This window comes from Hemitrygon akajei, chromosome 6 (assembly GCF_048418815.1).
Source record: "Hemitrygon akajei chromosome 6, sHemAka1.3, whole genome shotgun sequence".
Lineage (NCBI taxonomy): Eukaryota > Metazoa > Chordata > Chondrichthyes > Myliobatiformes > Dasyatidae > Hemitrygon > Hemitrygon akajei.
Window position 1 is genome coordinate 10,937,728 of NC_133129.1, and position 118,169 is coordinate 11,055,896.

Genomic DNA, 118,169 nt, shown 5'->3' on the forward strand with positions numbered 1-118,169 from the left:
GCAGGTGTGCAAAAGATTAACAGTGCAAGATGATTCCCAGAATCCTTGATAATAAAAGGTATTCATTTTTCTCCCATTTCCTTCGGAGAGTAGATTCAAAAGCTCAGGAGCACAGACCACGAAGCTCACGGGTAGCTTCTAACCTGCCGTTCTCAGACACTGAAGGAATAACTCTCGATCTCTCAGTTTGCCCCATTAAGCCACTTGCACCTTATTGTCTCTGTAACTGTAACACTTTTGTGTTCTTCTTACTACCTCAATGTAATTATGTATGGAATGATATATCTGGATGATACCCAGAAGCTTTTCTCTGAATCCTGATACATGTGGCAATAATTTATCAATATCAACTACCCCCCAGCTTCAATTCCACAGGTCTTGCGTTCGGTTCTGTTCGCCTCATTGTAGGAAGAATGTGGAAGCTTTAGAGATGGTGCAGAGGAGATTTACCAGGATGCTGCCTGGATTAGGGGGCATCTATGTGAGGATACATTGAGCAAGCTTGGGCATCTCTCCAAAGGGCCTGATCAGTCTGTGTTTATTTATTTACTTTGCATTACAGCACAGTAACAGGCCTCATCGGCCCACCGAGCCTGTGCTGGCCAATTACACCCATGTGACCAATTAACCTATTAGCCCGTACGTCTTTGGAATACGGGAGGAAACTGGAGCACCCAGACGAAACACGCACGGTCACAGGGAGATCGTACAAACTCCTCACAGGCAGCAACAACATTGAAACCGGGTCGCTGGTGCTATGAGAGCATTAGACAAAGTGCTATGCTACCATGCTGTCTTAATACACCAGAACTCTCCAAGAGATAGATGGAGTTCATTCACATCAATGCACGTCTAGGAGTGGTAGAAGTGTGTGTGGTGCAGAGCAGACCACTCATTTGTACCGAATCTGTGGTAACTTCTACTTTACAAAAAGACCACTCGACAATTTGATGGCCAAAAGGACACCTTTATCTGGGACGGCAAATGATATTTACAACACAGAGGCTTCCAGGTACCTCGTGCGGCCTGGGTGGAGGAACTATACACAATGTATACTGGGAGTGAAAGAGCGGAAGTATAAACCCCGCCAACCCCGGATCCCGCCTCTTGCTACCAACAGCTTCCCGATTAGTATTAACTTACTTTTAATAATACTCACATTACAACATAATCCAGTTTTGATTGGTTTGATTTATTACTGTCAAATGTACCGAGATACAGTGAAAATCTCTGATTTGCATGCCATTTATTTCAAAACTTGAGTACACTGGGGAGTTACAAGGGAAAAACAACAACAGAGTGTGGAATATAATATTCGAGGGACATTAATGGAGGAAGTGTAGCGCAGGTAAATGTTGAGGTGCAAGGGCCATGACAAGGTAGATTGTGAGGTTAAGGGTTAATATTTCAGGTTCATCAAAACGTAATCCGACGTATCCTTCCACAAATGAGATTTCCTTTCCCGAGCAGCCTTCAGATTTACAACATCTGGAGTTTTATTTTTGTGGTGAACTACATATACCTGTCTGGACTGCTCCTGTGGCTCCTCCCACTGACCCCTGTATAAAGGCGATTGAGGCCTGATGCCCGGCCTCATTCTCCAGGATGTAGTGTTGTTCATTCTTCCAGTCAATAAAAGCCGATACCTCGCTTCTTACGTCTCAGAGTGAGTTATTGATGGTGCATCAATTTTATTATTGTTCCGAGTCCTCACCAGCCTTACATAAGTGAATCTCTTCCTCAAGTCACCTCACGTTCCCTCATCATTCACCCTGCAGCTTCTGCCTTCTGCTCATCTAACTCTTTAGCGAGTGGGAAACTTGTCTCTATTTACTCCAGGGACACAGACATGAGGGTCCATGAGCCAAGCCTGAGAATATATGTGTGAGTCCAAAAGGGAAGTCGAAGGCCAATGTCAGTAGGCCCGGGCTTGTTACTGAGCCTGCTGGAGCCCAAAGAAGATGACCCATCCTGGGGTTAAAGGACTGAGTGGTTTTCCATTGATTTCATTGTATTTCTTTTTCTACTGTAAATCCCTGCAAGAAAATGAATTTCAAGGTAGTATACATCAGCAGGCAGTATATGTACTTTGATAAGAAGTTCTGAACTTTGTATATGTATTTTGCATGGGTGGTTGGGAGAACCAGGCTTGTTTTGCTGCTCTTGTGTTGTTACTCTTCGCGCTCTGTGTTCTGCTGAGCACTGTGGGCACAGGACGTTGGTGCTAGAATGTGTAGGGACATTTGTGAGGGTGTGTTGGGTGCTAACACAAATGACCCATTTCACTTCATGTTTGAATATACACGTGATAAATAAACTTGAATCTTGAATCTTGAATCTCCATTGGTTAGATGAATTCAAACACACCTAAATCTCCTCTCAGACGTCTTTGATCCAAGAAGAAATTCAGGAGAATAAGAAGCGGATTTAATGGAGGATTACTGTATATGGGTGACAGAGACTTCTGCCCACTAAGTCTGCAGCTTCACTCTACCCTCACTCATTTTATCATCCCCACAATCCCCATAAACTCCCCTCAGATTCTGCCACTCATCTATGGAGGGGTATTTTACAGCAGCTTGTTAAGCCACGTGCTTTGCGTATACGGGAGGAAACTGGAGCGCCCGGGGGAAGCTCACACCGTCGCAGAGAGAATGTGCAGACTCCACCGGAGGCCGTCGTCGTGTATTTAATATTTCAGTAATATTGTAAATATGCCGATGATTAAGTATTCTTTATTTGTGTAAATAAGTCATAATGGGTCATATGTAAAACAGAAAGTGAATTGTATACGTCATGACGCTATGACGTGGCGGGTGCACACCTCACTTAAAGTAAGAACAAAGTGCACCTCCTAGGCTCCGATCTTTATTTTGCAATTACATTTACGTTTTGAAGCACATCAGTGCTGACAAGGTATTTTTTAAATGAATCCAAGGTGACTACCCATCTGTCAAAACGCAACAAGACGTTCGAGTTTTAAAAAAAGCACAGTGAGAAATGGTCGAGTTAAAAAAGCAGTACAACACATGCAGAGACAGATGAGTTTTAAAAAAAGGCTGAAAATGAACAAATTCACGGGGTTATAAACAGTGAATACTGAGAGATAACAATCATTAAAAAAGAGCAGAAATGGCTGACTATGTCAGAAAGATAGAAGCATTTGATTGCTCAACAGGTAACTAGTTTATATCTACTCAGCTAATTGAACAGTATTGTGAAGTAAATGAAACAGGCAATGAGAAATAAGTACCAGCTTTGCTGAGTGCATAGGATTTAAAGGCTTTGAAGTTTCACACATAAAATGCTAGAGGAACTCAGCAGGTCAGGCTGCATCTATGGAAGAGAATAACAGTCAATGTTTTGGGCTGAGAAGACAAGGACTTAAGGAAACATCAACTGTTTAATCTTTTCCATGGATACCGCCTGACTGCTGAGTTCCTCCAGCATTTTGTGTGTGTTGTTTTAGATTTCCAGCAGCTGCAGATTTCTCAAACTTGTGATCCTTCAAAATTTGACTGCTCCAACCAAACTAGCAGAAATTAGCTTTGCTGATATCTTGAAAGTAATGCAGGAACATTTAGAACCAAACCATTGTTGTTTGCAGAACATTTTAGATTTCATAAAGAGGAATCAAAAAGAAGGGGGGTTCATTTGAGCGTACATAGCTGAATTGAAGAGAGTGTCTAAAAATGTCAGTTCAGCGATGAGCTTAATGATGCAGTGAGAGATCCTTTAGATCAGAATCAGAATTAGGCTTATTATCAACATCATATTTTGTGAAATTTGTTAACTTAGCAGCATTAGTACAATGCAATACATAATAATATAGAAAAAAGAAATAAATAAACAAATTACAGTAAATAAAATATGTATTTTGAATAGATTGAAAATAGTGCAAAACAGAAATAATATATATATATTTAAGTGAGGTGGTGTTCATGGGTTTAATGTCTATTTAGAATCGGATGGCAGAGGGGTAGAAGCTGTTCCTGAATCGCTGAGTGTGTGCCTTCAAGCTTTTGTACCTCCTACCTGATGGTAACAATGAGAAGAGGGCATGCCCTGGATGATGGGGGTCTTTAATAATGGACATCGCCTTTCTGAAGCACTTACTTGAAGATGTCTTGGATACTACGGAGGCTAGCACCCAAGATGGAGCAGACTAATTTTACAAATTTCTGTCGCTCCTTATGGTCCTGTGCAGTTTTCCGGTTCTTGCCACACCCCCTCATACCAAACGGTGATGTAGCCTGTCAGAATGCATCAAGAGAAGTTTTCCAGGGTTTTAGTTGACACTCGGTCCTCAGAGATCTTGACACCCATGAACTTGAAATTGCTCACTCTCTTCACTTCTGATCCCTCTATGGATTGATATGTGTTCCTTCGTCTTACTCTTCCCGAAGTCCACAATCAGCTCTTTCGTCCTACCAACATTGAGTGCAAGGTTGCTGTTTTGACACCACTCAACTAGTTGGTATATCTCACTCCAGTATGCTCTCTCATCTCCATCTGAGATTCTACCAGCAATGATTGATCATCAGCAAATTTATAGATGGTATTTGAGCTATAAATAGCCACATAGTCATGAGTATAGAGGGAATAGAGCAGTGGGCTAAGCATACGTGTCTGGGGTGTGCCAGTGTTGATCGAGTTTGTAGAATCTTACAAGAAAGCATTCAAAAACAGCTCCTAACTGAAGCATAGCTCATAGTTAAAAGAGCAGCCAAAATCGCTGTCTCAATGGAAACATCAGACAGAGACGCAATTGGATTGCAGTCAGGAATGAAAATGAGCGTGACTAAACCTGCAGCATCTGGCCGTTGTGGCACAGGCTCACATGTACCAGACAAATGCAGAGTTAAAGATGAAAATGCAACTAAGTAGGACACATACAAAGAGCATGTCAGGCAGACAAGAAAAAATAACAGCACAGGGAAGAGAAAAAGATAAAAAGTCAAGTTGATGTTTCAAACACAGCAATAATCTGCATGCTGTTGATGAAAAATCTGATAATGATGTGACTGTTGCAGGATTGGGTAGCCTTGAGGTTTACAATGTGAAAACTAACAATAGACAAGCAATATGGCTTACACCAGAAGAGAAAGGCAAATGAACTAAAATGGAACTGGACACTGGTTCAGCTGTCTCAGTCATTCCACAAGATGAGTTTCAATGCCATTTCAGAGATACTGTAGCGGTGTGCTACACGCAGCGCTGAAATAACGACACGCAGTCGGTGAGTTGCAGTTGCAAAAGAGGTTTATTCAAACTTCGCGGCCTCGCTTTAAAGCCTTCCTGTTCCCACCCTCCCCGGGAATATTCACCGTCCCGTCCCGCGCGCGGGCTTTTCCCCTTGCTGGTGAAGAAGGCTTGGCGCCCTCTTTGGGACCGGCCTCAATCCCGGCGCACACCACTTTGTGAGCCGGTTCGAGTGCGCTGGGAAGTGGGTCACCACATAATCCCCGCCCCCCCAGAACCGGCGATACACCCCCCAATGTCCTCAGTCTGGGTTGGACTCTGTTTGGGAGGTCTGCCTCTGCGCCGCGGTGCCTGAATCTCGACCGGCTGCGCCAAGTCCACATGGGCCGGTTTGAGTCGGTCCATGGTGAAAACCTCCTCTCTCCCCCCAACGTCCAGCACGAATGTGGACCCGTTGTTTCTGATCACTGTAAATGGCCCCTCGTAGGGCCGTTGTAGTGGAGTCCGGTGTCCACCCCGTCGTACAAAAACAAACTTACAGTTCTGCAGGTCTTTGGGTATGCAGGTCGGGTTCTGCCCATGCTGTGAAGTGGGTATAGATAGATAGATAGATAGATACTTTATTCATCCCCATGGGGAAATTCAACTTTTTTTCCAATGTCCCATACACTTGTTGTAGCAAAACTAATTACATACAATATGATATGCATCTAAATCAGTATCTCAAAAAAGCATTAATAATAGCTTTTAAAAAGTTCTTAAGTCCTGGCGGTAGAATTGTAAAGCCGAATGGCATTGGGGAGTATTGACCTCTTCATCCTGTCTGAGGAGCATTGCATCGATAGTAACCTGTCGCTGAAACTGCTTCTCTGTCTCTGGATGGTGCTATGTAGAGGATGTTCAGAGTTTTCCATAATTGACCGTAGCCTACTCAGCGCCCTTCGCTCAGCTACCGATGTTAAACTCTCCAGTACTTTGCCCACGACAGAGCCCGCCTTCCTTACCAGCTTATTAAGACGTGAGGCGTCCCTCTTCTTAATGCTTCCTCCCCAACACACCACCACAAAGAAGAGGGCGCTCTCCACAACTGACCTACAGAACATCTTCAGCATCTCACTACAGACATTGAATGACGCCAACCTTCTAAGGAAGTACAGTCGACTCTGTGCCTTCTGGGCCAGGTTACCGAGCCTCTCCCGTAGTCTGTCCAGGACTGCTGCGGGTTCTTCCTCTCGCCCCCTTGGTGCTGGTATGAACTCCCCTGGGACGACCAGGGGTGCGCCGTACACCAACTCGGCCGACGAGGTGTGCAGATCCTCTTTGAGCGCCGTGCAGATTCCGAGCAGGGCCCAGGGAAGCTCGTCCACCCAGTTAGACCCTTTGAGGCGGGCCATGAGAGCCGACTTCAGGTGATGGTGGAAGCGCTCCACCAGGCCGTTCGACTGTGGGTGGTAGGCAGTTGTGTGGTGTAGCTGTGTCCCCAAAAGGCTGGCCATAGCTGACCACAGGCTGGAGGTGAACTGGGCGCCCCTGTCGGAGGTAATGTGGGCCGGTACACCAAAGCGGGACACCCAGGTGGCGATCAGTGCCCGGGCTCAAGATTCAGAGGTGGTGTCGGTGAGTGGGACTGCCTCTGACCATCTCGTGAACCGGTCCACGATAGTCAGGAGGTGCCGCGCTCCTCGCGACACTGGCAGGGGGCCCACGATATTCACATGAATGTGGTCGAAACGCCGGTGGGTGGGGTTGGCCGTCTGGCAGTGCATGCACGTTCTGGCCCATTCACTGACCTGCTTGCGGAGTCCATGCCAAACGAACCTGTTGGCTACCATCCGGACGGTTGACCTGATGGAGAGGTGCGCTAAGTTGTGAATGGAGTTGAAAACGTGCCGCCGCCAGGCTGCCGGGACGACGGGACGGGGTTGGCTGGTGGTGACGTCACAGAGTAGGGTCCTCTCACCTGGGCCTACGGGGAGGTCCTGGAGCTGCAAACTGGAGACTGCGGTTCTGTAACTAGGGAGCTCCTCGTCTGCCTGCTGCGCCTCCGCCAGTGCTTCATAGTCAACCCCCTGGGACAGGGCTTGGATGTTAGGGCGGGAGAGGGCGTCCGCCATGACAATGTCCTTTCCCGAGACATGCCGGACATCCGTCGTGTATTCGGAGATGTAGGACAGGTATCGCTGCTGGCGGGACAACCAGGGGTCGGATGCTTTCGTGAACGCAAAGGTAAGAGGTTTGTGGTCCGTGAATGCGGTGAAGGGCCTACCTTCTAAGAAGTACCTGAAATGCCGGATTGCCAGGTATAGCGCCAACAGTTCCCGGTCGAAAGCACTGTATTTGAGCTCCGGTGGTCGCAGGTGTTTGCTGAAAAACGCCAGGGGCTGCCAGCGACCCTCGATGAGTTGTTCCAGCACTCCACCGACTGCCGTGTTAGATGTGTCCACTGTGAGGGCGGTAGGGACGTCCGTCCTGGGGTGCACTAGCATCGCGGCATTTGCCAAGGCTTCTTTCATTTTAATGAAAGCGGCAGTGGACTCCTCGTCCCAGGTAATGTCCTTGCCCTTACCCGACATCAGGGCAAACAGGGGGCGCATGATTCGGGCAGCTGAAGGGAGGAAGCGGTGGTAGAAATTGACCATACCTACGAACTCCTGAAGGCCTTTGATCGTGGTGGGTTGGTGGGTTGGGGGAAATGGCGGACCGCGTCTACCTTAGCGGGCAGAGGGGTTGCCCCGTCTTTAATAATCCTGTGGCCCAGGAAGTCAATGGTGTCGAGCCCGAACTGGCATTTGGCCGGGTTGATTGTTAGGCCGTATTCACTCAGTCGGGCGTAGAGTTGACGGAGGTGGGACAGATGCTCCTGACGACTACTGCTGGCTATGAGGATGTCATCCAAATAGATGAATGCGAAGTCCAGGTCGCGGCCCACCGTGTCCATTAACTGCTGGAATGTCTGTGCGGCATTCTTCAGGCCGAACGGCATGCGGAGGAACTCGAAAAGGCCGAACGGGGTGATGAGTGCCGTTTTGGGGACGTCGTCTGGTTGCATCGGGATTTGATGGTATCCCCGGATGAGGTCTACCTTGGAGAAGATCTGTGCACCGTGCAGGTTTGCTGCAAAGTCCTGAATGTGCCGCACAGGGTAGCGGTCCGGTGTTGTAGCCTCATTCAGCCTGCGGTAGTCGCCGCATGGTCTCCAGCCCCGTCGCTTTGGGCACCATGTGCAGGGGGGAGGCCCATGGGCTGTCGGACTGCTGTATGATCCCCAATTCCTCCATCCTCTTGAACTCCTCTTTCGCCAGTCGGAGCTTGTCTGGGGGAAGCCGCCGAGCACGGGCGTGGAGGGGTGGTCCCTGGGTCGGGATGTGGTGCTGTATGCCGTGCCGGGGCATGGCTGCCGTGAACTGCGGTGCCAGAACCGATGGGAAATCTGCCAGGACTCTGGTGAAGTCGTTGTCGGACAGCGTGATGGAGTCGAGGTGTGGGGCTGGCAACTGGGCTTCACCCAGGGAGAACGTCTGAAAGGTCTCGGCATGGACCAGTCTCTTCCTTGGCAGGTCGACCAGTAGGCTGTGAGCCCGCAAAAAATCCGCTCCCAGGAGCGGTTGGGCTACAGCGGCCAGTGTGAAATCCCACGTGAACCGGCTGGAGCTGAACTGTAGCCGCACCATACGGGTGCCGTAGGTCCTTACTGTGCTGCCGTTCGTGGCCCTCAGGGTGGGACCCGGTTCTCTGTTGCGGGTGTCGTAACTCATCGGAGGTAAGTCGCTGATCTCAGCTCCGGAGTCGACCGAAAAGCGGCGTCCCGACTGCTTGTCCCACTCATACAGGAGGCTATCCCGATGGCCAGCCGCCGTAGCCATCAGCGATGGCTGGCCCTGGCTTTTCCCGGGAACTTGCAGGGCGGGCTTCTGCGCCCCACCCCTGGTGGTAGAAGCACCATTCCTCATTGGTCTCCTCAATTCTGCCTCTGGGTTTAGTGGGCTCTGCGGCCAGGCCTGGTCTGGTGATCTGTGCAACGGACGCCCTGCTCTCCTTCTTGGCTTTCCACAGCATGTCTGCCCGGGCCGCCACCTTCCGGGGGTCACTGAAATCTGCGTCGGACAGCAGCAGGCATATGTCCTCGGGCAACAGCTCTAGGAACGCCTGTTCAAACATGAGGCAGGGCTTGTGTCCTCCAGCCAGGGCTAGCATCTCGTTCATTAAAGCTGATGGAGGTCTGTCTCCCAAACCATCCAGGTGCAGTAAGCGGGCAGCTCGCTCGCACCGTGAGAGTCTGAAAGCCCTTATGAGCAAGGCTTCAAATTCTGTGTATTTGCCGTTCTCCGGGGGCGGCTGTATGAACTCCTCAACCTGGGCAGCTGTCTCCTGGTTGAGGGAGATCACCACGTAGTAGTAACGTGTGGAATCCGCGGTTATCTGCCGAACGTGGAATTGGGCTTCTGCTTGCTGGAACCATAGGTGAGGTTGCAGCGTCCAGAAGCTTGGCAGTTTTAACAAAACTGCATGAACAGATGCGGCGTCGTTCATCTCCGGTCCAAGTATCAGTTGGGCTGTCGGGGTCACCAATTGCAGCGGTGTGCTACACGCAGCGCTGAAATAACGACACACAGTCGGTGAGTTGCAGTTGCAAAAGAGATTTATTCAAACTTTGCGGCCTCGCTTTAAAGCCTTCCTGTTCCCGCCCTCCCCGGGCGGGAACGCTGCAGGGAGCGCGTATTCACAGTCCCGTCCTGCGTGTGGGCTTTTCCCCTTGCTGGTGAAGAAGGCCTGGCGCCCTCTTTGGGATCGGCCTCAATGCCGGCGCGCGCCACTTTGTGAGCCGGTTCGAGTGCGCTGGGAAGTGGGTCGCCACAATACTTAACTAAAGCCTGCAAATATCCAACTAAGAACTTACACTGGAGAAAAGCTGACCGCAATACGATTGACTCCTGTAACAGTGAAAGAAGACAATCACCAAGCCACGTTGGGCTTGTACGTGATAAAAATGGGAGGACTGGCATTGTGGGGTCATGAGTGGCTGAGACAAGTACAAGTTATTTGGAGGTCCATTCACCATTTCGGTGCCACATTCTCTGCAACAGGATCAACTGAAAGTGAATTACAAAAGGTACTGGATGATGCCACGTCTGTCTCCATGCCGTACGCCATGAACCATTGCCCAACAGAGACCAAACTGGTGTTGGTGCCAATCTCTGTGTCTCTGGTTAGAAAGCATATTGGAACAAGGAAGATCCATGCTGCTAAGAGGGCTCACGAAAGTGATGAAAGCAGTGGTCTGACCACAACCATCTTTGTAGGCAACATATCTGAGAAAGCTTCTGATCTGTTACTCTAGCTTGGTTTTAAACTGGAAGAGGGTTCAAGGAACTTCAAGTAAGTTGCAAGCATCTGGCTTTTGTGAGTATAAAGAATCAAAATCTACTCTGTGTGCATTAAGATTGTTGAATGAACTTCAAGGGGAAACAAAAAGGAAGGTGTCAATGGAGATCCAAAAACAGAGGATTCATCAGATGATGTGGATGAGGAAACCAAGATTACAGATCAGATCGTAAAGGGATCAGTAAGAGGATTGATAACAGAATACTCCAGTGAACTAAATGCACCTTCCCAAGATTAAGTTGCATATCCTAGACAGAAAAAAAAGCAACGGAAGGAGGAAGATTACATACATAAGTGCTATGGAAACGAAGAAGATAATCGAGACCTAATTTCTCAAAAAATTAGTGAATTCAGAGATACTCGCAAGAAACTAGATGAAGAAGAAGAAAGGCAAGAATGAAAAAGAGAAGTTGAAAAGGAGAGAAGAGATAGAGAGAAAGGGATTGAGAATGGGATAAGGAGAGAGAAAGAAGCCAGGACTACAAGAGAAGCAAGGATCGAAGTAGATCCAGAGAGTAAAGCTGAAAAAGGAGACGAAAGGTCAGAACCACTCTCTGTAGTCACAGAGTCAACTCCTACAACCACCACAGAGGAGGCCCCGGAAAATGAGACTGTTTTCACAGCCACAAGCCTCACTTGCTAAGCAGCAGGATCCTCCTTGTCAAGAAAGATGTCACTCCACAAGGATAAGAAATCCTCCACAACGATTAAATCTTTTGGCCTGAATGGGACAATTTAAAATTTACTACGCTGTGGATGTCTGTATAACAGTTGCATTATATAGTATTTGGTGTATATAGTTGAGATGCATTTTATATTGAATTGTAGTTTATAGCTAAGCAAGGTGTATTTAATATTCCAATAATATTTCAGTAATATTATAAATGTGTTGTTAATTAAGCATCCCTTATTTGTTTAAATAATTCATTGGGGGTTATATGTAAAAATACATGAATTGCATATGGCATGACATTATCACGTGAAATGTGCGCGCCTCATTTAAAGTAAAAACGAAATACACACATTTATCTCCTGGGCGCCAGAATTGTTCTTGCCATTAGATTTATGTTTTGGAGTTACAAAACATATCTGTTGGGGTAGTGTTTGGGTAACCAGAGCAGGGAGGCAGTGGCTTTACCAGATGCACCAGCAAAGCTGTTGATGCGCAGCATGAACTTGTTGGGCCAAATCGCCTGTTTCAGATCTGCATCACTCAGCGATTCTATGGACCAAGTTCAGCTTCTCCAGCTGATAATCTGGTAAATCTCCTAACAATGGACTCTACAGAGTGTAGTTACCAGCTATAGTCAAACTCCGTAAGACCATAAGACAAAGGAGCAGAATTAGACCATCTGGCCCATCGAGTCTGCTCCGCCATTCAATCAAGGCTGATCGGTTTTTTTTTCTCCTCCTCAACCTCATTTCCCAACCTTCTCCCCGTAACCATGTCCAATCAAGAACCTATCTATCTCTTCCTTAAATACACCCAACGACCTGTCCTCCACAGCTACATGTGGCAACAAATTCCACAAATTCACTACCTTTTGGCAAAAGCAATTTCTCCACATCTCTGTTTTGAAAGGGTGCCCCTCAATCTTGAGGCTGTGCCCTCTTGTCCTAGACTCTCCCACCATAGGAAACATCAGTGAATAGCACATTCAGTGAGTTGGCCACACCGCAGGTAAAGGCTACACAGGCAGAAAGGGAAGGGGTGGCCACTAGACAGCGTAGCAGTAGGCAGGTAGTGCAGGAATCCCCTGAGGTCATCTCCCTCCTAAACAGATATACTGTTTGGGATACTGTTGGGGGAGATGTCTCATCAGGGGAAGGCAGCAGCAGCCGAGTTCATTGCACCATGGGTGGCTCTGCGGCACAGGAGGGAAGGAAAAGGAGTGGGAGAGCTATAGTGATAGGGGATTCGATTGTAAGGGGAATAGATAGGCATTTCTGCGGCCGCAAACGAGACTCCAGGATGGTATGTTGCCTCCCTGGTGTAAGGGTGAAGGATGTCTCTGAGCGGCTGCAGGACATTCTGGAATGGGAGGGTGAACAGCCAGTGGTCGTGGTGCACATAGGTACCAACGATATAGGTAAAAAACAGGATGAGGTCCTACAAGGTGAATTTAAGGAGTTAGGAGATAAACTAAAAAGTAGGACCACAAAGGTAATAATCTCTGGATTACTACCAGTGCCACATGCTAGTCAGAGTAGAAATAGGAGGATATTTCAGATGAATACGTGGCTTGAAAAATGGTGCAAGGGGGAGGGATTCAAATTTCTGGGCATTGGAACCAGTTCTGGGGGAGGTGGGACCGGTATAAACAGGATGGTCTGCACCTGGGCTGGACTGGAACCAATGTCCTAGGGGGAGCATTTGCTACTGCTGTTCAGGAGGCTTTAAACTAATGTGACTGGGGGATGGGAACAAGTGCAGAGAGACAGAGGGGTGTAAAATGAGGGTAGAAGCAAAAAGTAGTAAGGTGAAAAGTAAAAGTGGCAGGCAGGCAAATCCAGGGCAAAAAGCAAAAAGAGCCACTTTTCAACATAATTGTATAAGGGCTAAGAGTGTTGTAAAAACAAGCCTGAAGGCTTTGTGTGTCAATGCAAGGAGCATTTGTAACAAGGTGGATGAATTGAGTGTGCAGATAGTTATTAATGAATATGATACAGTTGGGATCACAGAGACACGGCTCCAGGGTGACCAAGGATGGGAGCTCAACATCCAGGGATATTCAATATTCAGGAGGGATAGACAGGAAAGAAAAGGAGGTGGGGTAGCGTTGCTGGTTAGAGAGGAGATTAACACAATAGAAAGGAAGGACATTAGCCTGGAGGATGTGGAATCGATATGGGTAGAGTTGCATAACACTAAGGGGCAGAAAACGCTGGTGGGAGTTGTGTACAGGCCACCTAACAGTAGTAGTGAGGTTGGGGATGGCATTAAACAGGAAATTAGAAATGCGTGCAAAAAAGGAACAGTAGTTATAATGGGTGACTTCAATCTACATATAGATTGGGTGAACCAAATTGATAAGGGTGCTGAGGAAGAGGATTTCTTGGAATGTATGTGGGATGATTTTCTGAACCAACATGTCGAGGAACCAACTAGAGAGCAGGCCATTCTAGATTAGGTATTGAGCAATGAGGAAGGGTTAGTTAGCAATCTTGTCGTGCGAGGCCCCTTGGGTAAGAGTGACCCAAGTAATATGGTGGAATTCTTCATTAAGATGGAGAGTGACATAGTTAATTCAGAAACAAAGGTTCTGAACTTAAAGAAGGGTAACTTTGAAGGTATGAGACGTGAATTAGCTAAGATAGACTGGCAAATGGTACTTAAAGGGTTGACAGTGGATATGCAATGGCAAGCATTTAAAGATCGCATGGATGAACTACAACAATTGCTCATCCCAGTTTGGCAAAAGAATAAACCAGGGAAGGTAGTGCACCCGTGGCTGACAAGGGAAATTAGGGATAGTATCAAGTCCAAAGAAGAAACATATAAATTAGCAAAAAAAAGCGGCACACCTGAGGACTGGGAGACATTCAGAGACCAGCAGAGGAGGACAAAGGGCTTAATTAGGAAAGGGAAAAAAGATTATGAGAGAAAGCTGGCAGGGAACATAAAAACTGACTGTAAAAGCTTTTATAGATATGTGAGAAGAAAAAGATTGGTCAAGACAAATGTAGGTCCTTTACAGTCAGAAACAGGTGAATTGATCATAGGGAACAAAGACATGGCAGACCAATTGAATAATTACTGGTCTGCATCCCAGAGTGCTTAAGGAAGTAGCCCAAGAATAGTGGATGCATTAGTGATAATTTTTCAAAACTCCTTAGATTCTGGATTAGTTCCTGAGGATTGAAGGGTGGCTAATGTAACCCCACTTTTTAAAAAAGGAGGGTGAGAAAAACCGGGGAATTATAGACCGGTTACTCTGACATCGGTGGTGGGGAAAATGCTAGAGTCGGTTATCAAAGATGTGATAACAGCACATTTGGAAAGAGGTGAAATCATCGGACAAAGTCAGCATGGATTTGTGAAAGGAAAATCATGTCTGACGAATCTTATAGAATTTTTTGAAGATGTAACTAGTAGAGTGGATAGGGGAGAGCCAGTGGATGTGGTATATTTAGATTTTCAAAAGGCTTTTGACAAGGTCCCACACAGGAGATTAGTGTGCAAACTTAAAGCACACGGTATTGGGGGTATGGTATTGATGTGGATAGAGAATTGGTTGGCAGATAGGAAGCAAAGAGTGGGAGTAAACGGGACCTTTTCAGAATGGCAGGCAGTGACTAGTGGGGTACCGCAAGGCTCAGTGCTGGGACCCCAGTTGTTTACAATATATATTAATGATTTAGACGAGGGAATTAAATGCAGCATCTCCAAGTTTGCGGATGACACGAAGCTGGGCGGCGGTGTTAGCTGTGAGGAGGATGCTAAGAGGATGCAGGGTGACTTGGATAGGTTAGGTGAGTGGGCAAATTCATGGCAGATGCAATTTAATGTGGATAAACGTGAGGTTATCCACTTTGGTTGCAAGAACAGGAAAACAGATTATTATCTGAACGGTGGCCGATTAGGAAAAGGGGAGATGCAACGAGACCTGGGTGTCATTGTACACCAGTCATTGAAGGTGGGCATGCAGGTACAGCAGGCAGTGAAAAACGCAAATGGTATGTTGGCATTCATAGCAAAAGGATTTGAGTACAGGAGCGGGGAGGTTCTACTGCAGTTGTACAAGGCCTTGGTGAGATCGCACCTAGAGTATTGTGTGCAGTTTTAGTCCCCTAATCTGAGGAAAGACATTCTTGCCATAGAGGGAGTACAGAGAAGGCTCACCAGATTGATTCCTGGGATGGCAGGACTTTCATATGAAGAAAGACTGGATCGACTAGGCTTATACCCACTGGAATTTAGAAGATTGAGGGGGGATCTTATTGAAACGTATAAAATTCTAGAGGGATTGGACAGGCTAGATGCAGGAAGATTGTTTCCGATGTTGGGGAAGTCCAGAACAAGGGGTCACAGTTTAAGGATAAAGGGGAAGCCTTTTAGGACCGAGATGAGGAAAAACTTCTTCACACAGAGAGTGGTGAATCTGTGGAATTCTCTGCCACAGGAAACAGTTGAGGCCAGTTCATTGGCTATATTTAAGAGGGAGTTAGATATGGCCCGTGTGGCTAAAGGGATCAGGGGGTATGGAGAGAAAGCAGGTACAGGGTTCTGAGTTGGATGATCAGCCATGATCATACTGAATGGCGGTGCAGGCTCGAAGGGCCAAATGGCCTACTCCTGCACCTATTTTCTATGTTTCTATCCTTTCCACATCTACTCTGTCTCAGCCTTTCAACATTTGAAAGGTTTCAATGTGATCCTCCCCACGTCCTTCTGAATTCCAGCAAGTACAAACCCAGAGCCAACAAATGTTCCTCATATGATAACCCTTTCATTCCTGGAATCATCCTTGTGAACCTCCTCTGGACCCTCTCCAATGCCAGCACATCTTTTCAAAGGTGAGGAGCCCAAAACTGTTCACAATACTAGAGGTGAGGCCTTATAAAGCCTCAGCATCACATCATTGCTCTTGTATTCTAGACCTTTTGAAATGAAAGTCGAGATATTTTTGATCGGTTTCATGTCTACTTGTGCTTCTCCAGTGAAGAGGGTGTCGCGTTCAGACGCCCCTTGGAAACAAGCAGACAACATCAATAGACAATGTCAGGGCAGGTCGGCAGCTGTTATTTTTGTAGAAACAGTGGGAAAACACTATCTGTTATTGATTTTATGTTGTACTTATTCCATAAGGCCGAAGTATAAAAAGAGATGAGCAAGAAATAAACTGCTGGAGGAACTCAACAAGTCAGGCAGGATTGATAAAGGGTCTCGGCATAAATCAGCGCCTAGTTATTCTGCTCCATAGAAGCTGCCTGACATGCTGAGTTCCTCCAGCATTTTGTGTGTGTTACTCCAGATATGGGGGCCAATACAGTATCATAGTGGTTAGGGTAACACTACTACAGGGCCAGAGACCTGGTTCACTCCCTGCCACTGACCATTTTGTACATTCTCCCCATGACTCCAGCTGCTCCAGTCTTCTCCCATGTTCCAAAGACATATTAGTACGTTAATTGGTACAATTGGGCAGTGTGGGCTCGATGGGCCAGCAGGGGTTATTTCTATAGTAACTCTTAAAAAAAACTTCCAGCATCCACAGAATTTCTTGCCTCTATGTTGTGCTAAAGGAACTCGGCGGGTAGAACAGCATCTGCAGGAGAGAGGAGAGGATGTTTTGGTCTGAGACCCGACATCAGGACTGAGAATATGGAGGGGAGATGCCTGGTTTAAAGAGGAGGGACAGGGAAGGAGTCTGAGGTGATTGGTGCACTGAGGAGAGGTGAGGGATGACTGGCAGGTTATGCCAGATAGGAGAGGGAGAGGGAAGGAGTCTGAGGTGATTGGTGCGCTGAGGAGAGGTGAGGGATGACTGGCAGGTTATGCCAGATAGGAGAGGGACAGGGAAGGAGTCTGAGGTGATTGGTGCACTGAGGGGAGGTGAGGGATGACTGGCAGGTTATGCCAGATAGGAGAGGGAGAGGGAAGGAGTCTGAGGTGATTGGTGCACTGAGGGGAGGTGAGGGATGACTGGCAGGTTATGCCAGATAGGAGAGGGAGAGGGAAGGAGTCTGAGGTGATTGGTGCACTGAGGGGAGGTGAGGGATGACTGGCAGGTTATGCCAGATAGGAGAGGGAGAGGGAAGGAGTCTGAGGTGATTGGTGCACTGAGGGGAGGTGAGGGATGACTGGCAGGTTATGCCAGATAGGAGAGGGAGAGGGAAGGAGTCTGAGGTGATTGGTGCACTGAGGGGAGGTGAGGGATGACTGGCAGGTTATGCCAGATAGGAGAGGGAGAGGGAAGGAGTCTGAGGTGATTGGTGCACTGAGGAGAGGTGAGGGATGACTGGCAGGTTATGCCAGATAGGAGAGGGAGAGGGAAGGAGTCTGAGGTGATTGGTGCACTGAGGAGAGGTGAGGGATGACTGGCAGGTTATGCCAGATAGGAGAGGGAGAGGGAAGGAGTCTGAGGTGATTGGTGCACTGAGGGGAGGTGAGGGATGACTGGCAGGTTATGCCAGATAGGAGAGGGAGAGGGAAGGAGTCTGAGGTGATTGGTGCACTGAGGGGAGGTGAGGGATGACTGGCAGGTTATGCCAGATAGGAGAGGGAGAGGGAAGGAGTCTGAGATGATTGGTGCACTGAGGGGAGGTGAGGGATGACTGGCAGGTTATGCCAGATAGGAGAGGGAGAGGGAAGGAGTCTGAGGTGATTGGTGCACTGAGGAGAGGTGAGGGATGACTGGCAGGTTATGCCAGATAGGAGAGGGAGAGGGAAGGAGTCTGAGGTGATTGGTGCACTGAGGAGAGGTGAGGGATGACTGGCAGCTCGTGCCAGACAAGGGAGGGGAGCAGGGGGTGGAGTTGGGAGACAGCGGTAAGTGAATGATAGAGGCAGCCTGAGAGAAAAAAAATATTGAGAGACAGACGGAGGAAGGTGCGGGGAAAGAAGTGCGAAGATTGGAGAAAATGTCCTTGTCAGGAGAGGAAAGGTTCTCGAGCATTTGAAACCAGTCCAGAAAAACCAATGCTCGGGATCAAACGGACCAGGATCAGTTGCTAGGTCTCTGCATTTGTCTAGTACTTACCCCTGATCATCCTCGGGGTTCATTGCTGGACATTTACTGCCCATTCCTTTGGCTGCCAAGCCAAGCACTGCAATCTCTGCACCATCCTGTCATTTTGAACTTGCCATTATATTTATTATTTCTATATAAATACATGCTGAAATTTGTTTGTTAATACACATTCTAGTCCATATTCATCCATTAAACTCTAACATTATTAGCTTTTTATATATAATTCCATATTTTATATAATTCTTCATTCTTTATAATCATTGAATATTGTATATGTTTGCATGCCATGCTCAGCCTACGCTCCTAATGTGTAGAAACGTATATGGTGAATAAATTATGAAATAATTATATGTTACACCACTGGCTTCTAGGGCAGCAGTGAAAGCTCTCCATCTCTGTCTGTCCTTGGCCACATGGAAACAGCAATGAAGATTCCTTCTATAACAATGTTTTTTGACCAGTCAAGGTCGTTAGCCCTGAGCATGGTGAATAAAACTGATCCTTGATGCTTAATGAATGCTGTGCATTGTGAGCTTATAAGGCAAGCAAGGAATTTCAGAGAGACCCTCTGCTGGTAGGGGTCGACACTGGATGCTACATTAACTGTCTATGTGATACACGAGCCGGGACAGTACAATATGGAGAACAAGCTCTTGCCTATGCAGGTTTCCTCTCTTCATGCAGTTGATGAATCCAATGGAACAGCAGAGATCAAATACAGTTTGATAACAGTGGTGTTGCAGGAGTAGCCAGTCAGCATTGAACTCAACGTCGGACTACCTTAGGGACTCCAGTTCCGGATTTTTCCCCAGAATTTACACCTGAAGCCTTTCCCAAGTTAGTGGAGTTTTGAGATCAGAGTTTTCCTTCTCCTAGATGAGGTGACAACCACGGTTGACAAGGCCCTTCTGCCCAAAAATTACATTACACTTTGTGTATTTTAGCCCTCCGAGCTGGAGCCTGCATCTCCAAGTCCCCTGTGGAAATCAAAGTGCAGGGTCTGAAAATGTACAAGTCCACTGGAGCCTGCAGACTGCCCGCCCCAGGGTTGGAGTGAGTGAGTGTGTGTGTGTGTGTGTGTGTGTGTGTGAGTGTGTGTGTGTGTGTGTGTGTGTGAGAGTGTGTTTGTGTGTGTGTGTGTGTGTGAGTGTGTGTGTGAGTGAGTGTGTGTGTGAGTGTGTGTGTGTGTGTGTGTGTGAGTGTGTGTGTGTGTGTGTGTGTGTGTGTGAGTGTGTGTGTGTGTGTGAGAGTGTGTTTGTGTGTGTGTGTGTGTGTGTGAGTGTGTGTGTGAGTGAGTGTGTGAGTGTGTGTGTGAGTGTGAGTGTGTGTGTGTGTGTGAGAGTGTGTTTGTGTGTGTGTGAGTGAGTGTGTGGTGTGAGTGTGTGTGAGTGAGTGAGTGTGTGTATGTGAGTGTGTGTGTGTGAGTGTGTGTGTGAGTGTGTGTGTGTGTGAGTGTGTGTGTGAGTCAGTGTGTGTGAGTGAGTGTGTGTGTGAGTGTGTGTGAGTGATTGTGTGTGTGTGTGTGTGTGTGTGTGTGAGTGTGTGTGTGTGTGTGTGTGTGTGTGTGTGTGTGTGTGTGTGTGTGTGAGTGTGTGTGTGTGAGTGTGTGTGTGTGTGTGTATGTGTGAGTGTGTGTGTGTGTGTAACTTTTGCTGATGTTATTTTGTTTTTTGTTGTGTTCACTGTGGTTCTGCCAAACATTGTGGGCGTGCTGTGTTGGTGCCGGACACTTGCGGGCTGCCCCCAGGACTTCCTCAGGTTGTGCTGGTTGTTAACGCAGGTAACACATTTCTCAGTATGTTTTGCCGTGCGCAGGATCTGAATCTGAACCAGATTGAGCAAGTATTACAGGTGCTATATAAATCTACAATATGTAATTATTGTTGGCAAGTCCACACCAACTAAACTGCAATAGACGAAAGGAAAAGGTAACGGGGGATTGTGATAGATTTAATGGGCTGAAATGACCTGAGTCAAGGAAATACAGAGAGAGGGAATGGCCCCCGTCGTGGATTCAGCATTTAAAATGCCAGCTATTTCAGTGATATCCACTTTCCATGAACAAATAAATAAACAAAATTCCTTCACCCTTACTGTATTGAACCGCTTACTGAGGTCACCACTTACAAAGCTTGGCTCTAATTTTAGACTGTTTTGATCTAATCTAACCTTCTCACATCAGCAGGAATAATTCCTCACTCCCTTACCAAATGCATTCGTCATATTTAATACTTTTCTATTCAATTGCCTCTTGGCCTTCTGCAGGAGAACACAAGACCAAACAATGCTACGTACCACTTACCCCTCTTGGTTATGCTCCCATGCTACATATCCCATGTTATGGTCCCATGCTTCACCCGTGCCACTATCCACTTCCCACCATCCCTGTACAGAAAGCACTTAAACCCGATACGCAAAATGCTGGAGGAACTCAGCAGGTCAGACAGTATCTATGGAAAGGAGTAAACAGGCAATGTTTTGGTCCAAGACCTTCCACCAGTCCTGAAGTAGGAACTCGGCCAGAAACATCGACTCTTTATTCCCCTTTATAGGTGCTGCCTGACCTGCTGAGTTCCTCCAACATTTTGCATGTGTTGCTCTGTATTTCCAGCATCTGCAGAATCTCCTGTGTTTACCTAAACTCAATGTCTGCTTCGTGCAAGAACTCTGCCCAGGAACACCGGGCACAGCTCCAGCAGCAAACACTGCTGGCTTTTACTAGTCAGCACAGAGAAAACAAGACCGCTTCTGTCAGTCCGCAGGCAATGTGTTGTTCCCACTCTGTGGAAACAAGAATACTTGCAATGGATACACCCGCTTCTTTCTTTTTTTTGATAGAGTGTTGTGAGACTGTCCTCTCCACTTCACGCTCCTCAGCCTACATCCCGCTAACTCATCTGTGTTGCGTTGTACACAAGAAAGCGAACTGTTATCACCCCTCTGGGAAGTATCATCTGTGTAAACAGATGATTTATCCTTCAATGCGTGGGAGTTGCAGGTATGACTGCTGCTAGATGAGGTTGCTTCTATTTTATAGGCAGAGAGCCAAATTTTTACACAGGATATACTGTACTATCACCCTTTTCAAACACTTAGCACTGTCTGTGAAGTACTTGGACCGCACATCTCCTTTAAACTCTCCCCTCTTGCCTTTAATGACTGTCCTCTAGTATTTGAAATTCCACCTTGGGGGAGAAAAATAGGCTCCTCCTATCTACTCTATCCATGCCTCAAAGTCAATGTCAAAGTAAGTTTATTATGAAATTACATATATGTCACCATATACAGCCCTGAGATTCATATCCTTGCAATGGAAGAACAACAGAATCAATGCGGCACGGTAGCACAGTGGTTACAGCATCGCTTCACAGTGCCAGCAACCAGGGTTCAATCCCTGCCTCTTCCTGTAAGGAGCCTGCACCTTCTCCCCATCACTGAGTGGGTTTCTGCTGGGCGCTGCGGTTTCCCCAACATTCCAAAACAAAGATGTGAGGTTTAGTAGTTTAACTCGCCACATGGGGTGTGAGGGCTCCTTGGACAGAGCCTGCTTCTATACAGTACCTCTAAATTAAATTAAAAACTACACACACAGACTGACAGACGACCAGTGTGCAAAAGAACACAAACTATGCAAAATAAAAATAAAGAAATAAATAGATGGCTAGACAGATAGATAATACTGAGAACATGCATTCTAGAGTCCTTGAAAGTGAGTTGGGGGATCAGTTCAGAGTGCAGTTATCCACACTGGTTCAGGAGCCTGAACGTTGAAGGACAATAACCGTTCTTGTCATCGATGTCTCTTCTTTCCCTTTCAAGGTGGCTGGGGTCCTGTCAGAGTCCGTGAGCTACAGTCGTATTCAAACTGCAGTTCTTCACGGCAGTGGGTTTCTGCTCCCGAGTGCCCTAGCGTTCTTGATACCTCCAGGAATGACCTGGGAGACGTGTGCCTTCAGGGTGTGGCCTTTTGCAGCCTTGTAGATGACTTGATTCCTCGCTGATGTCACTGACTGAAGCATGGCGGGAGATCGGAACATTGAGACAGCAAGTGCAGCCGTCAGAGGCCTCTGCACCTGAGCAATCACGCTCTCTCTCTGTCTTTCTCGATGGCAAGAGAGAGTTTGCTGCTGATTCTTGAGTCGGAGGAACTCTGAAATGATGCTGCCGGCTGCAACATCGAACAACACGTTGTTGACCTCCCCTCTCGCTGTAGAAGGAGTGTTACCCCTCGTTCCCTCGTTACCTGTGGATGTCAAACTATGAACAGCGGTTTTTGATGGACCCTGGATGATGGTGTCTTCGGGGGCTTTGCTTTTGCTTGCACGGTAATGGTGGGCACAGCTGCCTTCTGCTGGAACATGGGAGGGGAGGATTGATGCACAGCTGTGTGTGCGAGGGAGGGGAGGGAAGCTTTGTGGTTCTAACGTTTTCCTCTCATTCATTCTGAGGGATTTTTTTCTACTGTTTTGTGTTTGTCTGTGAAGAGTAAGAGTGTCAGGTTGTATACTGTATACATTCTCTGATATTAAATGGAACCATTGAACCTGATGGTGTCCCTTTCCTTGGAAAAAGGAAGGAATATTATGGAATTTTTATAAGGATGCAGGAAAGGTGGTCATTTCCATCACCACTTCTCAGAAAGTCATGAATGGCGCCTTTGATAAATACAGGCGGTAATGTAAATCACTCTATTTATATATTCCTCTAAGTCAGAAGGCTGTGACATCAAGCCCCATTCCAGAGCCCTGAAGCACATAATCTAGGTCAACATTCAGTCTCAAAGCGAAGCACGAACAAGCAGCACCCTGCCAGAGGAAAGTAAAATCATGGACTATCCATACTTTCAGAAGTATGCAGAAGATCCATCTGTACCAATTCAAAGAAGAATAAGAAATTTCTCTTTGACAATATTTATCCATTACCTAACATTACCAAACCATGATATCTGATTGTTATCACAATCATATTCTTGGGAACTTGCCATGCCCGTATCTTATATCAGGTTCAACACCCAAAAAGCTAGGGGAACTCAACAGGTCAGGGAAATGGACAGCAGACATTGCGGGTTGAGACCCTTCATCAGACCGTGTTTCTGACCTTGTAAACTGCCTGCCATATTTTATGCTTGGCAGGACACAATGGGCTGTTAGTGGTAAAAATATCAAGGATTCATCAATGTGCATGTCACGGTCCGGTCCATGGACTCTGTATTCCAGTTCACGGTCCAGTCCGTGGATTCCGCATTCCGGTTGTTTCTGTTTCCCGTGTTCCGTTGGGCACCTTAATTGATTCTCGTTTTGGGCCTGCAACAGAAATAGCTCCGGGGTTCAGCTATTCCTTTGCTGGACCGTCCCATCAGAAACCCACACCAAGAAGCTCGGCATCAGAAACCAGTTACCAGAAACACAAAACCTCAGTCAGTGCGGGTAGTCTGGACCATTATCGGAGCCGCTGAGTATTGTGGACTCCAGGTTGCTTCTGCGCCTCTGGCCGCCTAGCAAATTCAGTCTTTCCCGTGTCCAGCTGTTTGCCGCTGCTCTGAGTAAGGTACGAATTCTGACGCCTTCATGGCCAGCTGAGAATTGTCAGCAGTTTGCAGTAGGGAGTCCCGGCTCCGTGTCTGAGTGGGAATCCCGGCTCCGTGTCCGAGTGGGAGTCCCGGCTCCGTGTCCGAGTGGGAATCCCGGCTCCGTGTCCGAGTGGGAGTCCCGGCTCCGTGTCCGAGTGGGAATCTCGGCTCCGTGTCCGAGTGGGAATCCCGGCTCCGTGTCTGAGTGGGAATCTCGGCTCTGTGTCCGAGTGGGAGTCCCGGCTCTGTGTCCGAGTGGGAGTCCCGGCTCCGTGTCCGAGTGGGAGTCCCGGCTCTGTGTCCGAGTGGGAGTCCCGGCTCTGTGTCCGAGTGGGAGTCCCGGCTCTAGGTCTGTGTTCGAGTTCCAAGCCAAATCAAGCCAAGTCCAAGTTCCAGGCCAAGCCAAGTCTGAGTTCTAAGTCAAGAGCCAAGTCAAGACCCAGGTCAGTACGAGTCATGACCCGAGTTCCCAGTCAAGTCCAAGTCCAGTTTTCCTGGTTTGTTCGTCTGCATTTACGTCCAGGTTGACATTTTGTCCTCACCCCTCGGCCTCCCTTAATAAGCATAGTCCTGTTTATACTGCTTCAGTGTCTGTGTCCAGCAGTTGGGTCTGCTCCCCATCAGCCCCTTGCTACAGAGCAAGTCTTGGAGAGGGTGCATAAGAGGTTTATCAGCCCACTGACTGCTTTGTCGTAAATTGGGGGGCCACTTTGTTGAGTACCTCTGCTCTATCTATCGTAATCGGAACTTCCCAGTGGCCAAACATTTTAATTCCCGTTCCCATGTCATTCCATGGTCTCTCTTATGCCAAGATAAGGCCTTCCTCAGGGTGGAGGAGCAACATCCTATAGACTGTCTGGGTAGCCTCCAACCTGATGGCAGGAACATCAATCTCTCCCTCTAGTAAAAAAAGTCCCTCTCCTTCCTCTCTTCTTCTATTTCCTACTCTGGCCTTCTCACCTGCCTATCACCTCCTTCTGGGTCCTCTCCTCCTTCCCTTTCTTCTGGTCCACTCTCCTATCACATTCCTTGCTCTCCAGCCCTCTATCTTTCCTGCCTACTGGCTTCACCTATATCCTCCTTCCCCTCCCCTCACCTTTTTATTCTGGCATCTTTCCCCTTTCTTTCCAGTCCTGAAGAAGTGTCTTGGCCTGAAACTTCAGCTGTTTATCCCTCTCCGTAGAGGCTGCCTGACCTGCTGGGTTCCTGCAGCATTTTGTGTGCATTGCTCTGGATTTCCAGCATCTACAGACATTCCTGTGCTTATTACCAGGATTCTGCCTGGATAGGAGGGTATTAGCTGTAAGGAGATTTGCATGATGGGGTGATCTAGTAGTGTAGCGGTCAGAGCAATCGCTTTATGTAAGATCGGGGTTTGATTCCTGCTGCTGCCTGTAAGGAGTTTGTACATTCTCCCCATAACCACATGAGTTTCCTCCCACATTCCAAAGATGTATGGGTTAGGGTTAATGAGTTATGGGTATGCTATTTTGGCACTGGAAGCAAAGCGATCATTGCAGGCTGCCCAACACAATCCTCGCTGATTTGATGCTGGAAACCAGAGTGAGGAACAATCTGCTGGAGAAACTCAGCATCTGAGGTGGGAACAGAATTACTGGCAAACATTATGGTAAACATTCTGATTCTCTGAGAAAATGATTCACCTATAGAAACTATATGATCTATCATACCAGTGCCATTTAATTCAACCATCTATCTTCCATAACATGATAAAGCAAACAAGATTCTTTGTGAGTCACTTCCTATCTGGATAAAATGGATAATTGGATCATTGTAACACCATCAATGGTCCCTCCCATCCATTTATCAATCTCTTTGACCACCCCTCTTCCATCAGACAGGAGGTACTGTAGAATCAGGCCGCTCTGGCATTTCCCCCCTTCCTTCTCAGTCCTGAAGAAGGGTCTCAGCCTGAAAAATGGTTTATCCAACTGTTTGTGACCTGCTGAGTTCCTCCAGCATTTTGTGTGTGTTACTCTGGATTTCTCTTTTCTGTGTTAGAACAAGAACTGTTAGGATGGGAAACAGCTTCTTCCCCCAGACCGTGAGATGACTGAACTCCCTGCTACCACCCGGGTCTCATCACGGATGAAACCCCAGTCGCATTATACGGTTTACTTTTTAACTTGTATTCTAAAGGCATCTTATTATTTGCTAATTTATTTGTGGTAATATTACTTTATGTGTTATGTGTGAGTTATATGTTCTGTGCTGTGCTCCTTGCTCCAGAGAAACATTGTTTTTTTTGGTGGTATACATGAGTACGATTGAATGACAATAAACTGAACTTGAACTTGAATACAATGGGAATGTTGTAAAATGGTGTTAAACTTAGGCTAGCCATCGGTGTCTGTAAGAGAACCTTGGGGTCAATCTGATGTGATATGGTGTTAACCAGATTTTGATTACATCTTAAAGGAGACAAGCTGGAAAAGAATTGAAGGATGTCCAGACAAGAGAGAGCAAGTTGCAGGGGTACAGGGAATGAAACAGGAGAATAGGACTGATGGGATTGCTCACATTGGAGTGAATGGGAGTTTCCTGATGCAGGGTTTTGATCCAAAATGCTGTAACAATCCCTTCCCTCTCACAGATGCTACGTGATATTTATTGCTTATTTTTTATTATTATTTTTCTTTTTGTACTTGCACAGTTTGTTGTCTTTTGCACAGGGGTTGAACACCCAGTTAGTGCATTCTTTAATTGATTTTATTATGGTTATTATTCCATTATGGATTTAATGGGTATGCCCACAAGAAAATGAATCTCAGGGTTGCATATTTGATAATACATTTACTGTGAACTTTGACCTGCTGAGTTCTTCCAGTAGATTGTTTGATGCTCAATATTCTGCAGTCACACACTCTCTCTCTCTCTCTCCCTCTCACTCATTCTCTCTCTCACTCTCTTTCTCTGATGGGATTTCTCTACTGGGAACTGGACGTGCCAAATGTTAGCAAAATGCAAGTTGTAGTTGTTGTTCTGACTTCCAAGTTATAAAGTCACACAGAGCTCAGAAACTGGGTGAGATATCTGTCAAGTATGTAATAAACAGGAGAGATTCTGCAGGCGCTGGAAATCCAGAGCAACACACACAAAATGCTACAGGAACTAGCAGGTCAAGCAACATCTATGGAGAGGAATAAGCAGTAGCAGTTTTAGGCCGAGACTTCACCAGCACTCCTGATGACGGGTCTTAGCCCAAAGCATCGACTGTTTATTCCTCTGTACTGTTGACAAGTGTGCCTTGACAACCGTCTCTCTTACAAACTCACCAAAGGACTCAGCACTGATTGTGTGCAGTACTATCATGTGATTATATTTAGTATTTTAATTGCCATACTATGAAGATTAAAAATAGAAATTCCTTGAATAATAGTCATGCTATGAAAAAAGCAGATGATGTTTGCAATGACACAGTGGAAAGACATTCTGGTTAGTATATTAAATAGTCATTGTAAATTGTCCTGTGATTAGGCGAGGATTGCTGGGTGGTGCGACTCGGTGGGCCAGAAGGGCCTGTTCCTCACTTTATCTCTAAATAAAATAAAATAAATAAATATCTGGAGGTAACATACTTGAGAGAAGAGTTCGTCCTTTTTTTCTTGGTGTGCTAGACTGATGTAGCATGAGCTTCTAATCAGATCACACACACACACAGACAAATCTGGCAAATTGGTGAAAAATTATTTGTGGAGATGGTTTTCAATCAGAATCATTTCCCCTTGGCTTATATTTACCACATCATTGCCAATTGCCTGCTGGGAAGTGAGTCAGAACACTCCACATGGCCGTCACAGCACAACTGTTACCATGGAAGTTAGCAAGAAGATTACCAAGCCAGTGGGGGAGATGTAGGCCCTAACAGGGGGTACCCTACACGGACTGGCTCTATCCACAGTGATCGACAGGCTTATCAAGGGGCTGAAGCTCGCATTACCTTGCACCAAACCGTACTATACCACCATCTTTGCCCATGGGTAGCACAGAAACGTAGGTGTGACAGGGGCTGTAGGAAAAGCCTCAACATCTCTGTGTGCACTCTTTAATTTACACATCTTTTACAACTTTTTACAGAGCTTGTTACCATGAGTGAGTGAGGCTTAACACCCAATTTATTATTGCTCCACAGTAGGTGACATCATTAGACATAGAGATGATTCATGTACCTGAACCTATTACATTATGGTTGCTAATTGATCTATCATGTGCAAATTGTTTTTCTTGTGCATAAATCTGAAAATAAGTGAAAATTCTTGGCACTTATAATTTCTGGAAGGATGTTGGTGTTCCTGGAATGATCAAGCATTCCTAACTAACTTGGATATAACCGATTGTTATGAAAAATTCAGATCACAGAACCAATGAAAACAATGGGACTTCTTCCCAGGAGGAGACATCCAAACCCTGTTTCAGTTGGATTTACCAACATCCAAGTCCACTACACTTCTCCTCACCTGCCCAACACCTACTTCAGGTTTCCCTCCTCCTTCCCTAGACTCTCCTATTCACATTCCTACTTCAGTCCTTTACTTCTTCCATCTATCATCTCCCAGCTTCTTACTCCATTCCCTTCTCCCCCACAGACCCACCTCACCCTTCAGCAACACACACAAAATGCTGGCGGAACCCAGCAGGTCAGGCAACATCTATAGAAAAGAGTAAGCAATCGACGTTTCGGGCCGAGACCCTTCTTCAGGACCATCGCCAGGTTTCACCTATCACCTGCCATCTTGTACTCATTCCGCTCCCCTATCTTCTAATTTGGGCTGTTCTCCCTTCCTTTCCAGCCCTGGAGAAGGGTTTCCGCCCAACCGTACACTGTTTATTCATTTCCATAAACGATCTGCCAACTTCCTCCAGTGTTTTGTGTGTGTTGCTCTGGATTTCCAGCATCTGCAGAATCACTTGTTTTTACCAGTACTTTGTCACTGTTACCCAGGCTAGGTTTTTACAAGTCAAGACAAAAATATAGAATTATAAATCCAAACAAAAAACTGAAAATGCTGAAACTCTAAGTCTGGGGTGCTGGTCGAGGCAGAGGCAATGTAAAGGCAAGGGTTGAAATGTCCAATACCAGAGGCCAGGTATTTAAGATGAGAGGGGGATAATTTCAGAAGAGATGTGAGGGGCATGGATTTTAGAGAGAGTGGTGGGTGCCAGGAATGTGCTGCCTGGGGTGATGGTAGAGGCCGAAACGTTGGATACGTAAGAGTCTTTTAGGTAGGCACATGAATGTAAGAGAAATGTAAGGATATGGGCATTGTGAAAGCAGTGGAGATTAGCTGGCCATTTGATTACTAATTTAACAGGTTCAGCACATTGTGGGCTGAAGGGCCTGTTCATGTACTCTACTGTTCTATGGTCTTTGTTGCACAATTCACTGCAAGGTAATGAAATCATTGACCACAATAGAAGCAAGAATGTAATTTTGAGGCTTTATAATGAATTGGTCAGACCGCAGCAGTACGGAATGGTGTGAGTAATTTTCGGCCCCATATCTATTTATGAGAATGATTCTGGGAATGGAAGTGTTAATATATGAGGAGAGCACTGTATGAGAAGGATTTTGTATCGTACTCTACATGGAAGGGAAGGGTCCAGAGGTATATGGTCTGGGTGCAGGAAGTTGGGACTAGGCAGAAGATTGGGTCAGCATGGAGCAGATGGGCCAAAGGGCCTGTTTCTGTGACTCTACAATGTGATCTACATCACATGTAATAAACAATCTACTGTAACAACTCAGGGACTGGGCGGCATCTATGGTGAGGAAAGGATTTGTCACTGCTTTGGGTGGAAGCTGCATTATTCCTACAGTAGTTACACTTGCACTTTGTTCTTTTACTATCTTTGTGTGATTGTGTATAATACGATCTGCCCGGTTGACAGACAAACGTTTTTCATTGTATTTCAGTAAATGTGACAATAATAAACCAATGTGACAGCAAACCAACCCTCCAGTACTCCTGTGCACTTACTTAGTGTTTTCTCCATCTTTATCACATAGATGATACCCTTGTGCATGAATATTTATTGTATTTGGTAATTTACTTCAACAAATACTGAATTTCTACCAGCCCGTCTACACCCCAGCAGGAAGCATATGATGTGACAACTTAATATTAAGTCTGATCAACTGAGAATGTAATAGTGAACTCAAATTATCAGATTAAATAGTTCAAAAGATAGTTATGTCATGTGACACATTTACCTAGAGGTGCTTCATTGCAAATAATATTGATGGATGGTTACATGATTTTGCCAATAAAAAAATTAAATGTTTTTTTTCGAAAGAAATCAACTATTCGGATGTGATGTCAGTAATGGCCAAAGTAATCCGAGGCAATAGAATGTAAAGTAAAACATGCCTTATTACATTCGCTTCTCCTCTGCAATGATCGTCTTGTAATGTTTTAATGTTAAGAGCTAGAAGGGTATATGAGGACTGTGCCCACTATACGTGGCTCTCATACAAAACCCGGGAGGGTTTCCGAATCACAGGCGGCGTGGCATGCTTGCAGTTTTCTGTCACAGTCACCGTGACGTGATTGCTCTTCACGGAAGGAGCAGGCACAATGTCGCTGACATTTTCTGCCGACCCAGATTCCGGGCTCTTATCGAGGGCGGCCAGCTTTGCCTCTGACTCGTTGGCATCTTCCTCAGAATGGTGGCTGGTCCTTTGCTGGGACTGTCTGTCTTCACTAGTCAAGGGGTGCACCGATACCTTAATTGCAATTTTTTGAGGCTGTTCATGCAAGGACGCCTCGTCTGAGTCCCCTGCCGATGAGTTACTACGCTTTATAGAGTTTGGTACGGTATACACCTCGTCTTGAGCTTCCTGTCTCGCTGGTGCGTCTCCCACGTAGATATGGCTTGGCTCGTCCATGCCGACGGCCTCCATTATTTCCTCCATGAACATCTTGCAGTTCATGATGAGTGGTGGGAGGGGCACGCTTCTCGCAAGCTCCTCGATGTATCGGGCAAACTCCATCGTCTTAAATTGGGTGACCTTCGCCAGCTCCAGGGTTTTGGCTGAGGTGATGATAGGGATCCGTTTGGCAATCTCGAAGGCCTTCTGCAGCTTCTCGGCACCTTCTGTCCTGAAGAACTCGTTGATGGCTTTCTCGGTCTTCTTGAGGTGACTGCTCATCATGCACAGGCGGGTGATGTTCAGGATCAGCACAATAGTGAATGCCACAAGACAAACAATCATGTAGTAAATGCCCATATCCCCTGAGGTGAAGATGACTCTTAGAGTCACGGTGTAGTTGATGGTCCCATAAGGGTTTGAGGCCACACACGTGTACTTCCCTCGATCCTCAAAAGTCACCGTAGTGATGTTCAACAAACCACTCTCCGAAATCCAGCACTTCCCTGGTGAAGCAACAGAGAAAAGAGCTTTTGAATGCATTGAGCAGATTAATGAACACAATTTAAAAACTTACGTCTCACACCAACACGATATGGTAACGTAGCGATTAGCGGAACGCTTCCCAGCACCAGCAACCCGGGTCCAATTCCCAACACTGCTTGTAAGAAGTTTCTCCCTGTGACTGTGTGGGTTTCCCCCAGGTGCTCTGGCTTCCTCCCACAGTCTAAAGACATACTAGTTGGTAGGTGAATTGGTCATTGTAAATTTCTCTAGGGTTGAATCAGGGGATTGCTGGGCGGCGTGGCTCAAAGGGCCAGCAGGGCCTATGTTAGGGTCTGGTCCGGAACCCGCCTTCTGGGTCTTGCTCCGGTCTGCGGACTCCGGACTCCGGGCCTTGCAGCCAGCCCTCCTGTCACCCGGAGCTATTGGAGGTACAGGGGTCATCTTGGCTTAAGGAGGTACACCTGTCACCTATTAGGGGGCAGGTGGTTATAAGGGGCTCGGGGACTGAGCCTAGTTGGGGGTTGTCCTGCTCCGAAGCTGGGTTAATCTGCTCTGTACCTGGTCTGCCGGCTCTGAATCCCGCTCCGTACCTGGTCAGCCGGCTCTGAATCCCGCTCTGTACCTGGTCTGCCGGCTCTGAATCCCGCACCGTACCTGGTCTGCCGGCTCTGAATCCTGATCTGTACCTGGTCCGCCGGCTCTGAATACTGCTCTGTACCTGGTCTGCCGGCTCTGAACCCTGGTCTGTACCTGGTCTGCCGGCTCTGAATCCAGCTCTGTACCCGGTCTGCCGGCTCTGAATCCTGCTCTGTACCTGGTCCTCCGGCTCTGAACCCTGCTCCGTACCTGGTCCGCCGGCTCTGAATCCTGCTCCGTACCTGGTCTGCCGGCTCTGAATCCTGCTCAGTACCTGGTCTGCCGGCTCTGAACCCTGCTCTGTACCTGGTCCTCCGGCTCTGAACCCTGCTCCGTACCTGGTCCGCCGGCTCTGAATCCTGATCCGTACCTGGTCTGCCGGCTCTGAATCCCGCTCCGTACCTGGTCTGCCGGCTCTGAACCCTGCTCTGTACCTGGTCTGCCGGCTCTGAATCCCGCTCCGTACCTGGTCCGCCGGCTCTGAATCCTGCTCAGTACCTGGTCTGCCGGCTCTGAATCCTGCTCAGTACCTGGTCCGCCGGCTCTGAATCCTGCTCCGTACCTGGTCTGCCGACTCTGAATCCTGCTCCGTACCTGGTCTGCCGGCTCTGAATCCTGCTCTGTACCCGGTCCGCCGGCTCTGAATCCTGCTCCGTACCTGGTCTGCCGGCTCTGAATCCTGCTCCGTACCTGGTCCGCCGGCTCTGAATCCTGCTCGGTACCTGGTCCGCCGGCTCTGAATCCTGCTCTGTACCCGGTCTGCCGGCTCTGAATCCTGCTCCGTACCTGGTCCGCCGGCTCTGAATCCCGCTCCGTACCTGGTCTGCCGGCTCTGAATCCTGCTCTGTACCTGGTCTGCCGGCTCTGAATCCTGATCTGTACCTGGTCTGCCGGCTCTGAATCCTGATCTGTACACGGTCCGCCGGCTCTGAATCCTGCTGTGTACCTGGTCCGCCGGCTCTGAATCCTGCTCTGTACCCGGTCCGCCGGCTCTGAATCCTGCGCCGTACCTGGTCTGCCGGCTCTGAATCCTGCTCCGTACCTGGTCTGCCGGCTCTGAATCCTGCTCCGTACCTGGTCCGCCGGCTCTGAATCCTGCTCTGTACCTGGTCCTCCGGCTCTGAACCCTGCTCTGTACCTGGTCTGCCGGCTCTGAATCCCGCTCTGTACCTGGTCTGCCGGCTCTGAATCCCGCTCTGTACCTGGTCTGCCGGCTCTGAATCCCGCTCTGTACCTGGTCTGCCGGCTCTGAATCCCGCTCTGTAACTGGTCTGCCGGCTCTGAATCCTGCTCTGTGCCTGGTCCGCCGGCTCTGAATCCTGCTCCGTACCTGGTCTGCCGGCTCTGAATCCTGATCTGTACCTGGTCTGCCGGCTCTGAATCCTGTTCCGTACCTGGTCCGCCGGTTCTGAATCCCGCTCCGTACCTGGTCTGCCGGCTCTGAATCCTGCTCCGTACCTGGTCCGCCGGCTCTGAATCCCGCTCCGTACCTGGTCCGCCGGCTCTGAATCCTGCTCCGTACCTGGTCCGCCGGCTCTGAATCCTGCTCTGTGTCCAGTCCGCCGGCTCTGAATCCTGATCTGTACCTGGTCTGCCGGCTCTGAATCCCGCTCTGTACCTGGTCTGCCGGCTCTGAATCCTGCTCCGTACCTGGTCCGCCGGCTCTGAATCCTGATCTGTACCTGGTCTGCCGGCTCTGAATCCTGCTCCGTACCTGGTCCGCCGGCTCTGAACCCTGCTCTGTACCTGGTCTGCCGGCTCTGAATCCTGCTCCGTACCTGGTCCGCCGGCTCTGAATCCTGCTCAGTACCTGGTCCTCCGGCTCTGAATCCCGCTCCGTACCTGGTCTGCCGGCTCTGAATCCTGCTCCGTACCTGGTCCGCCGGCTCTGAATCCTGATCTGTACCTGGTCTGCCGGCTCTGAATCCTGCTCCGGACCTGGTCTGCCGGCTCTGAATCCTGCTCCGTACCTGGTCCGCCGGCTCTGAATCCTGATCTGTACCTGGTCTGCCGGCTCTGAATCCTGCTCCGTACCTGGTCTGCCGGCTCTGAATCCTGCTCCGTACCTGGTCCGCCGGCTCTGAATCCTGATCTGTACCTGGTCTGCCGGCTCTGAATCCTGCTCCGTACCTGGTCCTCCAGCTCTGAATCCTGCTCCGTACCTGGTCTGCCGGCTCTGAATCCTGATCTGTACCTGGTCCTCCGGCTCTGAATCCTGATCTGTACCTGGTCTGCCGGCTCTGAATCCTGCTCAGTACCTGGTCCTCCGGCTCTGAATCCCGCTCCGTACCTGGTCTGCCGGCTCTGAATCCTGCTCCGTACCTGGTCCGCCGGCTCTGAATCCTGATCTGTACCTGGTCTGCCGGCTCTGAATCCTGCTCCGGACCTGGTCTGCCGGCTCTGAATCCTGCTCCGTACCTGGTCCGCCGGCTCTGAATCCTGATCTGTACCTGGTCTGCCGGCTCTGAATCCTGCTCCGTACCTGGTCTGCCGGCTCTGAATCCTGCTCCGTACCTGGTCCGCCGGCTCTGAATCCTGATCTGTACCTGGTCTGCCGGCTCTGAATCCTGCTCCGTACCTGGTCCTCCAGCTCTGAATCCTGCTCCGTACCTGGTCTGCCGGCTCTGAATCCTGATCTGTACCTGGTCCTCCGGCTCTGAATCCTGATCTGTACCTGGTCTGCCGGCTCTGAATCCTGCTCCGTACCTGGTCCGCCGGCTCTGAATCCCGGTCCGTACCTGGTCTGCCGGCTCTGAATCCTGCTCCGTACCTGGTCCGCCGGCTCTGAATCCTGCTCCGTACCTGGTCTGCCGGCTCTGAATCCTGATCTGTACCTGGTCCTCCGGCTCTGAATCCTGATCTGTACCTGGTCTGCCGGCTCTGAATCCTGATCTGTACCTGGTCCTCCGGCTCTGAATCCTGTTCTGTACCTGGTCTGCCGGCTCTGAATCCCGCTCCGTACCTGGTCCTCCGGCTCTGAATCCTGCTCTGTACCTGGTCTGCCGGCTCTGAATCCTGCTCCGTACCTGGTCTGCCGGCTCTGAATCCTGCTCTGTACCCGGTCCGCCGGCTCTGAATCCTGATCTGTACCCGGTCTGCCGGCTCTGAATCCTGCTCTGTACCCGGTCCGCCGGCTCTGAATCCTGATCCGTACCTGGTCCGCCGGCTCTGAATCCTGATCTGTACCTGGTCCGCCGGCTCTGAATCCCGCTCCGTACCTGGTCCGCCGGCTCTGAATCCCGCTCCGTACCTGGTCCGCCGGCTCTGAATCCTGCTCCGTACCTGGTCCGCCGGCTCTGAATCCCGCTCCGTACCTGGTCTCCCGGCTCTGAATCCCGCTCCGTACCTGGTCTGCCGGCTCTGAATCCCGCTCCGTACCTGGTCTGCCGGCTCTGAATCCTGCTCCGTACCTGGTCCGCCGGCTCTGAATCCCGCTCCGTACCTGGTCCTCCAGCTCTGAATCCTGCTCCGTACCTGGTCTGCCGGCTCTGAATCCTGCTCTGTACCTGGTCCGCCGGCTCTGAATCCTGCTCCGTGCCTGGTCTGCCGGCTCTGAATCCTGATCTGTACCTGGTCTGCCGGCTCTGAATCCTGCTCCGTACCTGGTCTGCCGGCTCTGAATCCTGATCCGTACCTGGTCTGTCGGCTCTGAATCCCGCTCCGTACCTGGTCTGCCGGCTCTGAATCCTGATCCGTACCTGGTCTGTCGGCTCTGAATCCTGCTCTGTACCTGGTCTGTCGGCTCTGAATCCTGATCTGTACCTGGTCCTCCGGCTCTGAATCCTGTTCTGTACCTGGTCTGTCGGCTCTGAATCCCGCTCTGTACCTGGTCCGCCGGCTCTGAATCCTGCTCTGTACCCGGTCTCCCGGCTCTGAATCCTGCTCCGTACCTGGTCTGCCGGCTCTGAATCCTGCTCCGTACCTGGTCTGCCGGCTCTGAATCCTGCTCCGTACCTGGTCCGCCGGCTCTGAATCCTGCTCTGTACCCGGTCTCCCGGCTCTGAATCCTGCTCCGTACCTGGTCTGCCGGCTCTGAATCCTGCTCCGTACCTGGTCTGCCGGCTCTGAATCCTGCTCCGTACCTGGTCCGCCAGCTCTGAATCCTGATCTGTACCCGGTCGGCCGGCTCTGAATCCTGCTCAGTACCTGGTCCTCCGGCTCTGAATCCTGCTCCGTACCTGGTCTCCCGGCTCTGAATCCTGCTCCGTACCTGGTCTCCCGGCTCTGAATCCTGCTCCGTACCTGGTCTCCTGGCTCTGAATCCTGCTCCGTACCTGGTCTGTCGGCTCTGAATCCTGCTCTGTACCTGGTCCTCCGGCTCTGAATCCTGATCTGTACCTGGTCTGTCGGCTCTGAATCCTGCTCCGTACCTGGTCTGCCGGCTCTGAATCCTGCTCAGTACCTGGTCCTCCGGCTCTGAATCCTGCTCCGTACCTGGTCTCCCGGCTCTGAATCCTGCTCCGTACCTGGTCTCCCGGCTCTGAATCCTGCTCCGTACCTGGTCTGCCGGCTCTGAATCCTGATCTGTAACTGCTCTGTACCTGGTCCTCCGGCTCTGAATCCTGCTCTGTACCTGGTCCTCCGGCTCTGAATCCTGCTGTGTACCTGGTCCTCCGGCTCTGAATCCTGCTCTGTACCTGGTCCGCTGGCTCTGAATCCTGATCCATACCTGGTCTGCCGGCTCTGAATCCTGCTCTGTACTTGGTCCTCCGGCTCTGAATCCTGCTCTGTACTTGGTCCTCCGGCTCTGAATCCTGCTCTGTACCTGCTCTGTACCTGGTCCGCCGGCTCTGAATCCTGCTCCGTACCCGGTCTGCCGGCTCTGAATCCTGCTCTGTACCTGGTCCGCCGGCTCTGAATCCTGCTCTGTACCTGGTCCTCCGGCTCTGAATCCTGCTCTGTACCTGGTCCTCCGGCTCTGAATCCTACTCAGTACCTGGTCCGCCGGCTCTGAATCCTGTTCTGTACCTGGTCTGCCGGCTCTGAATCCTGCTCCGTACCTGGTCCTCCGGCTCTGAATCCTGCTCTGTACCTGGTCCTCCGGCTCTGAACCCTGCTCCGTACCTGGTCTGCCGGCTCTGAATCCTGCTCCGTACCTGGTCTGCCGGCTCTGAATCCTGCTCTGTACCTGGTCCGCCGGCTCTGAACCCTGCTCTGTACCTGGTCCTCCGGCTCTGAACCCTGCTCCGTACCTGGTCTGCCGGCTCTGAATCCTGCTCCGTACCTGGTCCGCCGGCTCTGAATCCCGCTCCGTACCTGGTCTGCCGGCTCTGAATCCTGCTCCGTACCTGGTCCTCCGGCTCTGAATCCTGCTCTGTACCCGGTCCGCCGGCTCTGAATCCTGATCTGTACCTGGTCCTCCGGCTCTGAATCCTGATCTGTACCTGGTCCGCCGGCTCTGAATCCCGCTCTGTACCTGGTCTGCCGGCTCTGAATCCTGATCTGTACCTGGTCTCCCGGCTCTGAATCCTGCTCCGTACCTGGTCCTCCGGCTCTGAATCCTGCTCTGTACCCGGTCCGCCGGCTCTGAATCCTGATCTGTACCTGGTCCTCCGGCTCTGAATCCTGCTCTGTACCTGGTCCTCCGGCTCTGAATCCTGCTCTGTACCTGGTCCTCCGGCTCTGAATCCTGCTCTGTACCTGGTCCTCCGGCTCTGAATCCTGCTCTGTACCTGCTCTGTACCTGGTCCGCCGGCTCTGAATCCTGCTCCGTACCCGGTCTGCCGGCTCTGAATCCTGCTCTGTACCTGGTCCGCCGGCTCTGAATCCTGCTCTGTACCTGGTCCTCCGGCTCTGAATCCTGCTCTGTACCTGGTCCTCCGGCTCTGAATCCTACTCAGTACCTGGTCCGCCGGCTCTGAATCCTGTTCTGTACCTGGTCTGCCGGCTCTGAATCCTGCTCCGTACCTGGTCCTCCGGCTCTGAATCCTGCTCTGTACCTGGTCCTCCGGCTCTGAACCCTGCTCCGTACCTGGTCTGCCGGCTCTGAATCCTGCTCCGTACCTGGTCTGCCGGCTCTGAATCCTGCTCTGTACCTGGTCCGCCGGCTCTGAACCCTGCTCTGTACCTGGTCCTCCGGCTCTGAACCCTGCTCCGTACCTGGTCTGCCGGCTCTGAATCCTGCTCCGTACCTGGTCTGCCGGCTCTGAATCCTGCTCCGTACCTGGTCCGCCGGCTCTGAATCCTGCTCCGTACCTGGTCTGCCTGCTCCGTACCTGGTCTGCCGGCTCTGAATCCTGCTCCGTACCTGGTCTGCCGGCTCTGAATCCTGCTCTGTACCTGGTCTGCCGGCTCTGAATCCTGATCTGTACCTGGTCTGCCGGCTCTGAATCCTGATCTGTACCTGGTCTGCCGGCTCTGAATCCTGCTCTGTACCTGGTCCGCCGGCTCTGAATCCTGCTCTGTACCTGGTCTGCCGGCTCTGAATCCCGCTCCGTACCTGGTCTGCCGGCTCTGAATCCTGATCTGTACCTGGTCCGCCGGCTCTGAATCCTGCTCTGTACCTGGTCCGCCGGCTCTGAATCCTGCTCTGTACCTGGTCCGCCGGCTCTGAATCCTGCTCCGTACCTGGTCCTCCGGCTCTGAATCCTGCTCCGTACCTGGTCTGCCGGCTCTGAATCCTGCTCCGTACCTGGTCTGCCGGCTCCGTACCTGGTCCACCGGCTCTGAATCCTGCTCCGTACCTGGTCTGCCGGCTCTGAATCCTGATCTGTACCTGGTCCTCCGGCTCTGAATCCTGCTCTGTACCCGGTCCGCCGGCTCTGAATCCTGATCTGTACCTGGTCCTCCGGCTCTGAATCCTGATCTGTACCTGGTCCGCCGGCTCTGAATCCCGCTCTGTACCTGGTCTGCCGGCTCTGAATCCTGATCTGTACCTGGTCTGCTGGCTCTGAATCCTGCTCTGTACCTGGTCCGCCGGCTCTGAATCCTGATCTGTACCTGGTCCTCCGGCTCTGAATCCTGATCTGTACCTGGTCCTCCGGCTCTGAATCCTGCTCTGTACCTGGTCCGCCGGCTCTGAATCCCGCTCTGTACCTGGTCTGCCGGCTCTGAATCCCGCTCCGTACCCGGTCCGCCGGCTCTGAATCCTGCTCTGTACCTGGTCCGCCGGCTCTGAATCCTGCTCCGTACCTGGTCCGCCGGCTCTGAATCCTGATCTGTACCTGGTCTGCCGGCTCTGAATCCTGATCTGTACCTGGTCCTCCGGCTCTGAATCCTGATCTGTACCCGGTCCGCCGGCTCTGAATCCTGCTCTGTACCTGGTCCTCCGGCTGTGAATCCTGCTCTGTACCTGGTCCTCCAGCTCTGAATCCTGCTCTGTACCTGGTCTGCCGGCTCTGAATCCTGCTCTGTACCTGGTCCTCCGGCTCTGAATCCTGCTCTGTACCTGGTCCGCCGGCTCTGAATCCTGCTCCGTACCTGGTCCGCCGGCTCTGAATCCCACTCTGTACCTGGTCCTCCGGCTCTGAATCCTGCTCTGTACCTGGTCCGCCGGCTCTGAATCCTGCTCCGTACCTGGTCTGCCGGCTCTGAATCCCGCTCTGTACCTGGTCTGCCGGCTCTGAATCCTGCTCCGTACCTGGTCCTCCGGCTCTGAATCCTGCTCCGTACCTGGTCCTCCGGCTCTGAATCCTGATCTGTACCTGGTCTGTCGGCTCTGAATCCTGCTCTGTGTCCAGTCCGCCGGCTCTGAATCCTGCTCCGTACCTGGTCTGCCGGCTCTGAATCCTGTTCTGTACCTGGTCTGCCGGCTCTGAATCCTGCTCTGTACCAGGTCTGCCGGCTCTGAATCCTGCTCCGTACCTGGTCCTCCGGCTCTGAATCCTGATCTGTACCTGGTCTGCCGGCTCTGAATCCCGCTCTGTACCTGGTCCGCCAGCTCTGAATCCTGCTCTGTACCTGTTTTGCCCGCTTCGTATCCTGCTCTGCCCTGGTTGCCGGCCTGCTCTGTATCTGTTCTGTCCAAGTTTGTCTTGTTTTCCTGCTTCTCTTGTGTGCGCTGGTCCCGCTGTTCCGCCTTATTCGCCTTGCCCACACTGTCGCGCTGTCTGCTTGCTTCTCCCTATTTACTGGTGTATCCCGGTTGTCCTGCTGCTCACCCTGGACCCAGTTCCCTTCAGTTCCCTTGCCTCCGTCGGGTAAGCCAGGCCGTCACTGTTACCCCTTGGGTGGTTCTGTCCCTTCCTGTCCCTTGCCCCCGTTGGGTAAGCCAGGTTGTTGCCGTTACCCTATGGGTGGTCCTGTCCCTTCCTGTCCCTTGCCCCCGTTGGGTAAGCCAGGTTGTTGCCGTTACCCTATGGGTGGTCCTGTCCCTTCCTGTCCCTTGCCCCCGTTGGGTAAGCCAGGCCGTTGCCGTTACCTCTCGGGTGGTTCTGTCCCTTCCTGTCTCTTGCCCCCGGTGGGTAAGCCAGGTTGTTGCCGTTACCCTATGGGTGGTCCTGTCCCTTCCTGCCCCTTACCTCCGTCGGGTAAGCCAGGCCGTTGCCGTTGCCCGGCGGAGGGACTCCGTTCCCTTCCTACCCCTCACCTCAGATGGGTTGTGCCTCGCACCTGCCCAGGTGTCCGTGCCTTGCCCAGGCCTCCGTGTTTCCACCTGGGAGGCGGCCCTGCCCGGCATCCATGCGGCCCGCCCTGAGGACTCCTACCCTTTCCACCCGTTGCTCCCTACGGGTTGTGCCCGCACCTGCCCAGGGTTCTGCGTCTTGCCCGGGCCTCCGTGTTCCTCCCTGGGAGGTGGCCCTGCCCAGGAGTTATGCGCCCGCCCCAGGGGGCTCTCCTGCCTCGCCTGAACTCTGGGATCCTGCTCTGCCTCGCTGGAACTCCAGGATCCAGCCCCGCCTGCATTACCCCTTGCATGCCATGGCATCCCCATCCTGTCCTACCCCTGGTACTTCAGTGCCTGCGTCGTGCATTTGGGTCCATTCCATGTCCGCTCGTGACAGCCTATTCCTCGCTGTATCTCAATAAATAAACAAACTTCCAATACTATATTGTGCATCCTTTCTTGCTACCTCAACAAACATATGTCGGTATGTTGCTAAGTCCTACAGATGTACCATGGAGAGCATTCCAACTGGCTGCATCATTGTGTGGTATGAGGGGCCACTGCACAGGATCAAGCTAAGCCGCAGAGACTTGTTAACTCGGCCAGCTCCATCATGGGTTCTAGCCTCCCCAGCGTCGGGGACATCTTCGAAAAGCAATGCCCCAAACAGGCAGCATCCATCATTAAAGATCCCCGTCACCCAGGACATTGCCACCATCACAGAGGAGATACAGGAGCCTGAAGAGACACATTCAATGGTTCAGGGGCAGCTTCTTCCCCTCTGACATCAGATTTCTGAATGGACATTGGACCCATGAACACTTCCTCACTAATTTTTCTTCCTCTTTCTGCACTACTTTAATTTAACTTGTTGATATTTGCAGTTTTATTATTATGTTTTGCAATGTACCGCTGCAGCATTACAACAAATTCCACGACATATGACAGTGATATTAAACCTGATTCTGTGACAGGCCCTTCTGCCCATCGAGCCTGTGCTGCCCAATTACATCCAAGTGACCAATTAACCTACAAACTAACCTATACCCTTTGGAACAGTTATTATCCCTCAAGCATCAGGCTCCTGAAACCACATCGATAACTTCACTCACCCCAGCACAAAATCTAATCCACAATCATTGGCCTCACTTTCAAGGGCTCTACAACTCATGTTCTCAATGTTTATATATAAAGTAGTATTTTGCACATTGGTTGTTTGTGCAGTGTTTCTTTGTATTTATTCTGAATGTCCACAGGAAAATTATTTTGATAATAAATTTACTTTGAACTTCAAACTTCTGTGGGAGGAAACTGAAGCACCCAGAGGAACTCCACACGGTCACGGGGAGAACGTACAAACTCCTCACAGACAACTGTGGGCACTGAATCCTAGCCGCTGGCACTGTAGTAGCATTAAACTAACCTCTACACTACTGTGCCACCATCTATGAAGGGAATGATCTGTCTGGAAAGAATAGCACAAACATCTGTTTTCACTGTATCAAAGTTCAAAGCAGATTTATTATCAAAGTAGGTAAAGTTTGAGATTCGTCTCCTTATGGTTGTATATAGTATCTTGGTCCACTTAACAACAATAAACCAGTACTAATCCCAATGTCAATACTCCCAGATACTTAGAGTCAGAACTAGAGTGTATGGAAATAGGCTGTCGGCTGAACTGACCAAGATTCCTACTGAAGGTACCCATCAAAAGTTGGAGAAACTCAACATTTATTGAGACCCTTCATCTAGACCAGGGTTCCCCCATCCTGGGGTCCATGGACCCCTTGCTTAATGACATTGGTCCATGACATAAAAAAGATGGGAACCCCTGATTTAGACAAATCCATAAGAAACAGGATTAGGACCATCCAGCCAACTAGGTCTGAGCTGCCATTTGGTTTATTTTCCTCTCAGCCCGTTCTCCTTCAACACCCTTACTGATTAAGTACTTATCAATTTCCCCTTTAAATATACCCACTGGCCTCCTCCATCTATTTGTTGCACCAAATCTCAGCTTCGAAGTTTCCCATCTAAACTCATCCCATTTACCCTTGCCTGGCCCATATCCCTCTAAACATTCCCTATCCATTAATTTGTCCAAGTGTCTTTCAAATGCTGTTAATGCACCTGCCTCGACCACTTCCTCTGGCAGATCACTTCATATAATGACCACCCTCTGGGTGAAAGAGTTGCATCTCGGGTCCCTATTAAACCCCTCTCCTCTCTCCTCTCACCTGTGCTGTATCGTTCTTGATTCCCCAACCCTGAGAAAAAGCCTGTGTGTATTCACCCTATTCACGCCCCTTTGATTTTATACACATTCTAAAGATCAGCCCTCACTTTCCCCCGCTCCAATGAATAATGAACAAACCTCTCAGCCTCTCTCCAAACTCAATCCCTTGAGGCTCAGCAACATCCTCATAAATCTTTCCAGCCTAATGGCATATTGAGCAATGTTGAGACTACATATGGAGCACTATGCAGACTACCTTTCTCATGTAAGAGGGCACAGACCACTGTTGCCTAGTCTGAGAACTCAGTCTTCAAGTACCATCTTCCTCCATCACGGGATATGATCTACAAGGTCTCCCTGTACACTATTTCCTTCTGAACTCCAGGAGATCGGAAAGGTTCTTAAAGGCTCCAGGAAAGCACTTGATCTTTTTTCATCTGAAAGGTATTTAAACTAAAAAACGTTTGATAGGAAAACTATAAGACATAGGAACAGAATTAAGCCATTAGGCCCATCAAATCTGCTCTGCCTCCCCCCCCCCCCCCCCAGCCCCTTTCTCCTGCCTTCTTCCCGTAACTTTGATGACCTGACTAATCAAACTCCACTTTGTCTACTCACTGACTTGGCCTCCACAGCCATCTGTGGCAATAACTTCTATCCTCTGGCTAAAGGATTTTTTCCTGATCTTCGTTCTAAATGGTCATCCCTCTATTCTGAGGCTGTGCCCTCTAGCCCTAGACTCCCCCACTATCGGAAGCATCCTTTCCACATCCTTTCAGTTATATATATATTACAGGATTTCTTATTGCAATTTACAAATATTTATATGTTATGCAATACTTATATATTTACTGTAATTTATATACACAGTATAAATGAGTACTGCAATTCATGATTTATGGTTCATTTGTATTAATTTAGCAGTATGAAAATGTTGCCTGGTGACTTGGGGTATATCCTGAATCATGTTTAACTTCCCTTGACAGTACAGTCATTGAAGTACCTTTCAAACTAACGTAAATAGTTCCATGTAAACTCACCGTTACTTGTACCAAAATAGCAATGCCTCATCAGCAAGGTTTCCATTTCAAACCACAGTGCACTTTGTTTGGAGACACAGTAGCCTGTGGCTATGACCCTAGACATGCAATACAGACATTCTATTCAAAGCCTGCCATGCCTAGCTGTAGAACTGAATTCAATAAATCTGCCTAATTTAGTCATGTAAACTGCTGGGTTGTTGGAATAACAACTGGCGTTTCTCAGGGCCGCTTGTGAAAATGAGCAGTCAGCCTCTTTGCTGACTGCAGTCACTGCTGTAATGTGGGAAAGGCAGCAGCCAGTTCATGCACAGCAAACTTCCACCAGCAGCAGTGTGATAATGGGCACACAGAACCATCAACCCCCACGTAAAGATACAAGGGCGGGCGGGTTCAAGCTCAGCTTCTAGTTTGTAGTTATTAGGCTCTTGAATTGACCCCTTGTGTGTTAAAAATTTGCCCTTGACCTCACAATCCATCTCGTCATGCCCTTTGCATCTGATTGTCTGACTGCACTGCGCTTTGTCTGTAAAACGTTACATCCACGCTCCAGGTTTGGGAGTAGTTGTCGCTCTGCGGCTATCGGGCCCTGGACCAGATTCACTTCACCTCAGCGCTGAACTGATTCCACAGCGGTAGTCTCACTTTCATGCTCCCGGTGTGATTTGTGTGATTTGCACTTTGGGTGTGTAGCTACCTGTGTTGTGCGTGACTTTCCATGGGCTCTGACACGTTTCTTTGCTTTGCGAGTGCCTGCAGTAAGCTGAGTCTCGAGGTTGCACAGGGCTTAAGTACTTTGATAACAAATTTGAACCCTGCACTCTGTACGACCTCAATGCACTGATTTGATGAAATGATCTGTATGCACGGCATGCAAAACTAAATTTTATCGCTGTACCTCAGTACATGTGATAACCATAAACGACTTTACCAGAGTTTCAAGTCCTGCATTCCACAACTTCAATGACTCTGCATTCTGTGATTGTTTTCCCCCCGTACCTCCTTGATGTACTAATACTTAGAAATAATCTCTATAGATGGCATGCAAAACAAAGTTTTTCACTCTACCCCAGGACATGTGACAGTAATAAGACAGATTTAAATTTAATTTGTCACATATACAGTACTGTGCAAGTCATAGGCACCCCAGCTATATATGTACATGCCTAAGACATTTTTTACTACAGTACTGCAGTAACTTTATGTATCGCACTGTACCACTGCCGCAAAAAAAAGTCATGATATATGACAGGTGAGAGGTGACCTGATAGAGGGGTATAAGATGATGAGAGGCATTGATCTTGTGGATAGCCAGAGGCTTTTTCCCAGGACTGAAATGGCTAACCCGAGGGGGCATAGTTTTAAGGTGCTTGGAAGTAGATACAAGGGTGATGTCGGGGTAGGTTTTTCCCACAGAGAGTGGAGGGTGTGTGGAATGCACTGCCAGCAACGGTGGTAGAAGTGCATACAATGGGGTCTTTTAAGAGACCCTTAGATAGGTACATGGAGCTTAAAAGAGGGCTATGCGATGGGGAAATTCTCAGCAGTTTCTCGAGTAGGTTACATAGTCGACACAACATTGTGGGCCAAAGGGCCTGTAACACGCTGTGGATTTCTAAGTTTCTATGTTCCTATACGTGAGCAATGATAAACCTGATTCTGATATGGGTCTCAATTGTGGACAGAGAGTGGGAAGGGGGCAGGGAGAGGGGAGAGCACAGAAAGCTCCAGAGAGACCTTCTGTAATGATCAATAAACCAATGACTTGGAACCACCCCCACCCTGCCACTCCTTCTCTGCCACCTGTCCTACACACCTCCTCGCCTCCACCCTCTCCATTCCCAACATCCTCTGCTCCTGCCAGATTTATAAACCTGCTCTCTGCTCCACGTTGACAGATACAGTACTGTGTAAAAGTTTTAGGCACCCTAGCTATATATATATATACACATATATGTGTGTGTGTGTGTGTGTGTGCGCCTAAGACTTCTGCACAGTACTGTACTTAATTAATATTATTTGTTACTTTCGCCGTATTTGCAGTCTTTTGCACAGTGCTGTTCAGTTTTTGTGTGTAGCTTTTCATTGATTCTGTTGTACTTTTCTGTGAGTGCCCACAAGAAAATGAATCTCAGGGTCGTATATAGTGACATGTACATACTTTGAAAATAAATTGTCTTTGAGGAGGTGAACTGAAAGGGCCTATTCCTGGCCTGAACGTGTCTATGATTCCACACGCAGGTCCCTGGAGCTGTGAGCCAGTGGGATAGTGCCAGGCTGTGGGAACTCACTGGGCACAAAAAGGCCATTGTAGCAGCAACTAGACCTCAACGTAAAAGTACTTACACTTCAAAGTGTCTTGGAATCGATTGTCTAACAAGTTTTAGGTTTCTACATAACAATGTAAGTCAAGGTAAAAACATTCTAGGCAGATACTGTTTTAGAGAAAAAGGAAAGTGCCTTTTACAAAATTAAACCATTCTTCCTGATATCTTATCCTTCCACTGGCATTGCAAGGACATAAACAGATTAACGAGTCACTGGATGATACAGCAAGTTGGTGAAAAGTCACCATGTGAAGAAGCAATGGAGATGATCTGCTATTCCACACACATGGAGCTCCTGATTGAAGTCAAGCCTCCTTGGAATGCAGCCAACCTATGACAAGGACTTTTCTCAACAGGGAAGAAAAAACTGAAGTGGAAATTTATGCAGAGGGCCTTTTCCCACCCTCAAGACTCCCAAAGGTCTTGGCAATCGACTGATGAACGCTGGCTGCTATTAATTATGCAAAAGGCCAGAAAACTCACAATTGTAGTGATGCCTTTTGCCAAGTGTCATCAGCTGGGTGAAGATTATTAGGCACAACAACTTTAAAGTGTCATAGATTATCCCTACCTGAGGCCGGAATGCAGTCATCAACACGTTTGGGAGGCTCAGAGGCACGGCAAGAAGAGCCGCCACTTCGCGGCACCAGAGACCCGGCTTCAATCCTGACCTCAGCCTCTGTCTGTGTGGAGTCCGCAAGCTCTCCCAGTGAATTATCTGGTTTCGCCTTCGTCCTTCACCCCAAAGATGTGTCAGTTGGTAGTGTAATTGGTCACTGTAAATCGGCTCTGGCATAGGTGAGTGGTAGAAACTGGGGAGGATTAGTGTGAATGGTTAGTTGATGGTCAGCACGGACTCAATGGCTTGATGGGCCTGTTTCATGCTGTATCTCTCCTCCACTCTAATAAGTTTGCATATATATCACAATTTCACAGTGTGCCAGGTCATGTCAAAACACTTTGAAATTAAGTCATAGTGTCATACAGCATGGATTATCTGTTACAATGTTGGAATAAAAAGAGCCAGTTTGCTCCCACAGTTATTTTTGGCATTGGCTAAAAGACAAACTTTATTTTTAAAGATTAGATTTAAAAGATCAGCTTTATATGCCACATGTACATCAAAACATACAGTGAAATGCAACATAAGGAGGCTACAGGGGGGATATTTATAGATGAAGTGAGAGGGCAAAGGACTGGTAATGGAGTTCAACATGGGGCAAATGTGGTTTTGTCTATTTGGTAGGTAAAACAGGGAACTATATGGTACTGTGAAAATGTCTTAGGAGTATATATAGCAAGGGTACATATTGACAAATACAAAAGTCTTCAGCACATATATAGGTAGGCTGCCTAAAACTTTTGTACAATACTGCATTTGTCAATGAGGAGCTGAGCACGAGTTTGTAAATCTGGTGGAAGAAAAGGATCACACGCAAAATGCTGGTGGAACACAGCAGGCCAGGCAGCATCTATAGGGAGAAGCACTGTCGACGTTTCGGGCCGAGACCCTTGAAAGTGAGTCCACAGGATATGGAATCAGTTTAGTGTTGAGGTGAGTGAAGTTATCGACACTGGTCTGGGAGCCTGATGGTTGAAGGGTAATGACCTTGTGGTGTGGGACCTAAAGCTCCTGGACCTCCTTCCCAATGGCAGCGGCGAGAGGAGAACGTGGCCTGGACGATGGCTCTGTGCACAGACCTCTTGGTTCCACACATTCGGCTGCTCTTGCTTTACCACAAGTACCGACTGGTTAAGAGGACTCTGCCGCAAAGGTGATTTTTTTTTGCCAGCAGGGTATTTTTAGAAATCCTGACCTGTAGTATACAAACTGCATATTCAGCTGCATCCTGTGACGTTAAGTGGCAGGGAAGAGCTGCATTATTGGCATCCGGCCAATGGCAAGGAATGTGTTTCCAAAAGTACGGATATACTTTACAATGTTTTCCACACCAACCTCATTCAATTTTACTTCCTGTTTGTCGTACACGGCTGGATATTAAGAACATCAAGTACAGAAGGTCTACCCCAGTGGCACATCGCTCGATAGTGCTGGAGCTGGACTTGTGCAGTATGTTGCAGTCTGCTTCAGCACCTAGGAGAATCAGCTCCCCAGGTGGTACACAGAGGTGGTGTGCGGTCCGTCGGATGGTGCAGGTGATTGTCTTGGACACTGTCGTTGTGATTGCAAGACCCTGTTAATGCAGAATGTCGCGAGTCCGATTCACTCGTTCGTTAGCAAGACCAACGGTGGAGGACTTGTTGTGATGGGAAGACCCTTCTGGACATTGGTAATGTAGACTGCTACGGGTCCAATTCACTGGTTCATTAGAAGAGAGACCAGTGACGGGGGAGCTGCCTGGCCATGGCTGTTGCATGAAATAGGCCCTCATGCCTCCGGGTGGGCTGTTGTAGCCATCGGGGAAGGAGACACCAGAGCTGGCTGTGTGCCACTGAATTTCGTGCTGGCCCCTCCTGTGGAAGATGATCTGGAACGTGTTTGTCTGCAGCGACACTTGTGCAAGATGAGGAAGTTCTGCGGTATTTTTCTTGCAGAAACTTGGCTCCAAAACAACATCCCATGCACCATTAATCCACAGGCCAGAACACTCCGGCTCTTGGGATATATTCTGATTTTTTAATGTTATCATTTTTGTAACAGTATGTTTTTCTGCTATCATAATTAGATATGCTCCATGTGACTGGTGGTACTGTGTTTTGCACCTTTGCCCCGGGGGAATGACCATAAGACCATAAGATATAGGAGCAGAATTAGGCCATTTGGCCCATCGAGTCTGCTCTGCCATTTTATCATGGCTGATCCAATTTTCCTCAACTCCAATCTCCTGCCTTCTCACAGTATCTCTTCATGCCCTGACCAATCATGAATCTATCATCCTCTGCCTTAAATATACATAAAGGCTTGGCCTCCACAGCACAGATTCACCACTCTCTGGCTAAAGAAATTCCTCCTCATCTCCATTCAAAAAGGACACTCCTCTATTCTGAGGTTGTGTCCTCTGGTCTTAGACTCTCCCACCATAGGAAATGTCCTCTCCACATCCACTCTATCAAGGCCTTTCACCTTTTGATAGATTTCAATGAGGTCACCCCTCATTCTTCTGAATTCTAGTGAATCCAGGCCCACAGCTGTTCATATGAAATCTGGAATCATTTTTCTGAACCTTCTTTGATCCCTCTCCAGTTTTAGCACATCCTTTCTAAGGTGCCCAAACCTGCTCACAACACTCCAAGTGAGGCCTCACCAGTGCTTTATAAAGTCTCAACATTACATCCTTGCTTTTAAATTCTAGTCCTCTTGAAATAAATTGCTAACATTGCACCTGCCTTCCTCACCTCAGACTCAACCTGCAAATTATCCTTCAGGGAATCCTGCACAGGGACTCCCAAGTCCTTTTGCTCAGTTTTATGTACTTTCTCTCCATTTAGAAAATAGTCAACCCTTTCATTTCTTCTACCAAAGTGCGTGACCATGAACTTCCCAATAATGTATTCCATTTGCCACTTCTTTGCCCATTCTCCTAATCTGTCTCAGTTCTTCTGTAGCCTCTCTACTTCCTCAAGACTACCTGTCCCTGCAGCTACCTTAATATTGTCTGAGAATTTAGCAACAAAGTCATCGATTCCATCATCTAGATATAACATAAAAAGAATTGGTCCCAACATAGACTCTTGTGGAACACAACTAGTTACCTGCAGCCAGTTAGGAAATGCCCCCTTTATTCCCACTCATTGCCTCCTGTCTTTAAGCCACTACTTTACCCATGCTAGAATCTTTCCTGTAATACCATGGGCTCGTAGCTTGTTAAGTAGCCTCATGGGTGGCACTTTGTCAAAGGCCGACGAAATTCCAAGTACACAACATCAACCAATTCTCCTTTATCTATCCTGTTTGTTACTACTTCAAAGAGTTCCAACAGATTTGTCAGGCAAGATTTTCCCTTGAGGAAACCATGCTGACTATGGTCTATTTTATCATGTGCCTCCAAGTACCCTGAGACCTCATCCTTAATAATCGACTCCAACATCTTCCCAACCACTGAGGTCAGACTAACTGGCTTATAGTGTCCTTTCTTCTGCCTCTCTCCCTTCTTGAAGAGTGGAGTGACATTTACAATTTTCCAGTCTTGTGGAACTATTCCAGAATATAGAGATTCTTGAAAGATCATTATTAATGACTCCACAATCTCTTCAGCCACCTCTTTCAGAACCCCGGGGTGTACACCATCTGGTCCAGGTGACTTACCTACCTTCAGACCTTTCAGTTTCACAGATCCTTCTCCCTAGTAATGGTAACTTCACACATTTCATGCCCCCTGACATCTGGAACTTCTACCATACAGGTAGTTATTCCACAGTGAAGACTGATGCAAGAATGCTGTTTTGTTTGGCTATGTTCATGTGTATGGTTGAATGACAATTAATCTTAAACTTGAACTTAACTTATATAGAAAAATAGGTTATCCAGCACCATCGGTCAGGACTGGAGTTTATATCTCACAAGGTTGCTATTAATACGTCACTTTCCTTATCACACACAAAGTGCTGGAGGTACTCAGCAGGTCAGGCAACATCTATGAAGAGAAATAAAGAGTTGAGGTTTTGGGCCGAGACCGTTCACCTGATGAAGGGTCTCGGCACAAAACATCGATTGTTTGTTCCTCTCCATAGATCTGTTTGGCCCGCTGAGTTCCTCCAGCACTTTGCGTGTCTGTTACTCTGGATCTCCAGCATCTGCAGAATCTCCTGACTTTAACCCTTTCCTTTGCTTCTGGCCTAGTTGCCGTTGGGCTGAGACCCAACAGTTTTGAAGAATTAGCAATGATCCCATTCTGATGAGGTGGATGTTAAAACAAAATCTCCTGTGACTGTTGATATTGCAAATAGAGGCCACAGACTCACGATAAGGAGCTGGAGGAATAACACCTCGTATTCTGCTTGGGTAGTCCATAACCCCTTGGTATGAAATATTGGAATTTTCAATTACAGGTAGCTCTTGTCTCCTGTGTGTCCCACATCCAATCCACCTCCTGTCCTCCCACTATTGTTGGATTTTCCATTCCCCACCCCCCAATTTGTCTACCAGAGATTGTCAGGATTCCTAAAATTACCCCGCTGGTGGTGGTGGAGGCAGATACTGTACATTGAGGAGATTTAAGAAACCCTTAGCTAGGCACGTAAATGATAGAAAAATGGAGGGCTACGTGGGAGGGAAGAGTTAACTTGATCTTAAAGTAGGTTAAAAAGTTGGCACAACATTATGGGCCAAAGGATCTGTACTGTGCTGTACAACTCTATGTTCTATGATCTTAATCTCAACATCATCCAGATCAAAGCTGTCTACTTGCTTGGCACCCGTCTACTACACTAAACATTAATTTCTCCAGACAAGTGGAGCATCTGCAATCAGACTCCTAATATGCGTGTTGTAAACCTTGGGAAGGTGATGGGTTGGCAGGCAATGAATCACCGATCTTCTGATGCCTTTGACGAACAAAGCTCTCTGAGCCTTATACTTAACAAGGAAATGATCCTGCATCAATTAACATTTTTTGAAAAGAATTCTAACTATCTACAACCCTGTGTGTAGGTTTTGCCTAAACTCACTCGTGCAAAGCATGGCTCTAACTTCCACAACCAACGGACTCTTCATCTCATGTTCTCTATCGCTTATTTATTTATCAGTATTATTATTTCTTCCTTTTGTATTTGCACAATTTGTTGTCTTCTGCATCTGGTTGAACGGCCAGTCTTTCACTGATCTGTCATGGTTATTATTCTGTAGATTTATTGAGAGTGCCCACAAGAAAATGAATCTCAGGTTTGTAAATGGTGGCATATATATACTTTGATAATAAATTTACTTTCATCTTTGAACTTTGAAGTAACGTGGATCTGAGCTCTCAACCCAATGCAAACATGGGCGCACAAATACACTGCGGCTGATAACCTGGGATACTCTGAAAGGACACCCTGAATCTGAGACTTTTACCAAGACCTCCAAAGGCAGGAGGAAAATGGGAATAACCCCAACTGCAAGTTCCCCTCCACGTTGCACCCTCCCCTTCAGTGACACTGGGTCTAAATCCTGGAACCCCTCCCCAATCACACCAAAAATACCTACAGAAGGGTGGTTCATCAAAGCAAATAAGAATGGACAATGAACACTGCATCCTATTAAGTACAGAAAGAATCCAAACCTGATTTTGTGTTGCCCCACACCTGTACATTTAACAACCACTAATTGTTTCCTCAACCAACTGCACAATTTAACGTTCAATGACACAATATTCCTTTTGCCTCTTTTGGAGCCATTTTGCCATGGATTTGAAATGTGCTCGGGTCTCATTGAATTTACAATGTGGACGCAATGGGCCGGTTGACCTCCGGCTGTGTTGCAAATCACCTGCCAATTCATGACCTATAAAACTCAGATGAGGAATGGGTCCTTCTGTCCATAATGCCTGTACTGAACACAAAGCTGAATTAAACTGATTCTCTTCTGGATTTACACATTCCGTATTCATGTGTTTATCTAACAGGCCTCTTGATTGGCACCATCATATCTGTTTCCACCACCAGCCCTGGTAGCCCGTCCCAGACAACCACCACTCATCCACTGTATGTGAACAACTTGCCCTGTACATCTCCTGGGTGGGCGTTCAGAATCCTTCTCCCAGGGTAGGAATGTCAGCACTGGAATATGCAGTGACACCAGTGCACCCTCACATGTGTCGTTTGTTAATGCAAACGGCGCTGTTCACTGTATATTTCGATGTGCATGTGCCAAATAAACTTGAATCTTGAAATCCTAAGGATTAGAGGGCATCCGTTTAAAACCTGGGGGTCTACGGACCCCTTGCTCAATGGTATTGGTCAGTGGCGTAAAGAAGGTTGGGAAGATTGGGGAGCATTTACAGAGGGGAATAAACAGTGCACATTTCAGGCTGAGACCCTTCATCAGGACTGGAAAGGAAAGGGGCAGAAGCCAGAACTAAGTGGGAGGAGAGGAAGGAGATCTCCTTCTGGTTCCCATTCTCCTTCCTTTTCTTTCATGGTTCATGATCTTCTACCAGATCCTTTCTTCAGCTTTTTACTTCTTCCTCTCATCACCTCCCAGCTTCTCACTTCATTCCCCTCACAACCTTTAAGGTTTAAGGTGAGAGGAGGAAAGTTTAAAGGAGATTTGCAGAGCAAGTTGTTTACATCCAGAAGAGAATTGGCTTACTTTGGAGTGTTGGAAGTTGAGGGGACAATTCACAGAAACTTATAAAGAAAGTAGCTCCTATAAACTTCTATGAAGTCTCAGCTGAAACTTTGACATTCCAGATAAAACAATCCAAGTTTGTCCAACCTCTCCTTTGGCTCATACTCTAATCCAGGCAGCACCCTGCTAAAACTCATCTGCACCCTTTCCAATGCTCCCAAATAATGGGGCAGCCAGAATTGCATTAAATTCTCCAAGAACTCAGACATTACTCATGGGAGAGCTGATCACAAATCACTGATGTGGACAAAACTACTTATTGAACAGAAGCAGGTGCAAAAGTGAACCCTCCTCGCTTTCTAACAATGTTGTAACCACTGCCCTAAACCCCAGGTAGAAATTAACCTCTATCTAGTCAGGGCATGAAAGGATACAGGGAGAAGGCAGAGACTGGAGCTGAGAGTGAAAATGGATCAGCCATGATGAAATGGCAGAGCAGACTCAATGGGACAAATGGCCTAATTCTGCTCCTGTATCTTATGATCTTGTGGTCAAACGTGCCAACATCCATTGTGGGAAATGGACAGTCAACAATTCAGGCCAAGCAGAAGGGTATCAACACAAAACGTCGACTTTTCATTTCCCTCCTAGACGCTGCCTGACCTGCTAAGTTGCTCGAGATTTCCAGCCTCTGCAGAATCTTTTGTATCACCACATAGAAAGAGGTCCATCCACTTCTGAGTTGCATTTCCCTGGCTTCAACAGACTAACGATACGACACTGCATTTTAAGTGCTACAAACTTGCATAGCTTTCTGTCCTCAACCTCTGTTTCTTGTCTGCTAACTAATCTTAATTATATCTTCCTACGAATTCCACAGCTCCTAATCCTCTCTAATAATCTCTCGTCAAAGCCCCTCACGTAGACTGCATTGCGGCATGCATCGTGAATTCAAAGAATTTGGAGGAGAATTAAGCACGTTGATCACTTCTGAATGCCACATTGATAATTTCCAGCTTTATATAAATGCATGGGCATTACACTCTTAATTACAGACATTATAATGTTTCTATCAGAGTCCACAGATGTTTAATGGCCCATAATTGTGCTGACTGTCTCTATAAAAAATGTAAATTACTCAGGACGGTATCTAGTCCACTATCATGTGTTTGTGCTCAGTAAAGTCCTAAAACACAATGACTTCAGACTCAGCCATTTTCACCTTCCTCCCTTGATCTGAGGATGCATCCCACTAGGTGTCTTAATTTCCCTTTAGCTTCACTCAGTTACTTGAAGGTTTTGTTTATAATTTGATTTGTAACAATGTCCAGTTTGATGTCCGTCTGCTCATGGTTGGCTATGGTTGCAGTCCAAGGAACTTGGAAGGTTAATGTTCCAAATCCAACTGGACAGAACTTTCCCCAACATTAGGACGAAGGGATAGACAAGGTGGAAGCCATTTGCACTGGGTTTGGAGTTCAGAAATAGGTTAGTTAACTTAAAAGATAGAGACAGGTCTCTCATGAGTGGGTAATGCACACAAAATGCTGAAGGAACTAAGCAGACTGGGGAGCATTTACAGAGGGGAATAAACACGAGGAAATCTGCAGATGCTGGAAATTCAAACAACACACTCAAAATGCTGGTGGAACACAGCAGGCCAGGCAGCATCTATAGGGAGAAGCACTGTCGACATTTCAGGCCGAGACCCTTCATCAGGACTAACCAAAAGGAAAGATAGTAAGAGATTTGAAAGTAGTGAGGGGAGGGGGAAATGCGAAATGATAGGAGAAGACCGGAGGGGTGGGATGAAGCTAAGAGCTGGAAAGGTGATTGGCGAAAGTGATACAGAGCTGGAGAAGGGAAAGGATCATGGGACGGGAGGCCTCGGGAGAAAGAAAGGGGGGGGGGGGGGGACACCAGAGGGAGATGGAGAATAGGCAAACAACTAAATATGTCAGGGATGGGGTAAGAAGGGGAGGAGGGGCATTAATGGAAGTTAGAGAAGTCAATGTTCATGTCATCAGGTTGGAGGCTACCCAGCCAGTATATAAGGTGTTGTTCCTCCAACCTGAGTTTGGATTCATTTTGACAATAGAGGAGGCCATGGATAGACATGTCAGAATGGGGAATAAACAGTGCACATTTCAGGCTGAGACCCTTCATCAGGACTGAAAAGGAAAGGGGCAGAAGCCAGAATTAAGTGGGAGGAGAGGAAGATCTCCCTCTGGTTCCCATTCTCCTTCCTTTTCTTTTATGGTTCATGATCTTCTACCAGATTCCTTCTTCAGCTTTTTACTTCTTCCTCTCATCACCTCCCAGCTTCGCCCTTCATTCCCCTCCCCTCCTCACCTGGCCTTACAAATCACCTCCCAGTGTCTCACTTCATTCCCCTCCCCTCCTCACCCACCTTCCCCCTCACCTGGCCTTACAAATCACCTCCCAGTGTCTCACTTCATTCCCCTCCCCTCCTCACCTGGCCTTACAAATCACCTCCCAGTGTCTCATTTCATTCCCCTCCCCTCCTCACCTGGCCTTACAAATCACCTCCCAGTGTCTCACTTCATTCCCCTCCCCTCCTCACCGGGCCTTACAAATCACCTCCCAGTGTCTCACTTCATTCCCCTCCCCTCCTCACCTGGCCTTACGAATCACCTCCCAGTGTCTCACTTCATTCCCCTCCCCTCCTCACCTGGCCTTACGAATCACCTCCCAGTGTCTCACTTCATTCCCCTCCCCTCCTCACCTGGCCTTACAAATCACCTCCCAGTGTCTCACTTCATTCCCCTCCCCTCCTCACCTGGCCTTACAAATCACCTCCCAGTGTCTCACTTCATTCCCCTCCCCTCCTCACCTGGCCTTACGAATCACCTCCCAGTGTCTCACTTCATTCCCCTCCCCTCCTCACCTGGCCTTACAAATCACCTCCCAGTGTCTCACTTCATTCCCCTCCCCTCCTCACCTGGCCTTACAAATCACCTCCCAGTGTCTCACTTCATTCCCCTCCCCTCCTCACCTGGCCTTACAAATCACCTCCCAGTGTCTCACTTCATTCCCCTCCCCTCCTCACCTGGCCTTACGAATCACCTCCCAGTGTCTCACTTCATTCCCCTCCCCTCCTCACCTGGCCTTACGAATCACCTCCCAGTGTCTCATTTCATTCCCCTCCCCTCCTCACCTGGCCTTACAAATCACCTCCCAGTGTCTCACTTCATTCCCCTCCCCTCCTCACCTGGCCTTACAAATCACCTCCCAGTGTCTCACTTCATTCCCCTCCCCTCCTCACCTGGCCTTACGAATCATCTCCCAGTGTCTCACTTCATTCCCCTCCCCTCCTCACCTGGCCTTACAAATCACCTCCCAGTGTCTCACTTCATTCCCCTCCCCTCCTCACCTGGCCTTACGAATCATCTCCCAGTGTCTCACTTCATTCCCCTCCCCTCCTCACCTGGCCTTACAAATCACCTCCCAGTGTCTCACTTCATTCCCCTCCCCTCCTCACCTGGCCTTACGAATCATCTCCCAGTGTCTCACTTCATTCCCCTCCCCTCCTCACCTGGCCTTACAAATCACCTCCCAGTGTCTCACTTCATTCCCCTCCCCTCCTCACCTGGCCTTACAAATCACCTCCCAGTGTCTCACTTCATTCCCCTCCCCTCCTCACCTGGCCTTACAAATCACCTCCCAGTGTCTCACTTCATTCCCCTCCCCTCCTCACCTGGCCTTACGAATCACCTCCCAGTGTCTCACTTCATTCCCCTCCCCTCCCCCCACCCACCTTCCCCCTCACCTGGCCTTACAAATCACCTCCCAGTGTCTCACTTCATTCCCCTCCCCTCCTCACCTGGCCTTACAAATCACCTCCCAGTGTCTCATTTCATTCCCCTCCCCTCCTCACCTGGCCTTACAAATCACCTCCCAGTGTCCTCACTTCATTCCCCTCCCCTCCTCACCTGGCCTTACAAATCACCTCCCAGTGTCTCACTTCATTCCCCTCCCCTCCTCACCTGGCCTTACGAATCACCTCCCAGTGTCTCACTTCATTCCCCTCCCCTCCCCCCACCCACCTTCCCCCTCACCTGGCCTTACAAATCACCTCCCAGTGTCTCACTTCATTCCCCTCCCCTCCTCACCTGGCCTTACAAATCACCTCCCAGTGTCTCATTTCATTCCCCTCCCCTCCTCACCTGGCCTTACAAATCACCTCCCAGTGTCTCACTTCATTCCCCTCCCCTCCTCACCTGGCCTTACGAATCACCTCCCAGTGTCTCACTTCATTCCCCTCCCCTCCCCCCACCCACCTTCCCCCTCACCTGGCCTTACAAATCACCTCCCAGTGTCTCACTTCATTCCCCTCCCCTCCTCACCTGGCCTTACAAATCACCTCCCAGTGTCTCATTTCATTCCCCTCCCCTCCTCACCTGGCCTTACAAATCACCTCCCAGTGTCTCACTTCATTCCCCTCCCCTCCTCACCTGGCCTTACAAATCACCTCCCAGTGTCTCACTTCATTCCCCTCCCCTCCTCACCTGGCCTTACAAATCACCTCCCAGTGTCCTCACTTCATTCCCCTCCCCTCCTCACCTGGCCTTACAAATCACCTCCCAGTGTCTCATTTCATTCCCCTCCCCTCCTCACCTGGCCTTACAAATCACCTCCCAGTGTCTCACTTCATTCCCCTCCCCTCCTCACCTGGCCTTACAAATCACCTCCCAGTGTCTCACTTCATTCCCCTCCCCTCCTCACCTGGCCTTACGAATCACCTCCCAGCTTCGCATTTCATTCCCCTCCCCTCCTCACTTGACCTTACGAATTACCTCCCAGTGTCTCACTTCATTCCCCTCCCCTCCTCACCTGGCCTTACAAATCACCTCCCAGTGTCTCACTTCATTCCCCTCCCCTCCCCACCCACCTTCCCCCTCACCTGGCCTTACAAATCACCTCCCAGTGTCTCACTTCATTCCCCTCCCCTCCTCACCTGGCCTTACAAATCACCTCCCAGTGTCTCACTTCATTCCCCTCCCCTCCTCACCTGGCCTTACAAATCACCTCCCAGTGTCTCACTTCATTCCCCTCCCCTCCTCACCTGGCCTTACAAATCACCTCCCAGTGTCTCACTTCATTCCCCTCCCCTCCTCACCTGGCCTTACAAATCACCTCCCAGTGTCTCATTTCATTCCCCTCCCCTCCTCACCTGGCCTTACAAATCACCTCCCAGTGTCTCACTTCATTCCCCTCCCCTCCTCACCTGGCCTTACAAATCACCTCCCAGTGTCTCACTTCATTCCCCTCCCCTCCTCACCTGGCCTTACAAATCACCTCCCAGTGTCTCACTTCATTCCCCTCCCCTCCTCACCTGGCCTTACGAATCACCTCCCAGCTTCGCATTTCATTCCCCTCCCCTCCTCACTTGACCTTACGAATTACCTCCCAGTGTCTCACTTCATTCCCCTCCCCTCCTCACCTGGCCTTACAAATCACCTCCCAGTGTCTCACTTCATTCCCCTCCCCTCCCCACCCACCTTCCCCCTCACCTGGCCTTACAAATCACCTCCCAGTGTCTCACTTCATTCCCCTCCCCTCCTCACCTGGCCTTACAAATCACCTCCCAGTGTCTCACTTCATTCCCCTCCCCTCCTCACCTGGCCTTACAAATCACCTCCCAGTGTCTCACTTCATTCCCCTCCCCTCCTCACCTGGCCTTACGAATCACCTCCCAGTGTCTCACTTCATTCCCCTCCCCTCCTCACCTGGCCTTACAAATCACCTCCCAGTGTCTCACTTCATTCCCCTCCCCTCCTCACCTGGCCTTACAAATCACCTCCCAGTGTCTCACTTCATTCCCCTCCCCTCCTCACCTGGCCTTACAAATCACCTCCCAGTGTCTCACTTCATTCCCCTCCCCTCCTCACCTGGCCTTACAAATCACCTCCCAGTGTCTCACTTCATTCCCCTCCCCTCCTCACCTGGCCTTACGAATCACCTCCCAGCTTCGCATTTCATTCCCCTCCCCTCCTCACTTGACCTTACGAATTACCTCCCAGTGTCTCACTTCATTCCCCTCCCCTCCTCACCTGGCCTTACAAATCACCTCCCAGTGTCTCACTTCATTCCCCTCCCCTCCCCACCCACCTTCCCCCTCACCTGGCCTTACAAATCACCTCCCAGTGTCTCACTTCATTCCCCTCCCCTCCTCACCTGGCCTTACAAATCACCTCCCAGTGTCTCACTTCATTCCCCTCCCCTCCTCACCTGGCCTTACAAATCACCTCCCAGTGTCTCACTTCATTCCCCTCCCCTCCTCACCTGGCCTTACAAATCACCTCCCAGTGTCTCACTTCATTCCCCTCCCCTCCTCACCTGGCCTTACGAATCACCTCCCAGCTTCGCATTTCATTCCCCTCCCCTCCTCACTTGACCTTACGAATTACCTCCCAGTGTCTCACTTCATTCCCCTCCCCTCCCCACCCACCTTCCCCCTCACCTGGCCTTACAAATCACCTCCCAGTGTCTCACTTCATTCCCCTCCCCTCCTCACCTGGCCTTACAAATCACCTCCCAGTGTCTCACTTCATTCCCCTCCCCTCCTCACCTGGCCTTACGAATCACCTCCCAGCTTCGCATTTCATTCCCTCCCCTCCTCACCTGGCCTTACGAATCACCTCCCAGCTTCGCATTTCATTCCCCTCCCCTCCTCACTTGACCTTACGAATTACCTCCCAGCTGGTACTCCTCCCCTCCCCCATCTTATTCTGACTTCTGACCCTTTTCTTTCAAGTCTTCATCTTGGCTGAGAATATTGTTTCTTTATTCTCCTCCATAGATGCTGCCTGACCTGCTGAGTTCTCCCAGCATTTTGTGTCTGTGTTGCTCAAGATTTCCAGCATCTGCAGAATCTCTTGCGTTTAATGAGCGGCGTTGGGAAAAAGTTTTGCACACAGGGTTGGTGAGAATTCTCTTCAGAAAATGACAATTGTTGGGAGATAATTCATTTGTATATTAAATACAGTACTATGCAGAAGTCTTAGGCACAAATACATTGCTGGGGTACCTAAGACTTTTGAGCAGTACTGTATTTATCAATGGGGAGTGGGGAGTGAGTTTGTAAATCTGGCTGGAGCAAATGATGTTGAGAATGGTGAAGGTGGAGCCCCACGGGGTGGGGGGGCAGCGGGTGGAACAGGTGGCAGGGATGGGGAAAGGGAGATGGCATGGGTGCAGACACACCCAGCCTAGAGCCAACAGGCATTTTATTCAAACAATTGGTTTATAGATCGTTACAGAATGTCTTTCTGGTGCTTCCCGCTGCCCCACCCCCCCCCCCCCCCCCCCGCATCCCCCTGTCCAACCATGATTCAGACAAAGTGCTGGAGGAACTCAGCAGGTCAGGCAACATCTCTGGACGGGAATAATCAGTCAGTGTTTCAGGCCGAGACCCTTCATCAGGACTGGAAAGGAGGGGGAACAAGTCAGAATAAGAAGGTGGAGGGAGGGGAGGAGAAAGGACAAGGTGACAAGTGATCACAGTGGCAGAGCAGAGTGAGGGAGGGTCTCACTGAACTCCCACCACAAAGAAGATTCAAACTTCTTCAGGGTAGGCATACCTCGAACAGGCTTCACATTGGAGCAGCAGCAGCAGTACAGTGCACTACATAAAATTACGTGTGTATTGTGCAAAGGTCTCCTAACTCTCTATATATCTACATACAGTAGGCGCTCTAGACTTTTGCACTATACTGTATAAGCTGAGAAAGTTTTGTTATTCAAAGGCATCAGGGGACTGGTGATTCACCTCCTGACACCGCAAGGTATTTCCGTCCGTCGTCAACAGGGCACAAAGTAGAAATCTGACTGCATATGCTTCACTTGTCTGGACAAGTGCAGCAGCTAAACTTCTGAAGAAGCCCAGCACCTCCCAGGTGAAAGCAGCCCAGCTGAGAGGGGAAAAGGCAGAAATTTGCCCTGTGAATCAAGACGTACAAACAAGCTGGAGGAACTCAGCAGGTCGGGCAGCATCCGTGGAAACGAGCAGTCAACGTTTTGGGCCGAGACCTTTCGTCAGGACTGAAGAGGGGGCAGGCGCCCTATAAAGAAGGTGCCAGAGTGAAAGTGTGATAGGGGAAGGGAGAGGGAGGGAATTACCAGAAGATGGAGAATTCTAGTCTCCAGCCCCTTGGTATGAATATCAAATTCTCCAACTTCCGGTAATTCCCTCCCTCTCCCTTCCCCTATCACACTTTCACTCTGCCTCCTCCTCCAGCTGCCTATCACCTCCCTCATGGTTCTGCCTCCATCTGTTACCCATAGTGCTTTCCCCTTACATTCCTTCTTCACCTCACTGGCCTATCCCCTCCCTGCTTCCCCTCCCCCACCCCTTGATCTTTCCTCTGATTGGTTCTTCACCTGGCACCTTCTTTATAGGGCCCCTGACAAAGGGTCTCGGCCCGAAGCGTTGACTGCTCATTTCCATGGATGCTGCCCGACCTGCTGAGATCCTCCAGCTTGTTTGTACGAGTTGATTTGACCACAGCATCTGCAGTGTACTTTGTGTTTGCCCTGTGAATATGTTGCTGGCAAAAATATGGAGTGACAAATCAGCCATAATCCTATTGAGGACGAAAGGACTGAAAATACTTCTCCAGTCCCATGCTTCTATTCTTCCCTTTAAATCACACGTTTCTTTCACTGTAGTGTACTTGCAACTTTGTCAATGCTTCTTTGTACAGCTTCCTGTAATTTGGAAGACTTTTTGCACTGAACTAAGAACTCATACTCCTTGATGAGGTCGCACACATTTAATTTTATACTGGCTTCATCTCATCTACAACCCTAAGAATACTTTGCAGGAGTAGACACAAGCTTATTTTGTCAGAAAATTTACCTAGGGCCAGACCTAAATGTTATGCTCAAACAAGAGAAAATCTGCAGATGCTGGAAATCAAAGAAATACACACAAAATGCTGGAGGAACTCAGCAAGCCAGGCAGCATCTAGGGAGAGGAATATGCAGTCAACAATCGACTGGAATAAACAGGATTTCCAGCATTTGCAGAATCTCTTGTGTCTACTTTCTTTAATAATTTCATATTTCCAGTATCTGCATTTTTCAGGTTTAAATAATCATACTCTTCATAATTTCCACCAATGCTTGCTATAGCAGTCCAGGACATATTTCACATTGGGCTGGGGGTTCGGTCACTTTCTAAGATGCTAGCCTCCTTCATACCCCTTCTCTGATAATATTTATCTTATCCAGAACTGTCAGCTTATCAAATCACAAGAGATTCTGCAAATGCTGCAAATCTTGAGTAACACGCACAGGTTGCTGGAAGAACTCAGCAGGTCAGGCAGAATTGATAGAGGGGAATTAACAGTCAAAGTTCTGGGCTGGGAACCGGAGTCTCAGCCCAAGACATCAATTGTTTATTTCCCTCCATACACGCTGCCCGATGGGTGGTGAGATGGAGATAAGTCCCTACCAAAGGAGGTGTAAGATGCTCCGTTCCTCCGCTAGCCTGCAGGTCACCCTTGGGCAAGGTGTAGCACCTGCTTAGCCCCCTGATCCGGGTCACGTGAAGCCATGGGGGCAGGGGGTGGATGGTCGTATGAGCGGCTGGTGCATATCACAAGTTATGTGACCACTGACGTCAGGCAGACAATCTCTGAAGAACATTGATAATGGCTAGGCTCACCGATATTGCAAAAGACACAGCCCAGAAGAAGGCAATGGCAAACCACTTCTGTAGAATTCTATAGAATTTGCCAAGTACAATCATGGTGAAGACCATGGTCGCCCACATCATACAGCACGACACACAACGTTAATGATGATAACATGCTGCCTGACCTACTGAGTTCCTCCAGCATTTTTGTGTGATACCAGCTTATCCACCTTGTAAACCACAAAGCATTCATCAATAATTTTTACCTCACACTTTAACCCCTACACATTTCCAAAGACTAGAAAACAACCAGATATTGCAGTCACCTCCACCAATAAGGGGTGGGGCGGGGGTCCATTAAGATGAGTTATGTGATTTCCCTCATTTCACCAGCACGCAGAACCTGTTCTTCCAGGTTACCTCACACCCCACACAACATCTCAAAGTTCACTTGGTATGTGAAAGAGTCACAAATAAGTAAACAGCATGCTTGTTTACAGCTGATCTTTGTGAACACTGCACAGGATTAAGATGAAGCTTATTATTAATAGAAGTCTTTGTCAATTGGTGGACACCACCCAGTCCATCATAGGCAAAGTCCTCCTCACCGCTGATCACATTTACAAGGAGCACTGCCATCAACAAGGGCTGCCTTCATACAGGCTGTGTTCTCTTCTCCCGGGAAAGAGGTACAGGAGGTTTAGGTCCTACACCATCAGGTTCAGGCACGGTTATTACCCTTCAACCATCATGCTCCTGAACCGGCATGGATGATGTCACTCACCTCAATTCTCAACTGGTTCCACTACCTATGGGCTCACTTTCAAGGACTCTACAACTCATGTACTCGGTGGTATTTATTCACTTATTTATTTGCATGGTTTTTCTTCTTTTGCACATTGTTTGTTTTTGTGTGTAGTTTTTCATTGTTTCTATTAGATTTCTCTCTTCTACTGTGAATGTCTGCAAGGAAATGAATCTCAAGGTAGCGCATATGTACTTCCCCGCGTCAGTGAGATTGATACCTAGTGATAATAAACTGAAGAAGCCAAGGAAATTTAAGGTGATTGGAGGAAAGCAAAGGGAGGGATGTCAGAGGTAAATTTCTTAGACAGAGTGGTGGGTGCATGGATCCTCTGCCAGGGGTGGTGTCATTGGCAGATACATTAGGGACATTGAAGATAGTGTTAAGAAACATGAATGATAGAAAAATAGCAAGCTAGGAGGGATTGGTCTTAGAGCAGGTTAGGAGGTCGGTAGAACATAGAACACTACAGCATCGTAGTCTGGCAAAATACTCCGACGTAACTGGAAGTGGAATTGGAATTGGGTTTGATTTAATATTGTCACATGTACTTAGATACAGTTAAAAGCTTGTCTCACTTGCTGTTCATCTATCATCTGTCATCATCTATCATCATAAAGTGCTTCAAAACGCTGATCGCGTTGTGCATTGACTCCAGCCTTTCAGACAATTCACCTACCGCCGAAAGAGTTTTGCTAGAGAAATGGAGGAGGCAAGAGCTTCCTGTGTCGTCGATAATGGGCACATGCATAACCTGGAAGGAGCCAACCGCAAGGGTGGTGGAACTTGATGCATTAGGATTTCAAAGGGGCATTAGATAAGTAATTTTAAAACACCAGGTCAATGGGGAAATGCCTCTCAAAAGTCCAACCCTACGACCCCGTCGTGGGAGGTGGAAACAGGTAAGGCCGGTCAACCGGGCTCTGGTGAAGCTCACACGAGGAAATCTGCAGATGCTGGAAATTCAAGCGACACACACAAAATGCTGGTGGAACGCAGCAGGCCATGCAGAATCTATAGGGAGAAGCACTGTCGATGTTTCGGGCCCACTGCCGACGTTTGGGAGCTAAGGGCCCAACAACGATGAGGAAATGGAAAGAAAACAGGATTAATTAGTTGGAAGTCAATTATTTGGGAGCAAGGATTTATTAGTTGTTAGAAATACTAGAAGAGAGATCAAAAAAGAAATATTTCTCTCAAGGAATGTTGAGATTTGGGCATCACTTTCTGAAAGGATAGAGGACACAGAAACCTTTAGCAGATTGGAAAAAGTGACTTGGTGAGTATTTGAAGACTCATACTATGAACCAAAAGTTGGGATTGGCTGAAAGAACATTTTTGGCCGTAAAAATATGATTTGGAAACTGGTTCTCTACTGTACCATGATTGCCTGTGATTAAGAGTCACAGGGTCACACAGCAGAGAAACAGGTCCATCAGCCCAAATGATCCACAATTCCCATCCAAATTATTCCCATGTCCCTATGTTTGGCCCATATCCCTCCAAACCAGTGGTTCACAACCTTTCCTATGCCATGGACCAATACCATTAAACAAAGGGTTCACAGACCCCAGCTGTAAACCTTTCCTATTCATGTACCTGTCCAAATGTCTTTTAAATGTTATTGTACCTGCCTCGACCACTTCCTCTGGCAGCTCATTCCATATACTATTCATCCTCTGGGTGAAAAGGTTGCCCTTAGATTCTTATTACATCTCCCTCTTCTCACCTTAAATCAATTTCTAGTTCTTGATTCCGCAACCCTGGAAATAAGATTGTGCACATTGACCCTATCTATACCCCCGAAGATTACTGCTCATTCTCTAATAAGGTGCCAATCTTCTCGACCGCTTCTGTAACACAGACCCTCAATTCCCAGTAAAGTGCTTGTTAATATATTCTTCACCCTTTCTATGTTCATTGCATCTTTCCCATGGCAATCTGACACAATACTCAAAGTGTAGCCTCACCAACGTCTTGAACAAATTCAACACTATATTATAAACAGTACAGGACCTCCGGCCCACCATGTTGAAGGATGTCAGCCGAAATGTCGACTGTTTACTCTATTCCATAGATGTTGCCTGGTCTGCTGGGTTTCTCCAGCGCTTTGTGTGTGTTTCTCTGTGTAAAATGCCTACCTCTGACCTCTCCCTTAATCTTTCCTCCACTTACTGTACTGTACCTTAAAATATATCCCAGTTTCTATACTCAGTGCTCCGGCTGATGAAGCCCAGTGTGCCTAAGGTATATGATTTCAAATGGCTGGGTGTGATCGCAAAGAGATAGCACAAGCACGATGAGTGAAATGGCCTTGTATCCTGTGTGATTGTAAATGCAGCGGCAAACTCTCTCTGCATCAGAACCTTGAGAGTTCTCCATGTCATTGACGCCAGAGATTCTACAGATGCTGGAAATCCAGAGCAACACACACAAAAAGCTGGAGGAACTCAGCGGGTCAGGCAGCATCTATGGAGAGGAATAAATAGTCGATGTCTCGGGCTGTGACTCTGGAAAGGAAGGGGGAAGAATCTAAAAGAAGGAGGTGGGGAGGTAGGGGAGGGAATACAAGCTGGCAGGTGATAGGGAAAAGGTGGTGAGGAGGGAAGTGGGTGGGTGGGGAGGGTAATGAAATGAGAAGCTGGGAGGGGATAGGTGGAAGAGGTAAAGGGCCGAAGAAGAAGGAATCTATAGAAGAGGAGAGTGGACCATGGGAGAAAGGGAAGGAGGAAAGGCACCAGAGGGAGGTCATAGGCAGGTGAAGAAAAGAGAATGAGTAAGAGGGGAGCCAGAATGGGGAAAGGACAAAGACAGAAGGGGGAGTTAAAGGTTTAAAGTTAGGTCCCTGAGGTTGAACCTTCCCCTCCATAGATGCTGCCTGACCTGCTGAACCCCACCATTAGTTTGTGTGTGTTACTCAAGTATCATTGTCAGGATGAGTCTGTTTACAAAACTGTTATGCCCTCGGCCGCAATTGAGTTCCAAACTTACCACCTTCTTGAGTCAGCAATCTCCCATTGGAGTTGTACCACTGAACTTGCGGCGGAGGGTTCCCACTGACGTTACAGCCTATCGTTATACTGAGACCCTCTTTGGCTATGAGGTGATCCAGCTGGGACGTAATAAAAGGCACTCGGCCGGCCGTCTGCTCTGTCCCATTTACAGTGGTGTGGTTTGCACCCTGGGCTAGAGTGCACAGCAGGTGACCGGATGTCAACAGGAGAAGGCAGCATTGCAGGTTGACCGGTGCAGTCATCTCTACTGCCGAGAAGTTGTCACACTGTCCGCCTAGTCTTTTATCGTGTGCGTGAGGGACTTCATTCCCAAATTAAGACACAAATAGTGTTTTTCCTTGGTATGTAGCTGTAGTTTTCAAGTTTCATTGAGGATGGCGCTACCTAGAAATCAAAAAGCACAATCTTAAGGTACAAGCAAGAAAAGGATGCTAAGATCTTTGAAGGACACAAGACCAGTCAGGGAGCTAAGCTTGCAAAACAGTAACTTAAGGCAGGAAGTTACATCAGAATCAGGTATAACATCATTAGCATAGGTCATGACATTTGCCATTGGCGGCGACAGTATATTGCAATACATCGTATTTTTAAAAGCTACAAATTACAATAAGAGCATATGTGCTAGCACATATACTGTATGTACGGTACTGTGCAAAAGTCTGAGGCACAAATCTATAGCTAGGGTGCCTAAGACCTTTGCACAGTACTGCGTGGAGCGGAGAGCGAGTTTGTGAATCTAGCGTGAGTGAAGGATGTTGAGAACGATGAGAGTGGAGCGCCGTGGGAGGGGTGTAGGGCAGCAGGCAGAGGAGTGCCAGGAGCTGGGGATGGCATGGGGGCAGACACACCCAGATCTGAGACATCAGGATCGGACATTTGATTCCAAGCAATTAGTTTATTGATCATTACAGAATATGTCTCTCTTGCTCTCTGCTCTCTTGCATCTCCCTTCCCCTTTTCCCAACCGTGATTCCCCTCTCCCTGCTCCCTTCCCACTCTCGGTCGACAATAGAGACCCATATCAGAATCAGGTTTATCATCACTCACATATGTCATGAAATTTGATTTTTTTGTGGCAGCAGTCAGAGCAATACATAAAATTACTACAGTACTGTGCAAAGGTTCTAAGCACCCTAACTATACACATGTGCCTAACATTTTTGCATAGTATTGTACATATAAATTAAATAAATAGTTTAAAAAGAGGGCAAAATAAAGAAAAATATAATCAGGTAGTGTTCATGGTCCATTCAGAAATCTGATGGTGGAGGGGAAGAAGCTATTTGTAAAACTTTGAATGTGTGTTTTTATGCTCCTGTGCCTCCTCCTTGACGGTAGCAATGGGAGGAGGGAACGTCTTGGGCAACGGGGGTCCTTCATCATGGATGCAACCTCTTTTGAGGCATCACCTTTTGAAGATGTTTGTATTAAAAACAAAATTAAAAAGCATTTGCAGGTACTAGAAAGTTGTAATAAAAACTTCTTAAGAACACAGGAAACTCTCAGGTCAGACAGCATACTTCCCAGTTCATATGAAGAGTTCCAGACTTGAAACGAGAATTGTGTTTCTTTCTCCACAGATGCTGTCTCACCTGCTGCGTGTTTCCCATGTTTTCTGTTTTTTTGACATTAAACAATAATTCTGCTGGCTTGAATCTTGAGACCAGTTCTGGTTCTAGCACTTTGTACATTGAAATTATGAGGAACATATGTGGAGACAATAGGAGGAAAATTTACCCCATAGAAGAGGTGTCTGTAACTGGAGGGTACAAGCCTGGGGTAAAAAGTTCAGAGACACTCTGAGAAAGATTTCTTTTCACTCAGAGGTTTGTTGGAAACTGGACTACTCTCCTACACACCAACACATGGTTACTTGAACCAGTCTGGCCATTCTCCTCTGACCTCTATCATTAACCAGGATGGTGGAAGCAGGTACTCTGACAACATTTAAGAAATTTCTATACAGACACGTGAATTACCAAGAACGTTATTGAGCAACGGACAATCTGTGGGAGGAACTCAGCAGGACGATAACATGCTTGTGGGGAAAGGAATTGACAACAATCCCTCACACAGATGCTGCTCAACCCAGAGTTCATCCAGCATATTGTGTGTGGCCCCATAATCTAGCATCTGCAGGCACTTGTGTTACCAAGGACCAATGACGTGGGTAGGATGAGTGAGGGGGTCCTGCGTAGGGAGTTCAGGGAGTTAGGTGCAAAGCTGAAGAGCAGGACCTCCAGGGTAACAATCTCAGGATTGCTACCTGTGTCACGTGCGAATGAGGCAAGGAACAGAAAGATTATAAAGATTAATACGTGGCTGAGAGGATGGTGCAGGAGGGAGGGCTTCAGGTTTGTAGATAATTAGGCTTTGTTCCAGCGAAGGTGGGATCTGTTCCGAAGGGACGGTTTACACCTGAACTGGAGCGGTACTAACATTCTTGCGGGGGGGGGGGGGGGTTTAAACTAAATTTGCAGGGGGCGGGGATCCAGAATGTGAGAGAGGATAGCGAGAGGAAGAATAAAGGACAGGTGGGGACTACACGGTTCCGGAATATAAAGTGTGTAGTAGAGAAAGGTGAGGCGGAACAAGTGATAAGGAGGACACATGTACAGAGGGATGGTCTGATGGAACATGGAGTTAAATGTGCTGAAAGAATAAGTAAATTTAGGAAGGACAACAAAATTCTAGGGGCATATAGCCCGATGGGAGTTCGGGGAGCTGGGTTAAGCACAATAGGCAGTGATTCAAACAGAGAGGAGAAATGGGTTAAAAATTCTATATCTGAATGCACGAAGTGTCAGAAATAAGGCGGATGAGCTTGAAGCTCAGGTGCGAATGGGTAACTATGATGTTGTTGGGATAACGGAGACATGGCTGCAGGGAGATCAGACCTGGGAAATGAATGTACAAGGGTATACGTGCTATCGTAGGGACAGAAATGTGGGCAGAGGGGGTGGGGTGGCCCTGTTGGTGAGGAATGAGATTCAGTCCTTTGCAAGGGGGGACATAGGGTCAGGAGAAATAGAGTCTGTGTGGATAGAACTGAGGAACAGTAAAGGCAAAAGGACCCAAATGGGTGTTGTCTACAGGCCACCAAACAGTAGCATGGATATTGGATGCAAGTTGAATAGGGAGTTAACATTGGCATGTGGCAAAGGTAATGTCGCAGTAGTTATGGGGGATTTCAACATGCAGGTGAACTGGGAGAATCAGGTTGGTGCTGGACCACAGGATAGGGAGTTTGTAGAGTGCCTACGGGATGCATTCTTGGAACAGCTTGTACGAGAGCTGACCAGGGACAAGACTATTCTGGATTTAGTGTTATGTAATGAACAGGATTTGATAAGCGATCTTGAAGTAAAGGAGCCATTAGGAGGTAGTGATCATAATATGGTAAGTTTTTATCTGCAATTTGAGAAGGATAAGGGCAGCTCGGAGGTGTCAGTGTTGCAGTTGAACAGAGGAGTCTATGGGGCCATGAGGGAGGAGCTGGCCAAAGTTGACTGGACGGATAGCCTAGCAGAATAGACAGTGGAACAGCAATGGCAGGTATTCTTGGGAATAATGCACAAGGTGCAAAATCAGTTCATCCCTCAGAGAAGGAAGGATTCAAAGGAGGGAAAGGGGCCACAGTGGTTGACAAAGGAAGTCAGAGATTGCATAGCATTATAAAAAAGGAAGTATGACAGAGCTAAGGTGAGTGGGAGGACAGATGATTGGGAAACTTTTAAGGAACAACAGAACTTAACTAAAAAGACAATATGGGGAGAAAAAATGAGGTATGAACGCAAGCTAGCCAGGAATATAAAGGAAGATAGCAAAAGCTTTTTTAGGTATGTGAAGAGAAAGAAGATAGTTAAGAACAATGTTGGGCCCTTGAAGAATGAATTGGGTGAAATTGTTATGGGAAACAGAGAAATGGCAGAAGAATTTAATGAGTACTTTAGATCTGTTTTCACTAAGGAAGACACAAGCAATCTCCCAGATGTATGGATGGGCCAAGGACATAGGGTAACAGAGGAAATGAAACAGATTGACATTAGGAAGGAAACGGTGATGAGAAGACTGATGGGACTGAAGGCTGACAAATCCCCAGGTCCAGATGGTCTGCATCCTAGGGTACTAAAGGAAGTGGCCCTGGAAATTGCAGATGCATTGGTAATCATTTTCCAATGTTCCTTAGATTCAGGATCAGTTCCTGAGGATTGGAGAATGGCTAATGTTATCCCACTTTTTAAGAAAGGAGGGAGGGAGAAAACAGAGAACTATCGACCTGTCAGCCTGACATCGGTGGTGGGGAAGATGCTAGAGTCCATTATTAAGGATGAAATAGTGGCATATCTAGATAGCAGTGATAGGATTGGGCCGAGCCAGCATGAATTTACCAAGGGTAAATCATGCTTGACTAATCTGTTGGAGTTTTTCGAGGATGTAACCAGGAAGTTAGACGGGGGAGATCCAGTGGATGTAGTGTACCTCGATTTTCAGAAGGCATTTGATAAGGTCCCACATAGGAGATTGGAGGGTAAAATCAAAGCTCAGGGCATCGGGGGGAAGACATTGACATGGATAGAAAACTGGTTGGCAGATAGAAAGCAAAGGGTAGCGGTGAATGGGTGTTTCTCGGAATGGCAGGTGGTGACTAGTGGGGTGCCACAGGGCTCGGTATTGGGACCACAGCTGTTTACAATTTACGTCAACGATTTGGATGAAGGCATTGAAAATAACATCAGCAAATTTGCTGATGATACTAAGCTGGGTGGCAGTGTGACATGTGATGAGGATGTTAGGAGAATTCAGGGTGACTTGGATAGGCTGGGTGAGTGGGCAGATACTTGGCAAATGACGTTTAATGTGAATAAGTGTGAGGTTATCCACTTTGGGAGTAAGAACAGGAAGGCAGATTATTATCTGAACGGTGTAGAGTTAGGTAAGGGAGAAATACAAAGAGATCTAGGAGTCCTTGTTCATCAGTCACTGAAGGTGAATGAGCAAGTGCAGCAGGCAGTGAAGAAGGCTAATGGAATGTTGGCCTTTATTACAAAGGGAATTGAGTACAAGAGCAAGGAAATCCTCTTGCATTTGTACAGGGCCCTGGTGAGACCACACCTGGAGTATTGTGTACAGTTTTGGTCTCCAGGGTTAAGGAAGGATATCCTGGCTGTAGAGGAAGTGCAGCGTAGATTCACGAGGTTAATTCCTGGGATGTCTGGACTGTCTTACGCAGAGAGGTTAGAGAGACTGGGCTTGTACACGCTGGAATTAAGGAAATTGAGAGGGGATCTGATTGAAACATATAAGATTATTAAGGGATTGGACAAGATAGAGGCAGGAAATATGTTTCAGATGCTGGGAGAGTCCAGTACCAGAGGGCATGGTTTGAGAATAAGGGGTAGGTCATTTAGGACAGTTAAGGAAAAACTTCTTCTCCCAGAGAGTTGTGGGGGTCTGGAATGCACTGCCTCGGAAGGTAGTGGAGGCCAATTCTCTGGATGCTTTCAAGAAGGAGCTAGATAGGTATCTTATGGATAGGGGAATCAAGGGATATGGGGACAAGGCAGGAACCGGGTATTGATAGTAGTTGATCAGCCATGATATCAAAATAGCGGTGCAGGCTCGAAGGGCCGAATGGTCTACTTCTGCACCTATTGTCTATTGTCTATTGTCTAACTGCTAGTAAGTGAGATTATTATGTAGTAAATGGATGAATAAATTCTTCTCAGGGGTCAATCCGGTTACAGGTATCAATATTAACCAATGTTTCGATGACAAACTCTGCCATCTTCATCAAGGAAGATGTCTGGGCATGTCTAGTCCGATGGTATATATACCCCCGACGTCCGTCCTTCCCAATTGGTTAGTCCTCATCCAATCAGGTTTCTGCTGTCCCACTTTGATCACAGCCAAATTCCAGTTCTTACTTACAGCGAGAGCTTCATCTTTGTTAAAATTCTTTTTCTCTAGTTTTATTACGATGCCTTCCTTCACCAGGCAGTCCAACTATTCCGCAACCATCTGGGCAGTGTACATCCAAAGGTTCCATTTAAAACGGAGATGCAGAAGGATGGCTGTCTCCCGTTCCTGGAATTCTAATATGACAGAAACTGGACGGTAGCCTCAGACATGGTGTCTATTGGAAACCCACTCACATGGACTTATACCTCAACAATAACAGCCACCATTTCGCCTCCCAACGTACAGCAGTTCTTTCTACTTTGATAAATGAGTGAAAACTATTTCAGACACAAAGAGTCTCCCTGAAGAAATGAGACCATTACGCACACGTTCCTAAAGAATGGATACAAAGGCGAAGGAAATCAAACGGACCCTTAAAAGGGCCATCAGAAAAACTAGGAAACCTAACAACAAGGAGGAGCCCATTGCCACCGCCTGTGTGCCCTATGTGCACGTGGTTTCTGGGAGGATCACTAGGACCCTGTAGAAATACTGGATTAATACCATCCACAAACCCACAAGACAGCTCAAATCATGCTGATGCAAGTCAAAGATGACCAGGAACTCAGTATGGCTGACTTTTACAGGATTCCCTTGTGAATGCAGAGCAGCGAATATCAGCCAGACGGGATGCACGGTCTGGAGTACGGGAGGTGTATCCACTTAGGTTACCTGGAGAAATCAGCTTTCGTAGAACTTTGCATTCGCCATGAGCATAGGATTGACTTTGATGGCGCGAAACTACTGTGCCACGCCACTGGCTTTTGGGACCGCCTGGTGAAGGAAGCCATTGAAATAGAACTAGAGAAGAAGAATTTTAGCAAAGACAAAGGTCTCACCCTAAGTAAGAATTTGATTGTAATCAGGGTGAGAAAGCGAAAACATGATCGGATGAGGACTAACCAATCAGGAGGGATGGACGACAGGGGTATATTTAACGCCGGACTAGACATTACTAGGGATCATCCCTGATGAAAATGAGAGTTTGTCATCGAAACATTGGTTAAAATCAATACCTGTACCCAACTGGAAGCCTGAGAAGAGTTTATTCGTAATATACACCAGGAAAGCATTAAGTCCTTTTTCTAGTAAAAGGAATTACTATGCTAGTAAATGGAAGAATGGCCGAGATCTCTCTACCATCCATCAGGGACATTTATCAGTTTAGCTGTGTACACGGGGCCCTTAGTATTATCAAGGATCACACCCATCCATCCAGCATCCTCTGTTTTTCTACCATCAGGCAGGAGATTCCGATGCAAGAAGACAAGAACGGTCAGGATGGGAAACAGCTTCTTTCCTCAGGCCATTCGGGTTCTGAACTCCCTGCAGTGTCACATTCAAAGTGTCACCAGATAATCTGTATTGTATATAAAATATTTAATTTATGCACTTTGTTTATCTATGATTTTATCCTTACTTTCCTAAGTTATTGTGTGTTATGTGTACTAGTGTGCCTTACACCCTGGTCTGGAGAAACATTGTCTCATTTCTCAGCATCCATGTACATAGTTAAATGACAATAAACTTGACTTTAATCTTGATGGGTAAACACAGAGTACGGCATGGGCATGCTGGGTGAAAGGCCTGTTTCTCTCTAAGTGATTCTACTACTTAGGAAAAGGTTCAGATGCTAAGGAAAAATTTAATGAAATTACACTCCGTGGCCACTTTATTAGGTACACCTGTACACATGCTCATTAATGCAAATATCTAATCAGCCAATCACACGGCAGCAACTCAATGCATAAAAGCATGCAGAAACGATCAAAAGATTCAGCTGTTGCTCAAACCAAACATCAGAATGGGGAAGAAGTGTTCCGGGGATGTGGAAGATGAGGCAAGGCAAGGCAAGGGTCACCATTATGTTGGGGCAAGGACGAACTGCAGATAGAGTGCAGACAGACCAGGCAAGAAATGTCTTTGAAGAGTATGGCTTTCCTTTGCACAGCAGTGGGGCTGGAGAAATTTTGCTTACTGCAGAAGAGATAAGAATGTAATAGAAGGATTCAAGGAATACCCACCAACTAGGGGACAATTACTTTACCAACTTCAAAGTATTGTCTTGTAGTTTCTGCTGACTTTTAACACCTGTATTGTGAATGGCGATTGATCTTGCAAGTAAGGAATTCAACCACACACAAATAGTCAATATCTGTAACTGCTTGTTAATTCTGTATAAAAGGAGCATTTGTCTGTTCAGACTTCAGAACAGTGCCGTGACAGGGGCCACGCTGTTCTCCTCGTGCACAAGTAAAATAAAGTTTGTTAGAGGAACAAGTCCAGTGAATCGGCAATGACATTTCCTAAGGATGTGCTGGGGGCAGCCCCCAAGTATCACCAGTTTAGTTACGTGCTTGCAGTGGAGAAGCTGTGCAGAGATCTGATTGAAATATTCCAAATCAGGAAACAAAATGTTCCCCATTGGCTAATGGGTCAGGAGAAAAGAGACATGGAATGAAAGTGACTAGCAGAGGAACCACAAGCAGAATGGATTTATCTCTGAGTAGTTTACATCTGGGCTGCCGGGAGGATTCATGGTGGTAGGTTCAACTGTTACACTCCAAACTGAGCTAAGTTAAGTATTGGACTGGAACCAGGTGAATTTCTGATGTCAAATGACCTCTTTTAGTATCCTAACATTCCTGATTATGTGCCAGACTCATTAACCAAAGAGAAAAACTTTATTTCCTGACTTAAAGTACTTCTATCAGATCTCCACTGTAAGCATATCATCGCAGACTGCCCCCAGCTATCCTTAAGTGTGTTGCTGTTAACACAAATGATGCATCTCACTGTAAGTTTCGATGTACATGTGGTAAGTAAATCCTAATGTGAAAAATCTGAATCATGTTAAAGTTCCTCATCCATAGAATCCTGTCCGGAGCCTTCAGATCTTTCTTGAAATTTGGCAACTCGTGCTGGACACAGTATAATAACTCTATGTTCTACATACGCTGCTGGAAGCCCTCTGCAGGTTAGGCAACATCTGTGGATAGAGTAACAGAGCTCACGTTTCAGGTATGAGACCCTTCCCACAATAAGATGATTGGCCTGGACACTTTTCTTGTGATCACAAGACCCTGTTAGATATTGGTAATGTACTGTGAGTCCTATTCACTAGTTCATTAGTGAGACCGATGGCGGGGAAGATATGCTGCCTCAGTTGTGGCATGTACTAGGCCCCTGTGCCTCGGGTCAACCTGTTGGGGTCACTGGCGAAGGAGACACTGGAGATGGCTGTGTGCCGCCGGACTCCGAGCTGGCTTGGGAGCTGGCCAGTGCTGTTCTCCAGTGTTCACTCCCAGGAAGACAAGCTGGATTGCGCTCGTCTGCAGGAGGTGAAGAATGGGTATGGCTTGTTCGTGCAGAAACAGTGGTCCAGGCCAACATCCACGGTCCATCAATCTACAGGCCATGATCATACTGAATGGCGGTGCAGGCTCAAAGGGCCAAATGGCCTACTCCTGCACCTATTTTCTATGTTTCTAAATGGGAGCCAGAAGGATATTTGGACTGATACATGATTAGAAACAATATGGGGCAAATGCGGGCAAATGTCAGCTTTGGTGAGTTGAGCTCGAAGGCCCATTTCTGTGCTGTGCTGTATAACTGTGCTCAATGTTTTCCAGCATTCTGTTTTAATTTTATCAGCCAATTATCCACCAGCTTATCTACATCTTCTTGAAGTCTATTATTATCCTCTGCACAGTTCACTAAGCTTCCAAGTTTCTTATCGTCATAAGAATGCTGTGCACTGTCGAGTCCAGTCTTCACCATGTAGCTAGGTAAAACAGTGGCCCCAGAACTGCACGGAGCGCTCCCTTCCAGTCCGATATTGATCCACTTCGACGCTGGTTCTGGAGAGTGCCCAGAGATGTTCGTCGAGCTCCTTTGCTCCATCCACCACGAAAGCAGGATCTTCCAGTGTCTAAGAACTTCAGTTCAAATTCTCATCCCAACATGTCAATCCAAGGCCTCCTCTACTGCCCCGATGTGACCAAACTCAAGAATGAAGGAGCAACACCTCATTTTCTGTCTGGGTAGCCTCTAAACTGATGACATGAAAATCAATTCCTCCAATTTCAGTATTTTCTGTCCCCCCCACTGCCTGCCTCCCTCTTCTCTCTTTCCATTCCCCCTTCTCATTACTCCCTCACCTCTTATCCTCGCCTACGCATTACCAGCTTCTAGTTTCCCTCCTCCTCCTTCCCTTTCTCCCACGGTCCACTCTGTTCTCCTAACAGATTCCTCCTTCTTCAGTCCTTTACCTCTTTCACCTATATCCCCTCCCAGCATCTTAGTTCCTCTCCTCTTCCCTACCTACCTACCTTCCCCTTACCTGTTCTCAACGATCACCTGCCAGCTTGTACTCCTCCCCCCACCTTTTTACTGGTGTCCGGCCCCTTCCTGTCCAGTCTTGATGAAGGTTCTCAACCTGAAACCTTGACTGTTTATTCCCCACCACAGATACTGCCTGACCTGCTGAGTTCCTCCGCCACTTTGTGTGTGTGTAATTCACATGATTTTGCCTGAGTGGAGCTTGACAGTGTTGGCACAAACTGGACAGCATGGGTTTGTTTCCCCGAGAGTGGAGGAGCCTGAGGGATGATAAGACAATGAGCTGGATAGACAGGGTGGACAGTAAAAATCCATTTCTGCTGACACGGGTGGTTAAGCAAGAAGGCCTGAGAGCGTATCGAAGTGACTGGGCCATGGGATGGTGGAGGTTTGAACTATTTAAGCACTGGGCCAGATGGAAAAGGTCAAGGTGTCTGGACCGGAGGTGAGGAACTGGCCGTTTCAGCTCACTGCACCGCGAGGTTTACTCGTCTCTGTGCTGAACTAAGACTGCAGTTATGACCGGCTTTGTGAACTTCAGTTGTTTGTTTGGGTGTCTCTTTAATAGGTTCTATTGGATGTCTTAGTTTTGTGACTGCTTGTAAGGAGATGGATCTTACCTTGATAATAAATGTACTTTGATAAGTTTAAAGTTCACTGCCATTGAAGTAGAAGAATGAGTGAGGACTTCATGCAGACATACAGTACTATGCAAAAGTCTTAGGCACATGTATTTATTTATATAGAAAGGGTGCCTAAGACTTCTGCACGGTGCTGTATTTGTCAACGTAGAGTGGAGAGTGAGTTTGTAAATCTGGCGGGAGCAAATGATTTTAGGAATGGTGAGGGTGGAGCACTGCAGGAAGGGTGACAGAGAGGGAATGCCAGGGTGGGCACCCAGCCCTGAGACACCAGGAAATGTCACCTGATTCCAAGCAATTGGTTTATTGATCATTGCAGAACGTCTCTCTGGTGCTTCCCACTCCCTCCCCTCTCCCTTCCCCTTTTCCCAACCATGATTCCCCTCTCCCTGCCCCCTTCCCACTCTCAGTCCACAAAGGAGACCCACATCAGAATCAGGTTTATCATCACTCACATGTCATGAAATTTGGTTTTTTTTGCATCCTAGCTACATATATGTGCCTAAGACTTGTACACAGTACTGTATAAGATCTGACGGGGATTTGACAGGGTAAGTGTTGGGATGTGGTAACCACTGAGAACGTCTGGAACAAGAGGATAAAGCTACAAAGTAAAAGTCAGTCATTTAGTTCTGCAGTGCAGGTCCTCCCAATGGGGTTCCAGCCCTGAACAAGTGGGAAATGAGATGGTGAAACGAGTTCAAACGCAGGATGAAGCAGCCTGCAACCCCACACAAGTTGACATGTCTCCCCCCCATGTTCAAGAGCGTTGTCATTCAACCGTACACGTGTATACAATGAAATGAAACAACACTCCTCTGGGAGCAAGGTGTAAAACACAGTGCGTATATCACATACAGCACATAAAGTAGTATCAACAGGTAAAAAACACTCCGTAGATGGCGTAAGTTGCATATACAACATATAGTTAAATACACGAGTGCATGACTGTTTTTGTACTGGGTGCTAACAGAAGTCTCAGAGCCTGGAGGAAGAAGTTGTTACCAAAGCCAAACAGTCTTTGCTCCTACACTGCAATACCTTCTGCCTAACAAGAAGTCAAAGAGACTGAGTGACAGATTGGAGTTGTCCTGGGGACTCTACAAACACAGCACTTCTGGTGTATGTTCTGGATGAGATATATATATATATATATATATATATATATATATATATATATATAATACATACACAGAGAGTATATGGCTAAGAAGGTTAAGAGGTGTATAAGATGATAAGAGGCATGTGTCATTGGACAGCCAGAGCCTTTGCCCCAGGGTGGAAATGGCTAATAGGAGAGGCAATAATTTTAAGGAGGAAAGGATAGGAGGGGGTAATGTCAGAGGTAAGTTTTTTACAAAGGGAATGTTACATCTGTGGAACGCATTGTCAGAGGAGATAGAGGCAAATACATCAGGGACATTTAAGAAACTCCCAGCTAAGCACAAGAATGATAGAATAATGGAGGTCCACGTAGGAGCCATGGGTGAGATTTGATCTTTGAGTCGGTGAAAGGTCGTAGGCCGATGGTCCTACGCTGTGCTGTAGTGCTCTGCCTTATATGTAGATACAATATGCAGATCTGATAAACATTGTCGAACTTAAGCCATGCATCATAACACTAATATATGAAAACTATACAAAATGTAACATATCGATTATATGAGGCATATGATATAGGATCTATTAGAAGTGCTGAATATAATGGTATTGATTATGTCAACGATTTGCATTGACGGGACTCTTAAAGGCGCCGTGTGTTTTAAGTAGTAGGGATATATAACGTGTAAGGAATATACTGGACATGTTAGAAGTACGGATTCCTTCTCTGCGCGTACTGCAATGAACCAGGTTACTGTGGTTGCGGGGGTGTTACTGTGTGCGGGGAGCCGAGGTTCCCCACTCTCACACTCTACGCGAGTCGATAGAAGGGGTAGCAGATATCGCCGACCGGGAAACTGACAGGAACTGCTTCAATACTCACCCAAATGATCAGTGTCCTCTGGCGCTCCACTTTGCCCTCTCCACCGAGCTTCGCAATGGCAGTTTCCTCTTGGACTCGGATTGTTCCCCGTCCGTTCCCTTTTCAAGGCACTTATTGAGCAGTTGCGATCATCGTTTTACAAAAAGGGGTATTTAAAACAAGATATCCTTGGGTTTTCCTAACTCCGATCCTGCCTGGCTGTACATCTTTTCATTTCATCTGTGGTAATTTGCATTTCTGCACTGAAGAACCCCCGCCTCTCCATCCCCCCGCAGCCCTGTCTGCTGTCCCGTCCGGCGGCCGAGGAGCGTCTGCCCCGCTGCTCCGGGGTTTGCAAGGTGACTGGAGCCGCTGCACTGACGGAACAGTCAGCCCGGTCGCCCGGGACGCTGTGTAGATTCATCGCCACCTTCAGCCGGCAGCCGGCAGCCGGCCCGCCCCGCAACCTGGATGGCGTAAGTGCGCGCTGCACGCATTGCGTTGCCCACCGCCGCGCACCCCCTCCACCCAGGGAGCTGAATAATTCAACCCCTCGGCACCCCTGCCCTTCCAATCACCCGAAGTTAAACGGTTAAATAAAGTGGGCGACTTCTTGCTCAGGATTCAGAACTAATGATAAAAAGGCAAGCTAGAATTGTTTACCAGACGCGAGTGTCGCCAGTTTATTAACCGTCCCTAATTGGTCTTAAAACTTACTAAGTACAGCCTTTAAGTGCTTTTCAGGCTGAGAACGGACTAGAATCCCCCCCACCGCACCCAAAAAATCAGTAACAGAAGTAAAGGCACCAAACCCTTCATACCCGTCCTGCCATCCGGTATAGAAACATAGAAAGCCTACAGCGCCATACAGGCCCTTCGGCCCACAATGCTGTGCCGAACATGTACTTACTTTAGGAATTACCTAGGATTACCTATAACCCTCTATATTTCTAAGCTCCATGTACCTATCCAGGAGACTCTTAAAAGACTCTATCGTATCCGCCTCCACCACCGTCGCCAGCAGCTCATTCCACGCACTCACCACTCTCTGAGTAAAAAAACTTACCCCTGACATCTCCTCTGTACCTACTTCCGAACACCTTAAATCTGTGCCCTCTCTCTACTCTTCTGGGCCTCTTACTGCTTTCAGCTATTGGTGTTTCATTTAAGCTTCACCCCCTTTTCACCTTTTCTTACTCTCTGTAGGAGAGTCTACATTTGTCAGTCCTAATCTTTATCTTTATAAGAACATATTTACTATGAACCCTTTTGAATCCCGAGATGTTCATGGATCAGGGAACCTTGAAGAAATACAGCTCCAAAACAGGCTTTCAGCTGGCAGAGTTCATAAAAACTTTCAACCATCCATTAAGACAATATATGATATACTAAATCATTGCTCTGTAATGTGAAAAGAACCAGTCTCAACACCAAACCCTGTGGCATACTGTTAGTCACCAGCAGCCCCTTTTATTTCAACTCTTTGCCTCCTGCAAATCGTCTATCCATGCTGGCATCTTCCCTGTAATACCATGGGCTCTCAAATCGTCTATCCATGCTGGCATCTTCCCTGTAATACCATGGGCTCTCAAATCGTCTATCCATGCTGGCATCTTTCCTGTAATACCATGGGCTCTCAAATCGTCTATCCATGCTGGCATCTTCCCTGTAATACCATGGGCTCTCAAATCGTCTATCCATGCTGGCATCTTTCCTGTAATACCATGGGCTCTCAAATCGTCTATCCATGCTGGCATCTTCCCTGTAATACCATGGGCTCTCAAATCGTCTATCCATGCTGGCATCTTCCCTGTAATACCATGGGCTCTCAAATCGTCTATCCATGCTGGCATCTTCCCTGTAATACCATGGGCTCTCAAATCGTCTATCCATGCTGGCATCTTTCCTGTAATACCATGGGCTCTTGTCTTGCTAAACAGCCTCACTTGCGGCACCTCGTCAAAGGACGCGAAATTCCAAAACACAGCACCTACCGATTCTCCTTTGTCAACCCTGCATGTTATTTCCCAACAGATTTGTCAAGCAAGATTATGCCTCCACAATCTCTCCAGCTACCACTTTCAGAATTCTGGGGTGTAGTCCATCTGGTCAGGGTGACTTGTCCACCATCCATCAGAATTTTCAGCTTCTCAAACAGCTTTTCCTCAGTAGTAGCAACGACATCAACTTCTGCCCCCTGATTCTATGTTCTATGTCCTATGAAAGTTAATTACCAAATTTGCAAAGGGATTCACTTTAGTTCACTTTATCATTGTGTATAGCCATTCTAACAGCTTTGGCAAATTAACTGTGGGGAGCTTACCAGGAGCAGCTAGAGGGAAGTTAAATGTAAGATCCTGTCTGAGTTTCAAAGTCCCTCTGATTTACAGAGATCTTCTCTGAGCTTTGAAACTACAGGTACACCGTGGAATTTAAGTCACTGAACTAGTGCATTGGTCGAGTTATCCAGAGATGTGAGTTCAAATCCCACCATGGCTGGACAATTTAACTACAGATAATCAAACACATTTAGAATTAAAAGCTAATTCATGTACAGTACTGTACACATATATATACAGCCAGGGTTTTTCTATGGTACAGTATTTATCAATGCAGAGAGGAGAGCCAGTTTGTAAATCTGGCAGGAGCAAAGGATGTTGGGAGTGGCAAGGGAGGAGTACATGGGAGGGTTGTGCGGTAGGTGGCAGAGACTGAGTGCCAGGGGTGGATGGGTGAAGACACACCCTGTCCTGCATCACCAGGCAAGGCCATTCTGGTGTTTCCCGCTCCCTCCCATCTCCCTTCCCCTCTTCCCTACCATGATTCCCCCCTCTCTCTCTCTGCCCCCTTCCCACTCTCAGTCCACAAAAGTCACCCATATCAGAATCAGGTTTATCATCACTCATACATGTCATGAAATTTGTTTTTTTGTGGCAGCAGTACAGTGCAATACATAAAGTTACTACAGTACTGTGCAAAAGTCTATACCCTAGCTATATATATGTGCCTAAGACTTTTGCACAATACTGTACGTGAAGAGCAAGATGTGAGATTAGGTTGGGAAACTCTTTTTTTCATCCAGTACAGACACATTGGACTGAAGGCCGTTAGATTTGTATATTTTCTCATACTCACTGGGTCTGAACTCTACAACAGTCTAGGATGGCAGATTCCCTTCCCATCACTGAAGTGTCACAACTGAGAATCAGAATCAGTCGTTTCATAATTAGCTTTACTAATTCTTCTTTCTTCTTTTGCCCATTATGCCGCTGGCATTTTGGACAGCAATGAAGGTCCTCCATCTCTTGCAGTATTCGAGGCTTCCTTCACTGTGTCAGTAGCTTCCTCTCGGTTTACTGTCAGATGCTCAACCATCTGAGATGCTCCAGCAGATTGTTTGTTGCTATAACTCTATGGCCCCTGGTTTTCATGCTCATCCTCAGCTAAGCGTTGAACTCAATGTCGGACTGCCTCAGGGATTTCAGCTCCAGATTTTCCCTTGGGGTTTATTCCACAAGGAGAATGAGGGGGGATCTCATAGAAACATTTCAAATGTTAAAAGGCCTGAACAGATATGGTAAAGTTATTTCCCATGGTAGGGGAGTCTAGGACAAGAGGGCAAGACTTCAGGATTGAAGGACATCCATTTAGAACAGAGATGTGGAGAAATTACTTTAGTTAGAGGGTGGTAAATCTGTGGAAGTTGTTGCCATGGGCGGCTATGGAGGTCAAGTCATTGGGTGCATTTAAGGCAGAGATAGATAGGTTCTTGATTAGCCAGGGCATCAAAGGGTATGGAGAGAAGGCAGAGGAGTGGGGATGACTGGAAGAATTGGATCAGCCCAGGATTGAATGGCGGAGCAGACTCAATGGGCCAAATTGCCTACTTCTGCTCCTAAATCTTATGATCTCATGGTCTTACTTCCCCATGAGTGGAGATAGCCAAAAGGCAGTGGAAGTTTGAGATCAGAGTTTTCTTTCTCCTGGATGAGAGCCAACCACATCTCATGAGCCCCATCTACCCCAAGCGACTGGTTTTAAAGTGCCAATAACCCACTTTTGCCCCGTCTCCTGTCAGTAGAAATGATTCTGCCAGACCTAGTAGCTAAGCCACACATGAAGGCCAGGGGCTGCTGTCAGAGGCGATTTGAGACACATGCCATTGAGAACATTTAATAGGTAGAGGGAGCTTATCCCATTACCACCCCCGGCTACAACAACCATAAGAAACCTCAGCTAAGACTGTTCAGTTCACATGCAATCAGGGATGAGCAATACCCATGAATGAGTAAAATACTGAAAATTTGCAGATTCTGGAGATCTTGAGCAACACACACAAAGTGGTGGAGGAACTCAGCAAGTCAGGCAGCATCTGTGGAGAAGTACAAACAGCTGATATTTCAGCCCAAGACACTTCCTTTGGACTGAAAAGAAAGGGGACAGGTGAAGGGAGGGGAGGAGGAGGAGTACAAATGGCAGGTGACAGGTGAGACCAGGCGCAGGGGAAGGTTGGTGGGTGGATGAGGTGGATGAGGTAAGAAGCTGGAAGGTGATAGGTGGAAGAGGTAGAGGGCTGAGGAAGAATGGATCTGATAGGAGCGGACAGTGGAGTAAAAGGTAGGAAGAGGAGAAGCAGTAGGAGGTGATGGGCAGGTTAAAAGGACGGAAGAGGAGATGGTGAAAGGGCCACCAGAATGGGGAAACAAAAAAGGGGCTTTGGGCAGGAAGAGGGGAGTGAAATAAAACTGTTTTTCAGTTCATTACTCTGTTGACCCACATGCATGGGCAGGCTAGATAGGGCCCGTGACTCCGCCTTCAGAGCAGGCGACAAGGCAGCCCTAACAACAGCGAGGGCCAAACTGTCCTGGGCCATCAGAGAGGCAAAGTATGCACACACCCAGCAAATCCACAGCCACTTCCAGGACAGCAGCGACACGCGGCACATGTGGGAAATCAGGCACATTCAGGACATCACCAAATACAGGACATCATCACCTGACTGTGCGGGTGATGCCTCCCTCCCAGATGCACTGAACAACTTCTATGCTCATTTTGAGGCAGAAAATGACGTGGTGGCGAGGAAGTCCACCCCTCCTCCAAATGACCAGGTGCTGTGTCTCACCGTGGCTGATGTGAGAAGAACCCTGTGCAGGGTCAACCCACGGAAGGCTGCTGGACAAGACAACATTCCTGGCAGAGTGCTTAGAGGATGTGTAGACCAGCTAGCAGATGTTCTCACTGACATCTTCAACATCTCCCTGAGCAGCGCCATCATTACAATGTGCTTCATGGTCGCTGCCATCATCCCCGTGCCGAATAAGTCTTCAGTGTCCTGCCCCAATGACTACCATCCCATTGCACTCACATCCATCATCATGAAGTGTTTCGAAAGGCTCATCTTGAGGCATATCTAGACCCTGCTGCCCCCCCCCCCTCACTGACTCCCTGCAGTTTACGTACCGTCCCAACCGCTCAACAGACGACATCATTGCCATCACCCTCCATCTGGCCCTAACCCACCTGGACAAAAAAGACATGTACGTTCGACTGCTGTTCATAGACTTCAGTTCAGCATTCAACACAATCATCCCTCAGAAACTGATTGGAAAGCTGAGCCTACTGGGCCTGAACACCTCCCTCTGCAACTGGATCCTAAACTTCCTGACTGGGAGACCTCAGTCAGTCTGGATCGGGAGCTGCATCTCCAACACCATCACAATGAGCACGGGGGCCCCCCAGGGCTGTGTGCTCAGTCCACTGCTGTTCACTCTGCTGACCCACGACTGTGCTGCAACACACAGCTCAAACCACATCATCAAGTTCGCCGATGACACGACCGTGGTGGGTCTCATCAGCAAGAACGACGAGTCAGCTTACAGAGAGGAGGTGCAGTGGCTAACGGACTGGTGCAGAGCCAACAACCTGTCTCTGAATGTGAACAAAACAAAAGAGATGATTGTTGACTTCAGGAGGGCACGGAGTGACCACTCCCCGCTGTACATCGACAGCTCCCCGGTAGAAATCGTTAAGAGCACCAAATTTCTTGGTGTTCACCTGGCGGAGAATCTCACCTGGTCCCTCAACACCAGCTCCATAGCAAAGAAAGCCCAGCAGTGTCTCTACTTTCTGCGAAGGCTGAGGAAAGTCCATCTCCCACCCCCCATCCTCATCACATTCTACAGGGGTTGTATTGAGAGCATCCTGAGCAGCTGCATCACTGCCTGGTTCGGAAATTGCACCATCTCGGATCGCAAGACCCTGCAGCAGATAGTGAGGTCAGCTGAGAAGATCATCAGGATCTCTCTTCCCGCCATTACCAACATTTACACTACACGCTGCATCTGCAAAGCAAACAGTATTATGAAGGACCCCACCCACCCCTCGTACAAACTCTCTCCCTCCTGCCATCTGGGAAAAGGCACCGAAGCATTCGGGCTCTCAAGACCAGACTATGTAACAGTTTCTTCCCCCAAGCCATCAGACTCCTCAATACCCAGAGCCTGAACTGACACCAACTTACTGCCCTCTACTGTGCCTATTGTCTTGTTTATTATTTATTGTAATGTCTGCACTGTTTTGTGCACTTTATGCAGTCCTGGGTAGGTCTGTAGTCTAATGTAGTTTTTTTCTGTGTTGTTTTTACGTAGTTCGGTGTAGTTTTTGTACTGTTTCATGTAGCACCGTGGTCCTGAAAAACGTCTTGTTTTTACTGTGTACTGTACTGGCAGTAATGGTCGAAAGGACAATAAAAAGTGACTTGACTTGAACCAAGCCCACTTCACATCACAACTTAACCTTTTTACATTCACAGGAGCGGATGTCATGTTTATGAACTGTAATGACCTCTGGAAGATGATGGAAAGGTCGGCGATTCCTTCGATGTAGCAACGTAAGTCATTCTCTAACCAGAAGATCAGGCTCTGGGTACGTCGACCTTGGAGAGCATACCTGGATACCAGGGCTTGAAGGGTTAAAATAAGAGGCCAGTCTGCATAAGATGAACATGAATGTAAAAGTTTGAGGGAGAGGTGATCTTAAAATAATGGGATTATTCATGGAGTAGAAACCAAGAGGCTCACTGAGCACACATTCTACCAACGGTCACATGCCTATTGGAACAAAAATGTTCATCAGCAGCCTCACTGAGCTGTTTAGTATGCATTTACTTGGATTTTGCTTCATCCCAGGAGCCTTCCATTTAGATCGCAATACTCACAGGAGACAGCTTCATTAATAGTTTCTAAAAACTAAGGTTCGAGTTTCATCTGTTAATTTTGTTACAGCTAGCAAGAGCTCAACAAAATATTTCTGTACTCCAATTAGTATAGCTCTAATTGACCCATCACTCCTTGTACGGCAGTCCTCTCTCTCGGGAATCAGTCTAGTATGCCTACCTTGTTGCAGACCCTTCAGGGCAAGAACATCCTTCCTCAGATTGTTATGAACCCCATAACTGGGTCACTTACCAGCAAAGATAGAGAGGTCCGCTGAAGTCTGATGGTACTATTTTTAAACGTTTTTATTTATAAAGGGGCACAAAAGTAAGGTTAATACAAACATTCAGATAATATACGTCGTCAATACTCAATCTAAAGCACGGGTATAGTAATAATCAACAATACGAAGTAGCTCTATCGTTTGTCTAGGGATAAAACTATTGTCCAATGGAAATATCAAAGTCTCTGAAGTTCATGCAGGCTTTTAGCCTTTCGGAGACCGCTGGGGCTCACGTGTTGGAGAGAGAAAATAAACTTGCCAGCCTGTTGGACTCAAATCGTTGAATCGGGAACGTGAGTTCCCCGTTGTCAGTTCAGAATCCTTTTCGGGGTTATCAGCCACTCGATTCCCAAGCTAGGGGAACCAAATCACACGTGGCTCCCGAACAGCTTCCCGTCCTTACGGGACGATGAGCGATGGTGTCTCCATCTGGTGCGTCGCTGGCTTACTGCCTCCTGCTGTCCCCTTTTATCATGACTGGCAGATTTGTAGATGTCACTCAAGGTAGGGTGATACAATCCCCACCCCACATTGCCCGAGGGTGTCCATGTCCCTGATAGCTGGCACGTACTATAGAGTTGCAATTCACACAGGTGTCTCTAAGAACAATGGTCAAATCCGTTGCATTGTCTCTCATTTCCTGGGTCCAAGACCCGAATTAATAGCGATCTTGCGATTCTCAGGAAGGAGGGGGCTGGTCCCGCACCCTTCGGCCCCTCAGAGCTGTGGTACATTCATAACAAGATAAAGCTGCACATGATACACACTGTGGCATGTACTGCTACAGCCAGTCCCTCTGGCTCCTGTACTCAGAATAACCAACATACCATTTGCTTTCCTAAAGAGAGATTAGAGAGATTAGCTTCATTTGTCACATGTGCATCGAAACATAGGTACAGTGAAATGCGTTGTATGCATCAAATCAGATCAGCAAGGTTTGTGCGGGGGGGTGGGGGGCAGATCGCAAAAGTGACCATGATTCTGGCAGTAACATAACATTCCTGCAACTTATCAACCCTAACCCGTTCAGTACTGTGCACAAGTCTTAGGCACATATATATAGCGAGGATGTCCAAGATATTTGCACAGTAGTGTAGTCGTCAACGTGGAGCAGAGAGCGAGTTTGTAAATCTGGCAGGAGCAAAGGATGTTGGGAGTGGTGCGGGTGGAGTGCCGTGGGAGGGGTGTGGGACATCTGGCAGAGAAGGAGTGCTCGGGTGGGTGCAGATGCACCCAGCCCTGGTAAACCAGGGAAGGTCATTTTATTCCACCCTACCTGTAACTCTCATAATTTTATAAACTTCTATCGGAATACTGCTCAGCCTCGGGTGCATCTGAGAAAACAGCCCAAGCCTGTAGATCCTCTTGTCCGATCCACTCCCACCCCAGCTTTGACATAACCTCCAGACACACTATGTCGAGATTCAGAATCAGAATCAGGAATATTACCAACTACTTCCCCCGGCATGTACACCATGTACTCCATGAAAAGCTTATCCCTCAGGTTTCTGTTAAAACCTGGGCAACACGGTAGCATCACGCTGTTACGGTGCCAGCGACCCAGGTTTAATTCCATGGTCTGTAAGGAGTTTGCAATGTTCTCCCCGTGACCTCTCGGGTTTCCTCAGGGTGTTCCAAAGACGTACAGATTAGTAGGTTTATCAGTCACATTGCGTGATTGGGTAGTGCAGGTTCTTTGGGCCTTCAGGGTCTGTTGCAATGCTGTATCGCTAAATAAATAAAGATAATAAAATCTTTACCCTCCCACTTTAAACCGATGTCCTCTCGTTCCTGATCTAGGTGGAACCAGCTTCTCTGAAGAGTTCCACCCCATAGCCTTTGAATTGGGCAATCTATCAGACATCACGCTACAATGGGCCAGGGTCAATTGGGCACCATAATAGCACGATGGGGCGTCAGAGTTCGGAGTTCAATTCCAACACCATCTGTATGTCCTCCCTGTGAACGCATAGGTTTCCTCCGGGTGCTCCAGCTTCCTCCCGCGTTCCAAAGACATACTGGCTAGCAGGCTAAATGGTCATTGTAAAATGTCCTGTGATTAGGCTAGTGTCAAATCGCGGGTTGCTGGGAAGTGACGCTTGTTGGGCTGGAAGAACTTACAAATATCTAACTTGTTTAATTGGCAATACATTCTGATGACAATTTTACAATAGCTCCTGGCCAGGAATGTCGCAATTCCTTCAACTTTGCCTGTGAACCAGTCTTGAAAGACGAATCTGCTACTGGGCGTTGACTAATCCCGTAATCTGACATGCCAAACTGGTAGCACTTTTCATTCCAGCCAATCAATCCTTTGCAATGTGGACAATGCAATGAGTAAGGCAACCACTTATCCAATCACACTCAGCCAACACCCAAAGCACTGCAGATAGATAGTCAATTATTTGGGTGTTGCCTAAGGAGATTCAGTGTTAGCCAAGACATTGACGAGAACTCTCTATTCTTTCTTGATTAAAATCATGTGATCTTCCACTACCCAGCTGAAAAAAAATCAGTCTTCTTCTTACATTGTCCTTTGGGATCAAAGATAACTTGTTTCCACTCCAGTCTCTTGAAGTCCCTTGATGGCCAATGTGGTGCCTGAAGACTCTTCCACAGATGGACCAGCAAGTCCTTCACAGGGCAGCGGCATATGTGGTTTGAGGGGTCATGTGTTCCAATTACCATTTTCTCTGGGTTTCCAAGTGCTCCAAACAAAGTGACCAAATGTTCTCAGTGGTATCCTAGATGTTCGTTCTCTTCTTTGAGCAGTCATGAGCCTCTGAGTCCCTGTTAAGAAGAAGCAGGTTCATGGGTTTGGTAAGTGACACAAAAGACATTGGTTATGAATAAGCACATTAACCATTTATTTACAGACAAACAGTAAAACATTCGACCAAATGTCTTATCCACTCTAAGTTGCAAAAACTACGACACTAAGCACTCTGTAATACTTCAAACTCAACGGGTGCCTCCTTAAGTCACAACTACAAAACTAACCATTCAACAGATACTTAGCTAAGAGTGTGTGTGGGCCCTCCTATATCTGTAGCACACTTTTCCAGTGGTTCTACAGCACTGGTCACAACCTCAGTGTGAAGGGGAGCCTCTGCAGACAAAGGAAGGCTTGCGAGTGTCTCGCATGTGCTATTCTTGAATCCCTGAGGTGCCCAGAACTGAACACTGGTGCCATGGTAAGCAAGGCAACCAATGAGAAAGAGTTGGTGCATCCCTCGAAAGGCTCAATCAACAATCGACACAGTTGTTGACCACAAGTAAACGACTCCACATCACACTCCCACAATTCCTTTAGGACGTTGAATATTTACAAAGAATTTTTGAGAACATCTGTGAAGCACTTTCTCAACTTCCAAGTAAACATTTGTTGGGATGTTGTTTGAAGTAGACTGCCCATTTTGGAGGTCTGGTATCTGTCCACTGGAGTAAACTGTGTGTAATTAGGACTTCAGGATGTTGGCAAGGGGCGAACACTGATAGTGGTTCAATTAAACTGCCAGTGGATTTAGAGGATTCTGAAGAGAATTTATTGGTGGTTTCTATTTAGTACTTTGTGGTATATACTGTAGATGATTCGTGCCTCAGTAGCGTATACAGGAGGGCAGGCTTTGCTACTGCCCTGTAGACCATAAGCCTTATGCCAGGCTTGAGGTGAACACCTTTCTCCTTAGGCAACCAAAGGCTGTGAAAGTGTTGGTGAATGTTACCATTGATGTCCATCTTCACTGACAGGTGCCTCCCAAAATATTATAGCATGGGGTTGTACAGTGGGGTGGAAGACCTTTGTTGTGCAGAAGTTATGCGTAAGGCCTGTTTCACATACACTTCGGTGAACAAGGTGACAGGGACTTGCTTCTGATTGTACACGTACACAAGCACTGATTGCATCCTACAGCGCAGAGTGTCCTTGATTCTGGAGTGGATGTTACGTAGATTCATGATTCAAGATCCAGTTTTTTTTAAATTGCGTGTACATTGTAACATACGGTGAAATGTGTCATTTGCATTAACAGCCAGCACACCCAAGGATATGCTGGGGGCAACCCACAAGAGTCATCACACATTCTGGCACTGACATAGCGTGCTCACCAAGTTCGGCAGAAAAGCACAGAAGACACGAAGCAACAGCTGTCCTCTAACCCCAAGACAGTCCATCTTCTTCACACTCCAGCCTCCATCAAACTCGGGTTCAGTCGCAGACATGATTACAATGGGCCTTCAACTACCCCAGTGGAACTGCAAAATTTCAAAGAAGACAGTCTTGGAATTAGAGAACTATATATGTGTGTGTGGCTCTAATTAACGGGCTTCAGCTTAAAGAATTTCGATTTGACCCTTGAGCCTTAATCCTCAGCATCAACTGCAAGACCACCAATCACAGAACACTAGGTCTTACCAATTCATGAAATCGGGGGGTTGTAGGTTTCTGTTTCTATTTCTGTGTGTAAGTTAAAATGGTTTCCCCACTTACCCTGTAAATTACGGTAGATTTACTCCAGTAGAAAACAATTTAAAAAGGTGTCTTGTATTGTAAGCAGTTATGAGTGAAGAAGCAAAGATATTTTACTTCGTTTATAGAAGCTTGCTACATTTACACATGGCCAAGGAAGCTCACCAATTTCTTCAGGAGGCTAAAGAAATTCAGCATGCCTGGGAGGGCCCTTACCAATTTTTATCAATACACAATAGAAAGTATCATATCTGTGTGGTGAACTACATATACCTGTCTGGACACGCCCCCCCCGCTGACTGCTCCTGTGGCTCCTTCCACAGACCCCGGTATAAAGGCGATTGGAGGCACAGACCCTTCCTCAGTCTCCAGGATGTCGTGTGATGGTCACTTGCTGCTTGTGCTTTCTTCCAGCCAATAAAACCCTAGCTTAACCCACGTCTCAGAGTTATTGATGGTGCATCAATCTGGATGCGTAACAACGTGGTATGGCAACTGCTTTGCACGTGACTGCAGAAAACTGTGGAGAGTTATGGACACGGGATCCAGCCTCCCCTCTATGGACTCTGTCTATACTTCCTGCTGCGTCAGTAAAGCAACCAGCATAATCAAAGACCACACCCACCCTGGACGTTCCCTCTTCTCCCCTTGACCCTCAGGTGGAAGATAGAAAAACCTGAAAGCAAATACCACCAGGCTCAAGACAGCTTCAATCCCACTGTAATCAGACTCATGAACGGACCTCTTGCATGTGAAGATGGATTCTTGGCCTCACGATCTACCTCATCAAGATCTTGCACTTCATCACTTATCTGTACTTTTTCGGTAGCTGTTACACTTTATTCTGCATTCTGTTATTGTTCCACCTCAATGCACTGTGTAATGGTCTGATCTGTATGAACAGCATGCAAGACAAGTTTCCACTGTGTCCTGGTACATGTGACAATAATAAACCAGTCCCGTGTGAGGAATGCATGCAAATTTCATCTCTCTCCTTGACTGCCATTAAACAGTGAATGTTCCCAGACTTATTGGTGTTTGGTACTTGGTATTGGTTTATTATTCCCACATACCAAGATACAATGAAAAGCTTTTGTTTGCCTACCATCCAGGCAGATTTTGCCACACATAAGCACATCAAGGTAGTAAAATGAAAGCACACAGTGCAGAATAAGGTTTCACAGTGCACTGCAGGCAAACAGATAAAGTGCATGGGCCACGACGGGATAGACTGGGGGATCAAGACCAATCTTTTAGCATATGAGAAGTCCATTCAAGAGTTTGATAACAGTGGGTTAGAACCTATCCTTGAGGTTCATGCTGTCAAATTTTTGTACCTTTTGCCTGACTGGAAAGGGGTGAAGAGAGAATGCCCAGGATGGAGGGGTCCTGGATTACACTGGCAGCTTTCCTGAGGCAGCAGCAGATGTTGATGGATTCAGCAGAGGGGAGACTGATTAACCTGATGAATTAACGTGTTGTTTGACCACAGGGTTTATTCTTCAGATCTGAGGATATGAAGCTAGGATGTCATGAAAACTTCTGATTGGGCTCAATAAACTCAACACAGGGAGGATGTTCTTCTAGATGGGCGCATTATAGGCCATGGTCTCAAACTACTGAGTGAGAGACTTCGGACTGAGGTGAAGAGAAATGCCTTTACTGAGACGATGAAGAACCAGCGGCAGCCACTACACACATGGCTATAGAGCCCCATAAATATTTTTCAGGACACAAATAAATTTTGAATGCAACAGGCATCAAAGAGTAAAGGGGAAGCTCTGAAATATGGTGTTGAGGCAGATGATCAGTTATGTCCATATCCAACGGCAGAGCAGGCTCAAAGAGCAAAATGACCTACTCTTGCTCCTTTTTCAATGTTTCTGTGTGTCAGAGTCCGAGAGGCCCTTCAGCCCGACTCATCCATGCCTGCCCGACCTAGTCCCATTTCTCCACATTTGGCCTGTATTCCGCCAAAAATTTCCTATCCATGAGCAGGTCCAAATAACCGTTAAATGTTGTAATTGTACTCCTCAGTACCACTTCTTCTGGCTGGTAAACACCACCCTTTGTGTGAGGAACTTGGCCCTTGGGTCCCCTTTAAATTGTTCCCCTTTCTCTTTAATCTTGGGTGCTTGGGCACGGAGCGACCACTCCCTGCTGAACGTCAACAGCTCCTCGGTAGAGATCGTAAAGAGCACCAGATTACTTGGTGTTCACCTGGCGGAGAATCTCACCTGGTCCCTCAACACCAGCTCCATAGCAAAGAAAGCTCAGCAGTGTCTCTACTTTCTGCAAAGGCTGAGGAAAGTCCATCTCCCACCCCCCATCCTCATCACATTCTACAGGGGTTGTATTGAGAACATCCTGAGCAGCTGCATCACTGCCTGGTTCAGAAATTGCACCATCTCGGATCGCAAGACCCTGCAGCAGATAGAGAGGTCAGCTGAGAAGATCATCGGGGTCTCTCTTCCCGCCATTACGGACATTTACACTACACACTGCATCCGCAAAGCAAACAGTATTATGAAGGACCCCACGCACCCCTCATACAAACTCTTCTCCCTCCTGCCGTCTGGGAAAAGGCACAGAAGCATTTGGGCTCTCACGACCAGATTTTGTAACAGTTTCTTCCCCCAAGCCATCAGACTCCTCAATACCCAGAGCCTGGACTGACACCAACTTACTGTCCTATTGTCCTGTTAATTATTTATTGTAATGCCTGCACTGTTTTGTACACTTTATGCAGTCCTGGGTAGGTCTGTAGTCTAGTGTTTTTTTCTGTTTTGTTTTTTTAGGTAGTTCAATCTAGTTTTTGTACTGTGTCATGTAACACCATGGTCCTGAAAAACACTGTCTCATTTTTACTGTGTACTGTACCAGCAGTTATGGTCGAAATGACAATAAAAGTGACTTGACTTGTCTAGTTTTAAGCTCCACTACCCTGAGGAAAAGACTGTGGCCGTCCAGCTTATCCAAGTGAGTCATGATTTTATGAACTTCATCCCTCAGCCTCTTTCACTCCAGGCTTAACCAGTTCCAGCCTGTCCAGTCTCTCCTGAAGAAGCAAACCCTCTCTGTCCCAGCAACATGCTTGTGAATATTGTCTGTGAGGCCGTGCTATAGTGAGGAAGACTGGGACAACTTTTCCTGGCCCCAGTCTTCACACAGACCCATTGGCTGGAAGCACAACATGGAATGATGAATTTCTGATTGGAGCTGAATTTGAGAAGGATTCCCCGCAGTCCCTCCTGATTGGCAGAGTTGAAGGCTTCTTTCCGAGTCTTTTGAGCCCTGTTTCTAAGAAAGGATGTGCTGACATTGGAGAGGGTCCAGAGGGTGTAAGAACAATCCTGGGAATGGAGTAGTGTTCGATGGCTCTGAGCCTGCACTTGCTGGAGTTTAGAAGAATGAGGGGGGAGCTCACTGAAACCTACCAAATATTGAATGTCTAGGCAGAGAGGACATGGAGAGGATGTTTCCGATAGTGGGAGAGTCTAGGACCAAAGGGCACAGCCTGGGAATACAGGGACATCCTTTGGAAAGGAGATGAGGAGGAATTTCTTTAGCCAGAGGATGGTGAATTTGTGGAATTCATTGCCACAGAAGGTGTGGAGGCCAGGTTATTAAAGTGGAGGTTAATAGTTTCTAGAGTAGTAAGGGGGTCAAAGGTTACAGGGAGAAGGGGTTGAGAAGGAAAAATAAGTCAGTGATGATTAAATGGCCGACTAGATTTTATGGGCTTAAATGCCCTAATTCTGCCCTTATGTCTTATGGTCCTTTACTGCTGTTATTACTACTTTATTATTCTTGGAATTGTAATAGGGTCAATAGTTCCTCGTAAAGGATGAAGTCCACACTGCAATGTGGGGAAAGTTCTTCAGCCTCTGGGAGAAGATGGTTGTGGAGAAGGGGCAGCAGAAGTCAGCAGTGAAACCCCTATATACTCACTGGAAAGTTTTGCCTTTGTTCCTGAGCATGGTCACGGTCGTGGCATCTCTCGGGTCCGGTGTCATGTCCCCCTTTTCATAGATTCTATTCAGCGTAGTACGGAGAGTCGAGAAGAAGGTTTATGAGAGTTATCCGAGGAATGAAAGGGTTAATATATATGAGTAGCATTCGATATCCCACGACCTGTCCCCACTGGAGTTTAGAAGGATGGGCGAGGAAGGGAGGAGGAATCTTGTTGAAACCAATTGATTATTGAAAGGCCTAGATAGAGTGGACAAGGAGAGTAGTGTTATTGTAATGAGAGAGCTGAGCCCTCAGAATAAATGTATGCCCCTTCTAAACAGAAATGCTGGACAAACTCAGCAGGTCAGGCAGCATCTATAAAGAGGAATTCATCAGGAGATTTCTTTAGCCGGAGTGTGGTGAATCTGTGGAATTCATTGCCACAGAGGGCAGTGGAGGCCGAGTCATACTTAAAGCAGAGGTTGATAGGTTCTTGATTAGGAAGCGCATCAGAGTAAGGTCATGGGGAAAAGGCAGGAAAATGGGGTTGAGAGGGGAAAATAAATCAGCTATGACTGATTGGTGGGGTGGACTAGATGGGCTGAATTGCCTGATTCTGCTCCAATGTTTTAAGGTTTTATAAAAAAAACAGGCCTTTCAATCCAATTCATGCCTGCCTTGCTGGTCCCATTTCCTTGCAAATATCTCTTCTCCCTCTGAAGATTTCTTATCCGAGTGACTTTTAAACATTGTAAATATACCTCCCTCCCCCACCTCCTCTGGCAGTTTGCTCCACATTTCCACTGCCCTCTCTGAAGTGTGGGAGGTGAGCTGTGAGTTTCTCTTTGGCAAGTTTCAGAAGATGAAGGACACCATCTGCTTCAGAAAAACCTTGCTGATTTTCACAAGAGCGTAAGGAAATAAGAGAAGGAGTGGGCTCCTCGGCCCCTCAAGCCTGCCATTCAATGGCTGATCTACACAGGCCTCAACCCGTCTTTTGTGCCAGATCCCCATAAACCTCAAATTCTCGATCTTTCAAATATGTATCTCTCTCCAAGAACTGTCCTCACCATCCTCTGGGGTAAAGATTTTCAAAGCATCACCACCCCCTGAAAAAAGAAATTTCTAAGCACCCCAGCTGTAAATAACGGGCCTGTTATGTTAGTAATTATCCCCCCCTTGTTCATGATTCTTCCATATCTTGACATCTACCCTGTCAGGGTCCTTTATATGTTTGAATAAGGACACTTCTCATTCTCCAAAACTCCAGGGAATACTAACCCAAACAGACTGGTCTAAGTTGACATGTAGTCTTTTGGACTTGCTTATGATGCTGAGACTGTTAAAGGTAGCACTCTGAAGGATGGAGTCACGTGAACTTGTCTCTCCTTCCTTGTTAGGCTCTCCCCGTTCACATGTTTGGTCTTTAGGTGGTCTTGACAGCCCTGAAGAATCTGTCCACATCCTGGTTGTCAACAGAACATAGATCATAGAAAAGAAGTTTCCCAACCTGGGCTCCGTTGGCCACTTACTTCATGGAACTGGTCCAGGGGATAAAAACAGTTGGGAGCCCCTGAATAGAACATAAAAACATGGTACATGGAGCATGGAACATAGAACAGTACAGGCCTAGAATGCTGTGCCAAGCCTTTAACCTAGACCACAATCAATCCAACCCTTCCTCCCACCAGAAGAGGATGCCCATGAGTGCGTGGGTTTCCTCCGGGTGCTCCTGTTCCCTCTCACACTCCAAAGACATGCAAGTTATGGTTGGTGAGTTGTGGGCATGCTGTGTCAGCACTGGAAGTGCAGCTGCCCAGCACAATACTAGCTGATTTGATTTGATGCAAACGATGCTGTTCACACTATGTTTCAATATTTTAATGTACATATGACTAATAAAGCTAATCTTTATCTGTAGAGGTCATAGGTTTAGGGTTAGAGGGACATGGATGAAATAAAAATGGAGGGCTGTGTGGGAAGGAAGCATTAGGATGAACTTAGAGTAGGTTAAAAGGTCAGCACAACATTGTGGGCCGAAGGGCCTGGAATGAGCTGCACTATATGAAAGGTGAAATACTTAAAGTGAATCTGAGGAGAAACTTCTTCACTGGGAAGGTGGTGTGAGTGTGGAACGAACTGCCAGTGCAAGTAGTAGACATAGGTTCAATTGTAACTTTTAAGAGAAGTTTGGATAAGTGCGTGGATGGAAGTGGTCTGGGTGCAGGTAGATGGGAGTAGACAGAAGATTGGGTCAGCTTGGAGTAGATGGGCCAAATGGCCTGTTTCTCTGCTCCAGTACTCTATGACAATGACTGAAGTGGATCTGCTTGACCAGCTCCAGGTGGGTGGAGATCTCCTGCTCCCTCCTCAGCCAAACCTAAGACTACACCGATGAATCTCACCACGACCGATCGCAAGCTATGCCCTCATACAGAATAGGAATTTGCATAAGGTGCCCGTGTAGAGTAGACCGTGTTGGATTGGCATTGCATTCTTTCCTAAGCATACAACAATCTCTAGCTCCTTGTGCTTTCTTTTTGATCTGTGGCTACTCTCTAGACTCTTAAGGTATGTTGGGTGTCTAGAGAGGGGCAGTACCTCTGGTGAAGGGGCTTATCGTGTCCATTCTGGGGCAGCTCACTCAGCATTGGTCCCCACTGGACACTCAGCTCTTTTCTATGGCTCCAAGTAGTTGCTTGCAGGTGCCAGTGGCCACACCCTGGTACACAGCTTTGATAGGCAAGCTAAACCAGGTGAGGGAGGCCAGTGGGCCTCATACCGCAGTGCGATAGGGATATGCATGTCCCAGCAGGTGGAGTCAGCTCCAGAGGTCTGGGTGGATGAGAACCACAGTGAGACCCATCGGCCAGGAAGGCAGTTCTGCAGTGCTTTATGGAGAGCGAAGGGCGTGACAAGCCACAGAAGTCATGGTCACCCACTGCAACCAAGGGAGACCCCAGTTTACAATGCTTCTTTCTACCACAGGATCTGGACTTCTGAGGTCGAGGGAGTGGAACTGCCCCGGTGCGATGGCTTTTCCACTTTAAAAACTCTCCCACACGGGTTTCCTGTCAATGTCGGGTATGACGGACAAGCAGCACACTCTGGAATTGCTGAAGCATTGTTGTCGGTGTGTGGTCTGCGTTCTCCTGCAGGGAGCTCAGCGACCAATTTGCACACGGCAAGCTCTCAAACAATGGCTAAAGATTAAAGACGAGCTTTAGTTGTCACATGTAGATCAAACCATACAGTAAAATGCATAACGCCTCATTTGCTTCAATGACCAACACAGTTCAATTAGATGCTGGATCAGCACACCAGTGTAACCATGCTTCCAGTGCCAAGTAGCGTGCACACGATTTACCAACCGTAATGCAGACATACAGGAGGAAGCCCAAGCACCCGGAGGAAATCTATGCAGTCACAGGGAGAACATACAAATTCCTTATAGATCGCAGAAGGAACCGAACACCCAAAATACTGGTGGAACTCAGAAGGTCAAGCAGCATGAAGTCCTGATGAAGCGTCTCGGCCCAAAATGTAGCCCGTTTATTCCTCTCCATGGATGCTGCCTGACCTGCTGAGTTCCTACAGCATTCAGTGTGTGTTGCTCTGGATTTCCAGCTTCTGCAGAATCTCTTGTGTTTTTGAACACCAATCACTGATCACTGGTTGCTACGTGTACAGTGTGGTACAAGATCATCTTCCTGAGTGCCTATGGTCACATGGAGATGGAGTGTGTGGCATCCACAGATAGAATGGGGGATTTCCGGGACTGGTGGGGCTCGAGTGTATTCCAGCCAGCAATGCCCAAATTATAATTAGTGTGAACTCAAGAGCCTTGATTTAAGATTCAAGGTTGTTTAATATCATTTCCAATACACAAATGCAAAGGAGAACAGTATAATTGTTACTCCAGATCTGATGAAGAGCAAAAAATACACAATAAGGTAAAGAACACAATAATAAAAAACACAATAAATATAAATACATAAGATAGCTTACATACATCGATTGATTGTATGTACATAAAGTGACATTAGGCACAGGAGTGTCTGTCCATAAGGTGACTGACAGGAAGTGATGAAGTAGTGGTGGTGGGGGGTATGGGGGTGGGTTAGTGGGTGGAAGTGTTGATCAGCCTTACTGCTTGGGGAAAGTAACTGTTTTTGAGTCTGGTGGTCCTGGTGTGGTAACCTCCTCCCCGATGGGAGTGGGACAAACAGTCCATGAACAGGGTGGGTGGAACCTTTCATGATGTTACTGGACCTTTTCGTATAAATGTGTAACTGTGGAATACTGTAGTATTACAGTGACGTGATGCTGTAATCACTAACTAAAGCTCCTTTGCAAAAGGAAAGCCAGATGGTCAAAGGATAAGCAATGGCTGGGATACCATGAGGTAAAGGAAGAGAAGGGAAACTAATAAGCCCAGTATTGGGTGTGGTGATGATGCTAATGTTGAAGTGGGGAAATTAAGGATGGTGGGGAAGATATGGACCATGAGCAGGCAGATATGTAATTTAAATTGGCAACATGGTAGGCACAGACATTGTGAGCTGTAGGGCCTGGTCCTGTTCTGTAGTGAGATTTTTTTATCACACGTACATCAAAACATGCAGTGAAAGGCATCATCTGTGTTTATTTGCTGGGTGCAGTCCACAAGTGTCGTCCCACACTCCAGAGCCAACATAGCACACCCACAGTGCTCAGTAGAACAACACAGATCACAGCGAAACAGAACACAACAAGCAATAATAGCAAATCAAGCCCCCTTCCTCCATCCCACCCTCCCACACACGCACAGACAGGCCTCCAACTCCTGGACAGGTCTCTAGTCTCCAGTTTCCAGGCTTTGGCAATCTGGCTCCAACTTCCAGACTCCTGATTGACCTCTGGATTCCAGTCTCGGGTGTCGGTCCCTGGACCAGCCGAACTCCAGGCACTCCAACTGACCAGGCCTGGTGCTGCTCGCCTGCACATATGACCCCGGCTGACCTTCAAGTGCAGAGTGGAGGTGTAAACTCTGGATATGCTTCATCCCATGTCCACCTTGATGACCTTCGAGTGCAGAGTCTTCAACGCCAGTGGTCAAAAGGACCGTGAGATAGAGGAGCAGAATTGGGCCTTTCATTCCATTGAGTCTGCTCCGCCATTCCATCCTGGCCGATTCACTATCCTTCTCAACCCTACTCTCCTACCTTCTCCCCATTACTTATGACACCTTCACAAATCAAGAACCTATCAACCTCTACTTTAAATACACTGAATAACTTGGGCTCCACAGTTGTCTGTGCCGACGAATACTACAGATTCACCACCCTCTGGCTAAAGAAATTCCTCCTCATCTCTGTTCTAAACGGGCGTCCTTGTGATCTGAGCCATACTCTCTAATCTTAGACTCCCCAACTGCAGGAAACATCCTCTTCACATCCATTGTCTAGGCCTTTCAACATTCGGTAGGTTTCAGTGAGATACCCCTCATTCTTCTGAACTCCAGGGAGTACAGGCCCAGATCCATCAAACACTCTTCATGTGTTAACCCTTTCATTCCTGGGATCATTGTTGGGAACCTCCTCTGGACCTGTCCAATGCCAAAACATCCTTTCTTAGATAAGGGGCCCAAAACCGGTCATAATACTCCATGACGCAAATTGCAAATGCCATAACGTAAATTTCTACAGAAGTACAATGGAGAACATTCTGACCTGGTTGCATCAACACCTGCATTAGAGACTTCAATGCAATGGGTGAAAAGAGACTGCAGAGGTTGTAACCTCAGCCAGATCCATTACGGACACAACCCACTGTATCACCTTCAAAAGGCAGTGTCTCCACATCATTAAGGAACCCCACTATCCGAGACATGTTATCTTCTCATTGCTACCATCGGAGAGAAGGTACAGGAGCCTGAAGATGCACACCAAATATTTTAGCAACAGCTTCTTCCCCTCCGCCATCAGATTTCTAAACAGAGAGCAAACTCATGAACATCTCCTCTCCATGTCCTTCGTCACCCAAATCCAGACAAATAAAATGGGCATCAGCAAGGCTATAAAATAAGGGATTGCTTCATCTTTAATAACAACACGAACACCGCTTTCCTGTGAACTGATAGTCTGTCATTGTGACCGCTCCCCCCCCCCCCCCCCAGTTACTGCGCGTTTGAAGCTGCAGTAAGTTAGATGCCTCATTTTGCCACTGTTTTTGCTGCATTTTAATTAGGTTATCTCAACGTTCTGTGCGCAGTGGGGGCCAACTGGGCCTCTGCCAAGTTTAGGGACTTTGGCAGAACACCAGCAGAGAAAAACAGCAATGTCAGCCAGATCTGAACTCCTCCTGTTTGATTTAACACTTGCAGAACTGCCGTAAATATCTGCACTGAGATCACAAAACCAGAATACAAACCAAAGAAAGCTTTTATCAGTAACAGATTCTAATTCAGGGTTAATATCACAGCCACATCTCGTGAAAAAGCTGTTGTTTTGCGACAGCAGTACATTGCAATACATAATAATAAAAATACTCTAAATGACAATGAGAAATATATATGCAAATACTGTGTATATATACATAATTTGCTTATAAATTAAATAATACAATTGGTTTATTTAGAAATTAAATAAGTAATACAAAAAGGGAGTAAATAAAGTGAAGAAAAGAATAGTGAGGTAGTGTACATGCAGTACGTGGGTTTACTGTCCATTCAGAAATCTGATGGTGGAGGGGAAGAAGCTGTTTCTAAAACATTGAATGCGTGCCTTCAGTACCTCCTCCTTCATGGCAGCAAAGAGTAAAGGAGATGTCCTGGATGGTGGAGTCCTTAATGGTGGATGCCGTCTTTTTGAGCCATTGGCTGTTGAAGATGATTTGCCATCTAAATGCAGAATGCCTAACCCGTCTGCTCGGTTAAGTTGGGTACAGTGATGTGCTTCGCTCACCAGGCTGACACTGCACTTCACTGCCAGCACTGCCCTGGCAATGGACCAGGTGTGATTTGCTGCAGTATTTGTTTACATTAAGGAAAGAATTAAACATATCATCCACAAACCCAGTCCCTTTCAAAAACTCCAGATGTTGCAAAGCCGTGTCTGTGAAGTCACTACTGATATTTCCCGTTACCAAATGCCACAAAGGGCAGGATCGAGATGTACGACCAGTTCTTGCTGTGAGGGACGCATTACAGTTGTACCAGACTTCGGTTAGATCAGAAGACATGAAAGTAGAATTAGGCCATTCAGCCCATCGAGTCTGCTCCATCATTCCATCATGGCTGATTTATTTTCCCTGTCAACCCTATTCCCCTACCTTCTCCCCATAACCTTAGACACCCTTACTAATCAAGAACCTGTCAAACTCTGCTTTAAGTATACCCAATGCCTTAACCTCTGTCTATGGCAGTAAATTTCACAGATTCACTACCCCTCTGGCTAAAGGGATGTCTTTCTATTCTGAGGTTCAAGGGCGATCTCAGTCCCACTGTTGTAAGACTCTCGAATGGACCTCTAATACTATACAGATGAACTCTTGAACTCACAGCCTACCTTGTCGTGGTGCTTTGCACCTCATTGTCTACCCAAACAACACAGTACCTGTAACACTATACACTGCATTCTAACATTGCTTTTCCTTTGTACTACCTCCAGGTAGCAACGTTCTGAAATAATATGGCCATGGGGAATGCAAAACAAAGCCTTTGGTGCATGTGACAATAATAAGCCAATACTGAATGGACAATGAACCCATGTACACTACCCCACTATTTTTCCCTCTTTTTTTGCTCTCTTTTTGCACTACTAATTTAATTTTTTTTCTATTTTTCTTATTGTAATTTATAGATTTTTTATTATTATGTATTGCAATGTACTGCTGATGCAAAACAACAGATTTCATGACATATGCCAGTAATATCAACCTTGATTCTGACTCTGACCTCTTTAGCATGTAGGAGGAAACTGGAGCACCTTTAGTCACTGGAAGAACATGCAAACTCCAGCATCAGAGCACAGGATTGAACTTGGCTCTACTACCTTTGCTACTGAGATGACTTTCAGGAATGTGTTCAGTCCTGTTTGGGTCTATAACTGCTCACCCTCTCATTCCATCTGGACCCAACTCAGTCCTGGACAATAAATGTCCCTCAGTTTCCCCGGGCATCACAACTTGTGAGCAGAAAGTGATTGTCTTTTATATTCTTTTCAGAATAAGGGATTCATTGTTCTTTCCTAGTTGCTCTAGAGGTTACATTTCTGAACCCTGTAGTCCCCACATCCCTGCTGGTCACAGGATTTAGATCCAGGGCTGATGAAGGACCAGTGATATATTTCCACCCAGGATGGTTTGTGACTTGGAGGGGAACTGTCCCCAAGGGTGGTGCCCCCCATGGGAATATGCCCATAGCAAGATTCCAGAATCAGGTTTATATCACCGGCATGTGTCATGAAATTTGTTAACTTAGCAGCAGCAGTTCAATACAATACATAATATAGAAGAATGAATAAATAAACAAATTACAGTATATGTATATTGAATAGATTAAAAATCATGCAAAAACAGGAATAGTATATATTACAAAAGTGAGGTAGTGTTCACGGGTTCAATGTCCATTTAGGAATCAGATGGCAGAGGAGAAGAAGCTGTTCCTGAATCGCTGAGTGTGTGTCTTCAGGCTTCTGTACCTCCTACCTGATGGTAACAGTGAGAAAAGAGCATGCCGTGGGTGCTGGAAGTTCTTAATAATGGATGCTACCTTTCTGAGACACCGATCCTTGAAGATATCCTAGGTATATTTTCTGAGGAGACTGAGGTCCTTTAACATCTGCCGGACGATGCTGAGGATATTCTACGAGTCTGTGGTGGCCAGTGCTATCATGTTTGCTGTTGTGTGCTGGGGCAGCAGGCTGAGGGTAGCAGACACCAACAGAATCAACAAACTCATTCGTAAGGCCAGTGATGTTGTGGGGGTGGAACTGGACTCTCTGACGGTGGTATCTGAAAAGAGGATGCTGTCCAAGTTGCATGCCATCTTGGACAATGTCTCCCATCCACTCCATAATGTACTGGTTAGGCACAGTACATTCAGCCAGAGACTCATTCCACCGAGATGCAACACAGAGCGTCTATAGGAAGTCATTCCTGCCTGTGGCCATCAAACTTTACAACTCCTCCCTCGGAGTGTCAGACACCCTGAGCCAATAGGCTGGTCCTGGACTTATTTCCACTTGGCATTATTTACTTATTATTATTTAATTATTTATGGTTTTATATTGCTATATTTCTACACTATTCTTGGTTGGTGCAACTGTAACGAAACCCAATTTCGCTCGGGATCAATAAAGTATGTCTGTCTGTCTGTACTTTGTAGGCTAGTACCCAAGATGGACCCGACTAAATTTACAACCCTCTGCAGCTTCTTTCGGTCATGTCAGTAGCGCCCCCATACCAGTGATGCAGCCTGTCAGAATGCTCTCCACAGTACATCTATAGAAGTTCTTGAGCATTTTTGTTGACATACCAAATCTCTTTGAACTCCTAATGAAGTACAGTTGCTGTCTTGCCTTCTTTAAAGCTGCAGTGATAAATTGGGACAGGTTAGGTCCTCAGAGATCTTGACACCCAGAAACTTAAAATTGCTCACTCTCTCCACCTCTGATCCCTCTATGACAACTGGTATGTGTTCCTTTGTCTTACCCTTCCTGAAGGCCACAATCTCCTTCTTCTTACTGACGTTGAGTGCAAGGTTGTTGCTGCGACACCACTCCACTAGTTGGCATACCTCACTCCTGTACACCCTCTCGTCTCCATCATCAGCAAATTTATAGATGGTATTTGAGCTATGCCTAGCCACACAGTCAAGGATATAGACAGGGTAGAGCAGTGGGCTAAGCACACACCCCTGAGGTGCACCAGTGTTAATCATCAGCGAGGAGGAGATATTGTCACCAATACACACAGATTGTGGTCTTCCGGTAAGAAAGTTGAAGATCCATTTGCAAAGGGAGGTACAGTGGCCCAGGTTCTGTAACTTATCAATCTGGATTATGGGAATGATGGTGTTAAATGCTGAGTTATAGTCGATGAACAGTATACTGACATAGGTATTTGTATTGTCCAGGTGGTCTATGGCCGAGTGAAGAGCCATTGAGATTGCATCTGCCATTGACCTATTGTGGCAATAAGCAAATTACAATGAGTCCAGGTCCTTGCTGAGGCAAGAGTTCAGTCTAGTCATGACCAGCCTCTCAAAACTTTTCATCACTGTAGATGTGGCGATAGTCATTAAGGCAGTTCGCATTATTCTTCTTAAGCTCTGGTATAATTGTTGTTTTCTGAAGCAAGTGAGAACTTCCACCCATAGCAGTGAGAGGTTGAAAATGTCCTTGAATACTCCCGCCAGTCGATTGGCACAAGTTTTCAGAGCCTTACCAGGTACTCCATCGGAATCTTCTGCCTTGCAAAGGTTCACTCTCTTTAAAGACAGTCTAACATCGGCCTCTGAGACAGAGATCACAGGATCATCAGGTGCAGCAGGGATCTTCACAGCTGTAGTTATGTTCTCCCTTTCAAAGTGGGCATAGAAGGCGTTGAGTTCATCTGGTAGTGAAACATCGCTACTATTTGGTTTTGCTTTATAGGAAGTAATGTCTTGCAAACCCTGCCAGGGTTGTCATGCATCTGATGTCACCTCTAACCTCGTTCAAAATTGTCTCTTCACCCCTGAAATAGCCCTCTGCAAGTCATACCTGGTTTTCTGGTACAGACCTGGGTTGTCAGGATTGAGTGCCACAGATCTAGCCTTCAGCAGACGATGTACCTCCTGACTTATCCATGGCTTTTGGTCTGGGAATGTACAGCAAGTCTTTGTGGGCACACACTCATCCACACAGGTTTTAATGAAGTCGGCAACAACTGCAGAATACTCATCCAGATTCGAAGATGAATCCCTGAATACGGTCCAGACCACCGATTCAAAGCAGTCCTGTAAACGGTCCTATATTTCCCTTGACCACAAAGAGCAGAAATATCAGCAACACGGCACTGGTCTCCCATAACTCGAGAGACTGGAGCTCAGTCCTGACCTCCAGTGTGGTTTTTGGTAGTTTGAATGTTCTTCAGCTATCCCACAGACATGTGGGGTGGTGGGTTAATTGGCCAATGTAGAACTGCACAGTAGTTTAGTTTTGTGAGTTCGTATTACATTGTCCTGCTGCCACAAAAACAACAAATTTCACAGCGTATACCAGCGTTATTAAACCTGATTCTGATTCAGCTAGTGCAACGCTTTACGGTGCCAGTAATTGCTGATTGGGGTTCTCCCCGTGACCGCATGGGTCTTCTCCAGATGCTCCAGGTTCCCTCCTACATTCCAAAGACATTCGGGTTAGGGTTAGTGAGTTGTGGGCATGCTGTCTTGGTGCCAGAAACATGGCAACACTTGTGGGCTGCCCACCATCAACGACACAAAACAATGTATTTCACTTCACTGCTCAATGTGGAGCAGACTTGATGGGCCAAATGGCCAAATTCCGCCCCTGCTGCATGTCTTATGTACACGTAACAAAGGAAGCTAATCCTTCCCATGGGTAGCGCAATGCTTACGGCATCAGTGATCACCGATCGGGGTTCAATTCCTGCCAGGAGTTTGTACGTTCTCCCCGTGACCGCGTGGGTTTCCTCCCAGGGCTCCAGGTTCCTCCCACATCCCAAAGACACACAGTTAGTAAATGTGGACATGCTACATTGTTGACGTAAGTGTGGCAACTCTTGCGGGTTGTCTCGTTGAAGCAAGTGGCATACTTCACTGTTCCAATATACATGTAACAAATAAAACTAATCTTTATATTTGATCTTTAATCACTCCTGATTTACAGATGGGTGATAGAATGGGAAAGTGGGGAAAATAAAATGGCTTTGGGCGGGATTAGTGTAAAACTGGGTGTTTGAAGGTCAACGTGAGCAATGGGCCAATAGGCCCGATTCCATCCCTCTATGATATTCCATAATGTTGGCTGAGGAACATGAGGGTACGAGAGAAAGCCCATATGCTCTTCGCTGTGGTCAGTTCTTCGTGGAGACCAGGCAGGATGTAGCCTGAATGTTTCCTCTAAATGGTGGCATCGCTGACAGTTCAACACTCCCTCAGAACTGCACAGAAGGAATCAGAATCAAATTCCAGTTCATTATTATCATTGACATATGCTGTGAAATGTCTTGTTTAATGGCAGCAGCACAGTGCAAGCCATAAAAAATTGCTTTTGAAAAAGCAAATAGTGCTGAAGCTTAGGAGCAGGAGGCACAACTTCAGAACAGGACAGAGTTGAGGAGGAAGTTCTATAGGCAGAGAGTGGTGAGTCTGTGGAGTTCATTGCCACAGATGGCTGTGAAGGCCAAGTCATTGGGTATAATTAAAGCAGAGTTGATACATTACTGATTAGTCAGGGTGTCAAAAGTTACAAGAAGCCTGGAGAATGGGGTTGAGAGGGATAAAAAATCAGCCATGATGGAATAGCAGAGCAGACTTGATGGGCCAAATGGCCTAATTCTGATCCTATGCCTTCTTGTCTTACTCTTCAGTAATGAGCGTAAAGGAGAATGAAATGATTGTTACTCTGGATGCAATGCAGCATGAAAAAACACATTAAGCTTAAAGAACACAATAAAAGCCAAGAAAACGACACAATAAAAATAAATTTAAAAGCAATCCTATAAAACACAGTGCACAGCTAACACACACAGGCTGATTTATGTGCACGAAGTGACGCTGGGTGATGTGTACATCGTTGTGGGGGTTGATGGGGTCGGTTCATGGGTGGAGGTGTTGATCAGTCAAATGACTTGAGGGAAGTACCTAAGTAATACAAAAAAGGAATACCAAGGTAGCATTCATGGGTTGATGGGCCTTTCAGAAATCTGACGGCAAAGGGGAAGAAGCTGTCCCTAAAATGTTGAGTGTGGTCTTCAAGCACAAACCTCTGAAGGCATTTGAACTGATGGTGCTTCTGGGGCACATCCTGCCCCTACTGGTGAAATGGCATCATTACAATTGGATAGGTTCCAGTGGTAAGGTCCTTTTCTATATATATACAGGCTACTCTATTAGGTAGGTACCAAATAAAGTGGCCACTTCGGGTATTTCTGTATGTTTGCGGTCTTCTGCTGCTGTAACTCGTCCATTTCAAGGTTTGGTTCGTTGTGCATTCAGAGACACTCTTCTGCAAACTACTGTTGTAACATGGTTATTTGAGTTACCGTTGCCTTCAAAGTCACTTAGATCACATTTATCCCCCATTCTGATGTTTGATGTGATGTTGACGTGGATAGGCTTTTTCCATTGAGAGTAGGGGAGATTCAAACAAGTGGACATGAGTTGAGAGTTAAGGGGCAAAAGTTTAGGGGTAACACAAGAGGGAATTTCTTTACTCAGAGAGTGGTAACTGTGTGGAACAAGCTTCCAGTAGAAGTGGTAGAGGCAGGTTTGATATTATAATTTTTTAAAAAAATTGGATAGGTATGTGGACAGGATAGGAATGGAGGGTTATGGGCTGAGTGCGGGTCAGTGGGACTAGGTGAGAGTAAGTGTTCGGCACGGACTAGAAGGGCCGAGATGGCCTGTTTCCGTGCTGTAATTGTTATATGGTTATATGATCTGAACAACAAATGAACCTTTTGATCATGTCTGCATGCTTTTATGCATTGAGTAGCTGCCACATGATTGGTTGATTAGATATTTGCATTGAAGACCAGGTGTACTGGTGTACCTAATAAAGTGGTTATTGAGTGTAGATAGCAAATGAGGTCAAGGAAAATATTAAATCCAAGAGCATATAATGAAATAAGGGCTGGTGGCAGACCAGAGGATTAAGAATATTTCAGGAACCAGTGACAAGACACAAAAACTAAAGCAGACAAGGAAATGACAGATGAGTTAAATCATTCATAAGGAAAAGTGTTGCTGGCATATACATGAAGATTGATTGCGCATTAAATATATATTTTGCGTTAGTCTCCAATTATCCTTTAGAAAACTCCAGTGTCTACAGCAGACGGTGTGGCTTTTTCAATCTTCCGAAGCCATTTATTCCAAACTAATTATAATTCAGAAAGACAGTAATTTATTCTTCACCAAGTTCTGTCAGACAGATGGGTTGTCCCAAATTCTCAACCGCTACACATTTCACCTACTAAAAGTTAATGAAATTAAGGTCGCCTGACTATAGCTCTGAGCTGGTTTAAAGGAAGCGACATTCTGTGATTTGCAGCTGCTTTCAATATATCCAGAGTAGGGGTTTCAGGGACCCCTTGGTTCATGGTAGTGGTCCATGGTATAAAAAGTTCGGGAACCCCTGCGCTAGAATCTCTTATTCCATGCACACGGATGAAAGGAAGATGGAGGGCTATACAGTAGGTTAAAGTTATCCTTCATAGGCGGTCTAGAGCAGAGGGTTCCAAATCATGGCAAAAAAAAGGCTGAGAACCTTTGCTCTGGAGTGTTAAACATCGTTTATTCTGTTTTATACATGTCTTACATACATCTGATTATTTGACATATTATTTGCCTCTGTATATAATTGCTTCTTTAAATAAATCTATCTAAATAAATGCTGTATCATTTTCCTCTGCAATTAGCCCTGACACTATTATGTTGCTGTGTAATTTGGTGGCAAGCTAGTGATTCAGTAAATCCCTGAACCCTACTCCATACACAACAGACAGACAGGGAGAGAACAAATAAAGCTACAGATAACCAGAAAATCAGGAAGTCCAGGAAGAACTCAGCAGGTCAGGCAGCACCTGTGGAAAGAGAAAGCAATTAATGCTTCAGGTCGAAGACCCTTTATTAGAACGGGGAAGGATTGAATGCAGGTTAGTTTTAAGTAGCAGGGAGAGTGGGTGGGGGAGGGATTGGTAGGATAAATGGAATGTATCTGATTGGATGTAAGGCACAGTAGCGGAGATGGGCAGCACAGTGGTGTAGTGGTTAGTGCAGAGTTTTACAGTGCCAGCAATCACTGATCGGGGATCAATTCCCGCCACTGTCTATGAAGAGTTTGTATGTTCTCCTTGTGACCACATGGGTTTCCTCTGGGTGCTCCCACATTCATGATATACGGATCAGGGTTAGTAATTTGTGGACATGCTGCGCTGGTGCCAGGGCCTAGCCACACCAGCAGGCTGCCCACAGCACATCCTTGGAGTGTGTCGGTCGTTGATGCCTTTCACTGTATGTTTTGATGTACACGTGACAGATAAACCCAAATCTTTCATCTTTAAACCAGAGTTGCCATGGAAATAAGTGCACAGTGAAGTGATCTAGTTGATAGGCTAATGAGGGGAATTAAAGACAGAGAAAAGTGTGAGATGAGGACGAGTGGGAGAGGCCCGAGAGTCAGGCTGTGCTGGTGAGGAGTGAAAAACCAAAGCCGTTTGTTTTACAGAGGGAATAATCTGTAACATTTTTCACAATCTTTCAGCAAATGAAGTTTCTTTTGCTTTTAACTTCTTCAGCCAATTTAATTACTAAATTTCTTTAGCAAAGAAATTTCTTTAGCCAGGGGGTTGTAAATCAGTGGAATTCATTGCCACAGACGGATGTGGAGGCCAAGTTATTGGGTTTATTTAAAGCGGAGGTTGATAAGTGCTTGATTACAGAGAGAAGGCAGGAGAATGGTGACAAGGTGGATAACAGATCAGCCACGATGGGAGTAGTGGAGCGGACGATGAGCTGAGTGGCTGGATTCTACTCCTGTGTCTTATGGCCTTCGATCAGCACATGGATGAAAGAAAATGGAAAGCTGTGTGGGACGGAAGTGTTCAATTCTTCTTAGAGTAGGATAAAAGGTCAGCACATCATGGGCCAAAGGGTCTGTACTGTGCTGTACAATGTCCCCTCCTCCTTCCCCTTCTCCTATTGTCCACTCTTCTCTCCTATCAGATTCTTTCTTCTCCAGCCCTTGACCTTCCCACCTGACCTGGCTTCACCTATCACCTTCCAGCTAGCCTCCTGCCCCTCCTCCCACCTTTTTATTCAGACACCTTCCGCCCTTCCGTTCGAGTCCTGAAGAAACGTCGACTCTTATCCATAGATGTTGCCTGACCTGCAGAGTTTCTCCGGTATTTTGTGTGCGTTGCTTTGGATTTCCAGCAACAGCAGGCTTTCTCATGCTCGTGTTACACTGTGCTGTAGTGTTCTATATTCTACACTTTATATAAGTCATTATTTGTAGACAGTCTAGAGCAGGGGTTCCCAACCTGCAGTCCACGGAATAATCTATAGCACTTTTCACAATCTTTCAGTCACTGTTGTACTGTGATTTGGAATTGAACGGGGTTACTGGAACTATGAGGAAGGAGCTCTAACAGTTGAGTCAGAATACTTCCCACTTTCTGGTTTTGAAATCTAAGCTTTTCATCAGAACGGCAGCAATTTAAACAAGAATTAAGACTAGATTTACGACAGATTAGATTTACTCGCCATACATACATCAAAACAAAGAGAGGAATATGCTATTCGTGTTAACAACCAATACAATCTGAGGATGTGTTGAGAGCAGCCCGCAAGTGTTGCCACACACTCCAACATGGCTACAGTGTTCAGCAGAACAACACTCAACCAGCATACAACTAGACAAACAAACCACTTCCTACATCACACCACCACCAGCCTGGCACACCCTGACCTCCAGACCTACTCACCTCAGGACTCCAGGACTCCAAACGCAAGACAAGTCATCTTAGAGCCTCTGACTTCAGAATCGCCGACCTCAGATCTCCAACATCCAGATCTACTGGCTGACCAACGTCCCAGAACTCACCGACCTTGGGGATCCCAGTCCTGGATGTCCTCAGAGCTTGCCAACTGTGGCTCCTCGCCTGTCGGATAGCAGGTTTTCACCCTCATCACCTGCCGACTCTGCCTTCAGTCCTATCAAGTATTAAAAGGCCGAGATAGAGAGGACATGGAGAGGATGTTTCTTACAGTGGAAATGTCCAGGACCAGAGAGCACAGCCTCAGGATAGAGGGAGGTCCCTTTAGAATAGAGATGAGGAGGAATTTCCTTAGCCAGGGGGTGGTTAACCTGTGGAATTCACAGACAGCTGGGGCTGCCAAGCCTTTGGCTATATTTAGAGTGGAGGTTAGTAAGTTCTTGATTTGAAAAGGTGTCCAGGGTTACAGGGAGAAGGAAGGAGAATGGGGATGAGTGGGAAAATAAATCAGCACGGATGGAATGGCAGAGCAGATTCAATGGGCTAATCCTGTTCCTGTGTCTTATGGAGTCCAACACCCAGACCTACAGCTGACCTCATACTTGCAGCATCTTCCTCAGTACAACACTGGAGTGTCAGCCTAGTTTTTGTGCTCTGATCTCTGGATTGGACCTTAATCCCAGCATCTTCTGATGCACATCTGGGACTAATTGAGCCCTTTGTTGAAGACATTCTCCAAAATTTCCATCGTTGACTTGTCGCCAAAGCTGATAAAATCTGAATGTTTCTGAGATTAACTGTTTATAACAAAATAATTCAAACCATTAAAACTCTTTAAGATTATTGCAGCATTAAAGAATGTTGAAAAGCACTTAAAAGCAAAATAATTAAATAAATTAAATGATTGATTGAAAACTGGATATATTAATGTTTAGTAGTTCATCCAACTGGTTCTCAGCCTTTGTCTCTACATCTGGGATCCATGGACCCCTTGGTTAGCGGTAGGGGTCCATGGCATAACCCCTGCTCTACAATTTTCCAAAGTAAGCACAGGAAAGAGCTCCTTAGCATTTCTCTGGGTACACAATAAATTAATATGTGAATTCAGCCATTTCAGATAACCAGTCTTTCCTGTTTGTGTCAGAATCAGCCAGTTCTAATGCATGTTTATTAGCCTACGATGTTATTTTAGTTTTTTCTCTCTCTCTCCACAGATAGAGTCATAGAGAAAAACAGCACAGAAGCAAGCCTTTTGACCCATCTAGGCCATGCCAAAACCATTTAACCTGCCTGCTCCCATCAACCTGCATCAGGACCATAGCCCTTCATACCCCTACTATCCAGGTACCTATCCAAACTCCTCTTAAATGTTAAAATCAAGCTAGCATGCAGCTCTTGTGCTAACAGAGCAATCCACACTCTCACAACCCTCTGAGTGAAGGTGTTTCCCCTCATGTCCCCCTTAAACTTCTCAATTTTCACCCCTAACCCATTTCCTCTGGTTATAGTCTCACCCAGCTTCAGCGGAAAAAGCCTGCTTGCATTTATCCTATCTATACCCTTCATAATTTTGTAAACCTCTATCAAATCTCCTCTCAGTCTTCTACTTTCTAAAGAATATAGCCCTAAGCTATTCAATCTTTGCTTACAAGTCAGGTCCTCCAAACCCAGCAACATCCTTGTAAATTTTCTCTGCACTGTTTCAACATTGTTTACATCTTTCCTATAGGAAGGTGACCAAAACTGCACACAATACTCCAAATATGTTGGATCTCCTCCAGACCAGTCAGTGATACAAATAGTCACAATATTCTCCACTGTACACCTGTGGAAATTTGTAAGAGTCTTCAGTGACACACCAAATCCTACCAAGTTCCTAATGAAGTATAGCTGCTGGCATGCCTTCTTCGCGATTACATCAATATGTCGGCCACATGATAGGTCTTCTGAGATGACACCAGCGAAATACATGGGATCTGGATTGTTCTGCTCTCTCTCTAGCACAGATTTTCCCTTCATTCTCTCCACTCCTCTCCCTTATCTACTGTTAAAACACTTCCCCAGTTTTGCTGTCATTCATCTTCTTCCATATATATTTCTCCAGAGAGATCAGCTATAATTACCAGTATTCATTTCCACTTTTAGACAACATTGAAACCAACCTTGTCATGTGGACAACTTTGGTCTCCTTCTTACAGAAATCTCTTTGTCTCTCCTCTCATCCCCCTCTCTTCAACTTAGGAGATGATTATTTATTTATTTATTTGTGGAACAGGCCCTCCCGGCCCGGTGTGTCAGGAATGGACAGGAGGAGGAGTATAGGAAACTGATACAGGACTTTGTGATATGGTGCAACTCAAACTACCTGCGTCTCAATATCACCAAGACCAAGGAGATGGTGGTGGACTTTAGGAGATCTAGGCCTCATATGGAGCCAGTGATCATTAATGGAGAATGTGTGGAGCAGGTTAAGACCTACAAGGATCTGGGAGTACAGTTAGACAAGAAGCTAGACTGGACTGCCAACACAGATGCCTTGTGCAGGAAGGCACAGAGTCGACTGTACTTCCTAAGAAGGTTGGCGTCATTCAATGTCTGTAGTGAGATGCTGAAGATGTTCTATAGGTCAGTTGTGGAGAGCGCCCTCTTCTTTGTGGTGGCGTGTTGGGGAGGAAGCATTAAGAAGAGGGACGCCTCACGTCTTAATAAGCTGGTAAGGAAGGCGGGCTCTGTCGTGGGCAAAGTACTGGAGAGTTTAACATCGGTAGCTGAGCGAAGGGCGCTGAGTAGGCTACGGTCAATTATGGATAACTCTGAACATCCTCTACATAGCACCATCCAGAGACAGAGAAGCAGCTTCAGCGACAGGTTACTATCGATGCAATGCTCCTCAGACAGGATGAAGAGGTCAATACTCCCCAATGCCATTAGGCTTTACAATTCTACCGCCAGGACTTAAGAACTTTTTAAAAGCTATTATTAATGCTTTTTGAGATAGTGATTTAGATGCATATCATATTTTTTTACTGAGTTAAGTATTGTACGTAATTAGTTTTGCTACAACAAGTGTATGGGACATTGGAAAAAAGTTGAATTTCCCCATGGGGATGAATAAAGTATCTATCTATCTATCTGCCCAACAACCCACCTATTTAACTCAAAAGGGCAATTTACAATCATCTTTGGACTGTGGGAGGAAACTGGAGCACCCAGAGGAAACCCACATGGGGAGAATATATAAACTCCTTACAGAGGACGCTGGAGTTCAACTCTGAACTCCATTGCCCTGTGATGTTATAGAGTCACGCTAATTGCTATGCTTCCGTGGCAACATGTTTATTTTCCTATTTTTCCAGCTCAATAGCCTGAAATATTAATTCTGCTTCTCACTCCATATAAGTTCCCTGCGGAGTTTCGGCAGAATTCTCTGCTCTTATTTCAGGTTTTCAGCAGCCACGGTATTTTTGCTGATATATTTTTACTTGGCAGGACTTTTGTTATGCAGCTGACCTATGGATTCCCATACAATGTCATTTGACATTAAATCAATTACTGTTAGAAATGAACATTGATTTCTCCAACTTCTGGTAGTTTCTCCTCCTTCCTCCTACTCTCTTCCATTCCTCATTCTGGTTAGCTCCCATCCCTTCTCTTCTCCTCATCTGCTTATCATCTCCCTGTGGTGACCCTCCTCCTTCCCTTTCTTCCATGGTCCACTGTCCTCTCCTATCAGATTCCTTCTTCTTCAGCACTTTACCTCTTCCACCTATCACCTTGCAGCTTTTTACTTTGTCACACCCCCCCCCCACCCACTTGTCTTTCTCCTTGCCTGGTCCCACCTATTACTTGCCAGCTTGTAATCCACTGGACTTGCCGAATTCCTCCAGCATTTTATGTGTGTTGCTCAAGATTTCCAGCAGATTCAGAATACCTTGTATTTCCTGTTAGACATTGATCATTTTACCTATTTCCTGACCTTCCATTGTCTCGGTATTTCTTGTGCAGTTTCAGTTGTTTATGATATTAACTGCCCTCCAGTAATACCTGATATTAAAGCTGAAAATTCTACAAATATGCAGCTAGTCAGGCAGTCTCCTGTGGAGAGAGATATCACTTGATACTTTTAATATTTTAATTTTAATATTTGCTTAACAAATTTACTTTATCAGTAAAGTTATGGGGCAGAGACAGAAAATCCCACTGAGGTGGATAGAGACTTAAAAATCAGTTTTTAAAATAAACTTGAATTAAAAATCTTGGTGAGTCATTGCCATTGCCTCTCTTCTTGCTACTATCATCAAGCGGGAGGTGCAAGGGTCTTGGGACAATGTCACTAGGTTTGGGAGTAGCTGTCGCACAGCAGCTGTTGGCTTCACTCATCTCAACACTGAATGGACTCCACAGCTGAGGCCTACAGCCATTGGGCTCCTGGCTTGGCTTCATTCACCTCAGCCCTGAACGGACTCCACAGCCGAGGCCTACAGCCATCAAGTTCCTGAACCTGCTTCACTCATCTCAACAATGAATGGACTCCACAGCTGAGGCCTACAGCCATCAAGTTCCTGAACCTGCTTCACTCATCTCAACAATGAACGGACTCCACAGCTGAGGCCTACAGCCATCGGGCTCCTGGCTTGGCTTAATTCACCTCGGCCCTGAATGGACTCCACAGCCGAGGCCTACAGCTATCAGGTTCCTGGAAATTTTTCACTCACTCCGGCACTGAACTAACTCTGCGGCTGTGATCTATAGCCATCAGGTGCTTGGACCAGCTTCACTCACCTCCACACTGAACTGAGAGGGGGAAAATTGAAGGAAAATGTGCAGGATATGTTTTTTTTCCCCACAGGGTGCCTGGAATAAAATGTCAGGGTGCTGAGAGCAGGTATGATAGTGCTATTTAAGAGGCTTTTTAGATGGACACATGAATGTGCAGGGAATTGGGGGGGGGGGGGGGGGATATGAATCATGTGCAGGCAGAAGAGATTTAGATTAAATAGGCAAAGGGCCTGATTCTACACTGCATCGTCCAATGTTCCATGTCCTATATACAGCTCTACAATGTTTCTCCAACAGCAATTCCAAAACAAGGGCAGCAGGTGTATCAAACACCACTGCCTATCTAGTAAATATAACTCCAATGTCCATGGGTCCAAATCACTGTCCAGCTCATGCCCTATATTGGAGTACTAACATGGCAGCTCAACAGCGCCTCCCCCAGGCCAGCTGGGGATAAACAATAGGTGGTGGCCTTGCCAGTGATCCCCACTTCTGCAAATGAACAAGTCAATTCAATAGTACAAAGATGACCCTACACAGAGCCAAGCTGGGGTCACACCACCACACACAAACACATCTGCATAAGTACGGATCCACACAACACAGATATATTTTGAAATACACTCAGTGGACACTTTATTAGATAAAGGAGTGCAACCCCATGGGGTCTCCTGCTGTAGTCCATCCACTTCAAGTTTCAACACCTGGTGCATTCAGAGATGCTCTTCTGCACACCAATGTTGTAATGCATTTATTTGAGTTACTGTTGCTTTCCAGTCAGCATGAACTACTCTGGCCATTCTCCTCTGACCTCTCTCATTAGCAAGGCATTTTCACCCAGTGACTGTTGCTCCCTGGATGTTTCATGCTTTTCACATCATTCTGTGCAAACTCTTTTGTGTGAAATTTTCAGGGGATCAGCAGTTTCTGAGTGCCCGGCACCAACAATCATTCCACAGACGAAGTCACTTAGATCACATTTCGTCCCCATTCTGATGTTTGGTCTGAACAACAACTGAACCTCTTGACCGTGCCTGCATGCTTTGATGCATTGAGTTGCTGCCTCATGATTGGCTGATTAGATATTTGCATTAACAAGCAGGTGTTTGGGTGTAAAGTGGTC

General features: G+C 47.1%; 2 protein-coding genes across 2 annotated transcripts; both read right to left on the reverse strand.

Moving 5' to 3' along the window:
- Positions 1-27,901: 27,901 nt before the first annotated feature.
- mfap3l (microfibril associated protein 3 like) lies at positions 27,902-80,040 on the reverse strand. The gene is made up of 3 exons (XM_073047876.1): positions 79,663-80,040; positions 66,713-67,119; positions 27,902-31,242 (listed from the first exon to the last, which is right to left on the reverse strand). Exons 2-3 carry the CDS (start codon positions 66,975-66,977, stop codon positions 30,323-30,325), a joined length of 1,185 nt encoding a protein of 394 aa, XP_072903977.1. The 5' UTR covers positions 66,978-67,119; positions 79,663-80,040; the 3' UTR covers positions 27,902-30,322.
- On the reverse strand, positions 31,249-63,042 carry LOC140728786 (uncharacterized). Its single transcript, XM_073047743.1, has 6 exons — positions 62,947-63,042; positions 37,755-39,941; positions 37,072-37,167; positions 33,978-36,217; positions 32,538-33,945; positions 31,249-32,345 (listed from the first exon to the last, which is right to left on the reverse strand). The coding sequence occupies exons 1-6, from the start codon at positions 63,040-63,042 to the stop codon at positions 31,653-31,655; spliced, it is 6,720 nt and encodes a 2,239-aa protein (XP_072903844.1). The 3' UTR covers positions 31,249-31,652.
- Positions 80,041-118,169: the final 38,129 nt, after the last annotated feature.

Coding starts and splice junctions, on each gene's coding strand:
- LOC140728786 (XM_073047743.1), bottom strand. CDS start 63,042: ATGGTCTTCACCATGATTGTACTTGGCAAATTCTATAGAATTCTACAG. Junction 37,168..37,754: donor ATTCAGAGCCGGCAGACCAG/GTACAGAACAGG, acceptor CCGGAGGACCAG/GTACGGAGCAGGATTCAGAG. Junction 32,346..32,537: donor ATTCAGAGCCGGCAGACCAG/GTACGGAGCAGG, acceptor CCGGCGGACCAG/GTACGGAGCGGGATTCAGAG.
- mfap3l (XM_073047876.1), bottom strand. CDS start 66,977: ATGACTGCACCGGTCAACCTGCAATGCTGCCTTCTCCTGTTGACATCC. Junction 31,243..66,712: donor ATTGCTGACTCAAGAAGGTG/GTAAGTTTGGAA, acceptor TTGCTTCACCAG/GGAAGTGCTGGATTTCGGAG.